Source organism: Carcharodon carcharias, chromosome 5 (genome assembly GCF_017639515.1).
Source record: "Carcharodon carcharias isolate sCarCar2 chromosome 5, sCarCar2.pri, whole genome shotgun sequence".
In the NCBI taxonomy this organism is placed as follows: Eukaryota; Metazoa; Chordata; class Chondrichthyes; order Lamniformes; family Lamnidae; genus Carcharodon; species Carcharodon carcharias.
In genome coordinates this window covers 113,714,041-113,858,219 of record NC_054471.1, presented here as the reverse complement: position 1 = coordinate 113,858,219, position 144,179 = coordinate 113,714,041, and the positions used below count along the sequence as shown (strand labels likewise).

At 42.3% G+C, this 144,179-nt stretch overlaps 3 protein-coding genes across 3 annotated transcripts; all 3 read left to right on the top strand.

The window, feature by feature from the left end:
• The first annotated feature begins 21,558 nt into the window (after positions 1 to 21,558).
• LOC121277994 (cytochrome c oxidase subunit 7B, mitochondrial-like) lies at positions 21,559 to 21,911 on the top strand. The gene has a single exon (XM_041187963.1). It carries the CDS (start codon positions 21,571 to 21,573, stop codon positions 21,808 to 21,810), a length of 240 nt encoding a protein of 79 aa, XP_041043897.1. The 5' UTR covers positions 21,559 to 21,570; the 3' UTR covers positions 21,811 to 21,911.
• An 18,521-nt stretch (positions 21,912 to 40,432) lies between these two features.
• LOC121277993 (chloride intracellular channel protein 5-like) lies at positions 40,433 to 110,385 on the top strand. Its single transcript, XM_041187962.1, has 6 exons — positions 40,433 to 40,769; positions 70,688 to 70,797; positions 73,550 to 73,675; positions 89,623 to 89,729; positions 107,581 to 107,762; positions 110,042 to 110,385. Exons 1-6 carry the CDS (start codon positions 40,707 to 40,709, stop codon positions 110,207 to 110,209), a joined length of 756 nt encoding a protein of 251 aa, XP_041043896.1. The 5' UTR covers positions 40,433 to 40,706; the 3' UTR covers positions 110,210 to 110,385.
• LOC121278067 (40S ribosomal protein S29-like) lies at positions 42,947 to 43,273 on the top strand. The gene is made up of 2 exons (XM_041188121.1): positions 42,947 to 42,962; positions 43,068 to 43,273. Exons 1-2 carry the CDS (start codon positions 42,947 to 42,949, stop codon positions 43,271 to 43,273), a joined length of 222 nt encoding a protein of 73 aa, XP_041044055.1.
• Positions 110,386 to 144,179: the final 33,794 nt, after the last annotated feature.

Sequence of the window (144,179 nt, the reverse complement as noted above, 5' to 3'; positions counted from 1 at the left end):
ATGTAAAATATTGGTTAACAGTTCAAACTGTTTATGAAAAGCTTGATGATTTCCCACTGATTAGCAGATGTGAGGAAAAGGTTGTTGTATCCTGGGGAAGTACATATGTGCTGTGATGTTCCTCAGTTGTTAAGTTGGCAAGCAGGCTTTGTGCCAATTGCACCCCACCCACCTCCAAAATAATCCTGTACTCAGGAAACTCCCATGGGGGATAGGGGAGTAAAAAATTGCTGCAGGCACCTGATGCTTGCAGCAGCTTAAACGGACGGTTTGCTGAAGAAGATGAAGAACTTGGGCATCCAAGACCCAGCAAAATCTGCAATCGTGGAAGACTTCACCAGTCATTCCTTTGAAATTGAAAACTCCTCCCATCGGGCCTAACACAGCTGGATTCTGATATTATGCTGGTGTATTGGCATCACGGTCAACAAAAATACTTCTGATCTGTGATTTGTGGAAAAGACTACTTTCTCACTCCCTATAAGTTTGTCCTAATGCTCTTAAATATGTTAGCAATGAGATGTATATTAATCTAGCTGCTGATTGAAAGGTTTCATCCTGTGACAGATTTCTCAATTGAAATAGACATGAAGGTGAAATGTGAATTGACATCACTGCATCATTACGACCTTATTTGATTCAGCAAAGACTTCAGTTCCAGAACTTGCTGTGCCTCTAGCCAATCTGTTTCAGTAGAGTGACAACACTATTACCCAACAATGTTGAAATTGCCCTAATATGCCTTGTTCACAATAAGTTGGACAATCTCTTAAAATGATTTTGGCACAGGATTATTTTGGAGGTGGGTGGGATGCACTTGGCACAAAGCCTGCTTGCCAACTTAACACCAGCACTGAGGAACATCACAGCACATATGTACTTCCCCAGGATACAACAACCTTTGTCCAACTTATTGTTGGACTGATCCAGCCAGTTACCTGCAGTCTACTCTATCATCAGAAAAGGGATGGAATCATGTAATCATGCTTAATTCTTCATTTACATTTACATCCTCTTTGACACTCCTGACTTCCTTGCAATCTAAAATCATCTTAAGGGATGACTTTAGCAATTCTTGCCTCCCTCCTGTTACTTCTGCTTCTTGCCCATGCACCACTGCTGCTCATTCTGCTGTGCCTGCACTCCATTCCCAGGTGTAGCCACTCCTGAAACTGGACTCCTGCTCGACCAGGTCTCTCCATTTAGGACTAATGCCATCCAATCTGATCACTCAATTCAGTACTTAAATTCGCCATCTCTTTCCCCCCACCCTTAACTGCCTCCATACTTGCAATTTCTATCACCCCTCTAACTCTCCCTTCCATGATCCAAGGTCCTGACAATCTTGGTGTTCTCTTCTCAGCCAATGCACCAATCCCAGTACTTTCATATTCCAGATCACTCATGGCTTCCATGCCCCATCTTACTCCCACAGCCAACCTACCCAACACTTCCTGATTCTCGATGTTGTATTCCCCCACTCTCCAAGATGCATTGGAGATTTTACTCTTGCGTGCTCTTGCCTTCCTCTCTCCCTCTCCTGGAATTGGTTTGTTAATGTAATACACATTTACTCTACCAGCTTTATTGAACCCTTTAAACTGGTGTGCAAAGGAAGATGAAACATTGTTGTATTTTGTAACACCTAAGGGTGGAGTCAACTGACTTTGATTTCTAGGGGGTGAATTTTTCCTACGGTGGGTGGGAGCGGGCCCGCCCAGTGTAACTCACGGCCGTTAGCGCTCTGTGCTTCCTGTGCGGGCGGGGGGAGGAGGGAGATTTGGGGCCTGCACGGGGCTGCCTTAGAGAGACTGAATGGGTTACAGAACTTTATAGTAAAGAAAGTAAAAATTTGTTTAAACATGTCCCCTCATGTGACGGTGTCACATGAGCTGGGACATGTTTGTGATGTTTGGAAATTTTATTTAATTATCTTTTACAAGCTTCAGGAAACCTCATCCCGTCCGTGGATGAGGTTTCCTGAAAAATGCGAAGGCTGTTTGGGCTCTTTGTCTGCTCGCCAGCCTTAAGTTTGGATGGGCAGCTTTCTAAGCGGGTTTAATTACTTTTTTAATGGCCTTAATAGGCCGTTAACAGTTTGGCCGGCGCACCCACTGAACGAAATATCGAAATGATGCGCGATGACATCAGGATGCACGCCTGACGTCAGCATGTGTCATTTTACACGTCGGTGTGTCGGGCCCGCCCCTGCACCCGCCGCTGCAGGCCGACAGCAATATTCTGCCCCAGGAATAGTTGTTGTTCGACACAGACCCGAAGCCATAAGTTTGCCATAATTTTAGATAATCCAATTATAGGTATGAATACTTTCATTGAACATGCCTGGACTATTTATCTGTCTATTTATATGCATTGTCTGCTTTGGTACATTCTCTTTTTGGTGGATTCTCGTTGGTGGTCTCAAATGTTGCAGTATTTATCGATTTGAGGTTTCAGGCACTTCTCTGTGGTTAAGAATATTTTACTTTATCGAAAGATGATTGAAATGTCTAAGTTCTGGGAAGTAAAGTATTAAATAAGTTGTACTCATATTTATCATCTTGTTACACTGGTGCTATGTTGCTTGTGTTTTCTGCTTGTACAGAAATGGAAAGCAGTTTGTCAAACTCGTCTTGATGAAGACACATCCCTTTATATATAGCTCAGTATTCTGCCACTCGGTTGCCTATGTGTAATGTACTTTGTTTGGTCGATTATTTATTAAGTCATTGTATCCTCTATGCTCCCATTTCATTTGTGTGAAGCTTTGACAGCTTGCATTTGCTGAACTGAAAGAGTCATAAATAAACATTTACCATTGTGGTAGGCACCAATATTGAAGAAAGGAGTTTATCTGCTGAGTTGGAATGTTTCTGATTTTTGTTTCTTGAACATTTTTTCATTTACTTATGTGTCTTAAGATGTCTGCTTCTGAAATCCTCATCTGTGCTTTTGTTAGCTTCTAGATTTAACTATTCCAATGCAGTCCTGGCTGAGGTCCTATTTTGCACCCAACATAAAACTTGACTGATACAAATCTCAGCTGTCTGTTATTAACTGGCACTAAATCTTGCTCACCAATCACCCCTCATGTTCGTTGGCCTACAATGGCTCCTGAGGTGCTCACAGTCATCGGTGCTTGTCTTCACTGTTGTAACATAACAAATGCAATTTTAAAAATATATCCCAAATGGGCATAAAGTCAGCACTGCGCTCACCTGACCCTTGGTGTGGGGAGTGAACAATTTTCAGGATTGGACTTCATTAGCATACAATTGGCAAACTTCCTAACTGTTAATGAGCACGAGTAGGCAATTCACCAAACTGAGAGGGGAAGCTAAAACCAACTGGTTCATGAATTGTATAAGGGCGTGGGGGCAGAGGTGGGTGTTGATGTGGACTGAAGCACATTGAACAGGCCTCCAGAGCAAGTGATTCCACAAAAATGTTCTAGGCTGTCTTTGGAGTGACCTCCAACAGTCCCTTTTAAATATCTTTGGTTAGGCTGCTTTTTGCCTGGTTTCCTGCTATTTTTAATTGCTGGCTGCCTCCTAAATGAAGTGGGTGGAAGTTCAGAATTGTCCTCAAAGGGCAGGATTTTCTTTTCTATGTTGGTGCTTCAAGCTCCACAGCCCAAATAGTCAGCGTGGAATGCAGCCCCACAGCCATTTACCCATCCAAGTAAAATGACAGACAGGTCGGAGGTGATGGGAAGGCCCCCCGAGGAATTTTACGCCCCGCCCCCCCACCCCCGCTCTGCCTGCAAACCTGCTGGCAGGGGACAGTAAAATTCTGCCCAATTTGAGCAATCTTTCTCGCCATTAACTTGCTTCAGTTTCAGTAAGTAGCATGATGACTTGCATTCCATGCTGTTTGCATTAGCTGCATGTTTTAGTACATTTTGGAAAAGTTTATTCTTATTGAAAAAACAGGAATTCCATTCAGTTCACACAATGGGAGTGATCAACAGATTCCTCATGAATTTACTTAGTCAAAAAGCAAAATACTTGCAGATGTTGGAAATCTGAAATAAAAACAGAAAATGTGAGAAATACTCAGCAGGTCTAGCAACAGCAGTGGAGACAGAAACAGGCTTAATGTTTCTTGCCTGTTTCATCAGAACTGAGAAAAGTTGGAAATGTAATGGGTTTTGAGCATGTGAAAGTGGAGAGGGTGAGAAGAACAACAAAAGGGAATATTTTGCTCATTTAGGTGGGGGAGATCAATGCTGGGTGGAGGGCAGGAGAGATTAAATGACAAAAGGTGTCATGGTTCATGGCCAAAGAGAGTGATGATGAGCCCCTTTCATGGTTCTGGGGACATGACCAGAAGTGTGTAAAATAGAACGGACATCATCAAGGGCTCTGTCAAGGACCTGGGGGAGAATCATTGGCTGAAGTTAAAGGAACACCTATTGGAAGCGCTAGTATGGGAAGATTGCATCATTTGAATGGATATGGTAGAAGTGGAGAATGAAATTGAGTTTTTACAGGAAATGGGATGTGAAAATATGTAGTCGAGGTAGCTTTGGAGCTCATTGGGCTTGTAGTGAATATTGGTTGATAGCCTAATATAATTAATCTGTTCTGATTAATTCCGACACCATGTTCACCAATTCAAGCTTCTGTAAATAGTATTGTGCTCCATATTATCACACTGTTACTGTTGTGCATGTTTGTTTGCTGGTTGCATGTAATTGGCAATCCAGACATTGTTAATTGCATTTCTGATTTATATGTAAATGGGCATATTTTGCTCATTTAGGTGGGGGAGATCAGTGCTGGGAAATGGGAATAATAATCCAGTTTGTGGGCTCATGGTCTCAAAGACTCATAGAGTAGAAAGGCAAGATCAGATCTAAGATAAAACTTTTTCTACACTTTTCCAACAATGCGGCAACCTTAAAAAAATATTCTTTTACATCAGTATAAAAGTTTCCAAATACTATTACAGCCATCCTTCTCGACACAAGCTTTTTAATTTAGCAGTAACTTGTGATGCATTAGGGGATTTTGTAAGAAAGTTGAGCATTTTTAAGCTCTTTCATGTAGCAATAAAGAGAGGAAACTTTCAACTGAAGTCTAGGCAGGATTCAGTTGCATTTTCAGTGGTGAAAGAATTGGAATGTAATCCTTTAAGCCATCCAATTCAGAAGAATAGACTTTTAATAAACTATTAGCACACGAGGATGCATGGCTAGAGCTTACTGAGTTTATTTGTTTAACTTCAGATTTCATATCCAATAAGCATTTGAAGTTACATACATCAAAAATCGAGTTTTACCACCTGAGATCTAAATTATATTTGATTCTAATTTGCTGAATTATCTACACATTTTAGATACATTTGGAAGTGAGGTCAAAGTTTTGTAACTTTCTAACCCTACCAGATGCATTCCTGACATCTGCAGCAGAGATGGAGGCAGCCTGCTGACTGCTATGCCATGTTATCTTTGATTAATTTGGTGGTGTCCTTAGAGGGCTGAGACCTGGAGATCCCTGGGCTGCTTTGGGTGTCTTGCTGTGGGGCAGATGCACCCTCCTATGCCTGTAAAGCTGGAGGTATTGGGGTCACAGGCAGAGGGAATTGGAATGGGCTGTTTGCTCTGAGTCATCTTGGTGGATGGCCCCAGGGCCTCCAACTGCTGTGGTCCTCCTGAGTGCATGAGGGCTCCTGCCTGAAAGCCTGAGGAGAAGGGGCTCCTGGAGGGAGGTCAAGATGGATCCCACCAATGCCTATAGTGCTGGAGTGCAGGTCTGAGCGCAAATCTGGCAGGATCTGCTGGACCAAGGTCTCCAAGGCGACTGTAGAGATGTACTACTGAGAGGCTTCTTTATTTGAACAAGGAACTTTTTTCACAGAGCTGCTGGATTAGCTGCAGGTTTTTAGCAAGACTACAATACATCCTCTAGACTAGGAAAACTCTGCTCCTTATAAGATTGCCCAAGCTCAGTGTTGATTGGCTGATTTGACCACGTGACCCTTACTCAGTAAGGTTGGCCTTGAAACAATGATTTGTGGAAAAGACTACTTTCTCACTCCCTATAAGTTTGTCCTAATGCTCTTAAATATGTTAGCAATGAGGTGTATATTAATCTAGCTGCTGATTGAAAGGTTTCATCCTGTGACAGATTTCTCAATTGAAATAGACATGAAGGTGAAATGTGAATTGACATCACTGCATCATTACGACCTTATTTGATTCAGCAAAGACTTCAGTTCCAGAACTTGCTGTGCCTCTAGCCAATCTGTTTCAGTAGAGTGACAACACTATTACCCAACAATGTTGAAATTGCCCTAATATGCCTTGTTCACAATAAGTTGGACAATCTCTTAAAATGATTTTGGCACAGGATTATTTTGGAGGTGGGTGGGATGCACTTGGCACAAAGCCTGCTTGCCAACTTAACACCAGCACTGAGGAACATCACAGCACATATGTACTTCCCCAGGATACAACAACCTTTGTCCAACTTATTGTTGGACTGATCCAGCCAGTTACCTGCAGTCTACTCTATCATCAGAAAAGGGATGGAATCATGTAATCATGCTTAATTCTTCATTTACATTTACATCCTCTTTGACACTCCTGACTTCCTTGCAATCTAAAATCATCTTAAGAGATGACTTTAGCAATTCTTGCCTCCCTCCTGTTACTTCTGCTTCTTGCCCATGCACCACTGCTGCTCATTCTGCTGTGCCTGCACTCCATTCCCAGGTGTAGCCACTCCTGAAACTGGACTCCTGCTTGACCAGGTCTTCCCATTTAGGACTAATGCCATCCAATCTGATCACTCAATTCAGTACTTAAATTCGCCATCACTTTCCCCCCACCCTTAACTGCCTCCATACTTGCAATTTCTATCACCCCTCTAACTCTCCCTTCCATGATCCAAGGTCCTGACAATCTTGGTGTTCTCTTCTCAGCCAATGCACCAATCCCAGTACTTTCATATTCCAGATCACTCTTGGCTTCCATGCCCCATTTTACTCCCACAGCCAACCTACCCAACACTTCCTGGTTCTCGATGTTGTATTCCCCCACTCTCCCAAATGCGTTGGAGATTGGCTGATTTGACCATGTTACCCTTACTCAGTAAGGTTGGCCTTGAAACAATGATCAGCATATCCCTTTCCCTTTAATTCCTTGTTTTACATTATTTATTTACACAAATTATTTCACACAGGTGAATAGAAAACAATATCAAAAACCTTAGAAATAACCATACTGGTACTTTGTCATGAATTTAGATTATACACTTTTATACACAAAGATCCAGTAATTACAAATCAAGTAATTGAGGGGGTTTTCTGTTCTGGGTAGAGTGGTGTAGTTCTATAGCCTGAGGCTTTCCTACAGGATCAACACTAATAAGAACTGCGATAACCGCACCTCTTTTGGCACAGGCAATTCATCACTATTTGATTCAATGGAGATATCAGTTATGCGTATAACAAGTTGATCAGGTACTTTGGTACTTACGGGTTTGATAACATTCCTTGGTGGCAACACTGACCATGGAAGCGTCTCCCAGCTCCTCAGGTGATCCACTTGTTTATGAACGATCTGGCCTTCCACATCTACTTGGTATGAAAGGAGTGTGGTCTCTTTTTTATTCATTCATGGGATGTGGGCTTCACTGTCTGGGCCAGCATTTACTGCCCATCCTTAGTTCCCTTGAGAAGATGATGGTGAGCTGCCTTCTAGAACTTCTGCAGTCCATGAGGTGTAGGTACACTCACAGTGCTGTTAGGAAGCGAGTTCCAGGATTTTGACCCAGCGACAGTGAAGGGACAGTGATATATTTCCAAGTCAGGATGGTGAGTGACTTGGAGGGGAACTTTCAGGTGGTGGTGTTCCCATGTATCTACTGCCCTTGTCCTTCTAGATGATAGTGGTCGTGGGTTTGGAAGGTGCTGTTGAAGGAGCCTTGGTGAGTTCCTGCAGTGCATCTTATAGATGGTACACGCTGCTGCTGCTGTGCATTGGTGGTGGAGGGAGTGAATGTTTGTGGATGTGGTGCCAATCAAGAGGTTGCTTTGCCCTGGACGGTGTCAAACTTCTTGAGTGTTGTGGGAGCGGCGCTCATCCAGGCAAGTGGGGAGTATTCCATTACTCCATCTTGGCTTGTTCCTTGTAGATAGTGGACAGGCTGTGGGGAGTCAGGAGGTGAGTTACTTGTCGCAGGATTCCTCGCCTCTAACCTGCTCTTGTAGCTACAGTATTTATATGGCTCGTCCAGTTCAATTTCTGGTCAATGGTAACCTCCAGGATGCAGACAGTGGGGGATTCAGTGATGGTAATGCCATTGAATGTCAAGGTGCGATGGTTAGATTCTCTCTTGTAGGAGATGGTCATTGTATGGCACTTGTGTGGCATAAATGTTACTTGCCACTTGCACCAACGCCATATGGAGAAGTGTTGCCAGTCAATGTCAATTCTTTAGATGGTTGAAGTGCACTAACAAGGTTGTGGATTGCCTCAGTTGTTTTACTCTGTTGAAGGCTGCCTCCTGTGGAGCCTTCCAGGACCAACGATGGTGTTTCTTCAGCAGTACGTGCAAGGGAGACAGTACAGTCGATAAGTTTGGTAAAAAATCTGTTGTATTTTGCCATCCCTAAAATGATTTGAGTTTGCTGATATTTGAGGGGGAAGGCACCTCCTTTATCGCCTTAACTTTTTCTTCCACGGGGTATAGTCCTTGTGCGTCTACACGGTGCCCCAGATAGGTAACCTTGGTGGCTTGGAAAGTGCATTTCTCCTTTTATAGGCAGACTCCAGCTTCCAGAAATCTTTTTAATACCTTCTCTAAATTTACTAAATGCTTGGCCTCTGTCAATCCAGTTATGAGGACATCTTCAAGGTACACTACGACCTATGGTAACCCCTGTAGCAAACTCTCCATCACCCTTTGAAATGTTGCATGTGCCGACGACGTGCTAAAAGCTAGGCATGTGTACTGGAATAGTCCTTCGTGTGTATTTATTGTGACATACCTCCGGAATGTGTTATCTGACTCATGTTATAGGTACGCGTGGTTCATATCCAAATTAGTGTAGGATTGACCTCCTGCTAGCTTTGTGTACAAGTGTTCAATTCCTGGAATTGGATATTTATCCAACTTGGCAGCTCGATTAACTGTTAGCTTCTAATCGCCGCAAATGCAGGCATCTTATCCGGTTTCAGTATGGAGACGATAGGTGCTGCCCATTCTGAAAATTGAACCAGCTGTATGATGCCTAGTTCCTCCAACCTGTTTAACTCAGCATTCACCTTTTCCCTTCAGGTATATGGTACCGGTCTTATCTTAAAAAAATCAGGAGTTGCCTCCTGATCAACATAAATCTTGGCTTGCAAACCTTTGATTTTTCCGAATTCCTAAGATGCTGTTGCATTGTTTTAACAATTCTAGCAGTCCTCCTGCCTGCACATGAAAAATCTCAGACCAATTTAACTTGATTTCTTTTCACCAATAACAGCCCAGAAGGCTTGGAGCTTCCCCAGTCACTATTATTACTGGGAGCTGGGCTGACTGCTGCCCATAGCTCACAGGTACTATGGCGGTGCCTTTTACTTTTACTGCTTCTCCAGTGTAATTCTTCAACTGTGCAAAAGTTCTCTCCAGGCTTAAGGGTTGGGTACCTTCTCTCAGGTACTGAAATGTGTGCTCATTCATTACTGTGGCTCATGGCCCTAAATCCACCTTCCTGTTCACGTGGAGTGTGACAGTAATAGGGTTTGCCTTAACTGCTTTAAGATTAAAAAGAGTGAATGTCAGAATCAGTTATTTCAGACTCTTTCACATTATATGCTTCTAAGATCTTTGCTGGCTGGTTAGTTGACAGTCTGGACTTAGCTCTGCACTGCTTTATCAAATGCCCTCTTTTGCGACAATAATAGCACTTGGCCTCCTTAAATCTACATGTTTCAGGAGTACTCCCATATCGGTAACATTTTAACTTCAGGATCACTGTCTGATTGCCCCCAGTATATTATTTTTATTTCTGGGTGATTGGGAATGATTCCCATTTCGTGGGTACCTCTGCAGTTTTGGCATTGCGCCTGGCTGCAGGTTCCCACCCTAACTGGTAAATAGCACGATTTTGCAAGCTCTGTAGCTTCAGTGAATCTTTTTGAGCCATCTTTTCCATGGCCAGCGCGATCTCCGTTGCGTGTTTAAAATTTATATTGACTTCTGTCCCAATTGACACTGGCAGTGCTGCGCATGTCGTTCAAGGTCGCTCTGAAATTACAATGCCCTGACAATTGCTTCAACTTAGCAATATAAGTCGCAATCAATTCACCTGGGGCCCTCACCCTCATATTAACTTTGAATCTTTGCAGAATGACTGATGGTTTGGGCTGAAAATGGCCTTTCGCTAGATCCACGAGCTCACTGAACGATTTGGAGTCGCTTGGGGCTTTGAAACTGTGAATAAGGTTGTAGGTTTAACTCCCACAGATGCTCAAGAGAATTGCTTTGCACTTTGCCTCCTGCCCTATTTCATTGGCCTGAAAATAAAACCTGAGGTGCTCGATGTATTGACTCCAATGTTCCGTGAAGGAGTCAAAAGCGTCAATCCTCCCAAAGAGAGGCATCCTGGTGAGTATATATATATATTTTTTTTTTTCCTTTTCTTTCCTTCTTTAAAACAATATGTTCACAGTTTTGGGCGAGAGGTCACACCAGGATCATTTATCCATGTTGCCAGATGTAGAGATGTTCTACCAAGAAGCTTCTTTAGTTGAACAATGAACTTTATTTACAGAGCTGCTGGATTAGCTGCATGTCTCTAGCAAGGCTACAATACATTGTCCAGAGTAGAAGATTCCCCGTGCTCAACGCTGATTGGCTGTTCTGACCACATGACCCTTACTCGGTAAGGCTGGCCTTAAAGCAACAATCACCACAGCGACCATCACCTTCCCATTGGAGACCTCGAGGCACTCACGTGTCAGAGCCACGACATGAATTAGAACACAGACAGACTCATCCATCCTTCGCTCTAGTCTGTTGACTGTCTGTCTCTCGCAATTCTCCTATCTGATTTTGCGCTGCCTGTCGTTTCATCTCCAGCATGTTAGAGACAGCTGCTTGCAGGGGCTCATCATCTGACTCAGACTCAGCAGGTGCCTGATCTCCAGCAGTCCTTCGAGTGCCTGAGACTTGGGCTGTCACTGCCTCCAACTGTCGCAGAGACATGTCAGTGAGGTGTTGCCCAGTACGTGACCCTGAGCCTAATCAAGGTGTGTGTCTCTGTGCTGGTGGAGGGTGCAGGTGAATGCAATGATGGGTCTTCATTTGATGCATCCTCAGCACCCTGTTCTGAGGTGGCCTGGGGGCTGGGACTTATGGTTGTAGTGGAGCTCTGTCGGGGCTTGCTGCTGCCTGTAAGAGAGAAGATAGATTTAAGTCATAAGCAGGCAGAATACAACATTGCATGTCACTCAATGTGATTATCAGGAGGTGATAAACTCATGGAGGGCTCATCCGTGCTGGCTTGCTGGGAGAGACCGACCTTGCCTTCCCCACAGGAGCAATCTCTGTCCTTGCCCGTCTATTTGGCGGCACTCTCCTCAAAATGGGTGAACCCCTGGACATCTGTCATCCTTCCTCCCCTGGGATATAACCCTGCAGTTGTGGGCGAGCTTGGTCTGCATGTAGATAAATGAAATGGAACGTGATGAGATGAGATGGGGGAGAGGTCGGGAAGCATGCATGCCTGTTGTGTGTGCTGAGCCCTCCCCAGTAAGGTCTGAGGATCGAGTTTGTGCAGCATGATAGATGAGATGCTTGTGTTATTAAAGTGTCCACGAGACAATCAGTGCTTATGTCTCCCCTGTTAATATTGTGTGGGATCTCTGAGCAGTGTAGCCCTTTGAGTGCATGATGCCATTAAGAAAGTGCGAGATTGGAGTGAGCTGAAGGTTGACTTACCCTGGTGGAGTGGATAAGTTCATTCATCCTCCTCCTGGAGCCATCCCTCAGGTAGAGGACATTCAGCTGCTGGCAGACTCCATGGATGACGGCTTCAATGAGAGTCATTACTGAACCTGGGAGCAGCTTTTTTTTCTGGGGAATCAAATTTCCTGCACACAGCTGACCTGCTGTGAGTAACGTACGTGTTCGGGTGGTGTTTAAATATGGCGCCCGGACCTTTGACTCCATTAGTTAATGGTGGGGTGGATGAATCACTGCCTGCCCCGCCATGTGATTCGGGGAACTACTTGCTGATGCATAATTAATAAATTTCCAAGCCTGAAACTGGACGCAATTTCCCACCCTATCACCCAGCAAGAAATGTGCTGAGAACCCGCCTGCCATCGCACTTAGTCTCTGGAACAGAAAATTCTGCCCTGCAAGTTTATTTTAACAATCTGGTCCATGCTGTCTTGGACTGGGAAAATTCTATAAAATTATGATCAAAGAATTGTACCATTAACTGTTTGGCTTGATGACAGAGCAGTTCTTTCATTTTGTGAAGTGTCTGATAGTTTGATTTGTTATAGGTGGTGACTCTTGCGACCCTGTGCTAGTAACTGAAATGTTTCCCGTTTACTTGGTTTGTAGAATGACTCACATTTGGCAATTTTCTCCCTTTTATAGAAACTACCTCTTGATCATTTCACCATACTCATTGATATAATATCACAGAACATAGCTGATGTGTTTGTTATTTGAAGAACAATAGTACTACAAGTCTGTACAAGCCTGTCCCCTTATTTTTCCTTGCAGAGTACAGCATTGACACCACAGGTATTCCATATGGGTTTTGGAAAATAAAAATATAACCTGCTATTATTCAGACCTTTCATCAGACCTGAACTAGATTGAAAATCTGAGAAAACCTGGCATCACCTCTGACATGGTTTGGAGAGCAAATATTGTCATATATTTAATGGTTGTAAAGAACATGTCTCCTGAAAGAAAGCAAAGGTCAAAGCAATGCCATAGGTTGTGCATTTAAACTGTCAACTGTTCATAATATGTAGTGTTTTCCTTCTCAATTACATAGAAACCCAGTTACCATCCAATGATTAATTAACAGAGAATGGCATTTGCTGTGAATATGTGAATAACGAAAGGTACAGCAAAGGAAAACTGACACTGCTGCTTTAGTCCGGATAAAGTTTTGATTTTCCTAACCCGTTTCCTTCATGTGACACTATCTGCATCTCATTCTGTCACCCCCTCTTTCTACATTTCCCCCTGTCTCTCTTTCATTCTGTGTGTCTCTCTCATTCTGTCTCTCTCTCTCTCATTCTGTCTCTCTCTCTCTCTCTCTCATTCTGTCTCTCTCTGTCTCTGTCTCTGTCTCTCTCTCTCTCTTTCAATGTCTCACCCACTGCCTATATGTTCATCTTATATTGTTAATGCTTTTGATGCCATGTTCCACACCCTGGTGGAGAGATCAGAGAGGTGACGAGCTGCCAGGTTTCTTTTCCTGAGAAAATACTTCCTCAAGCTGGGGAATCGAATGCATGGGTCAGTCTCAAGGTAAGGGGTCAGTCTCTTAGATCTGCGTTGAGGAGAAATTTCTCGTCTCAAAGGGTTGTGGATCTTTAGAGACCTTTACCCAGAGAGCAGTGAGTGTTCAGTCATTCAACGTATTCAAGACAGAAATTGATAGATATTTGAACAATAAGGTGATTAAGAGATATGGGGATAATGCAGAAAGGTGGAGTTTGAGGTAAAGATGGTCAACCATGATCTTACTGAATGACAAAGCAATCTCATGGCTTACTCCTGCTCCTATTTCTTATGTCCTTGTATTATTTTAATGCTGTGCTGCAGTTGAGGGTCCAGGGTTAGTTACAACTCAGTTTCCCCTGTGGGGTTGGGGGTGGGGGGTGTGGGTGCAGAGGGGAGTGAGCAAGCAACCACACATCCCCCATCTTAATCCTCAACTGCGCCCCCCCCACCCCACCCTCCCCCATCCCCATGCTCAATCTGAAGCCTGCGACAGGGGCTCAGCCCCCTGCAGACTGTCAGGAAGAGGCCCAGGCTTTGGGTGCAGCAGCGGCCTCTGGCTGGGAATTGATCAGCACTCCGGGTTGTTGAGTCACTGCTCTGGGCTGTGGTGGGGGTGAGGATGAAGGAGCAGGGGGATGGGGTTGAGACAGAGTGGGTAAAGGGAGAGACAGAGTGGGAAAGAAAGAAAAGCAAGCAAAAAGTTGAGCTGCGTTTCAGGAGTGCTGTAGGTGAGACATGGAAGCTGTGCTACTCATGGCTTGTTGGAGTGATTTAGTCTTATCCAGTTTGAATTTAAACAGTATTCCTGTTATATTCAGTGATTTATTTTATTTTGCAAGTTATTCCAGTTAGGAATGCATAATTCTGCATCTGTACATACAGTATTTCAACTTGTACATAAGTTTCTTCTGAGATTTTTTGCCTGGGAAAATCAAATTTCAGCTTTAACATTGATTCCTATGGGACCTATGATTCACTTAGTTGTGATTTTCAGGAATGCAGCCATGATTTTAGTGAGGACTTGCTGTACTGTTGTATTGAAGCTGTCTTGCACGCTGTTCAAACATTCGCGTCCAGGGGGTGGCAGTGAGTAGACACTTGATGTACTGTAATTTAGTTTTGCCATTGTTGGACTGATAACAGTTTAGAAAGTCAAGGAATATGTTTGTCCATAATTTATTCTTAAACAGTTAAGCTTTATCCTTGTGTAAAATGCAATCTAAGGACTTTTATCAGTACAGGTTATATATGATGCTGTTCTCAATGCTTTTTGTTCCCCTTTAAAGTATATATCTTCCCATGCAGCTACTAGCTTCCACATTTCTCAAGCCAACAATTGCTTGTTGATGCAGATCATTTTCTTTTGATGTTGCAACAGGCAGTGTGGATTATGTAAATCAAAATAGAGATTATCAAAAGAACAGATGGGAGGAATATAATGCCCAAACTGAAGTGGTCTGTAAACATAATAAAAGTTATGGGCAGGATTTTCAGGCCATGACACCAGCAGGCATTCTCGCAGGTGAGATGGGAAAATTTGGAGAGCCGTTAAAAGTCAACAGCTCTCCAAATTTTCCTGCCCCACCTGTTACGATGCTGCTGGTGTTGGGCTGCAAAACCCACCAGATAGGTGGAATCGTCCCAGAATTGCACTAAGTGCGGTAGCGGGTGTGTAAAAAAACGTTTTACCTGTCGGCCACAATGGCGGGTTTTTGTGCCATATTGTTCCCTTCCGGCTTCATTATTTATGCAGTCACGGGAAACACGCCGTTTCGCTGACAGGCTTCCTCCGATTCACCTGCCGTGCTATCACCTCGCCACTTCCTCATGCCGGGCACCATATTTGAACTGCAGCTGCGAGCACAGCGCTCAAAACTTCAGCCCAGGACTGCTGCACAGCAGACATGGCCCCGAAAGGCAAGAAGACTGCAGCCCACTGTTTTTCCGATGTGTCCCTGGAAAGCCTTTTGGACGCTGTGGAGGGCCGCCATGATGTCCTCTACCCCTGCTCTGGCTGAAGGAGGCCCATCAATTTCACTACTCAGGCTTGGAAGGCAGTGGAAACAATGATCAGTGCCAACACTGCACAGAAGAGGTTGGCCATCCGGTGCAGAAAGTGATGAATGGTCTCATCCATGGCAACAGGATAAGGCAACTATCTGATCACTTTAAACTCACACACTCACTAGGCCAGCACACAATCACTGGCATCTCACTCCCAGCTCTAATGACATCACCACTCACGCTCACACGCACACTCTCACATATCCATCTGGCCTCATCTCCTCTGGAGACTGCCGTCTCAGCCCACAGCATCTTGAAGGCACTTACACAGATCAACATGTGCCCCCAATACACACCCTGGGACACCATCCCCCTTCCCCAGTACAGCCTTCATCCTGCAGCCTCTTCCCTAGCCTGAGGCCTCTTCTCCCCCTTCCCTAAGCATGCCCTAGCCCTGCAGCCATTGAAAAGCCACCTCTGCCTTACGGCTGGTCCGGTAGGTAAAGACCTGCCCATGAGCCTCTCTAAAAGTGATGTGGTGCTGTCTGTGAAGCCTGGCGCTGATAACTGCAACTGCTGCCTGAAGCAAGATAGGCAAACGAACCTCGAAGTCCCGAGTGAAGTGCAGCTCGCCAGGTCCACGTCGCTTATGTTCAGTTGTGAAACATGTTGATGTGATTCCCGGATGATCCAGTGTGGGGGCATGATTCCAGTAAGCAGAGCCTATAACGGGATGCTAAAGTATTGAAATTAGGTTTCTGACGTGCGGCAGCAGGAAACGTGGCCCACCATTGATGGGTGGAGTGGGTGACTGCAAACGATGCAACGGGGCCGGAAAATTCAGGCTGATGTCTCTGATTTGAGTGATTCATGGTTGCGTGTCACCTTATTCTGTTAAGATAGATTTTGTCTGTTAATGTTTAATGTTAGCAAAACAAAGTGAGTGCAAGTGTAATCCACTTCATTCTCATGCTACTGTTTTCGCTAACTTATATGGATGGAAAAGAACACTTAGGCCCAGATTTTCATCCTCGGATTGTGTTTGCCAAGTCGGGATAACGGCTCAGCAAACATACCTATAAAAATGGTCACCCACAGGTTGGATTATTGGTTGGCAGAGGGTGAAACAGGAGTTGGAGTGGTCAACCCTGGAGCAAATCCACAGGCTGCCAGGTGTGGAGTTGGGCTGGGTGCAAGATCTGTCTCTGTGCTCAGGCACTGCGTTTAAATAAATAAAATATAATAGTAAAACAAAAGCATCCCTCCAGTCCTCACTCCCCCTCACACACACACACTACCTATGCCCCATCCATGCCAGCCTATGTCCCCATCCACCCCCATGGTCCTATACCGTCTGTGCTAACTCAGTACCAAATCATGTTAGCCCATGTCCTCCACCCACCACCCTTCACCTTTACCTCCTCCATGCCAACTTGCCTAGTATCCTTGGACAGTTCCTGGACAGCTTTGACACTTCCTAGATAGCTTTGACAGCTTTGACACTTCCTGGATAGCTTTGACAGATTTGACATTTCCTGGATAGCTTTGACAGATTTGACACTTCCTGGATTTGACAGCTGGACAGTTCTTTGACAGCTTGCTAGGTCCAATGGGTTTGTGTGTAAAAAGTGCATAATCATGTTCACTTTTGATAATCCCGAAGGGTGCCTTTACTCTCCCTAAGGTGTCCCCGGGCCCTATCCAAAGGGGTGACCTAGCTATCTAAATGAACACATCAACATCAGACCTCCTTCAACCTGTTCTAATCTGCACACATCGATTAGACGCTTCTTTCAAAATCCCACTTTGCTGAAGGCAGCTGGTGATTTAAATGGCCAGCTGCCTCTGTGAATTGCTCATGTATGAACCTTGACCCTACTCCAGTCCCATCCCTGCAAAGATGGGACATATCAGGTTTGGGGGCTGGACTTACCTCGCTGCTGATTCTCTTCCTATCATCTCACAGGATGTGGCTTGGACGTGAGCTAAGTCTGTAACTAAGTAACTTTTCCTGGCAGGTATAAACTATCGACTAAATTATATTCTTTATTCACTCAATAATTGACCACCAATACTTTTCAAACAGTTGCTGATGCATATATTACCAGTCAACTGAAAACTATTACTTAAACTCGTTGAAGTATTGATGATTAATAATGTGTGTGTTATCACACTTCGGTTCTATGGAATGTCACCTGACTCAGTGATTGCATTTGTAACATTTTGATAACTGTGATGTGCTGCCCACTTTGGAAGTGTCGTCACAAGGATGAACATGAGTGCTTTAAACACTCATTTGCTATGAGATTTACTCACACTAGGAAGATGGTGTAGAACAGTTGCAGGATCTGTCCTTGAAGGAGGGAAGGAAAAAGTTGAAATGACCCTCATTCGTCTCATCCATGGGGGACTGGCTCTAGATAAAGGTCTTGGAACAGCCGGAGGCAGTAGGGCCGTGGTATTGTTAGCGGACTAGTAATCCAGAGACCCAGCGTAATGCTGTGGGGATCTGGGTTTGAATCCCACCACAGTGAAATTTGAGTTTAATAAAAAATCTGGAATTAAAAGTCTAATGATGACCTTGAGCCGATTGTCGTAAAAACCCATTTGGTTCACTAATGTCCTTTTAGGGAAGATAATCTGCCACCCTTACCTGGTCTGGCCTACATGTGACTCCAGACCCACAGCAATGTGGTTGACTCTTAAATGCCCTTTGAAATGGCCTAGCAAAAGTCACTCAGTTCTCAAGGGCAATTAGGGATGGCCAATAAATGCTGGCCTAACCCTCATCCCATGAACGACTAAAAGAAATGTTGGGGAATAGTAAATGGCATGGACCTAATGAGAGGGAGAAGATAAAATACTGAGTTATATAGGTCATACCACTGTCAGAGGAAATGGATCATTTTATTACCCAGACCTTATTACTGTGACAATTGAATGGCTTGCTGGGCTGAAATATCTGCACTCCTTCAGTTCTGGGCTCTCGCGAAGCCCCAATTTAAATCCCTCCACCATTGGTAACTGTGCCTTAAGCTGCCAAGGTCTTAAACTCTGGAATCCCTTCCTTTAGGGGTTGTTCTGTATTGAAGTATGATGAGATACATCAAATAGTTTGAAGGGTGAGCAAATAACTGAATTCAATTTTATACAGAGTAAGTTTGCAGATTGAAGCATAGTCACACGAGGTACATATAATAGTTTGACAAACGTTCTGTATGTTCATAGGGGTTTTGAATACAAACGCAAGGAAGTAACATTGAATTTTTACTAGATATTGGTGAAACTGTCAGTATTATGTGCAGTTTCTCCTCATTAAATGAATATTATTGAAGCAATTAAATTAAAGTGCAATGTGCTTTATACTCATGCCGTTTATTTTACTAAGCTTATTGAACTAAGTGCATGTGTAGATATGAATAGGTTAGAAGAGTGACAAACACAAACCAATACAGAGGAGTGAGACTTAGTGTATTTTTGGGAAAAGAACAATGAGGGGAAATATATCTTATACCATAAGGTTCAGAAAAGAGTGGATGAACTGAGATCGAGGATGCAAAGATGTGCACCAACACTACCAACAATGAAATATGCATTTGTATAGGAAAAATGAATGTCAGGTCAAAGAAGGAATGAGTAAAAGGGTCGACAAAAGCTTTATAATTTTATTCTTGGGCTGAAAAGGGCAGCATTTATTACCCATCCTTTGTAACTATGACAACTGAGTGACTTCCTCCTTTAAAATGCTCCTTAACATCTACCTCTTTGAATCAGCTTTTGGTCATTTGCTGTAATATCTCCTTATGTGGCTCGGTGCCAACTGTTATGTTATAATGCTCCTTGTGACATTTTATTATATTAAGGTGCTTATATAAATACAATTTGTTATTTCCTTCTTTCAGATGCACCTTATACCCTACATCGACCCTAATACCTCTTACATGGCTCTTTGTCATATTTTGTTTTAATACGCTCCTAAGAAATGCCTTGGGATGTTTTGCCACATTAAAGGCAGAATATAAATACAAACTATTGATTTAAAGTGCCAGGTAAGAGTCAACCACATGAGTGAGCCAGACTGGGTAAGGATCATCAAAAGGAACCAAGGAAGGGCTGGGGAACTAGATCAGACAGTTCTGATTGACATATATAGTATTGGGAGAAGTGTGTTTGGCCAAATGGCAACCCTTTGCACTGTAATACCTATGGTTTCTAGGTAATTTACTGTATACATTTGTGATATTTTGGAGAACACTAATGCTTGCTGATCCCACTTATTTGTCGAAACATTTCTCTGTCTGTTTCACTTCATTTCCATCAAATAGTTATGGAAATTGGCTCTAGATCTGGGTCAACTGTAAGGAATAGATCCTAGGTATAAGGGTGCTCAAGGAAGTAAGATGTGTCGTCTCATTTGGGCTCGTGATTCATATGTCCTTATGCTGAATAACCCAGCACTTAAGTTTAATTGTGGCAATGTCTTGCCCAAATAATAAACAATTTAAACTGTTCTTGGTCACTATCCATTGTTTTACATAATGCAATAAGTTACTTATCAAATTCTACTAAAATTATATTTATATTTTTAATATGATTTTCCAAACACTTTTCCCTTTTAATTTAGAATATTTTCATATCACACAGGGATTTTGAAAATGCTTCACTTTAATTATTTCTTTTAAAATGAAACCTAAGCTCAGTAATTTATTTTTGAACAGCAATCTATTCTGTTAACAAATCCATAAGATGAGCAAATCAAATGTATTTAAAATCATAAAACCACATCAGAATAATTTATTTTTAAACACGAATGGATTGATCAAATACTCATGAAGTGATTTTTAAGTACTTTGAAGAGTGAAAAATTATAGTACAGAAAGAAAATTGGTTTAGATATGCAAATCAAACTAGGTTATTTGGCTTTATGGCCTTCAATAAATGGAGTTTGAATTGGGGTGGGCAGAATATAAGCATAGATAGTTCCTCATTCCATAACTGGTTCAAACTTGAACTTTGATTGCAGCTAAAAATAGAATTGGTATATAAAACCAGCCTGCTGCTGAGACTTTTACTAAGCTGTTAGTTCACTTGCACAGCTGCACACATTCTGACATAATATAAAACATTAAGGTTGAAATCTTAAGCGATTCAGAGCTTCAATATCTCCACATGTCAACTGGAGCGCATGGGTACATAGCTTACAACAGCAAAAGCGAACCCACTACAGTTGAGCTTTCTCCCTCAGAATTACATGTAGTGTTAAAGTAGCACACCTTGGTTGGATTGTCTGTTTGCAGTTTACAAGTATATTCTCCGTATTAAAAGGTCAACAATTACTTTGAACAGTGCACACTCAATGCTGCAGTTACAGGAAACTCTGGTGGAGTTTGAAAGATGAGGAACACTCGTGAATTAACTTTTTCAAAGCATTGCCCCTCCAAATCACTCTTCATCCTGACTTGGAAATATATCACCTTCCTTCACTATCACTGAGTCAAAACTTTGGAATTCCCTCCCTAACAGCATTGTGGGTGTACCTGCACCACATGGACTACAGCAGTTCAAGAAGGCAGCTCACCACCCCCTTCTCAAGGGCAACTAGGGATGGGCAATAAATGCTTGCCTAGCCAGCGAAGCCCACATCCCATGAATGAATAATAAAAAAATGTCGGGAATGACAGTGCAGTGGCTATGTTACAGGACTAGCACTCCAGAGGCCTGGACATAGGGCGGTCACTCACTAGTGGGCTTGAAGGCGGGGTGGCCCACAAAATGGAACACATAGCTTGCTCTCTGCCTACATGCCCACCCTTGATGTGTCTCCCATTTTACAAGGGGTGGTAGATGTGGCGAGTAGCTTGTCTGTCCTTGGGCTTATTGTGGCCACTTAATTGGCCAGTTAATGGGCAGGAAAACCCGCCTTCTGAAAAATCGTGCCCTTGAGTTCAAATCCCACTACAGAAGCTGGGAAATTTAATTTAAATAAATCTGGAATAAAAAGCTAATCTTGGAAATGGCAATCATGGAAACACCTGGTTTGTTGTAAACATCCAACTGGTTCACTAATATCCTTAACGGACGCGAGGTGGAGATGGTGCCTTTAGCCAAGAGTCTGCTTTCCCAGTCCGGTCGGAGCATTCGTCAAATTGTAACAAGACAAGCTCATCACAAAACTGGTCCTGACTTTCATGACAAGTATGGAAATGCCGTCCTTGTGGGAGGATTAGCATTCTGTGTTGCAGTCTGGGGTTATGTTGCGACGCAGACTGGGCTCACATGGAACGTGCCTCCCATTGGCAAGATCACCCCTCAAAATTGGAGGGAAGACTAGAGGAATGGACCAAGTGTTTGCAAGAAATTGAGTACAGATGGGCTGGATTGCAAATTTGCATCTAGCTCATGGCTTCTACTGTACTGATTACCTCTATATATTGGGTCTCATAGTAAATCAATAAATTATAGAAACTTAAAAAAAGTATCCTTGAGGGAAGTGAATCTGTTGTTCTTGGTCTGGCCTACTTATGACTCTAGAGCCAAAGCAATGTGGTTACCTCTTTCTTGCCCTCTGAAATGGCCTTGCTACAAAAAAGTTGAATAAGAATAAAACTGGATGGACTACCTGGTATTGACCTGGACACCAGAAGCGACAAAAGTACACCCTGCTTAATTGGCCTTGGAAAGTGCTCTTCGCTAACATCAGGGGACTTGTGCCAAAATAGGGTGAGCTGTCTCACAGACTGGTCAACAGCCTGACATAGTCATACTCACTTAGTCATACCTTACAGCTGAAGTTCCACACTCCTTCATCACCATAATTGGCCCACAGGCAGGACAGACCCACTAGTAGTGGCAACACAGAAGTATACAGCCGAGTGGGATAGGGATGGGTGAGAGTTGTGCATTCTCATGGCAACTGGTGGAATTTGATTTCAGTTAATAATTCTGGTTTATAAAGCCAGCTTCAGTAATGATGACCATTAAACGATCATCAATTATCATAAAAACTGATTTGGTTCACTGATGTCCTTTAGGAATGGAAATCTGCCATCCTTATCTAGTCTGGCCCACATGCCACTCCAGCCCACAGCATGTGGTTGGCTCTTGACTGCCCAATGTAATGGCCTAGCAAGCCATAGAGATGGGCAACAAATCCTGGCCTTGCCAGCTATGCCAACATCTCATGAAAGAAAAATCACCACCTGTCGCAGTTCTGGTCCATTAGGACTCGGCTAGCTCGATCAGTAATGGTGCTACTGAGCCACTCTTAATGATGGACATTGCAGTCTCTGACCCAGGGTACATTCAGTGCCCTTGTCACCCTCTGTGCTTCTTCCAAGTGGCGTTCAACATTCTGATGTGCTTGAGATAACACAAAAAATGATTTAGGGATTATAGTGGATAGGCTGTTAAAATTACTGGTTCTGTGTTCGCAGAAATAAGGTGAAATAAAGCAAATAGAATAATAGGAAGTTTAGGCAGTGCATGTGACTTCAATCTAAGGAGGTCATGTTAACCTTGTATTTGATTTTGGTGTGAATTTAGAATAATGTGTTCAGTTTACATATTACAGCAAGAGGGACTACAAACTGCAGAGGCCTGGTTGTCCATATACAAGGATAAACAGAAGGGATAAAGCCTTCTATTTATTTTCAATATTTACATCCTTACTTTGCATCACCTCTTTCTTTGGTCCTTAATATATTTAGATTATTATCTCACCAACATACAAATAGTTCCTACTCTTCTATCAATCTTCAAGCATGAGGGTGTTCCGCTTAGTCGATGCAACTTCTCCTGCATTATCTCAAAATTTTTAAGTGCCTGTTTTTTTTGTTAGCCTGTATTGCATGCATGCCTTTATGAATATTTCCATTGTCCAATAGTTCTATCTTGTGTAGTGTAGCTGGATTATTACTGAAGATTAGATCCACAATAACTGTGTCCGTGATAGTTATTGGAAAGAAGTTGAATAATGCAACAATTCTCCATCACCTCCAGAAGCAGAAGGTATATGCGTTACTTGGGCTCATAAACAGAGGAACATAAGCTAAAACAAAGAAATCATGCTAGAATTTTATAAATCACTGGCGGACCTCAGCTGGCATATTGGGTGCCATGCTTCAAAAAGTTGTAAAAGCTTCAGAAAGTACATAAAGGAGGTTTACAAGGACATTACTAGGGTTGAGGAACTCAAGTCACGACAGTCAGAAAAGTTAGCCTGCCCTCCTTAGCATACAGAGGGTTAAGGATTTTCAAGGTGATGAGAGATTTCGGCAGGACAGATGGAGGAAAATCTATTTCCTCTAGTGAATCACTCAATGCTAAATGCCATGGGTTCAAAATTGTTTGCAAAATATCTAGAAGGGAAATGAGTCACTTATGATTGTCAGGACCTGGGACATTCTAACTAAAAAGATTTTGGAAGTTGATTCCATAAATAACTTTAGAACATGTTGGACAGACACTTGAGCATGAGGACTTCTACAGGTTGCAGACAAAATGTGGGACGAGGACCTAAGCATGACTGCTCTTTCAAAGAGCCAGCACAGGCACGATGGGCCAAATGGCCTTCTACTGTGCTGTAAGTTTTGATGATTCTAAGTGTGTTCTCCAGGATCAGTACCAAGGCCTCAGGTTTTTGCAATGTTTCTTTTTTTTTTAGTTTCCAGTAGACCAAAAGGAGCACAAGTGCTTCCTCAGGCCCCAAAAGGAAACCTTGGGCACTCCAGTGCGAGGCTTCCAGTTACCTCTCTTGATCTGATCCCAACTGCTTAACTGAGTGCAGGTTACCATTTATTAGAGTTCCCTGTGGGAGCCTTCTGCCAGCCAGTTACCACTTCCTGTCAGGTTCTGGTTGGGAGACCGACTGAGCATTATGAGACACTGGAGTTAAAATTTCTTGGGCCTAACACTAACAAAGGTTGGGTGGCTTGCCCCCCCACCACCATACCCACCACACAACTTTTGCCAGGGAGTTAAAATTAAGCCTTTACTTTTTCCCTTCTTATTTCTCCCCAGTTTTGCATAAGCATTTTACTTTTGTTTCATGCATCCTTTCGCCCCTTTAAAATCAAATTAGCTTACTCTCTGCTTTTGCACTGGTATTTGAAAATATAGATGGCATTCTTTATTAACATTTGAAGCAGTTGAGGTGGTGGCATAGTGGTATTGTCACTAGACTAGTATTTCATAGACCCAGGATAATTCCCTGGGGACCTGGGTTCAAATCTCATCATGGCTTTCAATAAAATTCATGCCTTAGTGGACAGTGGCAGCAGTGTGTATGCCATCTACATGATGTAGCAACATTGTCCCAACCTCTAGCCTAGTGATTGCCTAGAAGGACAAGAGCAGGGATAAAGAAGTGAGAGTTTACTTGGTGAGTCTGAGAGGGAGCAGGGAGACAACAGCAAGTGTTTAACTGGTGAGGCACAGAGGAAGCAGCCATTGCCAGGAAAAGCCCATCTGGTTCACTAATGTCCTTTAGGGAAGGAAATCTGCTGTCTGGCCTACAGGTAGCTCCAGACCCAAAACAATGTGGTTGACTCTTAAATACCCTCTAAGAAAGGGCAGTTAAGGCTGGGCAATAAATGCTGGCCTAGCCAGCGACGCCGACATCCCATGAATATAAAAAAAATTCAATCCTATCCAGCATTCCCAAGACCATCATAGTCTGATAGAACTCTGAAGGCACCCTCTAGCCTACAACTTATTTATCTATTTGAACTACAGTTTGATATACTAAAGTTTAAATTTTAGAAATCGTATAGATCTTATATCTTGAGGGCAATTTTTAAAAATTCATTTTACAGGATGTGGGTGTCGCTGGCTAGGCCAGCGTTTATTGCCCATCCCTAATTGCCCTTGAGAAGGTAGTGGTGAGCTGCTGCCTTGAACTGCTATAGTCCCTGTGGTACCCTAATGGTGCTGAACATTAGCGAGGGAGTTCCAGGATTTTGACCCAGTGACAGTGAAGGAACAGCGATATATTTCCAAGTCAGGATGGTAACTGGCTTGGAGGAGAACTCCCAGCTGGTGGCATTCCCATGTATCTGCTGCCCTTGTCCTTCTACATGGTCATGGTCGTGGGTTCGGAAGGTGCTGTTTAAGGAGCCTTGGCGAGTTCCTGCATCCTGTAGCTTATACTCACTGCTGCTACTGTGCGCTGGTGGTGAAGGGAGTGAATGTTTATGGATGTGGTGCCAATCAAGCAGACTGATTTGTCCTGGATTGTGTCAAGCATCTTGACTGTTACAAAAACAGAATTACTTGGAAAAACTCAGCAGGTCTGGCAGCATCAGCGGAGAAGAAAAGAGTTGACGTTTCGAGTCCTCATGACCCTTCAACTATCTCTTCTTGACTGTTGTTTGCTAGGACTCTTTGATACCACACTTGGTCAAATGCGGCCTTGATGTCAAGGGCAGTCACACTCACCTCACCTCTGCAGTTCAGCTCTTTTGTGCATGTTTGGAGCAGGGCAGTAATGAGGTCAGAAGCTGACTGAACCTGGTGGAACCCAAACTGAGCGTCAGTGAGCAGGTTATTGCTAAGCAAGTGCCGCTTGATAGCACTGTTGATGACCCATTCCATCACTTTACTGATAATGGAGAATAGACTAATGGGGCAGTAATTGGCTGGATTGAATTTGTCCTGCTTTTTGTGTACAGAACATAACTGGGCAATTTTCCACATAGCCTGGTAGATGCCAGTGTTGTAGCTGTATTGGAACAGCTTGGCTAGGGGTGCAGCAAGTTCTGGAGCACAAACCTATTGCTGGAATATTGTCAGAGCTCATAGCCTTTGCAGTATCCAGTGCCTTCAGCCATTTCTTGATATCACGTGTAGTGAATCGAATTGGCTGAAGACTGGCATCTGTGATGCTGGGGACCTCTGGAGGAGACCGTGATGGATCATCCACTCAGCACTTCTGGCTGAAGATTGTTGCGAATACTGCAGCCTTATCTTTTGCACTGCTGTACTGGGCTCCTCCATCACTGAGGACGGGGATATTTGTGGAACCTCTTCTTCCAGTGAGTTGTTTAATTGTCCACCACCGTTCACAACTGGATGTGGCAGGACTGCAGAGCTTAGATTTGATCCGTTGGTTGTGGAATCCCTTAGCTCTTGTCTATCACTTGCTGCTTATGCTGTTTGGCGCGGAAGTAGTCCTGTGTTGTAGCTTCACTAGGTTGACACCTCATTTTTAGTTATGCCTGGTGCTGTTCTTGGCATGTGCTCCTGCTCAAGGGATGGGCAGTAAATACAGGCCTTGCCAGAAACATTTGCATCCCATGAGTGAATAAATAAAAAGGAGTAATACATTTTGTTAATTATTGACAAGATTGTCTACGTACTGAGAAATAATTCTTCTTGATAGAGAATGTCTCCACACATTATCCCCACATCTGAATCAATTGGATCAAGTCACAATTGTAATTTTGTGTTAAATGTGAACTCCATTAGTTTGAATTTGATTTGATTCGACACTGAATCCTGAAATGCATTTTAGAAGTTGCAAATGGGGTAAAAAAACCACTGGTGTGTGCATTCCTATGGAATGTGAAGGAATGCTGTCACCTGATAAACTATAGAGTAATGTTTCTGGAATTGTCTTCATCTGTAATGCATCTGTCTCTGTCTGTATTTCAGGAATCATTCTGTTAATGAGTTTGATCACTGAAAAGATCACAGGCTTGAATTAATCTTTGCTGAATGTGTAACTTAAAACCTGCACTGTTTGAAAAGGGTCATCAAACAGTTAACGGTAATTGCAATATATAAGCTGGGATAAACCTGGTTGGTTCTGTACTCTCTCAAATTGATCCAAAACAGTGTTGAAATATTAAATATTATTTAAAAGGACTAAAAAGACAGTGTTATCTGAGCAAATGTTCTATGCTTAGGAAAATGAGATGTCTTTACCTAATACAGTAACTGCATTATTTATAGTCAGATTAATATTCTAGATGGCTGTGTAGGGCTACTGAGACTACCTGTACTGAGTAAGCAAACTAATTGCTGTGCCACATTTTGAAAAACTACCAATTAATAATACGGCATTACAATGACTTTATTAAATGTGAGGGAAAACATGCTGAATTACCCTACCGATACTTTTTCATCTTCCTCATTATAAAGAATTGTGTTAATCTCATTTGAGAAGGTCTCTTAAAGAAACCACAATTTTTTTCTTATAGCTTGACAGATCAAAAATTTACTCAAAGGCTCCATCAGCAGAAATTAAGTGTATTGCATCAAGTTTGTATAAGCTAAATTGAAACCTACAGGATCTGCTATATCAAGACTTTGAAAATTAATTGCAGTAATTATGGATCATCAAACTACTTTTCTTTTTCTAGTGTAACAACATATCAAGGCTTTAAGCCACAATAGTCTAGAAGCTGCTTCACTCAACAAATTACATCAATATTTGTTCTGAAGATCACAAAAATAATGATGTATCAAACCTTTTTGAGATCTTTTTGAAATTTTTCCACTGAAGCTTGATATTTCCATCCAGTGCCTGTGTTTAAACTGCAGGACAACATCAGCCCTGTGATACCAGTCCCCCTATGTCACAGAGATAGGGAGAAGTGTCACCATGATTTGCAATCCCTGGGCATGTGGTAGATTCATTGATTTTCGATGTGAAAAACATTGAAAAGCAGCAACTGTGACTTTGGCAGTTAATACGTTTGAGTGGTATTCCTGTCAGAAGAACTGTATTTTCCTTGTGGCAGCAATGACAAAATACTCTTTACTGTTGGAGCACTGTCCCGAAACCTATTGTTGAGGTTGGGTGCATGGAGTGTTTGTCATTCCAGAATAGAACAATTCAGTGATGAGATTGAGCTGTGCCTCTGTTTACCCTAATGAGTTGAGTTGGCTGGAAAACTGGCCTTAGCTCTGCCTTACTATCCTGTTTCATTGTTATTGAGAAAATCAAGGTCACTTAACCTGACTTAAATTACTCCACATGGTGAGCCAGGAATGCTTCCAGATTTGTTGAGAATTTAGATAACCTAAAACAACAAGAAGGGCTTCTGTTGCAAGACAGCATATTTATTTAATTCAAAAACAGAATTACCTGGAACAAATCAGCAGGTCTGGCAGCATTGGCGGAGAAGAAAAGAGTTGCCGTTTCAAGTCCTCATGACCCTTTCTTCTCCGCCGATGCTGCCAGACCTGCTGAGTTTTTCCAGGTAATTCTGTTTTTGTTTTGGATTTCCAGCATCCGCAGTTTTTTTGTTTTTTACTTATTTAATTACTGTTCGACTTATTGTAACTCAGAAAAAGCACTGTTTTAGAAGTACTGAAACATTACACTGCATAACTCACAATATATCATTGCACTGCTAGGGTGGAGCTGTCTTTATTCTGGCATATTGTTTTATAGCTGTGAAGTTTGTTTGTGTTGAGTACAGTTAGGGTGACCAGGTTTTCAAAAATGATAACTGGGCCATATTGAAAAGCCTTGGAAAGGTGGGGCTCCATGATGATTGACATTTTGGATGACCAATGGCAGGATCCTGAGGTTGGAGCAGTTGAAGGTCATATGTCAAAAAAAAACAGTAGTAATCGAAAGAGTGAAAAGTTTGTGACCAAACTGGCATAATTGTTTCTGCTTTCATGAGATTTTTTTTGTTTTTAGATATTAGAATTTTAGGGTGCAGTTATACTGTGAGATTGGTAGTAATATATTGTATTTAAAGTGAGGGAGTGGGAGTGTTGCCAAGTGGGTGGAAGGGATTCAGTGAGAGATGGTGCAGTCCAGGCCTTTGCTGCAGCCTTTATACCTGGAACTAGCTGCCCTTTCCCATTTCGACTCTCACTCACCCGATGCTGCTGCTGCTGCCCACCAGCACCGAGTGTGTGCTGCTGGAAGGCACTAAGGATTTCCTCTTGAGCAGTGGCCTCCTGTTCTCTTTCTCCACAGGCTGGGCCTGGCTCATGGTGTTGGGATGTGTGTTTGAACAAGTGTCTGCCTACATGTCTGCAGCTGGCAACGGCTCCTGGTCACTAACCGCTAGCTGGGTTTGAAACTGCCGCAGTTCAAAGGCACCAGTCAGTGCCCCATGCCTCTGATCAGATGAAGCTCCCTTACATGCCAGCCAAAGACTTTTGTTGCAGGCCAACTGGTCAATTTCCAAATGTCAGCCCGGTCCTTGTACCGATTTACAATGTAAAAGGAGTTAGGAATCTACTCTTTTAAAAAAAAGTTATGTTCGACTCTCACGGATATGCTATCGATGTATATGAAATTGAACGTGAAGTGCGTGTTAAAGGGGAGGGGCCACAGTGTAGCTGAAAGTCCAGATGTTTCAGCAATCTGGAGAAAACTGTTGGGACACCGGAATGCTGGGTGAAAAACTCGGCCAAACGGTATAGTACATCCTAAGTTTAATTCTGAAAGTATGACAGAAATTTCCACGTGATGAAATGTAAAGGATACATCTAAAAAACATCCTGCACAGTAAATCAGAAAAATATGGTGGCCTAAAAATTATTCTGCATAGTGTCCATCTTCTAGATGCTACTGTAAATAATAAGTCTCCACAATATGGCAGGCAGGAAGTATATGACATTCCGGATGGAAGTGCGTTACCCACAATATTGGATATAGACAAACGAGGCATCCTGTGCCTGTTTCTGAAACAGGCATAAGGCCCCTTTGCATTTGGAAGTAAAATGCCTAACACTTGTTTGAGGTCCCCTCCATGATTAATTTGCCCTGAGGCAGTCAGCATTACTGCAACGTGTGCTTGGGAACACTAGCATTCATCTGCAACAAAGAAGATAAACTACTTACCTGAATGCAGAGCCAGGAGAAACAGGAGCGTCCTAACCAACTCTCTCTTAAAATGCCCAGATGCTCACTCCACGTTGCCTTGTCCCTCCATCTTTGAGCCGACATCAAAGTAACTGACCTGAGGAACATTGTGACTCTAGCAATAATTCTATTTTTCTCTATTCTTTGCTGTGCGTTGTTATGCTGTACCAACTCTAATATAATGAGGTCCAATGTTGCGGCTGTAATAAGTGAGAGCTGGTGGTCCACCAGTGTAATCCACGGCAACCACATCTGCAATAAGTGTGTGCAGCTCGAGGAACTTCAGCTCCGGGTTGATGAGCTGGAGTCAGAGCTTCAGACACTGCAATGCATCAGGGAGGGGGAACGTTATCTGGACATTTTGTCCCAGGTGGCGGTCACACCCCTTAGATCTAGTCTGTGGTCAAAAACAGGAGTGTGTGACTGCAGGTGAATTGGGTATTGGGATCCAGAAAGTAGTTGTGGAAGAGCCCTCAGCCCTTGCTGACCAAGAGGTTTGAGGTTCTTACAACTTGTGTGGACGAGAAGAGGGACTGCAGGGTGGGTGAGCAAACTGACCATGGCACCATGCTGCAGGGAGCCATTCAAGTGGGAGAAGTAAAAAGGAATGTAGTTGTAGTAGGGGACAGTATAGTTAGGGAGATGGACACTCTTCTCTGCAGCTCACAGCATCATGCTGAAGACTGTGTTGCCTGCCTGATGCCAGGGTTAAGGACATCCCTTCATGCTGGAGAGGAACTTGGAGTGGGAGGGAGAGGATTTGTTGTCATGGTCCATATGGGTATCATAGAGACAGGTAGGACTAAGAAAGAGGTTCTGGTGAGCAAGTATAAGCAGCCAGGGACTAAATTAAAAAGCAGAACTACAAAGGTGGTAATCTCTGGATTGCTACCTGACTCATGAGAAAATTGACACAGGATAAATAAGAGTTGAATGCATGGCTGAAAGATTGGTGTGGGAGAAATGGATTTCAATTCATGGGGCACTTGCACCAATACTGGGGAGAGTGGGAGCTGTACCCTTAGGTCGGCCTTCAACTGAACCACACTGGGACCAGTGTGCTAATGAGTTGTATAACCAGGGCAGTAGCGAGGGCTTTAAACTAAACATTGTTTTTTTCTGGTTAGGGGTGGGGGAGTTGGAGGTGGGTGGGGGCTGGAGTTGATGGTGGAAGCTTCACATGAGCGGAATTTGGAAAATTAAAGAGAAAGGGCAAAGCAATAGTGCAAGGTAGCAATGTGAGTACTGATAACCAGAGTGTGACAGGAAAGGACAGAGCATGCAAACATAAGATGGTACCATCGGGGGAGACGGTGGCATATCACTGGACTAGTAATTCAGAAGTCTGGGCTAATGCACTGGGGACACTGGTTCAAATCTGGTGGAATTTAAATTAAATTAATAAATCTGGAATTGAAAGCTAGTCTCGGCAATGGTGACCATGAAACTATCATTGTTGTAAACACTAATGTCCATTTAGGGAAGGAAACCTGCCATCCTTACCCAGTCTGGCCTACGTGTGACTCCAGACCCAGCAATGTGGTTAAATCTTAAATGCCCTCTGCAATGTTCAATTCAAGGGCAATTAGGGATGGGAAACAAATGTTGGCTTTGTCAGTGACACCCACAACCCGTGAAAGAATAAAGAACCAGCATATAAGGCTAGAGTAAGAAAAAATGTGAAAGGGACTGGGTTAAAGGCTCCTTTTCTGAATGCATGCAGCATTTGTAACAAGATAGATGAATTGATAGCACAATAGAAATAAATGAGTAAGATATGATAACCGTTACAAAGACATGGTTGCAAACTGACCACACATGGGACCTGAACGTTCAAGGGTATATGGCAGTTCCGAAGGACAGGGAGAAAGGAAAAGGAGGTGAGGTGGTTCTGTTAATAAAAGATGAGATCAGAACAGTAGTGAGAAATGATCTTGGTTCAGAGGATCAAAATGTAGAATCATTTGGGTGGAGATAAGAAATAACAAAGGAGTAGTTTATAGGCCCCCTGACAGTAGCTACATCGTGGGAGACAGTATGATTTATGAAATAATGGGGGTTTGTAAGAACATTATCACAAGCATTGTGGGAGATTTTAATCTTCATACAGGTTTGTCAATTCAAATTGGCAAAAGTAGCCTGATGATTTCATAGTGTATTTGGGACAGTTTATTAAAAGAATAAGTTCTGGAACCAACCAGGGACAGGCTATTTTCAACCACATAATGTCTAATGGGATGGGATTAATTAATGACCTCATTGTAAAGGATCCTCTTGGTAAGAGTTATCATAACATGAAAGAATTTCACAGTCACTTTGAGAGTGAGAAATTTGGATCTGAAACTATTGTCTAACCCTTGTAACTACCTTTGGTTAAGTTTATGAAGATGGAGTTGGCTACGATATAAATACTGTGGCTACAAGAGCAGGTCAGAGGCTAGGAATCCTACAGCGAGTAACTCACCTCCTGACTCCCCAAAGCCTGTCCACCATCGACAAGGCACAAGTCAGGATTGTGTTGGAATACTCCCCACTTGCCGGATGAGTGAAGCTCCAACAACACTCAAGAAGCTTGACATCATCCAGGACAAAGCAGCCTGCTTGATTGACACCCAATCCAAAAACATTCACGCCGTCCATCATCGATGCACAGTGCAAGCAGTGTGTGCCATCTACAAGGTGCACTGCAAAAACTCACCAAGTCTTCTTAGACAGCATCTTTCAAGCCCACAACCACCATCATCTAGAAGGACAAGGGCAGCAGATGCATGGGAACACCACCACCTGGAATTTCCCCTCCAAGCCATCCTGATTTGGAATTTTTTCGCCATTCCTTCGCTCGCTGGATCAAAATCCTGGAACTCTCTCCCTAACAGCACTGTGGATGTACCTACACCACATAGACTGTAGCAGTTCAAGATGGCAGCTCATCCCTACCTTCTCAAGGGGTATTAGGGATGGGCAATAAATGCTGGCCTAGCCAGTGATGCTCATATACCATGAACAATTTTTTTAAAAAGTGAACTGGCTAAATAGGTTAAAAGTTAAGATAGTAGAGAAACAGTGGCAGATGTTTAAGGAGATATTTCATAATTCAACAAGGGCCTATTCCATTGAGAAAGAAAGAAGCTATGAGACGGATACACCCTCTGTGGCTAACTAAGGAAGTTAAGGATGGTGCAAAATTGAAATGAAAGATGTTCAATGCTGCAAAGATTAGTAATAGGCAGTTAAGATTGGGGAAATTTTAGAAACCAGCAAAGGGTGACAAAAAAAAGAGGGAGAAATTAGAGTATGAGAGAAAAATAGCAAGAAATATAAAAGCTCTGACAAGTATTTGAAAAGGGAAGAATCGCTAAAGTGAGTGTTGGTCCGTTAGTGGATGAGAGTGGAGAATTAATTATAGGAAGCAAGGAAATGGCAGAGACTTTGAACAAGTATTTTTTATCTGTCTTTACAGTAGATGACACAGAAAGCATCCCAAGAATAGTAGAAAATCAAGGGGCAAAGGGGAGGGAGGAACTTAAAGCAATCACTATCACTAGAGAAAACTTATGAGCTAAAGGTTGACACTCCCCTTGGACCTGATCACCTGCACCTTAGGGTCATAAAAGAGGTGGCTGCAGAGATTTGTGGATGCATTGGTTTTAATCATTCAAATTTCCCTAAATTTCAGGGACCTTTGGATTGGAAAATTGTAAGTGTAAGACCATTATTCAAGAAAGGAGAGAGACAAAAAGCAGGAAACTAGGCCAGTTAGTCTAACATGTGTCATTGGGAAAATGCTAGAATCCATTATTAAGGAGGTAGTAGCAGGACATTTAGAAAATCATAATACAATCAGGAAGAGTCAATGTGATTTTGTGAAAGGAAAATAGTGTTCACAAATTTATTGGAGTTCTTTGAGGATGTAACAAATAATGTAGGTAAAGGGGAACCAGTAGATATAGTGTGGATTTCCAGAAGGCGTTTGATAAGGGGTCTCACAAAAGGTTACTGCACAAGATAAGAGCTCATGGTGTTGGGGGTTGAGTATGGATAGAGTACTAGCTAACAAACAGGAAACATTCAGGATAAATAGGTTTTGCAGGTTGGCAAGCTGGAATGAGTGGAGTGCTGGGCCTCAACAGTTTACAATCTAAATGAATGTCCTAGCTAAAGGAATAGACCGAATTGTAGCCAAATTTGCGGTTAATGCAAAGATGGGTAGGGAAGCAAGTTGGGAGGAGGATACAAATTGTCTGCAAAGGGATATAGATGGTTCAGTGAATGGGCAAAAGTTGGCAGATGGAGTATAATGTAGGAATATATGAGGCTGTCCACTTTGGTTGTAAAAATAGAAAAGCAGAATATTATTTAAATGGAGAGAGGTTGCAGAATGCTTCAGGACAGAGAGATCTGGGTGCCCTTGTGCAGGCAGATACAGCAAGTAATTAAGAAGACAAATTGAATATTGACCTTTATTACAAAAGGGATGGAACATAAAAGTAGAGAAGTCTTGCTGCAACTATACTGATGAGATTGTACCTAGAGTACTACGTACAGTTTTGGTCTCCTTACTTAAGGAGGGATATACTTGCATCAGAAGCAGTTTCGAGAAAGTTCACTAGGCTATTTCCTGGGATGAAGTGGTTGTCTTATGAGGAAAAATTGAGTAGGTTGTGCCTATTCTCATTGGAGTTTAGAAGAATAAAAGGTGATCTTATTTAAACGTAAGATTCTGAGAGGGTTTGACAAAGGAGATGCTGAGAGGGGTTTCCCCTCATTGGGAAATCTAGAACTAGGGGACACACTTTAAAAATAAGAAGTGTCCCAGTTAAGACAGAGATAGGGAGAAATTTCTACCCTGAGGGTCATTAGTCTTTGGAATTTTCTTCAACAGAGAGAAATGAAGGATGGGTCATTGATTTTTGACTGACAAAGTGGATTTAAGACTACAACCAGATCAACAATGACCTTATGGAATGGTGGAGCAGGCTTGATGGGCTGAATGGCCTATCCTCCTATCCCTTATGATCTTGAAACCCATTACGGGGATGCCTCGGACCTCACCCTTCAGGTGTAGTGTGCACCCCCACTCTCATCATACCCAAACACAGGCACCTGAATTCCTGGACATGATGTCTAGCTTGTCTGTTTGATCTTCAGTTGCTGTTTCTCCCTTTGTGTCCTAATACCATAAAGATGTGCTTAATTTTTTTCTAGATTGGTTTTCCGAGCGTATCAACCAAAGTATTTATAAAGTTGAACTATTTAGTAAACAGTTTGTGTACAAACTGACCACTCAACCTCTTAAATGTGTAACATGTTGCTAAAGTGTTTGTGAAGCATGGCACCCAAACTGGTAAGATAATGGAGGTAATGTTCACTTTTGGCAGTGACATATCTTGAAATTCAAGTTACTTCTCCATGTTGCAATTTATGTCTGTATACCATACATTGTTTGTAACACTGTTAACCTACCATTATTGTGCCTTGACCCAAGCTTTATAATTTTCTTATTACCAGATGTTCAGATAAATGTCAGACTCCCTTTGCACACTTTTTAACAGAGTCACTCGAGCTGACACACTCATACTAATGTAGGGTTGGACGGTTGGATAAATATTTGGCAATAGCCTGTTAAATTTCTTATTGGCACCCTGGTATGCGGACCTTTCAGAATTTAAAAAATAATGACCAACTGAAGGTAAATCTCTAACTGACAGACTAATATGGGGATGTCATTGGTGGGCCTGACTTTTCGAGTCTGCAGTGGCGATGAGGTACCTTGCCAAGCTGCTGTGACCATCAAGAAACCGCCAGTATACCACCACTGATTTTTCAAGCAATTACCGGTAGAAAACTGAGCAAGTAGACCTGCGAAAAATGTATTACTTAAACAGAGAACTGCTGCAAAATTCTGAGATGCAGGTGTTCTAGTACATGAGTCACAAAAAGTTTGTATGCAGGTACAGCAAATAATTAAGAAGGCTAATGGATGCTACCCTTTCTTATGAGAGGAATTGACATACAAGTAAGGATAAAACTAAAATACTGCGGATGCTGGAAATCTGAAACAAAAACAAAAATTGCTGGAAAAACTCAGGTCTGACAGCATCTGTGGAGAGAAAGACACAGTTAACGTTTCGAGTCCGTATGACTCTTCTTCAGAACTAAAGAGAAGTAAGAATGTGGTGATCTATATACAGTTTAAGGGGGGTGGGACAGGCAAAGCTGGATAGAAGGCCAACGATAGGTGGAGACAAAGGAGAGATTGCAAAAGATGTCATGAACAAAAGGTCGAAGGGGTGTTGACGGTGGTGATACTGGCTAAGGGAGGTGCTAATGGTGACATTAACAGTAGAAATCAGGATGAGCAAGTGACAGATGGTCCTAGTGGGGGTGGGGTGGTGGGAGGGGACAGTAAGGGAGAAAAGACCAAAATAGGCTAAAAGCTGGAGATAAACCAATGAATGGAAATAAATTTTTAAAATAATAATAAAAGAGAAAGGTAGGAAAAAATAGATATATAAAAATTAAAAAATAAATATTTGAAAAAAGGGGATCAAAAAGGGGTGAGGTTGGAGGTGAGAGTTCATGATCTGAAGTTGTTGAATTCAATGTTAAGCCCAGAAGGCTGTAACGTGCCTAATCGGAAGATGAGGTGCTGTTCCTCCAGTTTGTGTTGAGCTTCACTGGAACATTGCAGCAGGCCAAGGATGGACATGTGGGTATGAAAGCAGGGTGGTGTGTTGCAAGCGACAGGGAAGTCTGGGTCATGCTTGCGGACAGACCGAAGGTGTTCCGCAAAGCGATCACCCAGTCTGCGTTTGGGCTCTCCAATGTAGAGGAGACCGCATTGGGAGCAGCGAATGCAGTAGACCAAATTGAGGGAAGTGCAAGTGAAGCGCTGCTTCATTTGAAAGGAGTGTTTGGGCCCTTGGATGGTGAGGAGGGGGGAAGTAAAGGGGCAGGTTTTGCACCTTCTGCGGATGCATGGGATGGTGATGTGGGAGGATGTTGAGGTGTTGGGGATGATGGAAGAGCGGACCAGGGTGTCACGGAGGGAACAGTCCCTACGGAATGCTGACGGGTGGTGAAGGGAAGATGCGTTTGGTGGTGGCATCATGCTGGAGTTGGCGGAAATGGCAGAGGATGATCCTTTGAATGCGGAGGCTGGTATGGTGAAAAGTGGGGATGAGGGTGACCCTATCATGGTTTTGGGAGGGAGAGGAAGGTATGAGGGCAGAGGCATGGGAGATGGGTCAGACAAGGTTGAAGGCCCTGTCAACCACCATTGGTGGGAAACCTCGGTTAAGGAAGAAGGAAGACATGTCAGAAGCACTGTTTTGGAAAGTGGCATCATTGGAACAGATGCAACGGAGGCGAAGGAACTGAGAGAATGGGATGGAGTCCTTACAGGAAGCAGGGTGTGAAGAGTTGTAGTCGAGGTAGCTGTGGGAGTTGGTGGGCTTGTAATGGTGGACAGTTTATCACCAAAAATTGAGACAGAGAGGTCAAGGAAGGGAAGGGAAGTATCAGTGATGGACCATGTGAAAGTGATAGAGGGGTGGAAATTGGAAGCAAAATTAATAAGTTTTTCCAGGTCCAGACGAGAGCATGAAGCTGCACCAAAACAGTCATCGATGTACCCGAGAAAGAGTTGTGGGAGGGGGCCTGAGTAGGACTGGAACAAGCAATGTTCCACATACCCCATAAAGAGACAGGCATAACTGGGGCCCATGTTGGTACACATCGTCACACCTTTTATTTGGAGGAAGTGAGATGAGTTTAAGGAGAAATTGGTCAGTGAGGGAACAAGTTCAACTAGATGGAGGAGAGTGTTGGTGGATGGGGATTGTTCAGGCCTCTGTTCAAGGAAGAAGCAGAGAGGCTTCAGACCATCCTGGTGGGGGATGGAGGTGTAGAGGGATTGGACGTCCATGGTGAAGAGGAGGTGGTTGGGGCCAGGGAACTGGAAATTGTTGATATGATGTAGGGCATCAGAGGAATCATGGATGTAGGTGGAAGCGACTGGACAAGGGAGAGAGAACAAAGTCAAGATGGGAAGAAATGAGCTCCGTGGGGCAGGAACAGGCTGACATGATCAGTCTACCGGGACAGTCCTGTTTGTGGATTTTGGGGAGCAGGTAGAGGTGGGCTGTCCAAGGTTGGGAGACAATGAGGTTGGAAGCTGTGGAGGGAAGATCTCCAAAGGAGATGAGGTCAGTGACAGTCCTGGAAACAATGGCTTGATGTTTGGTGGTGGGGTCATGGCCCAGGGGGAGGTAGGAGGAAGCGTCTGCGCTCAACCTCTGTGAGGTAGTAAGTAAGGATGTTATGCTCCAGTTATACAGGGCATTGGTGAGACTGCATTTCGAATACTGTGCACTTTTGGCCTCCTTATTTAAAGAAGGATGTAAATGCATTGGAGATGTTTCAGAAGAGATTTACTAGACTGATACCTGGAATGAGCAGGCTGTCTTATGAGGAAAGGTTGGACAGATTGGGCTTGTTTCTACTGGAGTTTAGAAGAGTGAGGGGTGATTTGATTGAAGTATACAAGATCCTGAATGACCTTGACAAGGTGGACGTGGAAAGGATGTTTCCTCTTGTGGGTGAGTCCAGAACTAGGGAGAACTGTTTTAAAATTAGGGGCCTTTTAGGACAGGTGAGGAGAATTTTTTTTCTCTCAGAGGGTTCTCTGTAACTCTCTGCCTCAGAAGGCAGTGGAGGCAGGAGAATTGAATATTTTTAAGGCAGAGGTAGATAAATTATTGTTAGGCAAGGGAATCAAAATTTATCAGGGGTAGATGGGAATGTGGAATTCGAAACACAAGCAGATCAGCCATGATCTTATTGAATGGTACAACAGGCTCGAGGGGTCGAATGGCCTACTCATTTCTTATGCAAATTTCTGATATGTGCAGGTGATTGGCAAGGCCTTTTCATGGGTGTGAACTCATAAAATCAGCTCAATGTTTGAAGATGCCATTGTGTACCAGTAGGTCAGCTATATTAGTTATTAGTATTTACATGATTGAAGGGAATGGGAAGAACCTTGTATCATTGGAGCATCAAGGTGCAGGTGAACATCATGGCGGGTTAGGTTTCATAGAATTGCAATCTCCAATGTGTTAATGTGGAGTGTCACCACAGAGCACAAATCAGAAGCTTTCCTCCATGGTGTGAGGGGAAATTCAAGACAAAAGTCATCCCAGTGCTGCTGTTGCATGATTTTTGGCACAGTTCAACTTGGAGTCATGGGAGTAGTTGCCCAGCTGCTTTCGCATTTACAATGCTGCACGCCCAGAGAGATCAAGAAGGATGAAAATATCAACAATTGTTTTTTTTTCCATTTATTATAATGTTATTAATAGAAAATAAATGCAAGCAACATGTGTTGATAACTGCTGCACTTTTCTGAGGCTCAAGTTGATTTTAAATGACATTTGGCAGACTGTGCAATTCAATGGATCAAATAAACATTGGGAAATGGAAATTAATTTGGGTCCATTTACGGGCTTGGGCTCGACAACGCATGAACAGCACGCACACAAGCAGCTCCCTGCTGATTGGGAAAATATTTTTTAGACAAATTCTCAGCAGACGTTGGGTCCTACATGAATAGACTTAAGGGCTAGATGCCTAAAAAAAAGTCCACGTTAATTTAGCAGGCATACCAATTTCTAGCCTTACCAACTGCAATAAGAGTGAAATAGAGGGAAGATTTTCCCTGTGATTTTACCACACCTAGCCCATTATGTGTTCCCCCACCACCCCTCCATAATGATTACACATAATTATGGTGTACAGTACTGCGTTTGGCAAGCAGCCACTTCAAGGATGCATATTAGTTTCTGGCAACAAATGGATGAGGGTGACAGTTATCTGTTTATATTGAATAATCGCAGTATTTCTCAGCATGGCAGCATGAAACAGATGTTAACCGGTGAGGTGAAAGCAACTATCTGCCAAATTGGTTGAAAGAAAATAAATAAAAGGAGATCAGTGGTTGCTGACATAGGTTGGCTCCTCCCTCTGTGTGTAACCCAGCCCCTCTCTTACTGTCACAGACTATTTTTGGCTGCCTTCCTATCTCACTTAGAACATGTACAATTAATAGAAGTCAGCAAAGAGAAGCTCTGCACTGTGAAGGAAAAAGAAACAGGAGGCACTTGTTGCTTTCTCTAAAGACCATTAATCGTGTACAGCAGCCTGGGACTTAAAACACCTGCCTTTGATGAAAGCTATTTGGACGGCTGGAATATATTGTTGATATTAAGCTTGACTAAATGGTTTTCAAATCTTGCTGGAACTGTCCTAGTGAGGGAATGTGTGAATGGTTTCTTGTGGATTATTGAAGCTCTGAGCTGAAGTACAGCAGGGATCAGAGGACCTAAACCCATTTTGACATGGCTGACTTGGTTCCTGTCAATGGATTAGACAAGGACCCTGAAATAGAACTGTTTGTTAAGGTAGGATGCTCTTTAAATTAGATCCTTCTACATGCGAGGCAATTGGGATTTTGTTTGGAGTTGCAAGTTTGCCCAAAGAATGAGAGTTTTAAAGATCCTATAAACTGATATCTCTATCTGCTGCACTGTCATATTTGTAGTTGCAACACACTGACACTTTTAATAAGCTTTTTATGATTGCCTATTTTGGTACAGTAAATGTTTAGTAATATTTGTACAACAGGTGTGTTCATTAAAATGTTCATTTGAGCTGCTCGCGAGTGAATACTAGGGAAAAGAAATGATGAGGTAAATAATCCTCAAAAACAAGAGTCCATTCCACACTCTGTGATAATGATAAACATGACAGCACAAAATGCATCTCTCCAAATGGAGGGAAAGTCCATGGACCATCTGTTGTTTTGTAAAAATTAACCTGTTATCCTGTTACTGCAAAATAAAATTGTCACATTTTCAGTGGATAAATAACAATAAATATTTTATTATATATATTTAATCAGTTTAATAGTTGGATTAGTTTGTAAGTAGCACTGCCTTATGTGTCCAGAAGCACGCTGAGCAGAAAGACCCAAAGTTTAGTCCCCAGTCTCAGCTGAGTTAGCTAGCCTCCAATTTAATTGAAACAGACCTTGGAGTCTTAGCAAATTTTGCCCAATATTAATTTACTGCAGAGTGGCAAAACTAAAATCAACTAGAATGTTAAACTATATAGCTAAGGTAGAATAAGAATCATCCTGGGACTGTATGACATTCAGATGCAACTTGAATACTGTGTCTGGTTTAGTCAAAGGAGGCATTTAAGCCCTTTGGAGAACAACCATGTGACTGACTGCTAGCATCATTGTTTTGAAGAAAAATTGTAGAAAGCTGAGCTGCAAAGCCTTGAAAGGAACCACATAAAATAACGAACAAGGAACCACATAAAATAACAAACAATAGAAAAAGTAAATCTGGAATATTACTTCAGACTAAATCATGATATTAGGACAAGGGGAAAAGGATTAAAATGCATGAAATGCAAATCCAGCACTGATGTCGGGAAGCTTTAATTCAAGCAAAGAATAGTGAACAGAGACGGGGCTTCTGGGCAGGGTAATGGAGGCATAATCCCTGGAATCAATGAAAGATCAGTCAGTAGCAGGCATCAAGGATCTGGACCCCAGTGCAATCAGCACCTTCAGAATAAGAGAGAAAAAATGCTTGAACAGGGAAAGAGGAATCAACCTGTTCCATTAAGGTAACAAAATCTCTTCATTAGTTTGACTAAACTGCATTTTTTTTGAGATAAACAGAACCTCATGTTCAAAGCTCCAACTTCAGATTGCATCGGAGATAATGTAACTCTGCATCTTTGCTTGAAACTTCGATGAGCAACAATTGAAAGAACTTCTAAAGCTATTTCATATCGGTGTACATTTTGGCTTAAATTCGCCATCCAAGTTGCACCAACTTGAATGAAGTATGTCAAGCCAGAGTGAGGCTGGAAAGTTAGCCAGAATCTGATGCATCCTCTGCGTTGTTTATAAATCCCTCCCTGCCGTCCTTCTGCTGAGTGCAAGGTCTAGACCATTGTATGCATTTAGTGCCAATTGAGACTTGCAATGATTTTTAAACTTATGTATGGGACCCCCTCAAATTGTTAACACCTCCAGTGATTCCCTGTCCTAAGTTCCAAATGATAGTGATGGCTACCAAAGGGAAAACATTAATTTAATTTCAGATAGTGTTTTTATTAATTGATTTTATCTATGAAACAACAAATGCAAAAATCTGAAGGCTTTAGGAATTCGCTACCAGCCCCTTTAAGATTCCATAGGTCTAAAAATACCAGTTGGTAAAGTTTGGTTTACTTTGCATTAACCATATCATGTGATTCATCATGGATGCACAATTCAGTGTTTAATTTTGCAAGTAAGTGGGTCCAGAGTGCATCCTGTTCATACATTTTTGTAAGTAAGTGTAAACCAGCCAGAATGTGAGATTCTGAAAGAACGTTAAACATTAATGAATGTGTGCAACTTGGCTCAGACTTTCAAATTTGCAAAAGTCCACCCTAAACACACAAGCCAGATTGTCACCAATGTTAAGAATTTAGCAGGACAGATTCTCCAGGTATTGCATCAGAAAAAAAGTTGAAAATCAGGCAGAGGGGATCACAGACCTGATTGTTCAAATTGATGGGCAGAAAATCAGGTGAGCCCAATGGAATCCTGCTGCCTCTGGAGCACAAGAGGAAGAAATGATGGTGGGGCTGTTTATTCAGGCGGTCTGAATGAAGGGAAGCTTTCTGATTGCCAGTTGTGCAGCTGTGCAACTTTCTGTGTCTGGCCACCATTGGTCATCAGCAACTTTACTGGTCCCACCCCAGGAAATTCAGCCAGGTCTCCCGCTCATGCCGAGTCTGTGCGAACCGACACGGCTTGATCCGGAAATATGGCCTTAACATTTGCCACCAGTGCTTCAGGCAATACGCTAAATATATTGGCTTCGTCAAGCTGGACTAAATTACAAAAGGAGCAAGACTGCATTCCCGTGCAGTTTGAAATGGAAATGCAGCATGTGCTGAACAACTTTCTACTGTCTTAACCTGGAAGAAGCAAACTTGTGGTGCTCCATTCTTGTAAGTAAAATTAAATTGTCCTTTTGAAAAAATACAACATAGATGCACATATTTAAACTCTGAAAAGGGCATGCATTTCACCTCGCCACGTTAGCCCCTCTAGTAACATCCATGCACTGCACAGATATGCATGCTTGAGATTTGCACAAAGTCGGAAAATCAGAGCTCGGGTTTCATCCACTTCATTTGCTGTGTTAGCAAGTCTGAGGGTAACGGAAAGCACATCATAGTTAACTTGAGTAGCCCCCCAAAAAAAAGGTTGCCTCACATCCTTTAAAAAGTACCTGGATAAGCACTTGGCATGTCATAACATTCAAGGCTATGGGCCAAGTGCAGGTAAATGGGATTAGGTAAGTAGGTCAGGTTTTTCCCACGTGTTGGTGCAGACTCGATTGGCCGAAGGGCCTCTTCTGCACTGTGATTCTGTGATTCTCTAGAGTTCTGAATCTGGATTGAACCATATTTGAAGCACATATGAGGGATTTGGCTGCAACACTAGTGCAGATAATGCACCTGAAAAATTGGGTGCTAGTCCTGAGGCCTACAACATGCACAAGGCACTTGGCATGCCTTAGTGTTAGTGATAGTGGAAAGGGGTCTGGGAATGTGCAGTTAAACTGTGCACTAATAGAACCTCAATGTCAGTAGAAATGAGAAAGCCTTTGTGTAATGTGGCTAGAACAACTGAATAGCAGTTCAGTTGCACAACAGTTAAATGGAATATGCATAGGAGGGGTGAGCCCCGCCCCCCTCACCTCCCATTCCAATAAGAAACAAGTCACATATCCTGCTCTCTTGCATGATGCCATGTACCTTGTGACCCCAACTCCCAATACTGATAAACTGGCTGTTGGTTCCAGACCATTTTGCCATTGTGTTCCCAATGGACCATGAGACATGCCCAGACCCAAACAATTTTGTGCTTTTTCTAGCATAGCCAGCTTATATGCATGTAATGGTGGTATGGCATGTTATGGCCATATTATCGGCCTCTCTGCTGGGAGGACCACTGCCACTCTTGGGACTGTATCTCAATAGACAATGCCACTTTTAGGAGTGGAGAATCTTAGTAGATTGCACTTAGCAATTAGTTCTCAAATTAACATATAAAAATTCTATCTAACATTTAAAAGGAAAACCAATCTACTTCCTGGGTCTTGTGTAGAATTTGACCGATGTTTTTATGAAGAAGTTGCTGCAGTTGATGTTGTCCACTAGCAGCTGTACATAAATATAGTTTATTTGAAAGCTATAAATAACCCTTGCAATTAAGCTAAGGTCATTGGTTGATTATGACTTCTTCTTGTCATTAGTGAGTCATGGGTGATCTGAGTGCTGTGAGCAGAGAGACTAGGGCCTTAATATTTTCTCACCTGAAAGAAAGATGTTTCCCTTGATAACTATTGAAGCCCCAGTATTCTAAAGCTCTATTTGCATTATGCTAAGATAGTCTTCGACTCAAAATGGTGCTGTGGGTTCTGGTACTTTTCAGTCACGCACTTGCTATCTGGTGCAAAAAATGTGCTCGTGCATGCAGTTCTAATGAACTAATAATATTTCCCATTGTGACTTATACAAGCATAAAACTTAATTGTCAATATTGTTCCTTCTTTAGATTAAGTTATTTGATCCTGGCTGTGCAAAGTCAAGCATTTGCTTTCCACATTTTGTTTCTAAAATAAACCTGAAAATAATTCACAGCAAAACACAACTACAATGTTACAAGTGAGACCATGTTAAAATCTGGCAACATGCTCCTCCTGTACTGTGAGGGTTTGTACTGTAGCAATCCTCCATTGGTATATAGCTATCGGTGACAACAGTGCTGCAAGGGTGAATAACACTCCAGCTCGGTAACCCGAAACACCAATGAATGTTTGGATCAAATGCCAACAGAGGAGGAAAAACTCGTTGGAGCAGCTTCAATTCTGAATTTTGATTGGCAAATTGAACTCCATATGATGAGTGAAACTGAGTTGTTTTCTGTGCATCCTAAATTTTTATGAAACAGCTTTTCCTTCTTGCAGGTCCTCCTATGTTGGTAGAGTTTAGAGATAGTTAGAGGCCTAATAGCTAGATACAGTACTCGGCTGACACCCGATAGCAGGGAGCTTTCCAGAACAAGGATCAGTTGACATTCAGTCCTAAAATAAACCAGTAGCACTATTCACTGGTGCCATGAGATGAACTGAATGTATCAGTTACTGTAGTTTTTCAGTAATGTTTCTACAAACAACTTGGTAAATGTGACCAATAGAGTAAGCTGGAAAAACTGGAAATTAAAAAAACATAAGTTCTGTGTGTTCTGCACCTTCTGATTGAGTGAACACAAAACTACATCACAATTCGACTTTGCTGTGGTTTTAAATAAAATGTTGGAATATTTTTGATTGCTCTGAGAAAAGTATGAATATAATATTCATTCAGACTCACATCAAAACATCTTAAGACATGATAGTGTAACAGCCAGTCACTTCCGGTGTCAGCAGTAGTGTTCTCTGCTATGGGAAGAGTCATCCTGGTGATTTGAAAGTTTTGGTTTCAAAAGTGCAGAGACAAAAAATCAAGATAGTGGAAGTTAAATGTGAGACTGTATGCTAACGAGGAATCCTACTGAGAAGATCTGCTCTTCAATGTGACAATTCAGTCAAGGCTTCAGAATATTCCTTTTATAATGAAGATTGCTTTTGTAATGGGAAGTGTATGGATTAGCACATTAGGTATCTATAACTTGAATCAAATGCAACAAAAGGTGTGCACAGGGATTAGAATTGTGCTGCGATCATTCCAGCACTGCTATCCACAGCTCACTCATTTACCTCCCAGCAAACACAGTGAATTTTAAAACTTCTACTTGAGTTATCACTGTTTGAATGTGTCTTGTTATATCACAGCTTGCTGTTTGAAACTACATCATCACTTTCTGTTCATATTTACTTTAAGTTTTTTTGGTGTAATGTATTCCATGAAGATGGTTGGCTTGATGAGTTGATACTAACTGATTCTACAGAATCTATGAGTGGAATCTTGTTGAGATATCAGGGGTCCCGCCTGCTGGTTGAGAGCCGGTGAGACACCCATGCTGCCTCTTTTCAGGAAGGCCCACTGAACCACAAGCCAATCAGGCAGTGGCGAGGCCAATGACGGGCCTTCCCCTGGAAGCAAGACCCCTGGGGCGGAAGTCCTGCCTACCTAGATTGGCCGGCAGCTCTTGTGCTCAGCAGCACCATTGTGGAGGAAGTGGCTGCTGCTGGAAAGGCAGGCACCCGAGTCCCAGGATCATGGAGCAACTCAAGCCACAGGTAAGTAATGTGGGGGTGGGTTATGGGGTAGGGGTCATGGGGTGAGGGGTGAAAGGGGTTCGGCAGCAAGGGTAAGGGTTGGATCTCCAACACCATCCCAATGTCAAGTTGAGGCCACACAGTAAGAGCTCTCCTGCACTTGGCATGGCAAGAGGCCTGCCTGCAGCTGGATTAATACCTTATGGGACTCTTATGTTCAATCTGCACAATTAACTTTAATTTACTCTCAACAAATAAAAATGAATGAATTTGTACTCTCAGTAAGTAGCCTGGCTTGGTACATACATTGAAAACTTAGATATGGTAACTAGGAGAGCATCAGAATAGTTGAATCAAGGATGACCAAAGGCATATGAACAGTGATGGACAGGACCTTGGGTCCTTCCCGTCTGTTCCATGCAATTATGCTGACCTGTGCATCACAAACTATCTATCCTCCATGCCCATTTGGAACCACCTGAGAGACACTAAAAACCAGGCCAATTTGGGGGGAAACATATCTGGAAAATTCCACTCTGACTACCTTAGGTGGTTAAAACTAGTCCAGGAGATCAATTTGGCCTGATAATTCTATGCAGTACTTGTCCCTTTTTTGTAATTTATTAGTTCGGAGGATGCGGATGTTGCTGGAAAGACCAGCATTTATTATATCAAACCCTAGTTGCTCACCATGCTGGTGGTGAGCCCCTGCATTGAACCAATGTAGTCCATGTGTTGTAAAAGAGGAAGCTCCAGGGTTTTGACCTAGCAAAAGTGAAGATGTAGTGATATATTTCCAATGTCAGGATGGTGTGTGACTTGGAGAGGAGTTTGCTCCGTTGGTGTTCCTACATGCCTAGTGTCTTTGATGTTCTAGAGGTCATGGTTTGGGAAGCGCTGCCAAAGTGGCTGCAGTGTATCTTATACGTGCCATGGTGCGCCAGTGGTAGAGGGAGTGCATGTTGAAGATGGTGCATGGGGTCCCAATCATACAGGCTGCTTTGTCCTGGATGGTGTCAGGCTTCTTGATTGCAGTTGCAGCTGCACTCATCCAGGCAAATGGAGATTATTATATCACACTCCTGACATTAGCTTGTAGATGGTGAACCGCTTTGGTGAGTCACGGGGTAAATCGCTGACCATAAAGTATCCAGCCTCTTATCTCACCTTTTGAACAAAGTGGTCTCAAGAAAGGCATGAATAAGGATTTAAGTGCAAATGGTTGGGGTGGGGGAAGACATGGGTAAGTATAAAAATTTAAATAAGATCATCTTTGTGATGGAGATAAGGAGTCAGGAGCTCTCCTTGTGGTCAAATAGAGCACCAAGATTGCAAACAGTGATAAGGGAGCAGAGTTTGTGGGAGCCAAAAGCTGTTTGTTTTTTGGTCTTGCCATTGTTCAGTTGGAGAAAATTGTAGCTGATGGGGGATTGACTGTTAAAAAGCAATCAGAGTACAGAGGTAGTGGAGGAGTTGAGAGAGGAGGTAGAGTGATAGGGTTAGCTTCCACATGTACAGCACCACGCCTTCCATTGATGATACCTGGGGGGGGAGAGAGGGAGGATGAAGAAACAGGGCCACAGATGAATCCATGTAGGCTATGTAAGGTGATTGTACAAGAGGAGAAGCCTTTGGTATTGTTGTGGTGTCTTTGATGAACGGACCACAGGAGACTCAGGTACAGGTTACGATCATTTATTTGAGCAATTGCAAGGAGGGCACCATCTCAATGCAGCTTCAGACAGTACTCTGCTAAACTATAAGTGTTCATCATATTTATATATTATTGGTCACGTACAAGAACAGTTCCCAGATTTCGATCTTGTCAACATATAGATTTACATTAAACAGACAAGTCTCTGGTACAAAGGTACATGCATCATCTGGTCCCACCTATACCCAGGCAGAGATCAGCCTTCCTATCTAATCTGGGACCATCTGTTCTTCCCCTATCCGTTGAAGAGCACACTCAATCTATGTTATTGTCATTCTCTGACTCCAGTCTAGCTCCTCTATCATATTTACATTCTTCTTCGTCCAATATGGCCTTGCTGATGCTCGCAAGCCCTGAGAATGTGCAAGGTTCAGCATTCTCTCTGTCCCAGACTGAAACTTAAATGTTAACTACTTAGCAATTGTGGTTTTGTATGCTGGGATATTTTAAGTCAAGTCCCTTAACCATTACTGTATTCCTTTATTTCCCCCTAACAGTATAGATGCTCTGGCTATGATCTGGCTATGGGCAAGAGTGAAACCAAGTAAGAGCAGTGCAGTTGAGCTGGGTAACAGAGAAGGATAATATAGCTGATCATATTTAGGGCAAGAAATTTATTTGCTAGGGTCACGATTGATGGTATGCCAGTGCCTGTCAGATCGAGGTGGGTAAGACAATAAATTGATCTACCCGCCTCATCGGCATGATTTCAGGGTAAGATCCTGTGCTGGTTTCCTCTTCTCAGCACTATTGGTGAGCTCTGCACACAGCGGGAGGCACCAGCAGCTTGATTTGCTGATCATGTGGTACAGGCAGCCTGCTTTTATTTTAAAAGACAGACTGTTTCTTAAAGGAATGATGGAAAGAAAGATCGCCAAGTGGAAATTCTTGGAAAATGAATGGTGGGGCGCACAGAGATCCAGCCTGGTGGATGTGGCACTGGAGGCATTAGTGGTACAGGTTGACAAGAGGGGAGACACCATTGTTCCAGCAGGGAGCAAGGAGATCCTCGAGGACCACCCTCAGAAGGGAGTGAGAGCAGCTGGCTAGGAAGGTCAACTTCTGGTAGCTGGGAACTGAGGGGCTGGCAGCAGTGCCACAAGGGATCTAAAGAACTCATACAGGTGTCCAAGGTCAATGGATGCATCTCACACAACAGTTTCTCCCCTCCACACTCCTGACCTCTCGTGCTGCTCAAATCAATTCACCCCCATCATGCGCTAGCAGCATCCCCTGACACTTGGGACTTGAGCCTAATATCCAGATACTCCCCCTCACCCTCATGCGCTTACCAATGCTGCCAACTTCACAGCCACCTTATGCTGTCTCCACATATTCCGCGCCCCCCCCCCCCCCCCACTACTCAGGTATGACAGGCACATCACCGAAGCACAATGCAACATACCCACTGACTTCCTGCCCAGACCCTTGCAAAACAATAGACAAAATAGAAGGGAGCAGAGCAGAACCAGCAGGGGGCAAGGATGCCTGCATCTCCTGGGGCCTACAGAGGAGGTGGCTCTCACCATTATGGCGCCAACAACGATGGGGCCTGTAACATCCAGAGTCACTGAGAGCATTGAGGATGACAGAATGTTCTTGCCTTATGTCTTCTCAGCTCCCACCTCACCCTCATCCTGCTGTCTGACGCGATGAAGAGCATGTAGGTGGTGTGACCATACTTTTCACCCCTTGCCCCCTCTCCCCAACTTCTCTCACACAACCTTCCTGTGCTGATTTCCTGCTTTCAGACACTCAAGAATTGCTGGCTACCCAGCCACAGCAGCTCCAGGAGAAATGGAGAGAGCAACAGTGCAGCACTGATGAAGAGGCTCATTACTTGATTTGACACTTGGAGCCACCGGCCAAATAATCACACTGCACATACCTTGAGGTTAGTATTGAATTGGGATCAGAGAGTATTGAGTCACCCAGGCCTGATTGGGCTGCATCAAGCATGTTTCAAAAGAACAGTCCTGCGGATGCTGGAAATCTGACATAAAAACAAGAAACGCTGAAAAGGCTGTTGTCAGGCAGCACCTGTGGAAGGAGGTACAGAGTTAATGTTTCAGGTCTGTAATCTCTCATCAGTAAAGGATATTTTGTTTGCCAGTTCCCTGGAGATGAGGCCATAGAGGAGGTTCTACTGCAGAGGACTTTGATGGGGCGACGTATAGGAGACTGCTGATAGGTATGTACATCGAGATACTGGGTGCTTGGGCTGTCCTGCTAGACAGTCTCCTGTCACTATCAAGAAGCATGAAGTAGTCTAGCACCATGTTTACAGAGGGCATCATGCAGATCTTGCCCTCGCTACAACTAATGCTTGATCTCTCTGTAGTGCTGTATAGCAGAGACACTGTCATTGCTGTTGATTAATTGATGCAACATACCTGTTACAGCCTTTATGCGGACAGGCTACCTACTCCTCTGCCATCCCTATGAGAATGCAATAACAAATGCACCAAAACACTCCTGAGCACTTTCAGACACTTTTTCCAGTGGAAGAATTGCCTCAAGTTTTACTTACTGTCATCAGGGTGCCTGGCCAATGCTTGCATTTAGATGGTGCTTTTCATGACCACCAGATGTCTCAATGCTTTACAGCCAGTGAAGTACTTTTTGAAGTGTAGTTACTGTTGTAATGTAGGCAACTAGGCAGCCAGTATGCACATAGCAAACTCCTACAAACAGCAATGTGATAGTGACCAGATATCTGTTCTATTGATGATAATTGAGGGATATATATGGGTCGGGACATTGGGTATAACTCCCCTTTGAAATAGTGCCAAACAGGCAGATGTAGCCTTGGCTTAACACCTCATCTGAAAGACAACACTTCCAACAAGTGCAGCGCTCCCTCAGTACTGCAGTCAAGTGTCAGCCTTAATTTTTGCACTCAATCCCTGGAGTGGGACTTGGACCCAGAACCGTGTGGCTCAGAGGAGAGAGTGCTAACAACTGAGCCACAGCTGACACTCCAAGTAACACGAATGCACAGCCCATCCTGCTGTTCATATTTGTTCGTTCAAGTGTGGACAACACAGGTGTTACCTGGACCTGTTTGTCCAACTTTGTTATCCTGGTGACTCATCAGCTGATCGGGTTCTATGACATCAAAATAGCTCTGTTTCCACGTGCTTGTGCGCATGCAGGCCATCCAGCCATGTGCATCATATCGAGACCGACTGCTGCACAGGCAGCGGTCCACTGTGTTATCTGCCCCCAGGGATTCGGGTTAAGTCTGCCACTGAAAGCAAATGAATTTCTCACCCTTTAGTTCTGCAGTGAGATCAGAGGGAGATAATACAGCTTGGTCAAGTCATGGAGTGACGAAATCATAAGAACCTCTGTATTTGGTGAATACTTAAAAATTGTTAATTTCTTCCAGCCTGTGGTCCAAAGCCCAGTTGTTGCTGAGTTAACTTGATGCATCCAAAGTATATGAAGGACTATGATTGGCAGCTGTATTTATTCAGTGACACCTGTTGAAAATGCACATTTGTGGAAGCCAGATGAAGGCAGGATTCACTTGTCTGTGATTTCTTCCACAGCCAAATACCCTGCAGGCATTATTGTGAGAACTGATACCTGGATACAAGGCTTTTAGCCAAATTACTGTAGGAATCATGGTGTCCATGGAATTGTACCTGGCTTGGTAATTCATATCTTCAAGAGGGAAGGGGAATAGCATTTAATAAATCGCAGTGCAGAAGGGGCTGTGGGTTTGAAAGTAGGTGGGAGGTTAAAAGCTGCAGGAATGCAAGCACATCAAAAACTTGCTCCAATCCGTCAATGTCCATGTGTAATTCAAGTATATTAGAGTGGTTTTGTGTAAACCTCTCAGGAGCGACGGGTTGCTCATTAACATATACAAATCACTCAACTGGAGCAAAATTTCAACATCCTTTCACACAGTATTCCATAATATTTACATTAGAGAAATGGGCCTTTTGGCCCAACAGGTGTATGTCTGTGTTTATGCTCTGCATCAGCCTCCTCTCACTCTATTCATCTAACTCCACCAAAATATCCTATTCTTTTTACGCTCGTGTGTTTATCTAGCTTCCCCTTAAATGCATCTGAGCAGTGAGTTCCACACCATAACCACTCTCTTTTCAATTTAATGTCACATCCATAAGATTTCCTGGGCTTCCTGAAATGCACCTGTGAAAACAAAACGAGAATGCAACAGCAGCTGAAAGGACTGATCAAAACCAGTGGAAAATTTTCAGTTTTCACTACGACTTTCTTACCTACTAATCAGAAAGGGTTTGTTTTTATTACTTTTGTTGAGAATCTATATTCTATACTTTGGAGGTTTTCTGAATCACATCAGGATGGTGATGCCTTGGCTGGATTAGATTGGACCTTGAGTAAGGGCAGCACTAGGATCAACAGCAGCCTGCTGTTCAGAGACCTTTTATTCACAGAGCGGAGCAGCTTGCATGAGGCACGACTTGCAATGTAGTGTGTACAGGCAGAGGCTGAATTTCCTAGGCATATCAGAACAGCAGTGCTTTGGAAGGTTCAGCTTGCCACATCAGATGGTGGCAAATATCTGCAGCCTCCAAGAAGAAGATCTGCTTCCTGATGGCCATGCATCATGCATTTCCAGCAACGGTCAAAGTGGTCACTGCCCGCAACACCAACATCTGCCTGACAAAGTGTAAAATTGCCCAGGTTTATCCTGTCAACAAAAAACAGGACAAATTCAATCTGGCTAATTACTGCCCTTCAATCTACTCTCAATCATCAGAAAAGTGATGGAAGGGGTGCTCGATAGTGCAGTCATGTGGCACTTACTTGGCAATAATCTGCATAACTTGGGTTTCCCAGGACAACTTGGCTTCAGACTTGATTACAACTTTGGTCCAAACATGGAAAAGAACTGAATTTCAGAGATGATATGAGATGAGAGTTGACACTAAGGCAGCATTTGACAAGCGCAGAATCGAGCAGAAATAGTAAAATTGAAGTTAATAGAATCGAGGGGAAATCTCTCCACTGTTTGGAGTCATTCCTAGCATGAAGGAATATGGTTGTGGTTGTTGGAGGCCAATCATCATGGGGTGAATTTTATGGTCCCCTCCCTGTGTTTCAAGGTGGTGGGAATTCATAAAGTAAAACGTGACCTCCCTAGCCACCTCTGAACTGTTTCCCATATTATGGTAGGTGGGTAAAACGTCAAGCAGCCTGCCCACCCTTAGGCATATTGAGGCCCTCCAGTGGCTAATTAATGGCCTCTTAAAAGCCTCATTCTGACCTCCTCCAGTATAATATGTGCGGCAGGGAAAGGCAGAAGCAAGATGGGCAGCCAGGCAGCTTTTACTACACGGGCTGCTAGCAGGCAGGAAGGGGAAGTACCTTCTTTTCAGGATGGTCCCTGTGCCCATTGGAGGCAACACTCTCTCCAAGATCTTTCCACCCCTTTTATCATACCCCCTCCCCCCCCACGCAGATCTCTAAAACCTAACACCACTTCCACCCGCCAACCCTCCTCACCCCCTCGCTAGGGTATGTCAGGCAGGCCCAATCAAAATCCTCGACTTGCTTGAAGTCTGGCACCATCACTTCTTCATCTTTGTTGACTGCCTGTAGTCCAAGCATTGGCCACTACTCGATTCTGGCACTGCTGGGACCACTGCCAGCAGCTCTTCAGGTGGGACTTCCTCCCAGATGGGTGCAGAAGTGCTACTTTGAATCAATTAAGGCTGCCCCATTGTATAGTTGCTGCAAGGCCGCCGGATTTCTGGTTGGTGTGGTGCCGATGGTATTTTTGGTTGGGAGGTGTGGATAATCCAACCCGCTATGAAATCCACCCCATATCTCCAGGATTTTGATGCAGAAGTTCCTTAGGATAATGTCCCAACACAACTATCTTTAGCTATTTCATCAATAGCCTTTCCTCAAGCATAAGGTGAGAAGTGGTTAGGTTCACTGATGATCGCACAATTCCATTTGTGACTCCTTAAGTAATCAATCTGCCCATGCCTGCATGTAACAAAGTTTGGACAACATTCAGGCTTGGGATAATAAGTAACAAGTAACACTCAAATCATGCAAGTGCCAGGCAATGACCATCTCCAACAAGATAAAGTCTTACCACCTTCCCTTGAGACTCCGTGCATTACAATTGCTGAATCTCCCATCATCAATGTCCTGGGACTACCATCCTTGAGAAAATTAACTGGACCAGCCACACGTGCACAAACACTGGCTGCAAGAGCAGGTCAGAGGTTGCAATTCACCAAATGATTCCACAAAGCCTGCCCCTACAGGTACAAGCCAAAGGTGGAATACTTTGCACATTTCTGGATGAGTGCAGCTCCAACAATGCTCAAGAAGCTTGGCACCATCCAAGTCAAACATAGAAACTTAGAAAGTAGGAGCAGTAGTAGGCCATTCAGCCCTTTAAGCCTGCTCCGCTATTCGGTATGATCATGGCTGATCCTCTATCTCAATGCCATACTCTTGCTTCCTTCTCATACCCCTTGACGTCTTTAGAGTCCAGAAATCTATCTATTTCCTTCTTAAATATATTCAGTGACTTGGCTTTCACAGCCCTCTGTGGTAGAGAATTCCACAGGTTCACCACCCTCTGAGTGAAGAAGTTTCTCCTCATCTCAGTCCTAAATTGCCTACCCCATGCCCTGAGACTGTGACCCCCTTGTTCTAGAACCACCAGCCAGAGGAAACATCATCCCTGCATCCAGTCTGTCCAGCCCTGTCAAAATTTAACACATTTTAATCAGTCTGGTGAACCTTCACTGCACTCTCTCTGTGGCAAGAATATCCTTTCTTAGGTAACGAGACCAAAACTGCACACAATACTCCAGGTGCAACCTAACCAAGGCCATATACAGCTGGTGTAAAACATCCTTGCTCCTGTACTCAAATCCTCTTGCAATGAAGGCCACCATATCATTTACCTTCCTAACTGCTTACTGCACCTGCATGCTTGCCTTCAGTGATTGGTGAACAAGGACACCCATGTCCCTTAGTACATCAATATTTCCCAATCATCATTTAAATAATACCCTGCCATTCTGTTTTTCCTACTGAAGTGGATAACTTCACACTGATCCAAGTTATACTGTATCTGCCATGTATTTGTCCACTCACTCAATCTGTCTAAACCACCTTGAAGCCTCTTAACACCTTCCTCATCACTTACATTTCCACCAAGCTTTGTGTCATCACAAACTTGGGAATATTACATTTGGTTCCCTCATCAAAATCATTGATATATATTGTGAATAGCTGGGGCTCAAGCACTGATCCCTGTGGTACCCCACTACTAATTGGCTGCCATTGCGAAAAAGACCCGTTTATTGCTACTCCATTCCCTGTCTGCTAACCAATTCTCAGTCCATGCCAATATATTACCCTGATCCCATGTGCTTTAATTTTGCATACTAAGCTCTTATATGGGACTTTATCAAAAGCTTTCTGAAAATCCAAATACACCACATCTGCTGGTTTTTCCTTATCTATCCTGCTAGTTGCATGCTCAAAAATCTCCTGTAATTTTGTCAAACATGACTTCCCTTTCATAAATCCATGTTGACTTTGTTTAACCCCATTGATATTTTCAAAGCAGCACACTCAACTGGCAGTCCATTCACCTTTTTAAACATTCACTCCCTCCACCACTGGTGGTCTGTGGCTGCAGTATGTATCATTCTCAAGATCCAGCAACTCACCAAGTCTTTTTCAACAGCACTTGCAAACTCAAGACTTCTCTCACCTAGAAGGATAAGGGCAGGAGGCACTTGGGAATACCACATGCAAGTTCTCCACTAAAACATACACTATCCTGCCTCTGAAATATTTTGTCATTTCTTCATCATTGCAGGGTCACAATTCTTAGGATTTTCTACCTAACAGCACTGTGGGTGCACTTTCACTACACAGACAGCAGCAGTTTGAGTAGGTGGCTCACCACCACCTTCTCCAGGGCAATTAGAGATTGGCCTTCCTATTGATGCCCACATTCCATGAATCAATATAGAAAATGTCTGCTGCTGCATGTAATGGCCTCTTCCCTGTTACTCCAATTATTGCAAACCTCCTTTCTCTAATTTTGGCCAGCGTCACTACCACAGGGGCTCAGGTGTCTCTGGGCCTTGAGGCCCAACGGCACGTTGCAAGTAGGAAGAGCTTGGCTGACATTTGTAGTTTATTGTTCTGTTAATTTTTGCATCATTTTTATGCATGTGATTCGCAACAAAAGAAGGAAGAAGTGAAAATTATGGCTCCCATCAACTCCATCGTTTTTCAAAAACGGGATTACAAAATCAGTAAATTAATAAAATGACTTTATTGGAAAAGCTGGATAAGGTAATGCGTTGCTCGAGAGAAGAGGGAATAGAGTTATCAGCTGACTTTCTTTAAAGAGTTGCTGGCCTAGAAATTTAAACACTACCAATTTTAGCAAAAATCCCAGCATGTGAATATATCTGTTCAAAGTGCACATGATATTGGACTTATAGGGCTTCAGCTTACTGACTCAATGAAAATAAAGAACTCAATAGGTATCCCTAGGTAACTTGCCAGCAAAGAGGAATTGAAAATCATGACAATGTGATAAAAGTGTTTGGGTTAGGAAAGAAGGCAATCGGGTTGGGATGGTGGTGATAGCCATGAGGGGGTGGAAAGTGGTGATGGGGAAGGGTGGGAAGTGGGCAGAGGTTGGGATTGATTGGAATGACAGAGATTGTTACCTATGGGGAGATGTAGTGGTGGAGATCAAGGAGGCAGCAGTCAGAATTAGTGGCTGGCAGCAGCTCAGGTAGTTTGATTATGAGATTGAGAGAAGCACTTTTGAGTGTTGGTTGCAACCTGCTGCTGTTAGACCACATGTGGATCTGGCTTTCTTGAACACAGCCAGTGCCAAAGCAACCCAATACGGAGGAGACTTCAAATAGTCATTAGGGTCATTTTGCATATTCAAATAAAAGAAAGCAGAACTTGTATTTATATAGTAACTTTCACGACCTTGGGATTCCCCAATGAAATACTTTTGAAGTATTTATTGCCAATGAAATACTTTTGATGTGTCATCACTGTCATAATGTAAGGGTCCTAATGCCTGTTTCATGTGTGTCCACTGCATACTGATTTATTTTTGCTCAAATTGCAGGCACTTATGGCTCAATGAGCATGTGTTTCCTGCCTGCCATATTGGAGGATTAGAAGCCATTTGCAGCTGAAAAATAGGTGTTGCATGGTTGAATATCTAGATTTCATTCTGGTTGAGTTATTTCACTTATCTCCACTATTGACAAGCAGTGGAATTGTGAATTTTTTCAACTTATTACTCAGCAAGAAAATAGTCACACTTACTTTCTGAATGCAAGTAACAGAAAGGCCCTCTACGAATAAATATACTGCTAAACACAGTCAGCATGTCCAGGCATGTTTGATTGTTGGAAACCTCATCAAAGGTTTAACTATGGAAACACAAACAAATTCCTGCTTTGCCTAAGCAATCTAGCTAATATGAGGAACATTGAAATTAATGTGAATATTGAACACTTCCTTGGCACTTATCTGGGCAATGTCACTTGATGGCAGGGTAGCATTAGTTTTGCTCCCATTCATACACATGCAGTGCTTTACTAAATAGTTTGATTAAGAGCTTATCCATAGAATGTAGGTGAACTCAAACAATAGTCAAAGTGAGGAACTCCAAAAGTAGTCAAAGCTGGGATTTGAATTCCTTGCCCCCTGGTTGAAAGTCCAGTGTTCATAATAGAACATTAGCTCAATTCTAATGAAAGGACCATGAGAGGTGAACCAAACTGTGGTTCTGTTCTTTTAGTGATCATCAATGTGACAAGTGTTAGTGTCTGGGAAATGAATGTCAAGTGCATCATCAGTATTTATAAAATAAAACTCTGCTGCAGCATTCCCTAGGTCCAATCTCCCAAGAGCTCCTCTACTTCACTAATTTAAAATTATTTCATTTCCTATCCTGTGACCTATCTAAGTGAGATGACAACTTAGTGGCAGATTAGGGTCCAGCAGTTTCATGCCTCATATGAACTGGACTGAATGCCTGGCGATCAGTTTGGTTTTCCATGTCATTGTAACTTATTCCTTGATGAGAGGCCATTCCATAACACTGTTGTCATGTAAAGAGGATGATATGATTTGCAATTCAAGTTACAGCCCAAATTATTCTCATCTGCCATAAATGTACCTGTATTTTATTCCCTTTTTTTAACTACTAGTAGTCAGTATTACAACAGAATTTGTGCACAGCATTGAAGTTTGTCAGATATTGTTGTCAGCTGTTTTCTAGATCTTTATTCCATTGTGAGCACATTGTATTGAATTACTGCAGTGTTTTTTGTGTTTCATTCACTTGATGAAAAGCTCATGTCAAACCTAACACAGTAACAAAGATTGAATGTCAGTAGTTGCTTGGCGCATTCCATTTGACTATTGTTGAGTCAATGATCATGCTGCTTTTTTTGCTGTTGAAATGTTGTTTATATTTTTCTGAATGAATATTGCTTTAAAAGGGTGGATGGGTCTCGCAGCTTCGACAGCTCTGATACAGTCAGGGCCAGTGGAAAGTTATATAGTGAGTTCTACATTCCTCACCATCCTATGAATAAAGCATTTTGCTGAAGATAACATAACTAAGTTAGCAGTTATTCTTGTGATCATAAATAGAAATTTGCCACAGTAGAATGAAAGCTGAAATGCACACAGATTCACAGCAGGCTGCTGTTAATCTTGAAGGCTATGAGCATAACTTTTTCAACAGCATTAAATTTAATCTTCCTGCTTTTAACCCATTAAATTAGCAATTTGGAGTCATTGTTGTGAAGAGGAAGCCTTGTCAGTTGTGCTGTTGTAGCAAGTTGAAGCTGCCATTTAATTTAATAATTTTGTTGGCGAGATAAGATAATCATGATATTGCCTTCACTACAGTGACCAAGGTGACACTTTAATTGGAGGCATGACCATTTGAGAAGAAACTCGGGTTTCCTGTTTGATATCAGTATTTAGTGGTGCCTTGCACCATTGTAGGTTTACAGTTACTGATATCAGCTGATACATTTTGATTTTTCACAGGAAATTTTTCAGACCTGTCAACTAATTCAACTTTTGGAATTTTCCAATTTTTCTGAGTCTTACTGAGATTAATGTTGTGAAGAGGTATCTTTCACCATTGTGTTCATTTAATTACACATGCAATTGGCCTCTTGTATGACTGTAGTGTTATTACAACTCCCCTTTAGCTCTTCATCACAAGTTAAATCATAGAAGTGATCACTTTAATCAGTAAAACATTTAATACCACCCTGATCCACAAAAAACCTTATTTTAAGTAAAGTGAGTACAGTGACATTCAAATATCTGCTTGTTTGGATGGCACTGGTGAGAGAGCAGTTTAATTTTTGTGACCTACGTATGGACATTTGAATTAGGAACAGGAATAAGCCACCCAGCCCCTCAAGCCTATTTTGCCAATTAATAATATCATGGCTGACCTGATTGCGGCCTCAGCTGTACTTTCCTGTCTACCAATTATAACCTTTGACTCCCTCGTCAATCAAGAATCAAAGTACCTGAGGCAGTATCAGTATCAAAAATCATAGGTGAAAAATTCCTGTTCCATTCCCACCATCACTTTGGCCATGGCAATCTCCCACCAATCCACACCCCTCCCCTCCAGGACATCTAAGGTGCCCCTTGAATCAGATGGTAGACCTGTTTCAACTGTAAACTGGCATGCTATAGTTTACATTGGGCTCACTTGCCATTTTTGGGAGACTACTAGGCAGAATACAGGCTGTAAGCTCTTTCAGCGAGTAGTCAAGCCAAAGCAGATTCTGCAAATGTCTTTTTTTTGTGGGTCCAAGGAGAATAGGACTAGTGGGTCAAAGTGGGGATTCAGCCTCAGCAAGGTAGTGAGCCTTCCACCAGCAACAACAGTGCACCCCTTTGATCATCAAAACTCCTAATGATGCCTGAATTAGACCCAAGAGAATTGAGCACTGCAATTGTGATAGAATCTGTGGATAAAGCTTGTATTTTTTGAGACAGACCCAAAGTGAAAGGGAAACTGAGAATAGAAACTGACCCTCCCAGTTGCTAAGGAAAGTTGAGACTGACACTGAGATTGGGAACCAAAGCTTATGGTTGAAGGTATATAAAAGGAGACAGAGCCATTGGCGATCAGATATAGATGATGAATCCAGTGGTGCAGTACAGGCAGGCTGAAGGAGACAGAGACTAGGTCCAGAAGTTGAGAATAAGCAAAGATATAGTTGCTACAGCTGTTTCTGTTACTTGAAGATAACATCCAGACCATGTTGAGGAAGTTCTGCAGAAGTGTACTATTTTTGGTGAAGACCGTGCCCATGGAACATGAGTCGGTTGTGTGCTGCTGTCGGCTGAGGACCAGGCTACATTCGAGGAGAGAAGCTGAAATTCTTTGTAAGGAACACTGAGTTTCGAAGGACTTTGTGACTGAGTTTGATTACCTATATGCTGAGTGGACTGCTGAGCCAATGAGTAAGGTCTGTTTTAGTTTTACCTGCTAATAAACGTGTAATCTATAGTTTATAATTGATCACAATTTCCCTGTTAATTTATATTTAACTTCTATTGGTTCTGGGTTTTAGAGTTGAGGTAGTTAGCTAAGACAGTCTTAAGTATTTGCTTTGTTTGACTCTTGTATAGTAAAAATTATTTTGTTTAAACTATGGAATCTTGTGGCTTCATTCTTTAAGTAAAAAACTGGGATTTCGGATTTCTTTTTTTAACAAATAAAATGTCACTGGTCTTGACCAATATGATAACAAAAGTCAGAGCAATGTATTAGAGTAAGCGGAATTGAGAAACTGACATGACCAACGTTACACTGGAAGTTCTCAATAGAAAAGTCCAACTCCAGCATGATGCCACCACCAAACACATCTTCCCCTCACCCTCCTGTCAGCATTTTATAGGGACCGTTCCCTCTGGGACACCCTGGTCCACTCCTCCATCATTCCCAACATTTCATTCTCCTTCCCACAGCACCTTCCCATGCAATCGCAGAAGGTGCAACACCTGCCCCATTGCCTCCTCTATCTTCACCATCCAAGGACCTGCTGCAATGTTCCAGTGAAGCCCAACGCAAACTGGAAGAAACAGCACCTCATCATCTGATTAGGCATTTTTCTGCCTTCCAGACTTAACAATGAGTTCAACAATTTCAGACCATGAACTCTGTCCTCTATTTTCACCCTCTTTTTAATGCCCTTTTTTAAAATTTATTTTTTTCTCTATCCACTTATTTTCAGTTTTGTTCATTTATTCATTGTTTTATCCTCTTTTCATCCCTTTTTCCATCATTTTTCCCCAACCACCATACCTCTCCCCACCCCGAAAATACCATCTGTTCCTTGTTACATGTTGCTCTTTCATGGAGTGCTTACCTTTGTTCTGCTGTTAACACATTCTACTGTTTTACCTTTATGCCACTATCAGCACCTCTAATTTCCCTTACCACTACCATTAACACCCCTTTGTCTTTTCGCCCATGTCAATCTCTCCTTAGCTCCCACCCAACACTGGCCTTCTCTCCAGCTTCACCTGCTCCACCCCCTTAAACAGTATAAATTTAATCATATTTCTACTACTCCTTAGCTCTGAAGAAGAGTCATACGGACTCGAAACATTAACTCTGTTTCTCTCTCCACAGATGCTGTCAGACCTGCTGAGTTTTTCTAGCATTTCCTGTTTCTATATTAGATTTCCAGTATCTGCGGCATTTTGCTTTCCTCTTTGTATTGTCTGTTTTATGTTTCTCCCCTCCATTTTTCAGTTCTGAACTGGGGTTGGCACCTGAAATGTAAACATGTCCATTTTCATCGCAGGTGCTGACTGGCCTGTCCTGTGTTTTCAGCCTTTTGTGTTTTTTGTTCTGACTTCAATATTTTGCTTTTCACTTTCATTATCATCTCTTGTTTACCTGAGGTGCTTAGATTGAGACCTTTTCATTTTGCTGCTTGTTGAGAGGCAGCTAGATTTAATGAAGAAGCCAATGGAATTTCCATAAATATTTCAGCTGTAGTAATAGGTTTAAATTTCAGCCTTGGCTTTCACTACCAATCCCACATTATAACTTCTAAAGGACCTTCAATGCTGAAGAAAGAAGAATAGGGTGGAAATTTGGCTGAGAGTCACTTTACAACAGGAACGACATTAGTTTGGAATGCAGATTGACTTTTAAGAATGACAGTAACTCAGCCAAACATATGCCCAAATTTCATGTCCATTATCAGCTTCCTGACATGTGGTAATGTGACTAACTAAACTTTTTCCCTTGAAAACAGTGTGAATGGAAAGCTTGGTCGTGCAGCAGGTTGGCAGTTTCCCTTTCCACCTCAAGAACTTAAGTACAAATTCAGTACAGACTGATTGGATGGAAGCCTTAATTCTGTCCCCACTGGCTAAATGTGTTTATTATGAGGCTGTAAAGCCTCGGCCTCAGTTCAGTGTTTAGAACTCTCTCACCTCCTCAGGCAAAGGGCTGTGGCTGCAAGGCCCACTTCAGGCACTTGAGTGCATAATGTGCCTGACTCCAGTGCTGTACTGAGGAAGTCCTGCAATGTCGGACGTATTATCTTTCAGATGAAGCCTTGAACTGAAAACTCGTCTGTTCTCTCAGGTGGATGTAAAACATTTTGCAGCACCATTCAGAGCAGAGCAGAAAAGTTCTCCTGGTGTCCTAGCCAATATATATCACTGAAATACAATGGGGTAAATTTTAACTATCGAGCAGCCATCTGCCAGAGCGGACCCACTGACTGCCCAATCCTCCTAGAAGGAGGACCTCATTATTATGCCAAATGGGCAGACTACTGGAGCTCGCTAGCTCCAGCCTGGCTAATATTGGATAGCCCAGAATCCAGGTGGCGAACAGGAAAGTAGGTTGGGGAGGGTGACCCTAGTACAACAGTCCTGCTCCTTCAAGACCCACAAAATTAACTTTAGTTGTACCATTTTCATGCTGCCTGTTCTGTTGTGTATCGGTGAAACTAGGTGGGACACGCTCAGTGCACATTCTGCCCAGTTATTCATCACCATTGCAATCACAGTCCTATGTATGTCATAAAACATCATAGTAAGGATGGTAGCTTAGTGGTTATATTACTGGACCAAAAATCCAGAGGCCTGAAGTAATGATCTGGTGATGAGTTCAAATCCCACCAGGACAGCTGAGGAATTTAAATTCAGTTCAATAAATAAATCTGGAATAAAAAGCTACTATCAGTAATGGTGACTATGAAACTGCTGGATTGTTCCAAAAACCCATTGGGATTTGCTACTTGTCCTTTGGGGAAGGAAACCTGTTGTCCTTACCTGGTCAGATCTACATGTAACTCCCAACCCACAGCAATTTAGTTGACTCTTAAATTCCCTCTGAAATGACCCAGCAAGCCACTCAGTTGGATCAAAGCAGTTACAAAAATTATTAAAAATAAACCCAACAGAACACCTGGCATTAACGTAGGCACTGGCACACCCAGCTCAGTCGACCCTGCAAAGTCCACCTTACAAACACCTGGGGGCTTGTGCAACAGCTTTTAAACATACACAGCATCCTAATATCATCTAAAATACAGTTTATCGTAGGCAGACTAGTCAGACATCATACCTGCATTCTGGTACTCACTGAGTTCCCTTTCTCAGTACTTCATCGTGTGAAGTGACAAGTAAAGATCTGATGACATTTCTGCATAATGAGACACAACAACAACATATAGCAGCTTTAGAACATCCCAAAGTGCTTCACAGGAGCATTATAAACAAAGTATGACACCGAATCACATAAGGAGATATTAGGTCAAATGACCAAGTTAAAAGTGTAAGTTTTAAGGAGTGTCTTAAAGAAGGAAAGCAAAGTAGAGAGGTGGAAATGTTTAGGGAAGGTATTCCAGAGCTTGGGGCTACAGCAACTGAAGGCACAGCCGCAAATGGTGGAGCGATTAATATCTGGGATGCACAAGAGGCCAGAATTAGAATAGCACAGATATCTCGGAGTGTTGTGGGGCTGGAGGAGCTTATAGATATAGGGAGGGGCAAGACCGTGGAGAGATTTGAAAACACGGGTGAGAATTTTAAAAGTGAGATATTGCCACTGGAAACCATGTAGGTCAGCAAGCACAGGAGTGATAGGGGAATGGGAAATGGTGTGAGTTAAGATAAGGCAGCAGAATTTTGGTTGCCTTCAAGATTACAGAGGGTAGAATATTGGAGACCAGCTAGGAGTGCATTGTAGTAGTCATGTACAGAGGTAATGAAGGCATGGATGAGAGCTTCAGCAGCAGATGAGTGGAGACAGGTGAATTTGGACAGTATTAATAGGTAGAAATAGACATAGAAATAGCATTAGTGATGGCATGAATATGCATCAGAAACTATTTTGGAGTCAAATGTAAAACCAAGGTTGGGAACAGACTGGCTTAATCGCATCCTGTTGACAGGCAGATGGACAAAGTCAGTAGCGAGGGAACAACATTTGGAATGGGGACCAAAACCAAAAGAAAAATGAGAGTGAGTCTTTGATTTTTTACCTTTCCACGTGAGATGTTTTGGAAGCGTGATATCTTTGGGACCATGCTTTCTGCTACGATGCTTTTGAAAGATGTGATGCACACTACTTAGGGAGATGTGATAAGGGGAAGAGAAAGCTGAGAGGAGATTTGACAGTTATTAAAAATCATGAGGGATCTGGACAGAGTGGATAGGGAGAAACTGTTCCCATTGGTGAAAGGATCGAGAACGAGAGGGCACAGATTTAAAATAATTGGCAAAAGAAACAACAGTGAAATGAGTAGGTAGGGTCTTGGAAACACTACTTAAAAGTGTGGTGGAGGCAGGTTCAACTGATGCATTCAAGAGGGAATTAGATGATTATTTGAAAAGAAATGATCTGCAGGGTTATGGAAAGAAGGCAGGAGAATGGCATTAGATTAAGTGCTCATTTGAAGAGCTGGTGCAGACATAATGGGCTGAATGGCCTCCTACTATGCTGTAACAATTCTATGATTCTGTGATATGACAGCTCTGCGCAGGATGAATGATTTTTATATACGTAGATCGGTTTGTATGTTGATGATTGATGCTTAAGGTCAAGTCCAGAGTTTGTATTATTAGCTGTAATTAATTTTTTTACAACATCTATTAATATTCCAAATGAATATAGAACCATAGAAAGTTTAAAACACAGAAAGAGGCCACTCTGCCTATTGTGTCTACACCAGCTGAAAAATGAGCCATCCGGCCTAATCTCACTTTCCAGCATTTGGTCCATAGTCCTGCAGATTATGGCATTTAGGTGCATATCCAGAAATCTTTTAAATGAGTTGAGAGTTTCTGTCTTTACCACCCTTTCAGGCAGTGAGTTCCAGGCCCCTACAACCCTCTGGGTGAAAAGCTTTTCCTCATCTCCCCTCTAAGCCTTCTACCAATCACTTTAAATCTAATCACTGGCCTCTCTACTAAATTAAATAGGGCCTTCCCATCCACTCTATTCAAAACTCTTTAAATTTTGTACATATCCATCAAATCTCCCCTCAGCCTCCTCTGCTCCAAAGAAAACAACCCCAGCCTATCCAATCTTCCCTCATAGCTGCAATTTTCCAGTCTTGGCAACATCCTTGTAAATCTCCTCTGTGCCCTCTCTAATGCAGTTAGACCCTTTCTCTAAAGAGGTGACCAGAACTGCAGACAGTACTCAAATTACGGCCTAACTAATGTTTTATATAGTTCCTACATAACCTCCCTGATTTTATATTCTATGCCTTGGCTAGTAAATGAAAGGATTCCCTAATTGCTCTTGAAGAAGTAGTCGTGAGCAACCATGTTGAGCAGCTCCAGTCCATATGATGTAGGTGTACCCACAGTGCGGTAAGGTAGGAAGTTCCAGGATTTTGACCCAGTGACGATGAAGGAATGTAATATATATCCAAGTCAGGATGTTGTGTGACTTGAAGAGGAGTGTGTGTGACTAGTAGGCAGTGGTATTTCCATGCATTTGCTGCCCTTGTCCTTCTAGGTGGTAAAGGTCACGAGTTTGGAAGGTGCTGCTGAAGGAGTCATTACAAGTTGCAGCAGTGCATCTTGTAGTTGGTATACTCTGCGGCCGTTTTGTGCTGGTGATGGAGGGACTGAATGTTTAAGGTGGTGGATGTGGTGCCAATCAAGCGGGTTGCTTTGTCTTCGGTAATGTTGAGCTTCTTAGAGTTGCACTCAACTAGATAAGTGGAGAGCATTCTATCACACTCCTGACTTGTGGGTGCTAGAAAGACTGTGAGGAGTCAGTTATTCACAGAGAATACCCAGCCTTTGGCTTTCCTTGTAGCAACATTATTGATGCAACTTGTCTAGTTAAGCTTCTAGCCAATGTTAACCCCCAGAATGTTGATGGTGGTGGGTTCAGAGATAGTAGTAACATTGAAAATCAAGGGAAAGGCAATCATCATTGCCTGGTATTTGTGTAGCACTAAAACTTTTTGTCACTTTTATCAGCCCAAGCCTGAATGTTCTCCAGGTTTAGTTGCATGCAGGCAGGGATTGCTTCTATTGAGAACGACTTGGACAGTCAGTCACAGCATTGCTATTGCTATGCCTATCACAATGTTCATTAAAATGGACAGTGCTGAAAATTCAGGAGTTTGGTACACAGTGGAAATAACTATCTGGAAACACACAATGTGGTGGGTGTGGGGAGGATAACTGTAAATTCCAACAGCCACATGCCAATCAACCAAATACTTTTCCCTACAGTACTATACAATTTTAATTATGTTGGGATTAAGTTTACTTGCTTACAATTTTTGGTGAGACTGCATTTCATTCCTTTATTATAAAATTCCTACCAAATCCGATAAAATTATGCCTTTACAGTAGTTGCATTCCTCTTGTTATTTTCAACCTCTGTTGTTGTGCTCTCTGTGGGGAGAAAAGGTGTCATTTGTTCCTCGATGAATAGTGAATGGTGTCCTGAAGACCCAGCTGTTCTTAATTGACAGGGAATGCTGAGAAATACGGAACCTGTAAGATAATATAAAAAGCACAGTGGTTATTTTGTTTTAGCAAGTTACCTGGTGCCACGTAATTTAGTTGGCTATGTTTACACTTTTCCCCCAGGTTCATTATGTTACTTTAAAGAACCAAACCAAAAGAAAGCATTAACTGGGTCAGGATTGCAGGAAAGTAATGTGTTTTTTAAGAATGCAGAAAATTCTTTGCTGTTTGTTCTGAATCTATAAATTACATTGGCTACACTAAGGCTAGCAAAGAGAGATGTTTTGATAGTGTTACACTCTTTGGATGAAGCATATATCTTATGCCCCTTTTGTGTTGCTGTTCCTTAAATCAGGAGTTTCTTATTCCACTGATGAAAATAACAGGACTAGTAACAAAACAAAAACAGAATTACCTGGAAAAACTCAGCAGGTCTGGTAGCATCTGTCAGTTCTGTCGAAGGGTCATGAGGACTTGAAACGTCAACTCTTTTCTTCTCCGCCGATGCTGCCAGACCTGCTGAGTTTTTCCAGGTAATTCTGTTTTTGTTTTGGATTTCCAGCATCTGCAGTTTTTTTGTTTTTAGGACTAGTAACAAGACAGTTTAAGGAGGAGCGTACAGATACATTTATTCTTCTGATTTGAAAGACCAGAAATTTGAACACGCATCATCTAAATGCAGTTCAGATACTAAAGGCTGCTTGTCAGTTAGGAAAGAGCCGCCCTCTGTAGTTTGATATCCTAATGTATGTAATGGATCACAAGGAGCAGAAGAATAGGCCATAAAAATTGCAACATGTACTGACAATTTTGGGATGAAGTTGTAACAGATGGATTGATCCAAACACAGGGACAGGATTATTAGATAACCTAGAGATAAAGGGTCATGAAGGGTCATGAGGACTCGAAACATCAACTCTTTTCTTCTCCGCCGATGCTGCCAGACCTGCTGAGTTTTTCCAGGTAATTCTGTTTTTATTAGATTACCTGTCTGGTGAAACCTAGAGATACTTCATTTCTGGCAGCAGGTGACTGAGATTAATTTTTGAAAAAAGCAAAATAAAAGCAAAATACTGTGGATGCTGGAAATCTGAAACAAAGACAGAAAATGCTGGAAAAACTCAGCAGGTCTGACAGCATCTGTGGAGAGATTCACAGATGCTGTTAGACCTGCTGACGTTTTCCAGCATTTTCTGTTTCTGCTGTTGTTGTGAATGTTTGAAAACCTTTTTCAACATCATGATAGGTTACATTAAAACTGGGCATTGAGATTGAAATTCTGCAGAACGTTATTTTAATATACCAGTTAACCATTTGCATAAAATATAGTAATAATGGCATGAACCCTTTAAACAACTTAATTGAGCTCGTTCACATTGGAAATTTATACTAGTGTGTTAGTCAGCACACTGAGAGCAGTGATCAGTGGAATTTCAATCCCATTGAGAATATGAAAATAAACATGTACAGGCTGATTCATTTGGGACTACCAGCCCATCCCTTTTACTTTTAGTTGATTTGAATGATGCCATAGCAATCTAAATGACTTGCAATTGGCCTGGTCCTACTGATGACCAGAACAATGCCTTTTTTTTGAGATTTAAAGCCTAGATTTTCCAATATAGAAGTAGTTTACACATGAATGGTTAGAAACTGATTTTGGAACATTGAAAATGGAAGCGTGCGCTTTGCAGTCAGTTTTTCAATGTGAGTTTATTATTGTCATTATTTGTAGCCCCAAGGTGCAAATAAAGATGAGCAGGGAGCACCCTAGTTGTGGGAGGGGAAAATTTCAGGTGATTACAGAGGAGTGGGACAATTAAAGGGGTTGGGGCGTCACACCAACAACTGTATGAAAACCTTTTGGGTAAGCTCAAAAGGCATTTCAGACAATTAGCCTTTAACGAGGCTGACTAGGAACTGATGGAAACGACAAGGTGTGTTGTGGGTTTGCAAGTGAATTGATGGCATATCCCGGCTCCTACTTCCCTGTGTGAATGCTGATATGTAACATGAGGCAGTTTCAAAGGTTTGCTGTTTCTGTGCCACTTCCCAGCAACATTTCTTATAAGTTGATATGTCTGCAGGGAGATGGTGCTGGGTTTCAGGCCACTGCTGACTGATACTGTCACTGAGTATGCTGATTTTATGCTGCTTGGTAGTTGCAAGTGTCCTTGTATCTGGCTGTCTCTGACTCAGCCTCTCTGAAAGCAGTGTACCACAGTCATTGCCAGTTAAGTATGCCAGTGCCTGTAGATATGGTTACTGGCAGCTTGGAGAGTGGGAACAATCAACATATTGGCTATCACTCTGGTATTCTTTCTTTAATGAACGCCTGTCATGTTTTCAGTTGCATGTGACTGGGTGCAAGAAAGCATCTAATATCAGTTATATGGATGTTCACATATCTAAGTGGAGTTATTGGGTCTGCTGTGTCCACTCCCTTTGGGAATCGGAGTCTTTGCCTTTATAAATAATCACCTGTTCACCTATGTCTGTAGATACGGAGGTGCCAGTGAGCATGGGGCACCCACTCTTACCCTGTGTGATATTGCTGGCATCCTTTCATTGTACTGTTGTGCTTTTTCCAAATACCTCAGATAGGGAGATTCTACTGGGGAATCCATTGATGTCAATAATTGTGCTGGAGGCAAAAAATTGGAATTATTTAAAGAAAGAACTTGTATTTATATAGCATCTTCCGCAAACTCAACATTCTAAAGCTCTACAGTAAACTTAAATACTTTTTGATGTGTACTCACTCTTTTATGTCGGAAGTGCAATAGCCAATTTGCAGACAGGAAGGTCCCACAAACATTAATGTATTATTGACCAAACAATATGCTTTAGTATAGTTGGTTGAGAGATAAATATTGGCTGGGACACTAGGAAGGACCTCCTTGCCCTTCTTTGAATAACGCCATGGGATCTTTTAAATGAGAAATAACATTAACACTTATCGAATTTTTTATCAAAAAGGTTATCACAAACATAAGTATTAACAGAAAAATATCTTTTTTCTAAAAGAAAGAAAGTGGTTTAGAAATGCTGAAGTGCACTTATTTTAAAATTATTGGCTCCTACCCATGATTTTCCTTATACTTACCAGGATCCCCACTTATTATAGGCTTAATTAGGAATAGAGAACTCACAATCCCAAATGTTGAGAAGTGACTATGCTGAAAATGTGAAAAATCAATCTTTTCTTCTTATGCATTTTGTTGGCAATATGACCAAGTGCTTTTTGTTTCTCCTGCAGGCTGGCATCGATGGAGAGAGTATTGGAAATTGCCCCTTTTCTCAGCGCCTCTTCATGATTCTGTGGCTGAAAGGTGTTGTGTTCAACGTCACAACAGTCGACCTGAAGAGGTAAGGGAATAAGTTCATTTGAATTAAACTATAATGCAGAATACATGCCACTTCACAAACCACTTGCACTTAAAAAGAAGTGGTAAACATTTATCTAGGGATTATTCAAGGATTTTTTAAAAAGCCTCCCTTTAGCTCTCCCTCTGGTCGTTTCCTGGTTCTAATTTTCTCTCTCCCTCTTCTTCTCCCCCCCCCTCTCTCTCTCTCTCTCCCTCTTCCTTTTTCTTTGTCATCCACTATTAATGTCACCTTAACCAACCCCAACTCCATCATCACTTTCACCTTGCTGTTAGTGACAGGGCTATCAGCTGCTTAAGTCCTGCCCATTGGAATTTTTGAGCATTACATCCCTTTCCTCTTTTAAAATTGTGTTGGACTGTCTTTTCAGCTAAACATTTGTTCACCTGTCATCTCTATTTTTGGCTTGATATTCTTCCATGCACTTACCCTGTGATGTTGTTGGCTGTCTCTCTATTTTAGTATGGTTCTCAAATTCATCTCTGGGATGTAGTAATCCTGGCTGATGATTTATTCCATTTGTGGGAAAGGGGTGCTGAGGCTATTTTTAGGCTGACTCAATCTAATGATGCAAACATTAGAGGCGAACATCAAACCCCAGTGCCTAAACATAAGAGTGAAACTGTTCAGCCTTGCAGTTTCAGACCTGTTTAGTACTTTTTCCCTCCTCCTTTGGTATTTCTGCATTACATCAATCTGTATTTTTTTTTTGTTTCCAATTTGAATCTTTTGCTCAGGATAGGGTACAGTCATGTCATTCCTGTGAATTCTATTATTTTTATTTTGCCTCTGTGATGTCCCTTGATGTTTTTCTATATAAAAATATTGTTCAGGTTAATTTGGGGTTGGACCTAAATAGCATTAGTCCTTACGTATTCATTCTCTGAGTCTGTTTGGCTGAAAAATATCACCCAGATTAGAAGTTATTGATGCCACTACTCAAGAGAAAACAATATTTGTCTTTATGAATGCTCTTTCACCACAATCTATACTATGTAAACATTAATTTTCATTGATAGCAAAATATTTTGATCAGATGAACCTTCACCATGTTTATATCTGCACCATTCACCAAGCTCATTGAAAGAACTGGTGAGGGGTTTTTGAAAGCTCATTGTACTTCTGTTTACTTAATTGGATTTCAAACATCATGAAATTCAGCATTATTTTTAAAGTAATTGGTGTCACCATTCAAAGTCCTCCTGCATAGGAATAGTAATTGAAAATAATAGCCAATCTAAATGTCTTGTATGTGATTCTCGGGGCAGTACATCACTCTGGCTGTCTCAAATTAGTTGACTGACCTCATCAGTTCTCTGTTGGGTAGCTTACTGGAATTATCCATGATCGTGAGGCATTCAAGCTTGATGAGAAGTGAGCTCTTGCTGCTAAAATCACACCTTCTGTCAGAAAGTCATGGGATAGCTTTAATGAGAATGGTGTAGAATTCGGCTGCAAGATAGTTTCACCTACTCAGCTATACACATTATGGAGAGGAGAAAATTGAAAAATAAGGAGACTTCTATATTAATTCTGTAGTTGAAAGTAAGTTGAAAGGTTGAAATGTTAATCTTAATAAAAAATATCTAAAGGTTTTTAAAATTAATACTCATGCTTTTTTCTGTCGAATTGGTTGAATATATTTCACATTTGTCTAGATTTCTGAAAACCAGGGTGATTTTTTTATGCCATTCCTGCCCCGAAGATGAGAAATAGAGGGTAACCAAGGGGTTAATAAAAGTGGAGAGCCTTAAGTGCTTAGTATCAGCTGAAAAAAAAATTGGGGAAACTTAAAGCAGACAAATACCCAGGATCTGTTGACCTACATCCTCGGGTTCTAGAAGAGGTAGCTACAGAGATAGTGGATGCACTAGTTCTGATTTTCCAAATTCTATAGTTTCTAGAGTGGTCCCAGTGGATTGGCAGTGAACAAATGTAACACTGTTATTCAAGAGAGGATGGAGGGAAAACAGAACTACAGGCCAGTTAGCCTGACACCAGTCATCAGGAAAATGCTGGAATCTATTAGGAAGGAAATTTTAACAATTAGCTTAGGATATCATAGTATGATCGAAGTCAGCATAGTTTTATGAAAGGGAAACCATGTTTGACAAACTTGTTTGAGGATGTAACTGGCAGGGTAGATAAAGGGGAGCCAGAAGGTGTTGTATATACTGGGATTTTCAAAAGCTGCTACACAATAAGCTGCTACACAAAAGGTTAATACATAAGATAAGGGCTCATGGAGCTGAGTATATTATATTAGCATGAATGGAGGATTGGTTAATGGACAGGATGCAGCGGGTAGGGATAAACAGGGCATTTTAAAGTTAGCAGGCTTATATTCAAGGCTGAGGTGGATTGATTCCTTGAGACACCAAAAATCTATGGATATTGGAAGCACATGGGAAAGCAGAGTTGAGGCAGATGATCAGCCATGATGGTATTGAATGGCAGTACAGGCTCTCGAGGGCCTATATGGTTTGCTCCTGCTCCTATTTCTTATGTTCTTTGTTCCTTATCCAATTACTGGCCAGATTTTGTAGAATTTTATGAATTGATTAACTTTTTTAAGTCCTTACACTTGCTGATAAAACCAAAATACTGGCCTGAGCCAATTCACTTCAAAAATCTAAGCAATCTAGGGCTATGTTTCCTGCAATATTATTGATTTATTTAATGTATTTATATCAAAAAGCAGTAGTTATTGGTTAGTTTTATTGTTTATTTGTAGAAAACCAGCTGATCTACATAACCTAGCTCCTGGTACTCACCCTCCATTCCTGACCTTTAATGGGGAGGTCAAGACAGATGTCAATAAAATTGAAGAATTCTTGGAGGAGACGCTGTGCCTGCCAAAGTAAGTTCCATTATTTTGAATAAACTGGATTTCCTGTTTGCTTTGCAGGTTGCCTTCAATGGCAAGAGCAAGGTCAGAAGTAGCCCTCTAAAATAAACAACATTAATACTAGTGCCACCTGAAGCAGCAAGACTTTCCTTGGCAGGTAGTTCTATAAAGTGTCACCAAACTTTGTGAGAGTGGCCCATTTGGTTTGGATCCACTTTATTGGTTCTGATCACAGGTGAGCGAGTTGAATTTTCAGCTCAGCTGGTACAGGTCAACTTGGCAAAAGCACTATTCCCAGGTATGGATTTTCCATTGGGTCCCAGCCAGACCTACAAAATCAAAGTAATGGTCTTCATAAAAAAAGAAAATGTTAGAAATGCTGAATGGGTCAGGCAGCATCTGTACAGAGAAAAATGTTTTGGGTCAATGACCTTTCAAAAGTTGTAGATATAGCAGGTTTTAAGCAAGTACAGAGCTGGGAAGAAAGAATGAAGGGAGCTGTATGATAGGGTGAAGGGCAGGAAAGATTAAATGAAAAATGGGATGATAGCACAAGGTAAAGGAGGTCCAAAGAGACAAGTAAAGCAACAAAAAATGGCTCCAGAGGAGGTGTAAATGGGAAAAGCAGAATCATCACTAACAGCTAACTTTCACGATGGTGATAACTTTGAAACAAATATGCATATTTGAATTTTGCAAATGGAGTTAAAGTTATATGAAATAGAAACAGAAAATGCTGGAAATACTCAGAGGGTCAAGCAGCATCTGTGGAGAGAGAAACAGATGAAGTTTCAGGTCGACTATCTTTCATCATGTTATGATCTCCGCAGAGACAGATAACTTTTAAAAAGGGACTTGAACTTCCAGCTGATATGTGAAATCTGCTTGTATCATTCTTTCAGCTCTTAACATTTTTACTATCAGAATTAACAAAAATCACTATTGACTAAACACTATTTGCCTTTTTGTAGGCAACTTATACTTTAACTATAGAAAGTGACATTCCCCATCGCAGTCCCAACAGAATTACAATCCTTTTAGCAAACAGTCCACAGTTACTTCTGGCTTCCAATGGGCTCCCCATTTCACCAACTAGTAACTTCAAGTGATCATCTCTCTGAAAACTGGGGAAAGCACCTGGAGTTTCTTAAATCCACCACCAGAAGGAAAGCATCTTCCAGTGATTCTTACATACAAAAATATGAAATAGAAACAGAAGTAGGTGATTCAGCACTTTGAGCCTGCTCCACCATTCAATAAGATCAGAAAATTCTATATTCCCATCTATCCCTGATAACCTTTGATTCCCTTGCCTAACAAGAATCTATCTATCTCTACCTTAAAAATCTTCAGTGAATCCCACCTCCACCACCTTCAGAGGCAGAGAGTTCCAAAGTCATACAACCCTCAAAGAAAAAAATTCTCCCCATCTCTGACCATCTCTGACAACCCCTAATTTCAAAACAGTGCCCCCTAATTCTGGATTCACCCACAAAAGGAAACATCTTTTCCATGTTCACCTTGTCAATACCATTCAGGATCTTATATACTTCAATCAAGTCACCCCTCACTCTTCTAAATTCCAGTGAAAATAAGCACTGTCTGTCTAACCAAGTATCAATCTAGTAATCCTCCTCTGAACCTCCTCCAACACATTTGCATCCTTCATTATATAAGGAGACCAAAACTGCCCACAGTATGCTAAATGTGATCTCACCAACGCCCTGTATAACTGAAGCATAACATCTTTACTTTTATGTTTAATTCCTCTCATAATAAAGGATAACATTCCATTAGCTGCCTTAATTAGTTGCTGTACCTGCATATTAACTTTCTGTGACTTGTGCACTAGAATACCCAGATTCTTCTGCACCTCAGAATCCTGCAGCCATTCTACATTTAAATAATACTCTTATTTTTTTATTCCACCTGCCAAAGTGAACAACTTCACATTGTCCTACATTATGCTCCATCTGCCAGATTTTTGTCCACTTACTCAACCTATCTATATCTGTCTGCAACCTCCTTACGTCTTCTTCACAACATACTTTCCTACCTACCTTTGTGTCATCTGCAAATTTAGCTGCCATACCTTCACTCCTCTATCTAAGTCATTGATATAAATTGTAAAAAGTTGAGGCCCCAGCACATACCCCTGCGGGATTCCACTTGTCACATCCTGCCAATCAGAAAAAGACTCATTTGTGCATGCATTCTGTTTTCTGCCAGCCAGCCAATCTTCTATCCATGCTAATTTGTTACCCCCTACACCATGAGCTTATATTTTCCACAATAACCTTTGATGTGGCACCTTATTAAATGCCTTCTGGAAATCCAAAGGGAGTCTACAGGCTCCCTTTTATCCACAGCGCATGTTACTCCTTCAAACAACGCCAATAAATTGGTTAAACATGATTCCCCATTCGCAAAACCATGTTGACTCTTCCTGATTGCCTGAGTTTCTCTAAGTAGCCAGCTATAATCTCCTTAATGGTCGATTCTAACGCCTTCCCCACGACAGATGTCAAGCTAACTGGCCTATAGTTTCTTGTTTTCTGCCTCTCTCTTCTTGAATAGAGGGGTTATATTTGCTACTTTCCAGTGTGATGGAACATTTCCAGAATCTAGGGAATTTTGGAAAATTAACACCAATGCATCAACTATCTGATTAGCCACCTCTTTTAAGACTTAAGATGAAGCCCATCAGGACCTGTAGACTTGTCAGCCCGCAGCTCCACCAGTTTACTCAGTACTGCTTCCCTAGTGATTGTAAGTTCACCAAGCTCCCCTCTCCCTTCCACCTCCTGATTTACAGCTATTACTGGAATGTTTTTTGTATCTTTTATAGTGAACACTGAAGCAAACTATTTGTTCATTTCATCTGCCATTTCTTTATTATCTGCTTTTAACTCCCCATCCTCATTCTCCAGAGGACCAACACTCACTTTACTTAACCTTTTCCTTTTCAAGTACCTGTAGAAACTCTTGCTATCTGTTTTTCTATTTCAAGCTAGCTTCCTCTCACTCTAATTTATTTCTCCTGTTTAACCATTTGGTCATTCTCTGTCATTCTTTATATTTTGACAGTCACCTGACCTGCCACTAATCTTTGTGCAGTTATATGCTTTTATCTTAAGTTTGGTGCTTTCCTTAACTACTTTATTTAACCATGGTAGGTCCTCCCCTTAGAATTTTTCTTTAGAGCAGGAATGTACTTATTTTGAGTATTCTGAAATGTCTCCTTAAATGTCTGTCACTGTGTAGTGATTGAAGGTATAACCTTTCCTCCAGCCTTTTAGGAGTCACGTGATTGTACTGACGAATGAGCCCTGAACACAGGTAATCCTGGGGCGGAGCTTTCTAGTTGTGGATCTGGTTCAAGCATGTAGTTTCTAAACGGGCTCTGTAATAGAGTTATCTGTTTTAAGTAAGAAACCTGTCTGGTATCGTAAGTTCATTATGTTTGGCGACGAGGGTAAAATAGCTCTGATGCTGCACCTGGCCTTGTGAATGTGAGTACATCATTTCTTAATGAAAGAAAGAAAAGTATACTCACCAGTCATGCCACTCTTCGGCAGAACTGACACTTATGACACATCCATGGAAGAATGGAGCCAGTGCACAGAGTGCCGAGGTTTTCAATTCGTGGCCAATTAAATAAATGAGGAGGAGAAGCAGAAAGCAATTCTTTTGAGTGTGGTAGCAAGACATATAACCTCATCCGCAGTCTGACAGCTCAAACACACCCAATTCTAAATCTTTTAACGAGTTGGTAGACCTCATGAAGACACATTTTCAGCCAAAATCATTGGGAATTATGCAGAGATTTAAGTATAACTTCAGAGTAAGGGCCCCGGGAGAACCCATCGCAACTTAAATAACGAAGTTGAAGCAGGTGACTGAGCACTGTGACTTTGGGGATACACTCAATGACATGTTGTGGGACCACTTGGTTCGTGGTGTTCACAATGATGCCATTCAGCGCTGTTTACTTCCAGAAGTTAACGTTGATTGTAGCGCACCATGGAAATATTGCGAGCAAAGGAAAGTGGTGAGAGGGGCTCGCAGGCTTCCCAGAACGTGCAACATGGCGCTGTTCTTCAGTTGGGGTGGGAACCTACCATTGGGCATGGTGCGAAAACCAGAGAAACAGTCTCTGCTACCCAAAAAAACGAAAAAGCCTAGTAGAAGCGTTACAGCAGCGATTCAGAAATTAATATGTTACATATGTTGGGGTAACCATGTACCGGAAGCCTGCAGATTTAAGGAGGCAGAATGCCACTACTACCACAAAAAAGGGCATGTAATAAAGCAATGCAGGGTGAAATCGAGATAGCCAATCAGACAACAGACCAAGATGATTGAAGTGCTCAATATAACAGAACCAAAAGCTGCTGATATTGATATCTATTCCATATACAATGTCAAAGCAGTAAAAATTGAACCAATCACCGTCACCCTTCAAGTGAATGGGAAGCCTCTAGTCATGGAGGTAGACACAGGAACCTCAACCACAGTGGTTGGAGAACAAATGAAGGTACCCAGGCCACTGAATCTGGAGCAAACCACGACTCAGCTGAAGACATACACTGGAGAGTCAATACAGGTAAAGGGCATCATCACAGTGACTGTGTGCTACAAGCAACAGACAGCCCAGCTTCCAGTGATCACAGTGACAGGTGAAGGTCCTAGTCTTCTGGGCTGCAATTGATTACAAAAATATAAGCTCAACTGGTCAGAAATATTTCAAGTCAGAACAGGAGGAATTCCTCAGCTGTTAAGGAAGTACAACAGCATATTTCGTAACGAATTGGGAAAGATAAAAGGCTTACAAGCAAAAATATATGTAGATCCACAGGCGACATCCTGGTTCTTTAAGGTCAGACCTGTTCCTTATGCCCTAAAGGAGAAGTTGGATGCAGAATTGTGCAGCTTGGAGAAGCTGGGCAAAATCCAGCCAGTCCAACTTTTGGAATGGGCAGTGCCCATAGTCCCTGTGATGAAACCAGATCAAACTATTTGCATTTGCGGAGACTACACATTAACCATGAACAAGGCTGCTAAATAAGATAAATATCCTATCCTGAGGATTGAGATTTATACATTAAGTCAGCTGGAGGCAAATCCTACACCAAACTGGACATGAGCCATGCATGCCAACAGCTAGAGCTGGTCAGCACGTCTAGAGGGTATGTAACCGTTAACACGCACAAGGGCCTGTACCAATATACATGCCTACCCTTTGGTACATTGTCTGCATGTGCAATCTTCCAAAGGACCATGGAAAGCCTATTGCAAGGACTTCCCCGAATAATAGTGTACCTGGATGATGTCCTGATCACAGGATCAATGGAAGCCGAACATTTGGCCAACCTAGAAGAGGTTTTAAGAAGATTTTTGGAAGCTGGTGTATGATTGAAGAAAGAGAAAGGTATCTTCCAAGTGACAGAAGTCACTTACTTGGGTCACCGAGTGGATGCCAAAGGGTTGCATCCAGTAGAGGAGAATGTCAGGGCAATCAAAGAGGTGCCCTCTCCTACTAATGTCACTGAACTCAGCATAATAAATTATTATTTCGGCATAATAAATTATTATAGTCGCCTCTTGCCAAACTTGTCAACAGTGTTATCACCTTTACACTTACTATTGAAAAAGAACCATCGTTGGTTATGGAATTCACAACAAGAGTCTCTGTGATGAAACCAGATCAAACTATTTGCATTTGCGGAGACTACACATTAACCATGAACAAGGCTGCTAAATTAGATAAATATCCTATCCTGAGGATTGAGATTTATACACTAAGTTAGCTGGAGGCATAGTCCCTGTGATGAAACCAGATCAAACTATTTGCATTTGTAAAAGTCGAGAAGCTGTTACACTCATCATATTTAGTATATTATGACCCACCAAAAGAATTAATGTTAACCTGTGATGCATCTCCTTATAGTGTGGGAGCTGTGTTGACTCCTAGGATTGAAGATGGTTCCGAAAGACGAATGGGCTATGTCTCCAGGAGCCTCTCTGCAGCTGAGAAGGGTTATTCACAACTTGGAAAGGAAGGTTTATCAGTAATATTTGGAGTGAAAAAATTCCATCAATGTCTGCATAGATGATATTTCACCACACTATCAGACCATAAAGCACTAATGGGTTTATTTAGTGAGGATAAAGCAATTCCACCGATAGCCCCAGCACGAATTCAGTGTTGGGCTTTGATACTATCGGCGTATGAGTACGCCTTTACGTACTGTCCTGGTATGCATATTGCAAATGCAGATGCACTCAGGTGTCTTTCATTACCAGATAGCATTGCACATGTTCCAGTGCCACAAGAAGATGTGCTTGCATTGAATTTCTTGGGCTTTTCGCCTCTGTGCAAAGCAAATAATGAATTAGACAAACAGGGATCCAATTTTGTCAAACGCCTGAGACCTGTAATTGCAAGGATGGTCGAATTCACCAGCATCTGAAGAGATTAGATCAGTCTATGCCTGTAACACAGAGTTAAGTTCTCAAGATAGAATCTTGTTGTGAGGATCAAGAGTCGTTGTCCCTTTGCAAGGAAGCGCACCACTCTTGACAGAGCTTCACAGTGCACATCCAGGCATGTGAAAGATGAAAATGCTTGTGTGAAGCAATGTCTGATGCCAAACATTGACAGTGACGTTGAAAGCTTGATCAAGCACTGACTCCAGTGTCAGCAACAACGTAAGTTGCCAGTTTCAGCTTCACCGCTTCTGTGGGAGTGGCCTGGTCGACCCTGGGTTAGGCTACATATAGGCTATGTAGGTCCATTTTTAGGTACCATGTTTTTCTTGATCATCGATAAGCATTCTAAGTGGATGGATGTGTATGAAGTTAGATCACTGACATCATTGCATCTATTGAAAAGCTGCACCAATGTATACATGGCCTACCGGAAGTCATTGTTTTATATATTGATACTGTCTTCACTAGTACGGAATTTCACAGTTTCATGAGTTTAAATGGAATTAAACATATTAAAATAGTACCATACCAAATCTAATATAACCTGCTCTCTGGCTGGTTCCAGAGCTTGCTGCTCTAAAAAACTGTCTTGAAAGTATTCTATGAATTCCTCATCCAGGCTACAACTGCTGGTCTGACTTTTCCAGTTTATGTAGATTAAAAATACCCATGATTATTACTGTCCCACCCAATATTTCTTCTTGAATACTTTGCCCTACATTGTGATTACTATTAGTGGGCCTCTAAACCACTCCAACTAATGACTCATTTCCCTTATTATTCCTCATAGTCCCCTACTATTCCTCATAGGAAGGATGTAAATGCATTGGAGGTGGTTCAAAGGAGGTTTACTAGATTAGTACCTGGAATGAGTGGGTTTTCTTATGAGGAAAGGTTGGATAGGCTGGGCTTGTTTCCACTGGAGTTTAGAAGAGAGAGGGGTGATTTGATTGAAGTGTACGAGATCCTGAACGGCCTTGACAAGGTGGACATCGAAAGGATGTTTCCTCTTGTGAATGAGTCCAGAACTAGGGGGCACTGTTTTAAAATTAGGGGTCGTCCTTTCAGAGGTGAGGAGAAATCTTTTCACTGAGGGTTGTGCGACTTTAGAATTCTCTGCCTCAGGAAGTGGTGGAGGTAGGGGTCATTGAATATTTTTAAGGAAGAGGTAGATAGATTCTTGTTAGGCAAGGGAATCAAAGGTTATCGGAGTTAGATGAGATGTGGAAATCGAAACACAAGAAGATCAGCATGATGTTATTGAATGATGGAGCAAGCTCGAGGGACCGAATGGTCTACTGTTCCTGTTTCTTATATTCTTATGTTCATCTCCACCCAAACCGATTCCACATTCAGGTCATCTCTAACTATTGCATCAATTCCATCCTTGATCACCTTTATCCAGCTTCCTATTCTTCTTGAATATCATATATACCCCTCAAATTCAGGACCCAACCCTTGTCATCCTGCAGCCACGTCTCCGTAAAGGCTATCAGATCACATTTATTTGCTTCAATGTGCACTATGAATTCATTTACTGTCTTTTGGAACAAAGCATGCAGGAATTTCCCCTCCTCCCTTATGTTGCGCAGTGTTGGCAGTTCAACTTCCAGATCAATAATCCAGTTATCTGCTATTTTCAAATCTACTCCACAGCACAATGGGGTATTTTAAACATCAAGAGAACCAATGCAAAAGCAAAATACTGCTGATGCTGGAAATCTGAACTAAAAACAGAAAATGCTGAAAATATTTAGCAGGTCAGTTAGCATCTGTGGTGAGAACAACAGAGTTGATGTTTCAGGCCTGATGAAAGGTCAAAGACCTGAAACATCAACACTGTTTTTCCCTCCAAAGATATTGCCTGACTTGCTGAGTATTTCCAGCATTTTTGTGTTTTAATTATAAACATCAAGAGAATTTAGCTGTTTCAAATGCAAGTGGTTCTTTTAACCTAAGTAGGACATAAAGGCCTAAGCATCAGCAGTTTTAATTAATGCTGCTTCCCTCTGTTAAATGAGATCACAGTGGACACCATGGGCTGTGTTTTACCGTCCTCCTGGAGCTGGGTGGACCTGTAAAATAAGTTGCTGTGACATCGGTGGTGGACCACTCCCTGCCTGCCCGCTGTGGGGGAAGCATCAGTTGGGCCCCCTGCCCCTGTCAAATTGAGGCTCTTAAGTGGCCAATTAATGCTGCTGCAACTCAAATTTAGCAGGTGACAGGAGAGACCTGTGCCCAATGTGCAGCCTGGCAGGTTTGACTGTGCGGGCTGCTGAGGGTGACTGACTGTCCTGCATTTTCTCGGATTGTCCCAGAATTTGGCTAGATGTCCAAGGCGTGGGCTTCCCAGGACTCCATTTGACCCAAATTTCTTGGTGCAGCAAGAGAGGAAACTGCTCAGCCTCCTCTTCCCGCTGCCCGATCATCTTTAGTGTCTGTGCATGCGCAACTCAGAGCCGGCACAGTACGCATGTGCAGACACAGCCACCCAGGTGCATCAGTACCAGCAGCCAGCACCTGGCTCTCCTCCCGCCTTCGACAGATGGGTGGTTGGGACCCAGCGGCAACTCAGGGCTGGGGGAGGTAGAAAGGTGCCATGATCCAAAGGTGGGTCAGACAGGCCTGGGTCCAGGGTGTCCGAGACTGGCACAGTTCCAGTGAGGGGTCCAGCATGCCTGCGGGGGAGGTGAGGGGTCTGGCAGGTCTGAGGGGAGTGTCTGGGAGGGCCCGAGGGAAAGGGGGAGTCTGGCTGAGCAGAGGTGGGGTCCTGACATTTATGTTGGGTGCAGGAAGCCCGCACAACGTATAATCCAGCCCGATGTTACATGATTGAATGTGTCTCTTGTTGGCTGATCAGACAGTGTGTTTATCAGTAATAAACAAATGGATGGCAGCTGCCATCTGACTGCTCTAGTAGAAGAGGCAAAGTACAGCAGGTCAAAAAATAAACTTCATAAATCCAGGATATCCCTTGTACGTTGAACGTGACAGTAACTATCATCTTGGTGTTGTTTGGGAAGGTTATTTTTACACAAAATTATTAACCTAATATACAGGATAAGAAAATAGCTAATATATGTTGTTATAAAAAGGTAGATTTTTTGAGATCTTGCTTGTAGAAAGACACTTCACCCACAGCAGTGTGTAAGGATAATCACTGGTTTGTTGCCTGTGCAATGTGCAAGTACTGTACTAGGGAAATCTACTGCACAATGTCGGTTTAATCTTCTCCTTCACTCACCTGCAAGCTATTTTTTGGGGGGATTACCACCATTACCATCACCACTAATGGTGATATTTATATATGCATGAATAATGTAACTGGAGACTTTAAGGTCTCCATGATGTCAACAGCCTGTACTTGCTGCTGCCACATGTGTGACGTCTGGAATGGCCCTTTGCGAACCTAGAGGCAGATTTTAAAGGGAACAGTACCTAGGTTTCATATTCTTCATCTTGTGTTAGTGGAAAAATTGATGACAATAAGCACAACATTTTATGAAAGAACATTTCCTTTCTCATTCTGTGGATTGATTGAATATGAATGGAACGGAACCATGACACTTGTTCAAAATGTATTAGAGTCATTTCAAGTGAGTATTTTATACGGCATCATGAGTGAAGTGTTTAAAGTTGACATAGTGTCATAACACCGCAACCAAGGCCATCTGAAATTGCTAAAATAGTTACATGGGTGTAAACTTTCTCCCAATCTCCTACCATAATTTTATTAGAAGGTTGCTGAGAATTCTGAGGAAACTATTTCTTTCAGGTTTCCTCTGAAGATCAGGAAAACTGCTGGGGAATTCTACCCAACTATTTTTTCTTCAACAACTTCTAAATCAGAGAACAATAAGACTTCTGATGGTGGGTTTGAGTTAATTTATTGAGTTTATATTTTGGTAAGAATGGGTGGAATTTTCCGTGCCCAGTGGTGTCGGGCATGTTTGTGGTGTGAGCAGACAATATGGCAAGGCGGCCAAAAATCTGTTTCACAACGTCACAAAACCAGTTTGCGATCATCCACCCAACCTGTCGAAGGCAGGTCGTGTTCCCTGCCTTCAGATGTCGGGAACCTCATTGTAATACATCAGCATATCATTATGGGGCCAGCCCTCCAGACTCATTCCCCTCTCACCCCCCACCCCCCGCCCGCTGGATTGTCCACCCACGTTGGTGGGAAAACACGCCAGTGCAGAACATGTCTTGACAAGTGTGATGTGCAGAAGTTGGTACTGCCAGGACTTTGCTCACATTGCGGACATCCGGGGAGCAGAAGATGCTGGAGCCCGACGGCAATGGCACACCCAAGGAATGCCCATGGCATGCCAGATGGATTCTCATGGACATGGCTCTGCTGCAAAGCAGCTCACGGAAGTTGGAAAGTCACTTTTGATGCTCACAATGGATGATGGTTGAGTGGGCTGGCGAGGAAGGTCTAGGATTGACTGGGAGAGGTAGAGGTGCTGGGGGGGGTGAGGTTAGGAGGGGGGAGAATAAAGGTGTCGGGTGGGGGAAGGAGGGAGGAGGGGATAACGGGATAGAAGATAACAAATAGGGAGTTAGGTGTAAGGGGGGGGTGGAAGATGTAAAGGAAGGAGGTCGGGGGGAAAGGATTGTGGAGAGAGGAGGAAGTAAGGGTGGAGTTGGGAAGGCGAGAGGAGTAAAGCTTGAGGAAGAAGTAAGGGTATCTGAGGGAGTCAGGAAAGGGAAGGAGTAAGGCCATAGGGAGAAGTCGGAAAAGGAGGAAGGACTAAGGGTGGCGGAAGAAGTAAGATTGTCTGAAGGAGTCAGGAAGGGGGAGGGACTGAGGGGGGAGGTGTGGGAGTACTAAGTGAGGGGAAAAGGGTCCAGATGATGGAAGGGGTTCCAGTGGGAGGAATGGGGTCAGGATGGAGGGGATGGAATTCCAGTGGGGAAGGGGTCGGGGTTGGCAGTGGAATGGGGGAGGGGGGTGGTGCGGTGGAGTTGGAATTGGGTCCGGAGGGCAGGGAGAATTACAGGGGGGAAGGGGCCAGAGGGTGGAAAGGGCTTGGGATGGGGTGTGGGGGAAATGTCCAGGTTAACATGCAAGGGAGGGGTTCGATGCGTCAATGACGGCCTCCTGAGCATGGGCATGGCATGAGGGAGTGGTGAGAATGACCGAAGTCAGAGTGAGGCAGTCGGGTGGGAGGGTGAGTATTCAATGGTAGCGGTAGAAGGGACATCGAGGGTGGTTCATGGGCATTCGGAGGCAGTCAGACCCTGGGAGTGGGAAGGAGGAGGCTGGGGAGGGTAATGTGGATGGGGATGGGATTTTTGGGAGGGAAGGGAAAGTGCACATTCACCTGGACACCCCCAAAGGAAAAGGGTTGCGTCTGGTAGGTCACGGAGGGGAGGTGGAAAGTATTGCTGGGCGTTAAACTGTAATAGGGGAAGGAAATGGGTGACTGGGGTGGGGTAAAGAATGGGGAAGTGAAAGTAAATCCAATCAGCACCATGCTGCCCAAATCCAAAGTGAAACGAAAGTCTCAATGGGTGAGATCAGGTGCTGCATGGGAGTGTGATCAATGGGTGGGTGGAGATGCAGCTCAGCTCAGATGGACAAGTGAAAGCGAACCCCAGCAGGCAGCATTGAAAAAGCTCAGAGCATTGAGGTGAGTGTGATGTAGGAAGGATCCACGTGCATGGGAGAATGTTTGCATGAGGCTCCGAAAGGCCCTGCCCCACACACAGTTCTCCCTCTAGAATCAATTATGGGCCGGCTGCTCCCTCTGCGGTGACAGAGGACAAAGTTGAGGGGCTCACAGACAAAGGGGATTCTGAGGGAGTGGACAGCCTCAGATTCCTGAGTGGATGACCCAGGGGTGTCCAGCTGCCATTCCTCCTCCCTTTGGTTGCCTGGCTTGTTGAGGGGAAGGAGCACATGGAAGGACGTCGAGGTGCTCCGTTTCCCTCTCATGTTGCCACTGCATGACCTCACCCATAGTTCTTATGATGGAGTGTAGGTCTGCACTCATCTCCATGTTCTGTTGAATCAGGGTGGTCATGGCATCCGCATTCCTGCCCATGAGACCCTCATATGCGTGCATCTGGACACCACTTCATCATAGAGCAGGTGGACGCACTCCTCTGACTTGTGTGCCACTCTGTTGAGGGCTTCCAACAGCTCTGCGTGATGTTCTCCCACTTTCTGCTGACTCTTCACAATGAGTTGGAAGGCCTAATCCAGAGGTTCGTCCTCGAACTCAGCATCACAGATGCCTCTTTGCAGCAGTCCTCTGAGTGCTGGGGAGCTTGGATGAACCTGCCTCCTCCAGCTGCAGAAATGTGTCTGTGCGGTGACCACCAGATTTTGAACCCGAGCCTGCTCTAGATCTAAGTCCCACTGAGTTGTGTGTTTCTGTACTGGTGGAGGGTGTGAGTAAGCGCCGTGATGGTCTCCCGCTCTTCAGTGGAGGAGGTGTCCTCTTGGCTGGGGATGAGGACATGGATGGAGCTGAGGGACTGGCTGGCTGAGGGTGTCGGTCACTTGGCAGAGCTCCCTGCGAACCGAAGTAGAGATAATTAGGCAGCAGAATCAAAAGCAGGAGAGAGAGCACTCAACAGTTGCATTGAGAGACTGATCACGTGGTACAGGATCCACCGATCTCACCATCGCCGCAGGCATGTCCTCACTAGTCAACCTGATTGCACGCTTCTCAGTGAGTGAGGGGCCTGATGTGGGCCACTCCATCCCCAGTGTGGGACCTCCCGCTGCTGATTTGAGCAGGTTCTCCTCCCGTGGGCAGGGTGCATGGCGCTGCGTGGAATGTTTGTGTGGAGTGCAAAGCCATGGATGTAATGAGGAAGCAAGCTCAAGGGATATGACCCTGATGGAGATGTGAGGGTGTGTGTGAGAATTAGTGGTGTTGTCCCTTGAGGTGTGAGATCCCTGTGGATGTGTGATGGGTTTATGAGTGTGTGAGTTGGGAGTGATGAGAAGAGTGACTTACCCTGGCAGAACGGGTGAGACCATTCATCCTGTAGCAGCACTGGGTGACTGTCCTCTTTTGCAGGTCATTGATGCTGACTACTGCCACCATCTCCCATGCTGCATTAGTGATGCCGCTGCGCCTCCTGCAGCCAGAGTGGGGGTAGAGGATATCACAGCGAGCCTCCACAGCATCCAAAAGGCACTCGAGGGACGCATCACTAAACCTGGGGTCTGCAGTCTTTTTGCCTTTCAGCACCATGTCTTCCATGCAGCAGTTGTGGGCTGGAAGCTCTGAGAGGTGTGCATGCAGCTGGACTTTAAATATGGTGCCCAGCATGATAAAGAGGCAAGGTGATGACGTGGCGGTGAATGAGAGCCTGCCTGTCATGGAAACGGGGTGTTTCCTGGGAATGCATAATTAATGCGGCAGGTTTGGGATGATATGGCCTAAAAAGCCACCATTGCGTCCGGCAGGTAAAACACCATTTAACTCTCCCGCTACCGCACTGTCTCCCACAGTCCCTTTTTACAGATCTTTATATTTTTAACCTGTTTTCTTCACTGGCTTTTCTCTCTCCTCACCTAAGATCTACTTATACATTTGGGGAGGTGTTCCAGAGACCCAGGGTAATGCTCTGGGGTCCTAGGTTCGAATCCCACCATGGTAGATGGTGAAATTTGAATTGAATAAAAAAATTTGGAATTAAAAGTCTGATGAGCACGAGACCATTGCTGATTGTCGTAAAAACATCTGGTTCACTAATGTCCTTTAGGAAAGCAAATCTACTGTCTTTACCTGGTCTGGCCTACATGTGATGACTCCAGGCCCTCCTTTGAACAAGGGCAAAATAGGGATGGGCAATAAATGCTGGCCTAGCCAGTGATGCCCAACATCCCATGAACGAATTAACTTTTCAGTGTGGATTACTGAATAGGGATCAGGAAATCTCTCCATTTGCCATTCTTGACCATGGATGCTAATGCCCTTCAACACGTAGCAGAAGTTGAACTTCAGGCTTTTTATGGCCCTTGTGGATCATCTAATCACTGGGGGGAGAAATAAAATGCTGAGCTATCAGAGGCAATTCTTTTCCTTTTTTTCCAGCTTATCTCACCTGCTCCCAGGCCTCTGCCAATATTGCTGCTGTTAAGCAGCTGCTGCACAATATGAGCAGCCTGGAGTCAATCCGCCTTTTGTGTGTTTCCGGCTTCCCACTGGGGAAGTATTAAATTATCACTTTGTCGCTTTTTGACATTTCATTCATAATTGGTATCCCAAGCTCTGGGGTATCACGGGAATGATCTGTGCCCTACCACACCTAAACCCTGGCTGTGCCACCCAGTGGCCCAGTGATACTGTTGTATAATTTGAGATTCTGAGCAGGTTAACACTTGCTGCTTGTACAGTCATGTTCGCTCATAGAAATAATATAATTATTACCAATTTCAGAAGAAGCTGATATATTAACTGCAACCTGGCACTATTGAATCACTCCCATTCACCAGCTCATTACCACACACAATGGAATTCTGCAATGTTTCAAAATTTTAGACAAAATTTTGCTTTTGCTTGAAATGCTAATTGTCCAGTACTTGGGTGGCCTTTTCTAATTGAAATCAATTTGTTTACACAATGGGTTAACTCCAAACTGCTCAGTGGACATTAACGGTTGAAGGCAGCTCACCACCACCTTTTCAACGGCAGTTATGGATAGGCAATAAATGCTGGCCTGGCCAGCAGCACTCACATCCCATGAATGAATAAAAAAAATGCCCTTTCATCTCAGGATCTGAGTTTGAATCTAGCCTAAGTTGATGTAATAAATTTATCCTCCTCCTGCTGATTAGGCAGCATTCACCCATTTCCAAGTGGGTGTGGATCCACAGCACGGTACTGACCACAATAATGCACACAGTAGTCATCAAACTGGCAAATCTCACCAAAGATCACAAGAATAGCCAGCATGGAAATTTGAAAGAAACTCACCCTAGTGGTTCTCTTCAGAGAAAGTCATCCCATTAGAATGGATTAGAAGGAACTATGATCTATATTAGACAGTGTTATACCTGCACTGGGTTTGGTGCGGGAGTGGGGGCATTAGGTGGCAGGGGGAGTGGCTTGTTGATGCTGACACTGGTTAATTTCCTGTGCTGACATCCGTCATCTTGGTGCTAACAAGATTTTGAAAGCAGCAGTATTTCTTATGAATGCTAATCTAATATTTGAAAATGTCAATTGAATTTTCCTATATGTTATGAACAAGTTATAAATTAGTGACCTAAGAGAAAAGTGAGGATATTCTGCATTATTCAGTGATGTTAAGTTGTTGCCTTTGCTGGAGACTAACCTGCAACAATCAATAGTAGGGAAAAATATAGATGATTGGATGTTTCTGTGAACAGTATGGCTATGTAACAATTTCACGGGTGTCGTGTTCTGTTGAAATTCTTGCGACAATACTGTGATAAAAGTGATCAAAGATCTATTTTGTTCACTTCCTATTTTCAGGTATCCCAAGCTTGCAGCAAAACACCATGAATCGAATACCGCTGGAATTGACATCTTTGCAAAGTTCTCAGCATACATTAAAAACACAAGGATAAATGCTAATGAAGGTAAGAGCTGAGCCTCACACTTATTAGGCTGGAGATTGTTATTGCTACGTGTTAGCATTATTAAGTGTAAGTTAATGTTAGCATAAATCGTCATCATCAGTAAAATCCCACATAGACTTTATTCTTGGCTAAAACAAAATTAATATCTAAAGAACTTGGTGAGTATCTGTATTAAGCTGAAGCGAGGGAAAGAGGGTGAGTCTCCTCTCTGCTAGTTCAGTTTTCTGAAAGAAAAATTGAATTTTGAAGCCACCTGTGATTTGTTGACAGAAAAGATAAATGTTAATCAGCTACACCTATGAGATAGGAACTTTATCAGTGAGAAAAAGACACAAACTGAGAAAGAGAAAGCCATTTTAATTGCTTTTTTGCATTTTGTGAGGTTTCCTATTAGAACAATTTTGATTGAAATCTTTTATACATCATTTGAGAGATCATATTTAGAAAACAGTGATGGTAGGCACTTTAGCTTGAAAATTACCCTGATATTTGGAGAGGGTTCAAAGAAGAGAGACGGGGTTGATTGTGGGACTTGTGCCCTAAGTTATGAGGAGAAACTTATGAGCTGGATCTATAACCCTTAGAAAAATGGATGAGAGGAGATATGATTCAGGTTCTAAGATTCTGTACAGGCAGCACTTTGACTGGGAGTGCATGAGGGCATGAACATAAAATCAGAGAACTTCAAGCAACACCGAAACAACTTTTCTCACCAATTGTCAGTGGTGTTGGAAAATAGGCTTTGAGCTAAAGTGGTTAATGTTTAAAGAACGCCATTGATTTGTTAAAAAAAAACATTTGAAACCTGAATGAATATGCACTGCGTATTGGTATTAAGGGTTTTAAGGAAAAGTAGAGGGAGAAATGAATGATTTATGTATGAATTTTCTAGCCATTGATATTAACACTGCCAGCAGGACTCAGGAGAGTGGAAACTTGGGCAGTTGCATGCCTCACACTCCCACTTTGCCTAATTTGTGCCAGGTCTTTATATTCATTCAGTCCTTTCCAACTCCCTTTTCCTAGGAGCCTAATTATGGACACATCCTCTTGTTGGTGAAGGCCATCATCAGGTCCCTTGAAGTTTCTAATGTTTGGTTGGAAGTCCCATTCGTGATACTCCTGCCCATTATGATCTGATATTTAAAAAGAAGCATCAGGTTAAAGAACTGAAGGAAAGAATTGCAATGTTTTTTTTTCCCTTTGTAACGTTTGGAGTACTGCTTTTAGTTTAAATTTCCTGATTTAAAAAAAAATGAAACTATTGTTTCATGCATTTTGTAATGGAGGAACTGTTTATGTAATGAGAAAAATAACAGAAGCATTATCATCAATGGAACAAGACTTCTTTGAGGAGGTAACAGATAAGGAGAAAGATGTAATATAGACAGAGATTTAGAAAATCTTTGACTAGGCACTTCACAAGAGACTATTAGAGGAGATGAAGCAAATTGAAATATAAATTGATGAGCATGGAGAAAACATGGTAGGAGTTAAATACAGTTTCTCAATGGTTGGAAGCAGATGGTGGTCACCCACAGAGTTCTGTTTCATTTCACTGTACATGAAATTGAATATTGTGCTCAAGGTGGTGGGGTGGGGAGTGTCTCAAAATGTGCAGCCAACACTAAAATGGCAGTAATTGTAAATCATTATGAAGATCAAAGGAAGTAGCTTGGGCAAAAGAGTTACTAGATGGAATTAAATGTGATACAAGGTGATAGATGATACCATTTTGTACAAAATGGTAAAAATTATACTTTGAATGGTGGTAGCTTAGGTGATGTGGAAGACTTTTGAATTCTTAAGACATTAATAGTGCCTCAAGTGGCTAAACCCAGTTAAAAAAAAAACAGCTGGAATGCTGGTTTTAAAGCAAAAGGTGTAGAATATAGAAGACTAAATGATAAAGCTAAATAAAACTTCAGCAAGACCACACTTGAGGTACTCTGTGCCATTTTTAAGCTCCATACTATAAAAAGGATGTTAAGGCAACAGAGAGGGTATAGGTACAGTCCAGATTTACCAAAATGTTACTTGAAAGCCTTAGGGAAAACATGGGACAGTATTTTTGAACGGAGGATTTGATAAAAGAGTTTAAAATCATGAAAGGATAGGAGGGAATAGATTTAAACTGACTTTCAGCTTTAGAATTAGCAGGTCACAGATATAAGATTAAATGAATATAGAAGATTTAGGACAGACAGCAGGAGAAACACTTTTAAATGGAGAGTTGCAAGCTGGGGCTATTCCACTATTCTGGAGCTATTGGCTGAAAAAGAGACCATGTCAACATTTAAGAGTAGCTTAGTTTGGGGTTCAAGAAAATGGGGTATTGTAAATGGATGAGAATCAGGTAGGTACAAGGTGATTAGGACGACTGCTTGTGTGGAGGATAAACACCAACACAGGCCGGTTGGACCAAATGGCCATTTCTGTGTTGTAATAATTATGTAACTTACTGCACAGAAATATTTTCAAGAATTTAGCTAAATCTTAAACTACCTGGTGTGTGCCGTAGAATGCAGCTGGAAGCTACTTACGACCTTTGACAAGTTACCCATTTTCCCACAAAGGGGAAAGGTAGGACACACAAATCCAGAGCTCAAAGGATGACAAATGAGATAGAGATCAAGAAGAAGAAAAAGTGTGCTTTTGTCAGGCAGATGTCAGGTGGATAATTCAACTGAGAACCAGGCTGAATACAGACGATTCAGAGAGGAATTGGAAAAGCAAATAAGAGAAACTAAGAGTATGAGAAGTGACTGGTAGCTAACATAAAAGGGAATGCCAAAGACTTCTATAGATATTTAAGTAGTAAAAGGATGGTAAACAGAAGTGTGATGATGATTAGGGACCAAAAAAGGGATTTACGCATGGAGGAGACCATAGCTGAGGTATTAAATACTTTGCATCTGCCTTTACCAAGGAAGAAGATACTGTGCAGGTCATGGTGAAAGCGAAGACAGCTCAGGCAAATGAAGGGCTTAAAATTGATAAGGAGGTGGTATTGGATAGGCTGTCTGTACTTAAAGTAGATAAGGGCCCCAGAACCAGATGAGATGCATCCAAGGATAATAAGGAAAGTGAGAGTGGAAAATGCAGAGGCACAGGCCATAATTTTCTGATCTTCCTTAGACTCAGGGGTGGTGCCAGAGTACTGGAGAAGTACAAATGTTACAACAATTTTAGATCATGAACTCTTTCCTCCATCACCTTTCCGATCCCCCTTTTTTCCAATAATTTATATTCTTTTCCCACCTATTTCCATTATTTTTAAATGTATTTCCATCCGTTGTTTTATCTCTACCTTTTAGCCTATTTCGATCCCTTCCCCCCACCCCACCCCCACAAGGGCTATCTGTACCTTGCTCGTCTTGCTTTCTACCCTTAATGTTACCCATTAGCACATTTCTTAGCTAATATCACCACCGTCAACACCTCTTTGTCCTTTTGTCTATGACATCTTTTGGAAAACTCCACCTACCACTGGCCCTCTATCCAGCTCTACTTGTCCCACCCCCCCTCCCCTTAAACCAGCTTATATTTCACCTCTCTTCCATTTTCCTTAGTTCTGTTGAAGAGTCATACGGACTGTGTTCCTCTCCGCAGATGCTGTCAGACCTGCTGAGTTTTTCCATGTATTTTTATTTTTGTTTTTGTGTTACAAATGTTACACCTTTGTCCAAGAAAAGGTACAAAGGTAAGCCTAGAAACTACAGACCAGTCAGTTTATCTTCCGTTGTGGGGAAGCTTCTAGAAACGATAATTCGGGACAACATTAATAGTCACTAGAGCAAATGCAACTTAATTAAGGAAAGCCAGCACGATTTGTTGAGGGGAAATCATGTTTAATTAACTTGTTTGAGTTTTTTGATGAGGTACCAGAGAGGGTTGATTTGGATAAAGCCGTTGATGTGGTTTACATGGACTTCCAAAAGGCATTTGATAAAGTGCTGCACAATTATGAGCAAAGTTAAAGCTTATGGAATAAGAGGGGCAACAGCAACATGGATATGAAATTGGCTGATAGGAAACCAAGAGGAGTAGTTAACGGTTGTTCTTTGGACTGGAGGAAGGTTTATAGTGGAGTTCCGTAGGAGTCGGTGTTAAGACCCTTGTTCTTCCTGATATATGTTAATGACCTAGACTTTTGTGTACAGGAGACAATTTCAAAATTTGTGGACAATACAAAACTTGCAAGTGTTGTGAGTTGTGAAGAGAATAGTGTAGAATTTCAAAAGGACACAAAGTTGGTGGAATGGGCAGACAAGGGCAGATGAAATTCAATGCAGAGAAATGTGAAGTGATTCATTTTGGTAGGAAGAGCATGGAGAGGTAATATAAAATAAAGGGTGTAATTCTAAAGGGATTGCAAGAGCAGAGCGACCTGGGTGTATAAGTGCGTAATTGTGGAAGGTGGCAATCCAGATTGAGAGAGTGGTTAATAAAGCATACACCATCCTGAAGTTTATCAATAGGCACCTAGAATACAAAAACAAGGAAGTTATGTTAAACCTGTATAAAACATTGGTTCAGCCTCAACTGAAGTATTGCATACAGCTCTGGGTGCCACACTTTAGGAAAGTTGTGAAGTCATTGAAGAGAGTGCAAGTAAGATTCACCAGACTGGTTCCAGGGATGAGGATCAGTTATGTAGACAGATTGGAGAAGTTGGGACTCTACTCATTGGAGAAGGGAAAGTTGAGAAGAGATTTGAAAGAAGTGTTCAAAATCATTGAGGGGTCTGGACAGAGTAGATGGGGAGAAACAGTTCCCATTGGTGGCAGGATCAAGCACCAGTGGGATTTAAACAGTTTTAAGGTGATTTTTTTTGCCAATGGCGAGATGAGAAAAAACTTTTTCATGCAACAAGTGGCTAAGATCTGGAATGCACTGTCTGAGAGTATCGTAGAAAGCAGGTTCAATCAAGGCATTTAAGAGGGAATTGGATTATTATCTGAAAAGGAAGAATGTGCAGGGCTATGGGGAGAAGGCAGGTGAGTGGCTCTAGGTGTATTGCTCCTTCAGAGAGCCAACACAGACACAAAGGACTGAATGGCCACCTTCTGTGCTGTAACCATTCCATGATTCGATACTGTTAGCTCACTACAAGGCAATGCTGCAAGTCATCCCATTAACAGAATTCCATTCTTGATGTTACGATATGCAATAAGACATATTGGAATTCAGGAGGGATGACTTATCACCGAGTAAAACTGGCATTGTGGATATTTTAGAAATACCCAATGTTTATTTTCATTGGTCGATCTGTAACATTACTTTTACATTGGAAAATCATGTTCTGAGGAGGACAAATGAAAAAAAGAATAAATTTTTTTGACACAAGAATGCATTATAATGAAGCAGTCAGGGCAGACCTTCTGAAACCCTCCAATAGATGTAGAGTTACAGAATAATATTACATCTGAGGACATTGATGGCTGAATCCACTTTCTAAATAGTGTTGCATTGAATTTATTTAGATAGTGAACTCTGTGAGTATTGACATGGAGGTCTGGATTCTCATTTAGCTGCTGTGCTGAATTACAATAGAGAGGAGACAGAGTCAGAATATTACAAATTCAGTACAGTATTGCAATTAAGAGCATTTTTCATGTGAGGAGGTTAAGTATTGTATTTTAAAGTTGGATAACCCTTCTCAATAAATAACTCAACTAAACAAGTAAAACTCATAATTATGGTGCATTGCATACAGTCACTGGGACAGCTGTAAATATGATGTCTTCTTTGTATCATTTTATTTGTTGGAATTAAAATTACAAGCTCATTAATATCTGAAGTCTTCGTGACCTCATAAATGTACGGAACTTTCTCCACTTACAGATTTTTTGCAACTTCTTGTTGATTAAAGGACACAGCGTCAGTTCATAATTGCAGCCTTGTGTGCAGTAAGTCTTGAACTCCCTGTACTGAACTTAAACCAATTAAACCTTATTTGTCATTGACCTGCAACAACAGTCTCACTAGGAAGAAAGTCAGTAGAACTTCAAACAACAAACTGTATATTGGCACAGGATTTTCACATCTGTTTCCAGGCAACTCCAGTGAAGATTTTAAAGCTGCCAAAGAGCATTCATAGGTAGTTGTCCATGAGAGTAGTACTAAAATCTAAAATTAATGCACCCTGTTATTTTTTAATTTTAGCTATATGTTTGACATGTGTAGAAACTCACCAGTTTGTTTAGCAGTCTCCAAACTAAACAACTAATGAGAAGACATATTAAGAGTTTCTATTTCCCTGATCTAGAGTGCACCCACACTCCATTAGGGGAACACCCTGTACTCTATCTCTCCGAATTTGGGCACTGCTTGAAGAGAGCCCATGTGTGTGCACCATCACTGAAGTTTGTAACTACCTGAAGGCACATATTTCCAAATTGCTAAGCTTCCCACCTATCATTTGCCTTCTATCCAGCTTCACCTGCTCCACTTCCCTTAAACAGTATATATTCCACCACATTTCTACTTCCCTTCAGCTCTGAAGAAGAGTCATACGGACTCGAAATGTTAACTCTGTCTTTCTCTCCACAGATGCTGTCAGACATGCTGAGTTTTTCCAGCATCTTTGGTTTTTATTGCCCATCCATATTTGCTCTTGAGAAGATGGTAGTGAACTATTTTCTTGAATTGTTGTAGTCCATGTGGTTAAGGCACTTGCACTGTGCTGTTTGGACTTTGACCCAGCAACAATTAAGGATGGTGTGTGGCTTGTGATTTTTCCAACCTATCATCATTTAAACAGTACTGTGCCATTCTGTTTTTCCTGCCGAAGTGGATAACTTCATACTTACCCACGCTATACTGCACCTGCCATGTATTTGCCCACTCGCTCAACTTGTCTAAACCATCTTGAAGCTTCTTAACACCCTCCTCACCACTCACATTCCCACCTAGTTTGTGTCATCAGCGTACTTGGAAATATTACATTTGACTCCCTCATCCAAATCATTGATATGTATTGTGAACAGCTGGGGCCCAAGCATTGATCCCTGTGGTACTCCACTAGTCACCGGCTGCCCCCCAAAAAAGACCCATTTATTCCTACTCTCTGTTTCCTGTCTGTTAACCAATCCCTGTACATGCCAATATTTTACCCCCAATCCCACCTGCTTTAATTTTGTAAACTGACCTCTTATATGGGACTTTATCAAAAGCTTTCTGAAAATCCAAATACACCACATCCACTGGTTCTCCCTTAACTATTCTGCTAGTTACATCCTCAAAAAAACTCCAGTAGGTTTTCAAGCATGATTTCCCTTTCATAAATCCATGTTGTCTTTGTCTAATCCTGTTGATATTTTCTAATTGTCCTGTTATCTCATCTTTTATAATGGACTCTAGCATTTTCCCTGCTACTGATGTTAGGCTAACCCGTCTGATATTCCCTGTTTTCTCCCTCCCTCCTTTTTTAAATAGTTGGGTTACATTTGCCACCTTCCAATCTCTCAGGACTATTCCAGTATCTATAGAATTTTGGTTTATGACGACCAATGCATCCACCATTTTCACGGCCTTCAGTACCTCGGGATGTAGATTATCAGACCCTGGGGACTTATTTTCAGCAGTGCAGATGGATGTTGTCAGGGCCCATAGCCTTTGCTGTATCCAGTGTGCTCAGCTATTTCTTGATATCATGTGGAGTGAATCAACTTGGCTGAGAATTGGTATTAGTGATGCTGGGGACCTCAGGAGGAAACCAAGATGGATTATCTGCTTGGCAATTCTGACAGAAGATGGCTGCAAATGTTTCAGTCTTGTTTTTTTGCAATGACTCACTGGCTGAGGCATCATTGAGGATGGGGATATTTGTGGACCCTCTAGTTAGTTGTTTAATTGTCCATCACCATTCTCAATGTGGTGTGGCAGGACAGCGGAGTTCAGACCTGATTTGTTGGTTGTAAGAATGCTTAGCTCTGTCTATCTCATGCTGCTGCTGCTGTTTATCATGCATGTAGCCTTGTGTTGCAGCTTCACCAGGTTAACAGCCAATTTATTGGTATGCCTGGTGCAACCTCTCCTGCATTCCTCATTGAACCAGGGTTTATCCCATGGCTGATGGTAATGTAGAGTGAGGGATATGCCAAGCCATGAGGTTACAGATTATGGCTGAATACAGTTCGGCTGGTGCTGATGGCCCACAGATCCTCATGGATACCCAGTATTGAGCTGCTAGATTTGTTCTTTTTCTAACCCTTTTAGCAAGATCATGTTGCCACACAACACCATGCATGAAGTCCTCAAGACAAACTTGTGTGTGGCGATCACTTCTACCAATACTGTCATGGATAGTTAAATCTGCAGCAGGTAGATTGGTGAGGACAAGGTTAAGTCAGTTTTTCCCTCCTGTAGGTTCTCTCATCACCTGCCTCAAGCCCAGTTCGGGAGATATGTCCTTTAGGACTTGGCCAGCTCAGCCACTAGTGGTACTACTTAGCATGCTCTCCCACAGCCCTCATTGAATCAGGTACGTACCCTGGCTTGATGGTAATGATATTGTGAGGGAATGGCCATGCCATGATGTTACAGATTGTGGTCGAATACAATTCTGCTGCTTATGGCCCACAGCACCTCATGGATTCCTAGTTTTGAATAGCTGGATATGTCCTGAATTGACCCTATTTAGCATGGTGATATTGTTGCGCAGTTTGATGGATGGTCTTCAGTGTGAAGAGAGACTTAATCTCCATTGAAATGTGAAGTGGTCGCTTCTACAGATACTGTCATGGACAGATGCATCTGTGACAAGTAGATTGATGAGGATGAGGTCAAGTAGATTTTTCCTTTCTATTGCCTCTCTCACCACCTGCTGCAAACCCAGCCTGGCAGCTATACCCTTCAGAACTTGGCCAACTTGGTCAGTAGTGATGTTACTGATCCAGTCTTAGTGACGGACATTGATATCAACCATCCAGCGTACATTCTGTGCCCTGAAGCCAGTGTCCTGTACTTGTTGCATAATTTAAAGCTGAGCGGGAAGAATCGCAGCTCCAGTGAAGATCTAAACTCTACAAGTCCATCAATGATTGAGGCTAGCTGGTCAGTCATCAGTAATAACCCAGAGTTCTGCAGACCTACTCAAATCATGTTTTGGATTACCAAGGGTTGTCACATTAGTTAGAATCTATCATTATCTGGTATTTTTTGTGTGTTAAAATAAGTTGAAAGAAAAGTCACACTTTTAAAAGTATGATATTACAGTCACACTGTAATAACTAATTGGGAGGGAAAACTCCCAAAGCATTTCAATACATCGATTCAGTTAAGAAGGGAGTACATTTGTTTGAAGTGCAGTGTGGTAAAGATGATGATGTGATACATTAAATCACTGGACTAGTAATTCAGAGGCTCAGAGGACATGGGTTCAAATTGTATCACAGCAACTTGGGAATTTCAATTCAATCAATTAATTCAATTTATAAAAATCTGGAATTGAAATCTTGGGCAGGATTTTCTAATCTCAACGGTGTTGAGCAGTATCACAGGCGGGGTGGGAAAATTTGGAGAACTGTTAAAAGTCAACGATTCTCCAAATTTTCCCATCCCACCATGACCATGTCTGCTGTTGTCGGGGCTGGAAATTCCCACCCCTAATCTTAGTAATGGTGCCATGAAACTATTGTAAATACGCACCTAGTTCACTATTGTCCTTGAGGAAAGGAAAACTGTAATCCTCACCTGGTCTGGTGATGTGACTCCAGGCCCACAGCAATGCAGTTGACAATGCCCTCTGAAATGGCCTAGCAAGGCACTCGGTTGTACCAAACTGTTACAGAAAAGTCAAAAAAAAAATGAAACCAGATGGACCATCTAGCATCAACTTAGGGACCGGAAACAGCAACGGCAAACCCAGCCCTGTCGACTCTGCAAAATCCTCCTTACTAACCTCTGGGGGCTTGTACAAAAATTGGGAGAGCAGTCCCACAGTTTAGTCAAACAACAGCCTGACATAGTCATATTCATCAAATTATAACCTGCAGCCAATATTCCAAACACCACCATCACCATCCCTGAGTATGTCCTGTCCCACCGGCAGGTCATACCCAGCACAGGCAGCAGCACAGTAATATACAGTCAGGTGGGAGTTTCCTGGGAATTCTCAACATTGACTTCAGATCCCAAGAAGCCTCATTGCATCAAGTCAAACATGGGCAAGGAAATGTCCTATTGATTAGTATGTACTGCCCTCTGTTGGCTGATGAATCTGTACTCCTCCACGTTGAACTCTACTTGGAGAAAGCACAGAAGATGGCAAGGGCAGAACATGTTCTGGATGGGGCACTTCCATGTCCATCATGAAGAGTGGATCTGTAGCACCACTACTGACAGAGCTGGCCAACCAATTCGATTCATTCCATGTAATGTCAAGAAACGGCTGAAGGCATTGGATACTGCAAACATTATGGGCCTGACAACATTACAGCATTTATCCAAACTAGGCCTTGGTGTTCTAGATTCACCAGCTAGGGGAAACAAATTCTGTGCCTATCCTGCCAAACCCCATCAGATTCCTGTATGTTTCAATGAGATCGCCTCTGTTAATCAATGTATAGAGCACTTCCGTATCAGGTCAGAGGTTGTGGAATCATTGCAGATATCAAGGTTGCATTGGTTTTTGTGTGCCTGTCAATAATCTACTCAAAGATCACAGCACTTTAGTACAGTAGGGTGGGGATGTTGAAAGACCAAGATATAAAAATCATGGCTTCATTATGTTAGCTGCTCACACCAAGAATTAATAAATGTAAGATTGCTGAGCTGTGTTTCAGTCAGTAGAGGTGAAATTCAGCTTTGGCAGGGCACAAAATGGGGGGTAATGGATTGGCGGCCCCTTATGCACGGTCCGATTTTCATTTCCAGTAGGTGCTAAGTCTTAAGTGTGGGCCATTTTACCTGCATACAGATCTGTAATGCACTATGAAAAACATGAGTAGTTCATTTTTTTTTACTGCTGGAGGTAACAATCTCTGAGAATCTTGATTGCCATTTTGCAAGTAGATTGTAACAGTGATAGACCCTGCCATGGATTAGCAGGGTGGTCTGTTTGGTGTCTGTTTTGAAACTGGGATTACCTGCACTACATTAACTTAATTCCTTTTTATATCACAAAAGATCCCTTGAGATTTAAGACATTGTCCAGGTTTGAAATCTTGGAAAAGCATTTGTCCCATCAACAAATTACAAGTTATTAATGGTTCCTTGATTCTTGTCTCTTTAATTTCTCTGTGAATGTTGCAATAGTGATTTAAAATGAGTTAGAATGGAGTGAACATATAAGTGGAACATTCCACTATCACCGCCTTAGATTCTGAGCCAACTGGATGATTTAGATATGATTGCTTTTAAAGAGATGGTAAAAAAACAGCTGAAATAAAACAAAGACCATTTATCTCACTGAAAGAGGAAGGTGGTAATTCTGAGGAGGTTGAATCCTAATTGTGATACCCAGCATACAATGGTGATTACTACCCTGCTTTCAATACAGTGGAATTTGAAAACTTCAAGCAATATGAGATGCTTGAACTTCTCTTGGACTAAAGATAGGACTTTTTTCTCTTATAATAGTATTGGAGATTTATCTGTCTGTTAAATAGTGCTGCTGCTGAATTGGTAGTTTGTTTAACACAGAAATTCCTAGCTTTGAATCCTGAAAGCAACCCTTCAATTAGTTTTACTACTCTCCGATTCAAATCATGTATCCAGATTACATTTCCACCGAGTGAGATTTAATAGGCAAGAAATTTTCATGATTCAACAAATTAATAATAACCCTACAGTGTCTTTTCATTCTTTTGGAGGAAGTAGCAACACTAGCTGCCTGTTAATAAGCATTACTGTTCAATGAAAATAGATATTGTACATATGGTTTGCTGTTGAAGCTGTCATCTAGTTTAACTGAATTTCAGAAACTTAATGCACTCAAATTACTGTCATGAGATTGATCAAGAATATGAAAATATAATGAATTAAAGCAATAGAGTTTTGTAGTAAATGGATTAGCTTTTTCTCAATTGAATAAAAATAACAAGAATGGTTATGTAGATTATTCACACCCTATTGTTACCACCTCGTCTCCGGGAATCTGACTCTTATTAGACTAATATTTGGTCCTTCCCATTTAAAAGGACACAGAATAATCCAACATGAACATGATTGTTAATTAAAATCAAACTGCAGTTTTTCATCTGTATAAGATTCCACTAGAGAGGACATGCAACACTTAATGCCACTTTAATATTGCATTTACCTGCTTTATGCTACCAGCTCATTATTTTTGTCAAATCAGGAGAGAAAAGTAAAACTCTTTATGTCCACACTTAACACATTCATGCTGCTTTACTAACTGCATCCAAGTGCCAGTAAAATATTTAACTTTAATGAAGAACCATCTGTACTTTTTATTAGTTTTGTGATCCTTAAAGCCAATGGAAACCTTTTAAGTGTGAAAGTTCGAATGTAAAAGTTTCTTTTACATGTCTGCAGTTGGATTGCAGTGAATGTTGAGAAAAAGCATGAGAGATTCTCAGAAAATGCTGGAAAAACTCAGTAGGTCTGACAGCATCTGTGGAAAGAGAAACAGAGTTAACGCTTCAAGTCTGTGTGACTCTTCTTCAGAGCTTCTTCAAAGTTAACTCTGTTTCTGTCTCCACAGATGCTGTCAGACCTGCTGAGCTTTTCCAGCATTTTCTTATTTCCAGCATCTGCAGTAGTTTGCTTTTATATGAGAGATTCTCATCCAGCTGGTCTTGGACCCAGTGCCCAATCCTTACCTGACTCCAATTATTTATTCATTTTGCACCATTCCAAAGCTAAAGGTACTTTCAAATATTGAAATCATTTAAGAGTTGTGCAGTCAGTGAAGAGAGACTTTGGTCTGAGCGAGACAGAGACTGAGTGAATATGAGTGAGTGTATTTTGGGAATTTGGTTCAAATTGGGAATTTGGTGCATAGGGGAAAGAGATGCTTTAGGTAAGATTTACTGCAGGAAGTAAAGTATGCTGAGTGGGGAGTGAAGGGCAGGGAGGAGGTGTTTTTTTCTTCTAATCTTTTTCAGCCTCCAGTTTTTGATTTCCGCTTTGGTGCAGCAGGAGCAGGTAAACAAGTAACTGGTATTATTAGTTTTATCAGTATTGTAAATACTGTATTTATTTATCAGTATTCTTACATTTACTGGCAATGCCAAAACCTATTGGGAGGTGCAGGCTTTATTAATTATAATTATTAATCAGCAATTATTAATTAATTAACACATATTAGAGATTGCAGGGCAGGTGATGTGCTGTGATTACAGGATGTGGGAGCTTCTGGATACTAGTGTGATCCACACATCTGCAGTAAGTGTTTGCGGCTGCTGGAACTTCGGCTCTGAGTTAATGAGGCAGATCAGGGAGGGGGAGAGCTACCTAGACACTTTATTCCAGGAGTTGGTCACACCCCTTAGGATAGAGCCTTCTGATTTGGTCAGTGGTCAGGGACAGGAGGGTGTGACTGCAAGTGAGGCAGGTAAGGGGATCCAGAAGGCAGGAGTGCAGAAGCCTAGGCCCTTGCGATTGTTGAAGCTTTTTCAGCTTGTTTGTATCAGAGTGATAGCTGCAGAGTGGATGAGCTAACTGACCATGGCACTGTGGTACCGGAAGCCATTCAAGCACCGTGAGTTACAAGGAATGTAGAGGTAGGAGGGCACAGTATAGTCAGAGGGATTGACATCGTTCTCTGCAGCAAAGAACTTGAGTCCAGACGGCTGTGTTGCCTGCCCGGTGCCAGGGTTCAGGACATCTGCTCGGGGCTGGAAAGGAACTTGCAGTGGGAGGGGGAGGACCCAGTTGCCATGGTCCATGTTGGTACCAGTGACATAGGCAGGACAAAAAAGGGAGGTTCTGCATAGCTTGGCACCAGATTAAGAAGCAGAACCTCAAAGGTCATAATCTCTGGATTATTACCTGAGCCACATGCAAATTAGTATAGAACAAATCAGATTAGGGAGATGAATGCGTGGCTCAAAGCCTGTTGGGGAGAAGTGGGTTCCAGTTCGTGGGGCACTGGCACCAATACTGGGGAAAGTGGGATCTGTACCGTTGGGACAGTCTACACCTGAACCGTGCTGAGACATTCTTGTGAGTCACATAACTAGGGAAGTAGAGAGGGTTTTAAACTAAATGTGGGGGCATAGGTACAAATTTGGGAAGATGTGGTAAATCAAAGAGTAGAGACAAAGCAAAAGAGAAAGGCATTATTACGGGAAATGAAAAACAGGCTGTGACAGGAAGGGATAGAGAGTAAAAATCTTACAGTAAATCAACACATGAAACTAGAGGTTATCAAAAGAATAAAAGGGTAAAACTAAAGGCTCTTTATCTGAATGCACGAAGCATTGGAAACAAAACAGATGAACTGAGAGTGCACATGGAAATAAATAAGTACAATTTAATAGCCATTACAGAGACATAGCTGCAGGAGGACATGGATTTGGACCTGAATATTAAAGGGCATAGGACATATAGGAAGGACAGGAAGGAAGAAAAAGGTGGAGGGGTGGCTCTGTTAGATAATGATAGAGAGGGATGACCTAAGTTCAGGAAACCAGGATGTGGAAATGGTTTGGGTAGAGATGAGAAATGGTAAAGGCAAGAAGTCATTTGTAGGAATAGTGTACAGGCCCCCTAATAGTAACCACTTGGTAGGATGGAGCATAAAGGAAGAAATAAAGGGAGCTTGTCAGAAAGGTCCGGCGATAATCATGGGAGATTTTAATCTATATATAGACTGGAAAAGTCAGGTGAGCAAAGGTAGCCTAGATGAGGAGTTCATAGAATGTTTCTCGGATAGTTTTTTAGAACAGCATGTTCTGGAGCCAATCAGAGAGCAAGCTATACTAGACCTGGTATCATACTGCAAGATGGAATTAATTAATGACCGCATAGTGAAGGAGCCCCAAGGTAGCAGCAACCATAATATGATTGAATTTTATATTCAGTTTGAGGGAGAGAGAAGTGAGTCCAAGACTATGTTTTTAAACTTAAATAAAGGCAATTCTGAGGGCATGAAAGTAGAGCTGGCTAAAGTGAACTGGCAATTTAGGTTAAGAGATAGGTCAATAGAGCTGCAGTGGCAGACATTTAAGGGGCTATTTCAGAATACACAGAATAGGTACATGCCAACAAGTAAGAAAAAGTCCAAGGGATGGACACACCATCTGTGGTTAACTAGAAAGGTTAAAGGTAGTATCAAACTTATAGAAAAAGTATGCAATTGTGCCAAGATAGATAGAAGGTCAGAAGATTGTCATTAAATACAGATTGAATGCAAGGAATAGCAAAGGCTGACTAAAAGATTAATAAGGAGGGAAAAATTAGAATATGAGAGAAAGCTAGCCAGAAATATAAAAACAGATAATAAGAGTTTCTAGAAATATTTAAAAAAGAAATCAGTTAACAAAGTGAGCGTTGGTGCTATAGAAAGTGAGTCTGGAGAATTGATGATGAAAAACAAGGAAATGGCAGATGAACTAAATAGGTATTTTGCATCAGTCTTCACTATAGAGGATACAAGTAACATCCCAGAAATAGCTATAAATCAGGAAATGGAAAGGAGAGAGGAACTCAGGAAAATTACAATCACCAGAGAGGTGGTACTGAGTAAATTGTTGAAGCTATGGGTTGATAAATGCCAAGGTTCTGATGGACTTCACCCTAGGTTCTCAAAAGAAGTGGCTAATGAGATGCATTGGTTTTAATTTTCCAAAACTCCCTAGATTCAGGCAAGGTCCTTTTAGATTGGAAGATAGCAAATGTAATTCCATTATTCAAGAAGGGAGACAGAAAACAGAAAACTACAAGCCAGTTAGCTAAACAGCTGTCATAGGGAAAATGTTAAAAGCTATTATTAAAGAAGCTGGGCACTTGGGTAAGTTCAAGATAATCAGGCAGAGTCAACATGGTTTTGTGAAAGGGAAATCATGTTTAACCAACTTATTGGAGTTATTTAAGAATAACGTGCTATTGATAAAAGGTGAACCTGTAGATGTACTGTACTTAAATTTCCAGAAGGCATTTGATGAAGTGCCACATCAAAGATTATTGCAGAAAATAAAAGCTCATGGTATGGGGGTAACACATTGGCATGGATAGAAGATTGGCTAGTTAAGCAAGAGTAGGCATAAATGGGTCTTTTTCAGGTTGGCAAGATGTAATGAATGGTGTGCCACAGGGGTCAGTGCTGGGATCGCAACTGTTTACAATTTACACAAATGACTTGGATGAAGGGATGGATGGGAAATTTATCCCCAAATCGCCGAGGGGAAAATCCTGCCTTTTGAATATTTTTAAGGCAGAGGTGGATAGATTCTTGATAATTAAGGGGGTGATAGGTTATCAGGGGTAGGTGGGATGCAGATTTGAGGTTAATAAAAGATCAGCCATGATCTTATTGAATGGTCAGCAGACTCGCAGGGCCGAATGGTCTACTCCTCTCCTTGTTCGTGCGTCCACATGTTCATGTAATATTAACTGTAAAGCTATTATAGTAGTGTTCCAATCAGTTACAACTTGGTAAAGTGTCAGTTCGCAATTGTGGTACTTTTTGGTCTGTTTGAGCCCCTGCTGTCTTGTACTTGACACAGATAGAATTTAGATGAGAAACCTACCAAACGATTATGAATTGTTGACCATGGTACAATTATGCTGACAGATATTACTGTTGCCTCTTACTTTAGGTTCTTAGGAAGAGTAGTAAACCAAAACAAAAATAGAAAAGTCATCTGAACATAATTATTTCGGTTTAGTTGTGAAAATTGACTGAAGTTCAAACCATTTTAGCTTTTAACAGTCTTTAAAGTTATTGGTGCTAAAAGGGGCCAAATGTTGATGTGGCTGGAATCACAACACTGAATCTAGGTGGATTTCCCTTTGGTGATATCCATTTGCTGATTTAAAACATACTTAATTTTTGTTGGCTTCATTCTTATGGGGCCTTGGATATGTGTGAAACTTAGCAGTCACATTCCCATATGCAATGCTCTGTGGTAGTTTGATGGCAATACATTCAATACATAGTGATTGGGAATGGGTGGAAGGCGACCTGTTTGATCATTTACAGTCTTATGTTGACATAGGTACTCTAGTTCTATAGCTTTTAAATCCTGTAAAGGGATTATTCATCGAGGTATGGTAGACTATGTTACTGGAATTGTAATCTAAGGCCCAAACTAATGATCTAAATACTTGAATCCAAATCCAACCTTGGCAGCTGGAGAATTTAAATCAATTAAATAAAATCTGGTATCAAAATCTAATATCACTAATTGTGACTGTGAACCTATTGGATTGTTGTCAAAACCTACCTGATTCACTAGTGTCCTTCAGGGAAGGAAACGCCCTGTCTTCGGTTGGTCCAGCCTATATGCAACTCCAGCAACACGGCAGTGTGTTTGACTCTTAACTGCTTTCTGAAGTGGCCTGGCAAGCCACTCCATTATATCCAGGAAGATGGCTCACCACCAACTTCTCAATGGCAATTGGGAATGGGCAATACATGGTGGTTACAATGCTCGCATCCTATCAATAATAAAAACAAAACCTCCAATTTAAATTTTTCACTTTATCGATCACAAAGTCATTGAAAAACATAAATATTAAAAATAAAAGCTTGCTAGGGACTGACTGCTTTTGTTTTCTCCTGAACCGTTAGCCTCAGGCAAAAGTAATTAACTAAATCTAGCTGTGATGCCCAATAACAATATGTTCTCATTCAATGTTACCATGTGAGGTGAAGGAAAAGTCAGGTAACGTTAGCTGGTCACCTGAAAGTAGAACTTACTCTGCCATTTTTCAGGTCTGGCAAGAAGTCTGATCAAAGCCCTGAAGGTACTGGATGGATACCTGAATAGTCCACTGCCCGAAGAGATTGATGCTAACTGTGTTGATGATGTCATTGTGTCCAATCGCAAATTCCTGGATGGTGATGAGCTAACATTGGCTGATTGCAACCTTCTGCCCAAGCTTCATATAGTGAAGGTAACCGATACACCCAATGTACTTATTTAAAAAAAAATTATCTTGCCCTTCTTAGCTTTTGAGGGTTGGAGAGGAATTTTCCAGTTTTGTTTTCAGCTCTGAATTGGCCTGTACTTTTATCTGATTTTCCACTTCCTTGCTAAGATTATCTGATATCCTATTTGGTTGTAGAGTTGGTGGCTGTCTATTGTGAAACACAAGGCCTGTAGGTGACTGGCTGAATGGTCTTATCTATTTTTTTTTTTGTCTGCAGCTTCTCATATGTTTATATGTATGAAATCCTAAATAAAGCAGTTTAGTTCAGTTTTGGCGTTATATCAAAATGGTAAATGCCAAATAAGTCACCACTATAGTGCTGATGAATGCATAACACCGAACTGCTTTATTTAGAATTGTTGTAACACTTACCAGAGATCAGAGCTCACAAGAACTAAGGGCTGAAATTGGTGTATTCCAGCAGCATAAAGCATATCAAAAGACAATGTTTCACTGTACAAGTTTTTATTTAGAATTCACTTGGAAAATATTGCCAAGATTTTTATTATCACACCAAGTAAAAAGAACAGCGGACTTGAAGAAACAAGCCTCTAGAAAGAGTTCAAGCTGTGTTGTTCTGCGAACAGTGGAAAGCAGTTTGGGCACAGTGAAAAATCAGCTGCAGGGTCACTATCAGCCCAGTTTGTGCTGCTGACATAGACCAATTTCAACCCTCTAATCTCCTTTACTTGACCCTAGATATTTATCAAATCCTAAGCTTTCGGACTTCAGAAAAGGTAAGGCACAGAACAACACACTGCCAATCTTTCTGTGCTAGGGCCCCAGCAATTTCCATCACTATGAAAATGGAGGCACAAAGACTGAAATTTCTATTCTTAATTAAGGAATAAACTGGAACTGCACAGTCCATTAAAAGGAGGAAATGCACCAAATGGCTCCTGCACATTGATAAACATTGTAGAAACATAGAAAATAGGAGCAGGAGTAGGCCATTCGGCCCTTCGAGCCTCCTCCGCCATTCTTTATGATCATGGCTGATCATCCAACTCAATAGCCTGCTCCCACTTTCTCCCCATATCCTTTGATTCCTTTTGCTACAAGACCTATATCTAACTCCTCCTTGAAAACATACAATGTTTTGGCCTCAGCTACTTTCAGTGGTAGCGAATTCCACAGGCTCACCACTCTCTGGGTGAAGAAATTTCTCCTCATCTCAGTCCTAAATGGTCTACCCCATATTCTCAGAATGTGACCCCTGGTTCTGGACTCCCCCACCATCGGGAACATCCTTCCTGCATCTACCCTGTCTAGTCCTGTTGGAATTTTATAGGTTTCTATGGGATCCCCCCTTATTCTTCTGAACTCCAGCAAATATATTCCTAACCGACTCCATCTCTCCTTATATGTCAGTCTGGCCATCCCAGGAATCAATCTGGTAAACCTTTGCTGCACTTCCTCTATAGCAAGAACATCCTTCCTCCAATAAGGAGACCAAAACTGCACACAATATTCCAGGTGTGGCCTCACCAAGGCCCTGTATAATTGCAGCAAGGAATCCTTGATCCTGTACTTGAATCCTCTCGCTATGAAGGCCAACATAGCATTTGCCTTCTTTACCGCCTGCTGCACCTGCATGCTTACCTTCAGCGACTGGTGTACGAGGGCACCCAGGTCTCATTGTACATTCCCCTCTCTCAATTTATAGTCATTCAGATAATAATCTGCGTTCCTGTTTCTGCTTCCAAAGTGGATAACCTCACATTTATCCACATTATACTGCATCTGCCATGCATTTGCCCACTCACTCAGCTTGTCTAAATCACACTGAAGCATCTCTGCATCCTCCTCACAGCTCACCCTCCCACCTAGCTTTATGTCATCTGCAAATTTGTAGATATTACATTTAGTTCCCTCATCTAAATCATTAATATATATTGTGAATAGTTGGGGTCCCAGCACCAGTCCCTGTGGTACCCCACTAGTCACTGCCTGCCATTCGGAAAAAGACTCGTTTAATCCTACTCTTTGTTTCCTGTCTGACTACCAGTTTTCTATCCATCTCAATACACTAGCCCCAATCCAGAATAGGATGTTATTTTTTCCAAGCTCTATAAATTTCCAGTGTTCACTCGTGCAACTAACAAAGCGTGGATGTCACAGAACTTTAGAAGAGAAGGTGAATTTCTCTTTTGAAAACCAGCCAGCAAGGCAGGTTATTGCAGCCACAGTGAATGACATCAAAGCAGAATCTTTTGGCTGACACGTATTCTGTTGCTTATCAGGTTGTAGCAAAGAAGTATCGGAACTTTGAGATCCCGACAGAAATGAGTGGAGTCTGGCGATACCTGAAGAATGCCTATGCACAGGATGAGTTCACCAATACATGTGCGGCAGACAGTGAAATTGAATCTGCTTATGCAGATGTGGCAAGACGGCTTTCAAGATCCTAGATCAATGACAGGGTCATTAAGTATCAACGCTAATGACACAAAATGGTTCTTATATCACAAGACTGCTTTTGATCACCTTGGTTATTAAACCTGAACACATTCGCTGGCATTGTAATATTTCAATTATCAGTTTTAGATGGTGTTATGCTTGTAAATAACAAGACAAATTTCTAATCAAGCACTGATTGTAGATTCTAGTGTGATTTTTTTTCTCCCTCTAAATTAATGAATGACACTGATTCATTCTTGAGAGAAGCTGCATGGAGCTTATTGCCTTATATTAAAATTGCAGCCAGCCTTTACATGTACATTTTAATGTCAGGAACTCCACACACATGTAGGGCATGTTCAAGGAACCAAATTAACATGGGAGTTTTGAGATTTGAAAAGTGCTGCAAGTTCTAAAAATATCCACAGCCATGTTGATTCCGATTTTTTTCTGAAGCTTAAGTTGACTGTAGAGCTTGGAGTTCAGAACTCTCAACTTTTGAGTCAATATGATAATGAAGTAAGTTTAGGCTGGTATGGAGCTGAATGGGGATTGCCCTCCCTGCCCCCCCCCCCCCCCCCCCCCCCCCCCCCCCCCCCCCCCCCCCCCCACCCCCCACCGCCCCAAGTCCACTCTGACTGCAAAAACTTCAGCTTTAAGCAAGCAGGATTAGAACTCTACTGACAACTGATTGGAACTTTTTTTAAAAACAAAATTCCTTAGCACAGTCAATCAGAAAGTAAATATTTCTTTTTTTTTAATGGTACCTTAATTGCATCTGAGAACCAGATCGGTCTTAAATGAATCGGATATGACAGCTTCTTCTAAGGCATACAAAGCCAAAATATTTAGTTATGCTTTTGAACAACGTTCCTGTTTCATTTCAAGGCATTTTAGTGTTGTATTTTATCTCTGCATTCAGCAGAAATATTGAAAGGACAGTTTCTAGTATAAAGACTTCCCATTTGTTTTTTACTTTTCAGTCTTGTTTCTGAGCTTTGACCACTTTGGATAAAGCAACTCTGAGGGCTAATATTACATTGAAACAAGAAGTAAATAACATGAAAAGAAAAACAATGGTCCTCTTTTATAGCTCTAACATTTTTTTAAAAAGTTCCAACGTTCATCACAGAATGCCGAAGAGGATTTGTTGTCAAGGGGATAGCCTGCTATATCCCATTATACCTTTTGTAAATTTTATTTTAAAAAAGCTGACAAATATAAATTTAATATTTTGCAGATAAAATTAGGCAAAAAATTGAAAATTAAATGTTTTTTTTTGTAATTTATGGGTTCAAATTATATGATATAAGTAATGAATATGTTGATGTGTCTTTATGAACTTTACTTGCCCACTGTTTTACTAGAAGATCAAGAAAAAGAATAGCCACAGCCCACAACATGTGAGCAGAAGCTGTTCTTGTAGGTGCCATCCTTATGGAGTAAGAGAAGTGCACAGAAAACAAACCTCAAGGCACAAAAATTTCAAGTTTGGGAAGGTTGTCCCATCTCGTTTTCCAGAAGGAGATTCATGATAACCGATTAGAAATAATTTAAGAATGTGGAATTTATTAGTAGAAACAAAACCAAGAACCTTTGGGTACATTACCCTCTATCTGAAAAATCAGTGTTCATATTAAGCATAAAGATTAGCAAAGAGGAGGAAGATATCTTTGTTCATTCGTACGGCTTAAGAAAAATAACATGAAAGTGATTAAATTGTGCCCTCTGGTGTTTTCTTTAAATAACTGTGGGTGGATTTGTAGGTAATTTGGACCATAATTTGCTGTAGCAGAGTATGTAACGGAGGCTGCCATTAGTTCGACTTGTCCTTGCTCATTTAGGATTTTATTTTTTTTTTTTGCATGGCAAGTTTCTGAAAGTATCAGCTGAAAATGTTGTAGTGGGTATCAGCTAACTGGGTGAACAGGTCAAGCAATTGTACATCGCCTTAACCAATCAGAATGTAAGATTGTGAAATTAACAGCATAAGAACCGAAAAGGAATTGTCAGTTTGAATGGGTGAATTCAATGCTTGATAAAGAGAAATAACGAGACCCAAATAAAGAATAGGCAGAGAGAGAGAGAAATAAAGAGACAATTTTTAAAAAATGTACCTTATAAAAATCAAATTGATGGCTGCTGAGCGGACACTAATTTATAAACATTCGTAATTTGTGATTGTCAGCCCAAGAGTTGCCTACTGGATGGTTGCTTCAGCAGATGAGGATAAAGCAAAACATTGTGGTTTAACTGATCAACGGACATGATCTAGGGAATTATAAATTCTGTCCCTTGTTGCAATTTTGCCAGATTTCAGCTGAAATGTTCTGATAGAACTATAGCAGTAGTACAGAAGACCTTCAGTAAAAGGTAGACAAGGAGTTGCATTCTATTTTACTACAAGTTGTCGCAGTTATAAATTTTGTATCCCATTTTTAGTTTTTTAACAAGATTTTTTTTTGTTGCATCATGAGAAACAACTGACCAGTGTGGGGCTTGTTACTCAATCTGCTCAAGCTAAAACTTTCTTCAGTTTTTCAAATATTCACACATTCACCAGAAACCATATGTACTGGTTTATATAAGTTGAGTTTGCTCTATTTAAAAGAAACTTTTGTTGCTGTTTCACTTCATATTATTTTAGTAGTGTTGATTCCATTGACTACTAATCACAATTAATTGATCACAATGTTGTACCTGGTATTTTTGTCTAAAAATGTCGAGCTATTCTTCAGGTGTTGGTCTCCTTACAGAAATAAATTAACTACATCACCACATAGCCTCTGTAGCTGGCCATTTCAGGCAGTGGTGTTTTCACCTTCATTGTAACTGATATTCTTCGTTGAATATACTAAAGAATACTTAATGAAGAATAGAGATAGGCACGAAAATATTATATTGGATTTTCCTAAATCAGCTCCCGCAAGTTCCTGGACTTCTGCCTGTCAGCCCATCCCTGCAGTTATTCCAGCCCACCTTCCTTCTGCAGCCAAGTTAGAGATGGGCTTTCTGGTGAGCGATGCAGTGGTACTGCACCAGTACACCAGAAGGAAAGAGACAGCATTAAGTAGGATAGATTAGCTCCAAAAACTGTAGCATTGATTTGATTGAAGATGAAGACTTGGCATGTCTGGGTCCTGGACTAATTTTGTTGCCTTTCTGCTGGAGTTATGCACTGGAAATAACAAATCTTCAGCCACCCGTCCCCACCATCTCTGAATTAGTTGATAAAAGATAATCAGCTGATTTAGGACTGTGCCTATCTACAGGTCTAATGCCAGTCTGTTTTCCAGCAATCATAACTGGATGGAAATGAAATTGATCGCTCTCCTTGAGTGCCTAGCTGCCCTGCCCCTGGATGAGTGGAATGATCTTGCATCATGATTGACTTCTGTTCTTCTCATATTTCTCATTATCTCTTTACATTTCTTTACTATTCCTGGTGACCAGGATTTTACCAGTGCCACTTCATAAGCAGCTCCTAGTAGGAATGTACAGGAATGGAAAAGGCCATTGAAGTCCATCTGATTAGTCACTTTGCTGAGGAAGTATCATATCCCACAATACTGCTCAAACTTTCTACCAAATTTTTCATCAACTTTCTTAAATTTATTACAACCCACCCTTTGCAATTTGGCAATGAGAGATAACTGTCTCTAATGTTTCCCTCCCTCCATCTCTGTGGAGAGGTGGGAGATATTGAGGAGGTATGTCACCTTTACTTAGCAGCTTCCAACAATTTTGCATACATCTTAAAATAATGGTTCATTGGATGGAGCCAAGGCTGCACTCAGTGTCATGGCAGAATCCTGCCAAGGCTTGGCACTGCTATACCAAAGGCTTCTATTAGTTCCCATCAGCAGAAGTAATCCACACAAATACACACAGGAATTCCTTGGGATCTTGTACCCTCCACATTTAGTAAAGTAAGAGTCAGTCTATCACTTAGTCATAATCAAGTTAACCAGAGATACCACCATGTTTTACCATTGCACCTTCCCCTCTGTCAGCTTCTACAGCTGCCTGTCCATTGTTACTTTTCCATTCACTTCTTGTACGCAGTTAGACAGCTTTGACCATTTATATAGTCTTTGCATATTTCAAGAACATAATGTAGATTCATAAGATATAGTAATAAATTTGTTTCAGATCATTTAGTCATTTATGGCACAGGAAGAGACCATTCATTCCATTGAGTTCCCTTTCAACTTATATCATGCCAGCCAGTCAATCCCTCTCCCCTGCTCAGCCCCTGTGGAACTACAAGTTTATTTCCTTCAAGTGCCCCCCCCACCCCGCCCCACCGCCCCACCCCAGTTTCTTTTGCAAATCCTTCATTCTGTATCCAGCATCCTCATGGCAGCGAGTTCCAGGTCATTACCACTCGCTGAGTTAAAAGTTCTTAAAAATTCCCTTGTGTCTCTTGCCCAAAATCTTAAATCTGTGTCCCTTGGTCCTTGTACAATCAGGGAAGAGTTTTTCATGTCTGCTTTATTTAAACCCTGTCATAATCTTGTGCACCTGTATCAAATTTCCCCTCAACCTTCTTTGCTCCAAGGAGAACACTCCCAGTCTTTCCAACCTAACCTTGTAAATAAACCCTCATCACAGGAACCATTCGGGTAAATCTCTTCTGCACCCTCTCAAGAACCCTCACTTCTTTCCTAAAGCGTGTTTTGCTCCATTGCTATTCCAAGAAGTCTTTGTGCAGCCAAAAATTCCAGTCTTTCAACTTATATCACAAGCACCTACTGCCAGGTGATAGAAAGCCACCATAATTTGTGAAAGCCATTCATAAATTGGAATTAGCAACATCATTACAAAAAATTTGAAATAAATGCAAATCTGATCTTAATGACATCTAAGCATAACAGCAGACCAGCAATGGCACAGAGTACACAATGAGGGTGATATCTTTCATTTGGTACAACGTGCCTTGTTTATGATCAACAGTATCAACTCTTGCAGATGTGTGCTCTGAACTCTGTAGGCCAACAGCCCAGTACAACAGAACAGTTGTCATACTATAAAGAAAGCAGGTGGCAGCACAGGCATTGGAAAAGTGCTATTTATTTGACCACCATCTTGTAGATACATCAGCATATTGGTACCAAGGAATCAATTTTAATTGATTTTAAAAAAACAACTCCATCAAATTCCATACTGAAATATTGGACACTGTCGTAAGCTTAAGACATGTCTTGTTTTGGCATATAACAAGGTTGTTTGCAAATCTTAATCACAAAATGTACAACGGAGACACCCACTGGAAGAATCTAGCTGCTGAAACGATTTTAATGTTTTGCTCTGATTATTTGTACTGGTTGGATAATTGTTTTGCTATTTGAGAAACTGTGGTTGATATATTTGGATTTTTCCATTGGAGTAGCAATGACCAAGATTGAATGGACACTTGTAAAATTCTGAAAGTTCGGGGTCAAGTGATTATGGAAAGATGATTTTCTCTGGTTGCGGAATCAGTATAGAGCGGTCATTAATTTAAAACTACTTTAAAACTAAAAGAATGAGCAGAGGGATAAGCAGAAATGTTTTTTCTTTGTGGAGTTGTTCAGAGGATGGATGCTTTGCCACAGAAAGTAGTTGAAGCAGAGACCATTCTATCCAAAATGGGAAAAGTACCACAGGATTGTGGGGAGAGATTGGGACAATAGGATTAGTTTGGGATTGCTCTAGCCAAGAGCCCACACAAACATGATGGGTGCAATGTCCTCCTGTAATACTGCAAATTTTTATGGTTCTGTGAAAGCTATCGGTTGCCATTGGTTTATGTGTCCTGTTCAGCTCCCATGTGATATATCTATGATACACAAACTACTGGATTTCTTTACTGTTACTGAAAATACAAACGATTGAGTAGCTGTAGAGTAATAGTCAGAACAGGCCTTTCTAATTTTGTCATCTATGATACCGACTATATGTTCAATGGCATTAGTGAAGTGCTTTAAAAAGCATTTGCATTTTCATCATTTGCAATTTGGTGTAAATTCTCACAATTCTGGTTTTGGATTATTTTTAAAAATTATAAAAGCCTTTGTTTTTATTCATTACTGGCCAAATAATTATTCAATTACTTTCAGAAGTAGGAATTTATATTGATTATAAAAACAACTCCGTCAAATTCCATTCTGAAATGTTGGACACTGTTGTAAGTTTAAGACATGTCTTGTTATGGCATATAACAAGGTTGTTTGCACATCTTAATCACAAGATGTACAACGGAGACACCCACTCGATGAAGCTAGCTGTTGAAATGATTTAATATCTTGCTCTGATTATTTGCACTGGTTAGGTAATTGTTCTGCTATTTGACTAGCAGCTGCTAAGAAAATAAAATTGTATATTTTCACAGCATAAATTGAGTCCTCTTGTTGTTTTTGTACATATAAATTGGAACTAACGTTAGTTGGAACATCAGGACTCTGGATAAATGGGGTCCTTTTCACTGAAAAAGCTGGTCACTGCTAAATCCTACACACCCTGACAGTGCATCATTAGTAAGACATGAATTGTTTTGCCTCTCCTCAATGATGTAATTAGCCTGCAATATGCAAATATGTAATGTTTCTCTATTTTCTGTCACCTATGGTTAGAGAATGCAAGACAGCTGACAATATTTTCCAATGAGTTGGAGTCACTCAAGGTTTCCCAAGTTCTAATTACAGGGAGAGGATTATTCAAGATTCAAGTACAAAGCACAGCTGAAAGGATTTTGTTTTTGCTGCTCTTTGAATCTTTGAACCTCTGTTCTGATACTCTTTTAAACTATGGCAGCCAGATTAGGAATGAACAGTTCTGCTTCTGAACCACTTCAATGTAAAATATACTATGGATGTAGTTAATATGAATCAAATCGTCTTAGGCTGAGGTGCAACAGTTAGGTTCACAATCATAAGTGTTCTTAAAGGATAGTAGTTTTCAGTTTGTTTAAAAAAAAAGGGTGGCATGGTGGTGCAGTGGCTAGTGCTGCTGCCTCACTGCTCCAGGGACTTGGGCTCAATCCTGACCTCGGGTGTCTGTGTGCAGTTTGCACCTTCTCCCCATGTCTGTGTGGGCTTGCACTGGGTGTTCCGGTTTCCTCCAACCGTCCAAAGACGTGCTGGTTCGGTAGATTGGCTACAGTAAATTGTCCTCTAGTGTATGAATGTGTGCCCTGTTGATGTACTACCGTCCTGTCCTGGGTGTACCCTGCCTAGCACCCATTGGCTGTTGGGATAGGCTCTGACTCCCTGATACCCTGAATTGGATGAGGTGGTTCTGGAAAAGTTTGTTTAGAAAAAAAATACTGAGTTGAAAAGATGCCCCACTATATAAACCCAATCTGTGACTTAAGGATAAGCTTGGATAAAAGTTTTCTGAATTATCTCAAAGTGCTAACTGCGCAAATCATCATCTTCTATTCTTCGGCATAGGACCTGAACATAGTCCTTTCTGACTGGAGCTCTTTGAATGACACAAGCTTGCAAACCTCATTCGGAAGCAGCAGCTGTGGAGTGGTTTTTATTATGGTGACTTCTTAACTCCACCTGGTCCCAGAACTACCCTTTTACACTGGAATAAGAAGAAGGTTACTTGTATATATTCTCCAGAAATAAAATGAGAACTGAAAGTGACTTCCATCTTTTGTTAGTATTGCCTACCTAGACAATTAAACTTTGTTCAGAATAAGGTATTTTTGACATTTACCTCTTTTTAATACCTCACTTGCCTTTGTCAAGATAAATGTCATCATTTGGTGGGCTAATCGATCTATTTACATCACAATTTATTTTAATCATATTGAAGCAATAGCTGCAGGCCTCAGGACAGCACCAACTATTGTTTTCATCACTAGTTAGGTTCCAGCAAGGCTGAAGAACCTAACCAATAAGAGGAAAATCCAGTCAGACTTGTATGTTTTCAGAATGGCAATAAAGTGAGTGTTGTCTGCCTATTCTATGTGCAAATGGCTCCATATGCACAGTAGTTGGGACTGATGGAAAGGGCAACAACTTTTGTATCACACTTTTAACATAGACAAACATCCCAAGTTGTTTTAGAGAAACATAATTTAAAAAATTACATTTAACTTCAAAATCACTAATAATTATCCATATGTTGCTGTTCAATTTCTAAATTTAGCATCACACACAAATGTGAAAATTGTGTTTAACTGAGGACTTATTTGACAATAACTATTCAGGATGAAAATTTGCATCTCATTTTGCCCAGAAAGATGAATTTTACAATGTTAAGGCTGCAGATCAGAGCTTTGCCTGTTGGGAGTCATTATCAGAAAACAAAATGTGGACATTGGTAGAACATAATGGGAAGAAAATATGGGGGGCAGGGTGCACGGGGATCTGCTGATCACTATGTCTGAATTTCTAATATGTTGCTCTTTTGTCTCCCTCCCTTTTTGAATAAGGGTGTTACATTGGCAATTTCCCAATCCTCTGGGACTTTTCCAGAATCTAAGGAGTCTTGGAAGATTACTAGCAGTGCATCCACTATCTCTGTAGTTACTTTCTTTAATATCCTAGGATGCAACCTATTAGGTCCAGGGGAGTTATTGGTCTTTAGCCCCATTAGCTTCCCTAGTATTTCTCTAGTCATAGTCATCATATTTATTTCCTCCCCCCACTTTTGCTCCTTGATTATTTAGTAGTTTTGAAATGTTATTAGTGTCTGCTACCATAAAGTAGTTATTCAACCCCTCTGCCATTTTCTGGTTCCCCATTATTATTTCCCCTTTCTCATTCTATTCTCCAAGGGGCCTATGTTCTCTATGGCCTCTCTATTCCTTTTTAAATATTTAAAGAAGCTCTTACTGTCTATTTTTATATTACTTGCGAGTTTACTCTCAAAGGTTATTTTCTCCCTCGTTATTATTTTTTGGTCATCTTTTATTGTTTTTTAAAACTTTCCCAATCCTCTGGCTTACCTCTAATCTTTGCCACATTGTGTGTTTTTCTTTCAACTTAATACCATCCTTAACTTCCTAGGTTAACCATGGTTGGTTTATCTCCTTCCTAGAATCCTTCTTCCTCACTGGGATATATCTTTGTTGTGAGTCATGAATTATGTTCTTAAATGTCTGCCATTGTTCATCAACCATCTTTCCTGCTAAACTCCTTTCCCAGTCCACTCCAGCCAACTCTGCCCTCATTCCTTTGTAATTACCCTAATTTAAGTTTAGCACTGACATCAAGGTGGTTTTGTCCAAAGCTGGGCCTTCTAAGTCCAGAGCTGCTTGAGGGTGTCCTATAAGGCTATTTACAATCTTCCCCAGTCAGCATCATTTCACTAGCTATGCAGTAGCCACTGGCATAGGAGCACTAGGACAGGCAAAAGCACTTGCAAGACAATCAGTAAGGAAAAGCAGGAGGGTAAATATTTCATTAATGCTTGTTTGCTTGTTTAATTGGATGCATTGTTAGATTAATATGTTATTTAAAGCTTTTGATTTGTATCTTTTATGGCAGAACCTGAGGATATTATGATGGTCTGTGGCAGATTGATGGAATGGTGGGAAGTAGTGGAGCCTGGTGGTGATTGAAAGATCTTATAAGGGAAATAAAGCCTGAATAGGTGCTTCCAGATAGCCTGCCCAGAGCAAAGGCGGCCCTGATGCCTCATCCCTGTCTCCTCCTCTCCCCCGTACCCAAGGTGATCTCCGGATGTATGCAGCAATGGCTGTGTCCTCAAGTAGCAATGGTGTGGAGGATAGAACAAAACATCAGAAACACTCCATAGAGTTCTGTAGGGCTGCCCTCTCACAGTCTGGCCATGATTCATTGCAAAAGTATGCTGACAGTCTGCCCCAGAATGCTTTTTTATTCTTCCACGGGATATGGCTGTTGTTGGCTAGGTCAGCATTTCTTGCTCATGCCTAATTGCCCTTGAGAAGATGGTGTTGAGCTGCTGCCTTGAACTGCTGCAGCCCATGTGGTGTAGATACACTCTTGTTACGCCCAGTACTACTAGGGAGTTCTAGGATTTGACCCAGTGACAGTGAAGAAATGGTGATATAGTTCCAAGTCAGGATGGTGTGGAAGGGAACTTGCAGGTGGTGCTGCTCCCATGCTTCTACTGCCCTTGTCCTTCTAAGTGGTAGAGGTGAAGGGTTTGGAAGGTGCTGTCTAAGGTGGCTTGATGAGTTGCTGCAGTGCATCATGTAGTTGGCACACACTGCTGCATTGATAGTGGAGGGAGTTAATGTTGAAGGTGGCAGATGGGGTGCCAATCAAACAGACTGCTTTGTTCTGGATGGTGTTGAGCTTCTGGAGTGTTGTTGGATCTGCAGTCATCCCAGCAAGTGGAGAGTATTCCATTACACTCCTGACTTGTGCCTTGTAGATGGTGGACAGGCTCTGGGGAGTCAGGAGGTGAGTTACTCACTGCAGAATTCCTAGCCCCCGGCCAGCTCTTGTAGCCACAGTATTTATATGGTTAATCCACTTCAGTTTCTGGTCAATGGTAACCCCTAGGATGTTGATAGAGGGGTTAGTGGCAGGAGAAGATCACCAGCCATTGTAGAGATGGTATCCTCTGCCTCAAGCAGCTACTCTGTTTCTCCTTGACTCAAAACGGCACAGGTGGCAAACTGCCTCAGGTTGAAGGCATCATGTGTGCTGCCAGGATAAGCAATGTGAATGGTTGTGGATGGTTGCATACCAACAGCACATTAATATAGTGGTGATAATCTTCGCAATTCCTATAATTCTCCAATGTTGACATGGGGTTCTGCAGATTCAGAGTGCAGAGCAGATGATGGCTCCCTGCACCGTTGAGAAACCCACGATGCAGACAAATCCCCTTGCCCGCTCATCTTGCTTCTCTCTGTTCAGGGAGAAAAGTTTAAAATCTTCTCCTCACATACAGGACCTCTGTCACCCCTCGGATACAGTGATGAATGGGGTACTGGGAGATGGTCACAATGCTGCCTGCTCCTGCCTAAAATGATAAGACCTTGATGGCCGTGAGCAGCACTGCCCTCACCCTGGCGTGAGGCTGCAGGTCCTATTGTAACAGGTGGGGCAGTTCTGTGACCACCTCTGTGTGAAATCTGGGGCGCATCAGCCATTGCTCCTGGGTGAGGTGGAGGTAGGAGAAGTGCTCCCTGAAAAATCCTTTGGTGGGTAGCGCCATCCATGGAGAACACTCCTCCTCCCTCTGTACAGAGCTTTCCCTCTCTGTAGCCTTGGCTCTATTTGTCTCACATTGCAGATCCAGAGATGTTGTAACTACAGTCGTCATACATCTTGCAGATTTGGTGTGGACGTGAGCAAACCTTCTGGCCTCCCTCCATGGGTGCATCAATTCACCCACATTTTACTTCCACACACTTTCAAAGAGTAAAAGTTATTCAAAACCACATCATCTGCAAGTTGGATGGGCTGATCCTTTAAATAGCCCTGGTGGGGTGGGGGTGGGGGAGCTCTTCATGCAGTGTAACACATATTAAGCTGTAAGTGATCAGTGCAGGCTTTCACTGGACCTGCACAGTCCAAATTTCAAAACCATATGTCAAATCAACTGGAATAGCTGATTGACGTCACATTGGGGTGCATGTGGGCCATGCCAAAAGCAGTTGGTGCAGCTCAGCCTGTGCCATGACCTTGGGCTTCCATAGCGCTGGCACCAGCAGCATCATTGACTCCTTGTGTTTGTGCACTTTAGGTCTGTCCAGCTGCAATACCAGTGATGTTATACATTACAATATTCACCATGCTATATAATCTGTTATGCTTGCAGTATTAAGTTTTAACAAAAATGTACCCCCCTCAATTTTCAAATACTTTTTAACCTGTCATAGAGCTATCTTCATAGTTGACTTTTGAGTTGGGGATGAGGTGGGCACTATGTTAGGTTTTTGTGAAGTTGCTTGGTCATGTTTGGCTAGCTTTAATGCACATTTATTGTGCCAATAATGTTTTGTTTCAAAGCTTCACCTATACATGCCTCTAGAAGCAGTCACTGACTGAAGTTACCAAGAAGCCGCCCAAGAAGCGCAGGAAATCCTGCAAGCAGAGCTATTCCTTTAACGTGTATGGGGTGCTGACCCAGGCCCGCCTCCCATCAGGATCTTGTCCAAGACCATGAGTGTTATGAATTCCTCCATTGTCGACATTTTCGAGTGCATCGCCTCCGAGGTTTCACACCTCATTTACTACAACAAGTGCCACAGCATCTCGGCCAGAGAGATCCAGAGCGCCGTCCACTTCATGCTGCCAGGGGAACTGGCCAAACACGCCGTCTCCGAAGGCACCAAAGCGATCACCAAATACACCAACTCCGTTCAGGTTGATCATTCTAAAGATTATACATGCCTCTAGGGTTAGCTAATGGTACTCTGGTGCCCTCTACAGCATAAAAATATCACAGCATGGTCTGCAAGACATTTATGAAACCCTAAAGCCTAATTTTAGACACAAAAACAAAAAATGCTGGAAAAACCCAGCAGGTCTGACAGCATCTGTGGAGAGAAAGACAGAGTTAACGTTTTGAGTCTGTATGACTCTTCTTCAGAGGAAAAGAAGAGTCTAAAGACTCTGAAGAAGAGTCATACGGACTCGAAATGTTAACTCTGTCTTTCTTTCCACAGATGCTGTCAGACCTGCTGAGTTTTTCAGCATTTTTTGTTTTTGTTTCAGATTTCCAGCATCCACAGTATTTTGCCTTTAGCCTAATTTCGGATGTGTGGTTTACTTACCACCTATTTTCAGATGCTCATAACCAACCTCCAAATGGTACAGTATTTCTTAATGCATATCGACAGGAACAATAGCTCCACCTTCCCAAGGGCAAGGAGGGATGGGCAATAAACACCGGCCTAGCCAGCGATGTCCATATCCCATAAGTGAATGAAAAAAATGTGATTGCTTTATGCTCATCCAGTAAATAGAAGCAAGGTGGCATTAATTGCCACCAACTCCTGACTATCAAAACTTTCAAATAAAACTGACAGTGACTTAAAGATGTCCTTATGTCATACCAGTACTCCCCATGCATTGTAAGCAACTTGGATAATGACCCATAATTTGCTGTAGCAGAGTATTTAAAGGCATCTACTCCTGGTTAGACTTGCCCTTGCTCATTTAAGGTTTTTAATTTCTTTGTGTGGCAATTTACTGAAAGTACAAGCTGACAAATCAGTGAAGGAAGCAACTGTGCATCCTCTTAACCAATCAGGTTGAAAGATTCTGAGACTAACAGTGCCAGGACAGAGAAAGAAGTGTAAGAGTAAATGAACTTGATGTCAAATCAAGTACAGAAAGAGAAAGGAGGGGAAGGAAAGACAACCTGAATTAAGAGAGGGAAATAAAGTGACAGAAAGGAAAAGTTTTGAAAATGTAAAACTTAAACATTTAAAATTTTTAAAATCTTCACGACAAATTAAACCAGGAGGAATGAGTATCCACATTTCACAGTGTCAAGAAAGTTGTTTGGCAATAATTAACAGATCACATTGTTAAAGGGATACTTAGAGCAGACTGGACAAAATATAAGTGCTTTCTGCCAGCACATCTCCCACACGAACACAACAGTCCCAAGTTGTTCAATGCATTTCAGTGGTGAGCTAGACAGTGAGGTGCCACTTGCATGAAGCTAATGGCAGAGTGTTGGAACTTGGAGGGCAACTTTAAGCTTGACCACCTCTCTGCCCTTCGCCTGAAGTTGCTGTACCATTTGCTCATAAATAATGACAAACACCATTAGCTTCACTGTTATGTTTATGGAAAAATCACTTTCTCATCATCTAAAACAAAATTTATTTTTAATAAGAACACCCTATACTTATTGGACATTGGGACTAATTTTCCTTCTGCAAATGAGTAAGAACAGTTTCCTAATAAACCAATGAAATACAAAGAGCTATTCTTACAAATAATTCACTGTTAGCAAATAAAATAGCTCCATAATTAAAAATTTTACACCTAGCAGGTGCCTGTCACATCTTTGGTCTCTATCAAGACTTCAAATATCAGACCACAAACCTCTGTCAAATATCAGAAGTTTTTAATAGGGAAAAATGTTGGTGATTGGTTCATATATATTACTGTTGAAAAGCAATGAACAAAAAGCATTATTTGTTAAGTGTCTTTGATTCATTACAACGTTAACTTCCTCCCACTTGTCAACAAATTGTTCAGAAATGTTTTCAAATATTTTTGTTGGTCATATTGCTTTCTGAGCCAATCCAATCTAAATTCATCTGTAACATTTTAAAATCTTTACCTGGAATTTCTGCAAAGCTCTTCTGATCTACCACCACAACTTTAGTTTAAAGCCTGAAAAATCAGCAGAACTGGCTGTTACAGAAAAGGTGAGAGAAAACTTCTGAAATCCCTGTTTCCTTCTCTACTGTTCATAATCAGCAAGCTTGTGAAAGAAAGGTATGTGTGTTTCTTAACCCTTGAGTGTATGGACAATTTGCATAACCAACAGGAAGCTTTTTGTGGGTTTAAATAAAGAGGACTGTTTATACACATGTTCACCACAAAATCTAATGCTATGACTCTCATTCACACAGTCACACACACAAGCACACTCAATGAAAGTACAATTTATTAGATTAGTGCACTTTTACAACTTATGAACAAAAGGAATCGTTCATAATTCATGTGGTTGTCCTGTTCTGGAAAACATGTATTGCAGGCCTGATGAAAAAGACCTCCTCACTCCTAAAGTGTAGTTTAGGTATGTTCACCGGCTGGAGTCATCTGCCAAAGTGGTTGCCAGTATTCTCTCAAAGAGTTGAACTTTCTGCAGGTTACAAAATTAGTTGCTTGTAGACTCATTACCAAGAGTTAGTTTGCTGTACTGGTGGACCTGAAAAGGAACAGGCTTAGAGATCTTGCGACGTTACACTCTCCAGTTCTTAAGGCATAGATGTTACTGTCCTTTCTGCTGCTGCTGCTGTTTCTTTCTGCAGGTAGCACTTAAAGATTAAAGGGAGACCAACAAGGCTGCCCTACCATGGATTCTCACAATTCCCTTTTCCAGAGATGGCATTGGTCTTAGGATGGTAGCCTCAACCTGGTTTATTGTTTGAAGACATTCATCCTGAGGGGGTTGGGGTTGAGTCAATCACCATCTTTGTTTCAGAAAGATCCATTCAATTCAGGAATGTCTTTTGGATGGTCTCAAGAAATGGGTGGTTGACACCTCTTAGTCTGGAATGTATCTTTTTGCCCTTGTGAGCCAGGGTGGGTGTGGTAGGAGGGAATGGTGAGAATGAGAGAGGGCAGACCGAGCCGGGGGGTGGAAGGTGAGAATACAACGGCAGCAATAGGAGGGATGGACGGTGAAGGTGGTTGGTGGGGGCTCAGAGGCAGGCACGGGTCCTGGGGGTGGAAAGGAGGAGATCAGGGAGGTCAATGTGAAGGGGGGTGGGATTCAGGGGTATATAGGGAATGTGCACGTTCACCTGGACGTCCTGGAAAGAAAAGGGATGTGGCTGGTAGTTGGCAGTAGGGAGGTGGAAGGTGAGGCTGTGGTTGGTGGGTCAACAGTGATGGGGAAAGAGCATGGGTGACTGGAGGAGGGAAAGGCTAGTGGATGGTGTGGGTAAATGCTGTGCTGGGTCTTCCAGGCTATTTATTTCCAGCTCTTTATCAGCCAGCGCAAAAGCACACTCCTCAAAGTGGGTGGGGGGCCTAATGTGGGCCACTCCATTCCTGGTCTGGGACCTCTCTCTGCTGCTGTGAGCTAGCTTCTCCTGCATGAAAACCAATGGAGAGAGTGTGAGCTAGACACATGGTGCTGCGTGGAATGTTTATGTGGTGAGTGGAGCCATGGACAAGATGAGGATGCAAGCTCGAGAGGATATAAGTCTGATGGAGATGTGAGGGTGTGTGTGAGAGTCAGCGGTGTTGCCCCTTGAGGTGTGTGGTCCATGTGGATGTGCGATGGGTTTGTGAGAGTGTGAGTTGAGAGCGATGAGAAGAGTGACTTACCCTGGCGGAACATATGAGACCATTCATCCCCTTTCTGCACCGACTGTCCGCTTTTGCAGGGGATTAGCATTGACCACCACTGCCCGTACAGGATTGGTGACCTTGCTTGCTGGTCTTCGCCCAGAACAGAGGTAGTGGACATCGTGACAGACTCCATGGTGTCCAGTAGGTGCTCATGAGAGTGTTGCTAAATCTGGGGTCTCCTTTTGGCAGCCATCAATTTCCAGCAGTTTCCTAGCCTAGCTCTGTGTGGGGGCTGCCCAGTTTACTGAAAGCCTGAGGTGATGGCGGGGTGGGCGATCCAGTGTGTTTCTGGGGGATGCATGATTAATGGGGAGGGACTGGGATGAAATGGCGTGAAAAGCCACCATTGTGGCCAGCGGATAAAATGTTCTTTCTCCTGCCCGCTACCTCACTTAGTGCAAATGTGGGATGATTCTGCCCTTTGCCTCAATTCCCTGTTCACAATGTCATGGGAGAACAATTTGTGACATAACAGATGTATTAAGTTATTGTATAATTCAAATGACTAAAATGGCTAAACTGATCCATTGGGCAGAATCTTCGGGTCAGCGAGCAAGGGTGGGGCCCGCTCGCTGACGCATAAAATGATGCGCGGTGACATCAGGCATGTGACCCGATGTCTCCACATATCATTCAGATCTTGAGCTCGGTGGGCACGCACCAGAGTCGGCTGTGCACCCGCTGAACTGTCAAAGGCCTATTAAGGCCATTTATATAGTAATTAAATTAATTAACTGAGCTACCCATCCTTAAGGTTGGCGGGCAGGTGAAGAGCCCAGGCGGCCTTCACGTTTATCATGAAACCTCATCCACAGGCGGTATGAGGATTCATGAACGTTTTTAAAGTATAATAAAATTCTTTAATAAAATTCATTGACATGTCCCAGCTCATGTGACACTGTCACAGGAGGGGACATGTCTTACAAATGTTTTTTTCTTTATTAAAATTTTTAAAAATCAAACTAATCTCCCTGAGGCAGCTCTGTGCCTCAAGGAGATTTCTGCGCTCTTTTGTGCGCATGCGCAGGCCCTGACTCAGCCTCCTCCCCCCACCCGCACAGGGAGTGCTCAGTGCTTCCGGGTGCATGTCACGCTGGGCGGGCCTTAATTGGCCTGCCTGGCCTGCCCATGTACAATGGCAGCACACAGCCAGTCATGGGCAGCGATCGGCTACGCGCCCGCCTGTTCCCATTCCCGTCCAATCCCGCCCGACAGAGAGAAAATCCTCCCCATACAGTTTTTTTGCGAGGTGATTTAAATCCCTGCAGTAAAATCTTCTTTTAGAGGCCTACTCGTGTCTCAGAAATATAGGACCAGGTTTTCGGTGCTTGCCTGCAGGCTCAGTTGTTCAGTTGATCTTTCTTGCCTGTATTTCACCCATTAAAATAAGGCTTATGCTGACTTGGAGTTAAAGAGTTAAAGCAAAGCAGCAGGGAGCAAGGGTCATGCGATGGTCAGGGATTACTTGCCCAAAATTCAGATTATTCCTAATAAATGGTTGATTCATGCTCACTATCAATCCACTAGGATTTAATGCTCAGAGGACATAATTTTAGCATGATGATAAATTCTAAACCTAGGTAAATGCCTGCTATCTCCTATCTGTGGAGCTGTGTGACTGTGCAATGATATTGGGAAGATTGTTAGGTACTTGTGATACAAAATAATAATTTCTATGCTATTGTGGGCACCGGGTGTCAGGGATAAAGTAGGTGATGATCATGTGCTGGTATTGATGCAAATAAAGGACAGAATCTTATGGCCATTGAAAAGTTTTAGCTATCAGGACCATTTATATGTTCCGACTCTGCACTGGTCAGAGGTGCAGCAGTTGTTGGAATTTTTCAGGCGCAGTCAACAAACAAGCTGCCTCTACATTTGCCATTCAGTTAAGTGCATTGGGTAGGTTCCTGGCTGGGAGAGCCAACCACAGCAGCACTGGATAGCCACCAGCCCCAACGGGAAAGCTAAGCGCTTCTCAGGCACGTAAGAAACCACAAGGGTGCCTCAAGGCGGAAGTGTGCTGAAATTTAAAAATAAAGAATGTCCACAGCTGTCATGCCATCAGAGTGAAGGAGGAAACCCTCTCCCCTCTACAGGATTGCGAGAGGCCATGGCTGGGGCCTCCTCATCCCAGCAGCTTTGGGATGGGTGGATTGAGAGGAGGTTCTGATGACCTCCTTGCCTGTCACCGGGTGGCTGCTTCCAGCTAGCTCTGGCCTGGCATCAGGAAGATGCTAGCAAGTTATGGAAGTCGTCCCTATGTGGCTCCTTAATTGCCCTAATTGGCCTCTGTGGGGGTGGTAGTGGTTCCCATGGCAGCCTGCCTCCAGCAAGATCAAACAGAGGCAGGAACGCACTGGGGAGGCAGCCCAACGCGCAACTTTCAAAAATTCCCTGTTGCTAAAGCCACCTCCGCTGGCCTCATAGGATTCTGCCTAAAACTGCCACGTTTCATTAGAATCTAAGGGACAAGTGAGTAACATCACCTGTGGGTGTAGGTGTGCAAACACAGACACTGATTTATAAAAATTCCAAGTGTTCGTACCAATATATCAACTCACAATGATGTATCTGCTGTGGCTCAGTTGAAAGTACTCTCGCCTCTGAGCCAAAGGTTCATGGATTCAAGTCCTACTCCAAGCTTGAGCACAACAATCTAGCCTTACACTCTAGACCAGTACTGTCTGAAGTGCCTCCTTTTCGATGAGATATCAAAGGAAGACCTCTCAGGTGCTGTAAAAGAGCCCATGGCACTATTCTGAAGAATAGCAGGGCAGTTATCCATAGTGTACTGGCCAATGTTTATCCCTCAATCACCATCACAAAAATGTTTATCTGGTTGTTATCACATTGCTGCTTGTGGGATCTTGCTGTGTGTAAATTGGCTGCCGTGTTTCCAACATTACAACACATTTCAAAAGTCCTTCATTGGTTGTAAAGCATTTTGGAAAGTCTGGTGGTCATAAAACGTGCTACATAAATGCAAGTTTTTCTTTTACAAAGAATGATTTTGTCCAATTTAATCCTAAAGGAAAAAAAACACACCTACACACCTTTCCACAATAAACTGTAGTATTAGTTTACAGAACAGCTTCAACATCCTTTAGTCATAAACCATTTCAGCAAGTTGGTCCAAATAAATCACTGTGTAGTAGTACTGTTTCCAAACAGTCATTTGGTGGTATAGAACTTGAATATTTTTGAAAAGAGAGACATGTTGCCAAAGCTTTTCATCTTGCACTCATCAGGACAAACACAAGATTTGTTGTAAGGTTGTTTGGTGTCTCACTAAGGGGTCTGGAGGCTTGTGTGGTTTTACATAAACTGTTTATTGTTAACACACAATGATATACATACCTCCAAGGTATCACCCCATCTAGGTGCTATCTTCAAGCTGACTTCTCTCAGGCTCCTCTTATCATAGTCCACTATCATGTGACTCTCTACATCACAATGTGGGCAGTGTTGGTCTCCAGTTCCACATTAATCCTTGCTATGCCAAACACCCTTATCCTACACTTCCCCCCAAGTCTTTGCTCAACATATTTACAATACACTCTTTCTTTACGTGCTACCCTTTCCTCTCCCCCCTCTCCCGCCCCAACCCCCAGGTCTCTGACTTTATAAATTCAGATGGCCTGGAGGCTTGTTTTGTTGAACATAAACTGTCTATTGTTAACACACAACTATATACATATTTCCGAAGTATCATTCTATTTAGTTACTACCTTCATGCCAACTTCCCTCAGACTCCTCTACACACAGTCTGCTATTATGTGACTCTCTACATCACAATGTGGGTGGTAATGTTCTCCAGTCCCACATTAAGCCTTGCTGTGCCGAACATCCTTAAACTACAAGACTCACAACAATTTGTAGTACAGGAGAAAAGGGTGCTGATTGGTTGGCAAGTCAACTCTGATTGTCTGAGGCATTTCCATTGAGAAAGCAACAGGGAACTATAGGCCCCCTAACACTCGGGTAATTCAAAAAATGCACAAGGTTTGAACATATTCCTTTTGTTTTCAGAGATCAGGCCCTTGTGTATGAATGTATGTTGCTTCTAGCAAATGTAAATGAGCAACATTATGCATGAATTTCACTGCTGGTATGCTGCTATATGTCGCAACGTTTGGCTGATCGAATCAAACAGCATGTTCCTTTAGTTGTTTGTAATAGGCAGAGTACAAACTGTACTCAACCAGCCCATGCTTGCAAAACCCAAAATAAAACATCTACTGTTAGATGTGACTCTATGATTGGGCAGCACTTGCTGAACAATCCTGAGTGCACTAATAGCTACACTAACAGCCAATTTAAGATAATCAACCAAGCTCATAACACTTACATTGACATATATTCATACATAGGAGGCTGTTCTCTGCAAACAAAAGGAATATGTTCAAGCCTTGCACTTTTTGAATTACCCAGGAGCTAGGAGACTCCATTGCTTTCTCCATGGCTATGCTTCAGCCAATCAGATTTGACTTGCTAACCAATCAGCACCCTTTTCTCCCATTGTATAAATTGTTGTGATCGTTTGAAATTTGGCATTCTTGTATTTGCCCTGATGGGTGCAAGACAAAGGCTTTGGAAACATTTTTCTCTTTTCGGCAATATTCAAGTACTTGAATTTCCTCAATAAAAGCAAGGACAGTATAAAAACCTTCAACGTGACACACTTTCACTCTTTTACAGTGAAATTAACCATGGCTTCTGGAGCCAGAGGATGAATTTTCTTTTTCAGAATCTTAGAATAACTTGCTCATATTCCAGATTTGTGTGTTTTGAACAGTCTCACATATCAATGAAACTGTAACTATAAACCAAGCTAACTTGTCAGCTTACTAGGTGGTTAATCTTCAAAAGATGGAAGTTACCATAGATGTTAGCGTATAAATTGACATTTGAAGCCTCAAAAAATTCCCCCAGAAATGGGGTTTGATATATGGACTGAGTGTAAAAGTGAACTGCTAGCATGGATGTGAGTACTCGCCATTTTGAAATGTCTTCAGCATCCTACACAAAGAGTAAGCATGTCTTAAACACCTACACATCTTTACATACAGCCCGTTTTGCCTGCTTGACCTCTTGCGCCCAATGGTAAGTAAAACATACATTTGTGCAGTGAAAAATTGAGGCTGACTATTAACTATTATGGCGAATATAGCATTTCATGGCTGAAAAGAGGGAATTGACTTATATGCCGAGTATGTGCAAAATCATGATTTTTGGGGTCATCCTATACACCTTGTTGACTTATATGCCATGTTTTATGGTAATTGCTGATGTTAATCGCCAGGACTGCCAAGTAGGTAATGGAATTACTATGAAGGATTATTTATATAATGAACTAAAGATCTGACCTGATATTTTTCATTTCCGATTTTCTACCCATATCCTTTGATTGACTCATGCTGACATACAGCTTCAGAAATACTGGACACCACTAGTAGCTCACACAAATGGCCAATCTTCACACACTTGAGCCGAGATAATGAGAATCAGCAAGCTATTAGACTGTTGAGGCATCATCCTGAAGCCTGACCCAGTTCTCACTCCTGTACGCATGTGTACTACGTCCAGCCAGAGTCACCGGATAGAAGTCAAGATTGAAAACCCAGACTGACATCATCATTCTAGCCTTGGGACAAATAGTAGTTCAACCAATAGTAAATTATTTACTGCCTCCCTGGCTGTAGGATCAGTCAACTCAGCACAGATTGAGAATCAAACTTGGAGCTTTCCAGATCTGACCAATTTAACAGTTTTCAACCCTTTCCTTCATAGCCTTAGTTAAGCTCCAGTTCTGTGAGGTGAAGCTTGAAATGCCATAAAAGGTGCTGTTAGGCCTCAGCCATCTCTCTGAGACACACATAGCACCTCTAAGAAGGCCAGTTCATCATTCTGCCTTATTGTTTTTAGCTAAAATCACTGCTGGACTCAATAATGTAATGGTAGAGAATTGTAGCCAAGGTGTCTTATGGAATTTCAGGGGTTCACCCACCATATAATTAACTATATTTGGTTATATTGATAAAATACTGTAAACAATCATCAACAAGCTGGGGCAGAATGTATACTTAAGTCTCAGTTGTACAGTTGTGCTTCCATTTTGTGGACAAATGGCAGAGCTTGCTGCTGGCCCTTTAAAACGGGTCCACTTCTGCTGTGATCCCATCTTCATCTGGTTCCACTGCTGCTAATTGGGCAGAGAACGTGACTCCTGGCCAATGAGGTGCTTTGCAAATCAAAATAACAGCGTATACACACTTCCATGTCACGACGGGGTCAGGGTGTGGAAGTCATTGCAGCACTGGAGTTTTGATCCAGGAGTTGAAATCCAGCCCATGGTTCCTGTTTACTTTGGTACAGACACGTATGTGTTTGACAAACGCTAAGTGAAATCCCTATCCAGCCGTCTTTGCTTGCCTCATCTTCATGCGTCTAAAATGACTTCAGTTTAATGTTGCCATGTGTAATCCTTCCTGTTTATCTATTTTCAGTGATTGTTACATATATTGTATTTACCAGAGGCCAGGTCAAGGCAGATTGCTAATTACCCCAGAGATATAAACAAATGAGCAGTTGTATAAAATAAGAAGTAAATATTTACATATGTTAAACAGTGAATGTAAGACAGTTAATACATTTATGGGCCCTATTTTCTTGTTTTGTGCCCTAGTGAAAACTTTATGAACAGTGCATTGTTCATTGCCATGTCAATCTGTTTAACATCAACATTTGGCAGTGTCACTCATGCATCTTTCATGGTCACTTTCATATTTATTCTGGAGGTAATGATAATTCTGTGTCAGAATTTTGTTCAGCAATTTGTTGATCTATTACTGAATTCTTAACAAGTTGCGTCCTCCACCGCACCCCCTTCCCCTCCCCTCCCCTCCCAGATTAGATGTATTTCTGGCTTTTCGGATGAATTGATCATTTTTCACATATTTCCATAACCAGGTCAGTAGAAAAGTGAGTCTAGATTATTGTAATTGGGGAGCAAATTACAATCTATCTCATCAGATACAGGCAAATGCTTATGATGGTTGAGAGTTTCCCTACTCTTTGCAATACTCATTCACAGGCACTTCATGTTAAAATGTCGACAGGAATGTTGTATGAATGCGTTTTTTCTTACAGAAGTTTATTCTTTCCTCGGAAAAACAAATCTGAGGCCATTGAAACATACTTTACTCTGACTTCCATTCCAATTAGTTCATCAAAATTGTTATTGCTACTTTCTTGATAAACGATTTTTCAATTGAAATTAATATATATTGTAAATTGCCGCATATAAGTCATGCAGTACTTGCATTAATAGTCAGCCTCAATTTTTCACCCCATAGATGCATGCTTTACTCACCAGTACTTTATAAATAGGGTACAAGGGATCAAGCAGGCAATATGGGCTGCATTGCAAAGATGCGCAGGAGTTTAAGACATGCCCACTCTTTGCATCGGATGTTGATGACATTTCGAAATGTTGACCATTCGCAGTCACCCTGGTGGTTCACTTTTTACTTGGCGTAGAAGTCAACTGTCAATTTTGGAGGGATTTTTCAAGACTTCAAACGTCAACTTATAGGCGGACATCCATGATACCTATAAATTTGTGTTGAAACTATATTCATAAGTGAGTCATAGTGGTGCATGATACAGTAGGTCACTCTGGGGGAGAGCATTTGCCTGCTCCTTTGCTGACTTCACTTTTTTGTCCATTCTGAACTCCATATCACTTCTAGGCTCTCACTGTTCTGTTCCCTGACTGCAGACTGTGGTAGCAGCATATGGAGTAATCAAAATGTATTGTGATCAACTTTTCCACTTTTCAGAGAGCTGTGATGACTAATTGAGGCTCATGTGGAACTCCTAGAATTTGTTCAGTATTTTTGGCTGGATTATGCTGCAGTCACCATATGTGGGTTGCTTTATGTGCAAGCATATACCATACGATTTACTGGACTATTCTATTCAGAATTAATCCAGAATTAATTAAAACTGATCTGAAATATAATGTTATAAATTCATAATTTCTTCTTTCACCATCCACTATATGTAGATGAAGGAAACTTAATATTGTCACAAGGCTATGCCCACCCTATTTTTGAAAATATAATTTTTCAACTTTCAACTGACTGGAAATTTTGCAATTTGAAATGAGACAGAAAAAACTACTTAAAAATGCAAGGCCAGCTTCCCAGGTGTAGGCGAAAAACAAACAAGTCACCCTCAGGGGACTGCGAAGAAAGAGACATTTCCTATCATTCAGAGACCCATCGAAACTGTCACTGTCTAAGGAAGACACATTAAAATGTAAAGTGCTGGATATTGAACCAATGCCTGACACAGACAGACCCATCCAAAACCCCTGGGAAATATACAATGGTCAGGTATAACAGGCCAGGCTGCAGACACTGCAGAGAGAGATCGCAAGAAAGACTTCAGCAAAAGAAACAGGCACTCTCCCTCTCTCTCTTTTGGAACAAGTGCATTACCCGATTTGGATCTGGGGCGAGGGTCATGGATTTCACCAAGTGGCTTCAGAGTGTTCTGGAGGATGAGGCTGCACAGCCAGAGGTCGTGGTTCACATTGGTACCAATGATATAGGTAGAAAAAGGCATGAGGTCCTGCAAGCTGTGTTCAGGGAGTTAGGAAACATATCAGCAAGCAGGACCTTGGCAGGACCTTCCATGGCCACGTACAAGTGAGTATGGAAATTGGAGAATAGACCAGATGAATGTGTGGCTGGAGAGATGGTGCAGGAAGGAGAGCTTCAGATTTCTGGGGCATTGGTACCAGTTCTGGGGAAGGTAGGATCTGCACAAGCCGAATGGTCTACACCTGAATAGAACCGGGATGAACGTCCTTGCAGAGAGATTTGTTAGTGTTGTTGGGGAGGCTTTAAACTAGATTGGCAGGGGGATGAGAACCTGAGGCCAGATTCAGATAGGACAATTTCAGAGCAGGGAGCAGGAGACAGAAAATTAGTGGGTTACTCTGAAAGACAGAAGAAGCAAAGGTTAAAAGATTTACAGCACAGGAATTTGGCAACGTTAAAAGGTATTTATTTAAATGCAAGGAGTATAATAAACAAAGCCAATGAGCTGAGGGCACAGATAGACGCATGGCAGCATGATATTTCTAGAACAGCAACTTGGCTTAAAGAGGGGCAAAAATGGCAGCTCAGTGTCCCTGGATATAGAGCTTTCAGACATAGAAACATAGAAAATAGGAGCAGGAGTAGGCCATTCAGCCCTTTGAGCCTGCTTCGCCATTCATTACGATCATGGCTGATCATCCAACTCAATAGCCTGCTCCCACTTTCTCCTCATATCCTTTGATCCCTTTCGCCCCAAGAGCTATATCTAATTCCTTCTTGGAAACATACAATGTTTTGACCTCAACTATTTTCTGTGGTAGCAAATTCCACAGGCTCACCATTCTCTAGGTGAAGAAATTTCTCCTCATCTCAGTCCTAAATGGTCTACCCCGTATCCTCAAACTGTGACCCCTGGTTCTGGACTCCCCCACCATTGGGAACATCCTTCCTGCATCTACCCTGTCTAGTCCTGTTAGAATTTTATAGGTTTCTATAAGATCCCCCCTCATTCTTTTGAACTCCAGCGAATATAACCGTAACTCTCCTCATATGTCAGTCCCGCCATCCCAGGAATCAGTCTGGTAAACCTTCGCTGCACTTCCTCTGTAGCAAGAACATCCTTCTTCAGATAAAGAGACCAAAACTGCACACAATATTCCAGGTATGGTCTCACCAAGGCCCTGTATAATTGCGGCAAGACTTCCCTGATCCTGTACTTGAATCCTCTGGCTACGAAGGCCAACATAGCATTTGTCTTCTTTACCGCCTGCTGCACCTGCATGCTTACCTTCATGCAGTGTACGAGGACACCCAGGGGACATTCCCCTCTCTCAATTTATAGCCATTCAGATAATAATCTGCCTTCCTGTTTTTGCTACCAAAGTGGATAACCTCATATTTATCTACATTATACTGCATCTGCCATGCATTTGCCCACTCACTCAGCTTGTCCAAATCACACTGAAGCACTCTGCATCCTCCTCATAGTTCACCCTCCCACCAAGCTTTATGTCAACTGCAAATTTGGAGATATTACATTTAGTTCCCTCATCTAAATCATTAATATATATTGTGAATAGTTGGGGTCCCAGTATTGATCCCTGCAGTACCCCACTAGTCACTGCCTGCCATTTGGAAAAAGACCTGTTTATCCCTACTCTTTGTTTCCTGTCTGCCAACCAGTTTTCTATCCATTTCAATACACTACCCCCAATCCCATGAGCTTTAATTTTACACACTAATCTCTTATGTGGGACTTTGTCGAAAGCCTTCTGAAAGTCTAAATAAACCACATCCGTTGGCTCCGCCTCATCAACTCTACTAGTTACATCCTCAAAAAATTCCAGTATATTTGCCAAGCATGATTTCCCTTTTGTAAATCCATGCTGACTCTGTCTGATTCTGCCACTGTTTTCCAAGTGCTCAGCTAATAAATCTTTTATAATGGATTCTAGAATCTTTCCCACTAATGACGTCAGGCTGACTGGTTTATAATTCCCTGTTTTCTCTCTATCTCCCTTTTTAAATAGTGGGGTTACATTAGCTACCCTCCAATCTGTAGGAACTGTCCCAGAGCCTATAGAATCTCAGAAGATGACCACCAATGCATCCATTATTTCTAGGGCCACTTCCTTAAATACTCTGGGATGTAGATTATCAGGGCCTGGGGATTTATCGGCCTTCCATCCCAGCAATTTCCCCAACACCATTTCCCTACTAAAACTGATTTCTTTCAGTTCCTCCCTCTCACTAAACCCTGTGTCCCCCAACATTTCTGGTATGCTATTTGTGTCCTCCTTTGTGAAGACAGAACCAAAATATGTATTTAGTTGGTCAGTCATTTCTTTGTTCCCCATTATAAATTTTTGTTTCTGACTGTAAGAGACCTACATTTGTCTTCACCAATCTTTTTCTCTTCACATACCTATAGAAACTTATACAGTCAGTTTTTATGTTCCCTGCAAGCTTACTCTCATACTCTATTTTCCCCTTCTTAATCAATCCCTTGGTCCTCCTTTGCTGAATTCTAAAATGCTCCAAATCCTCAGGTTTGTTGTTTATTCTGGACAATTTGTATGCCTCTTCCTTGGATCAAATACTATCTCTAATTTCCCTTGTAAGCCATGGTTTGGCTACCTTTCCTGTTTCACTTTTGCGCTAGCAAAATCCCAGGCAGGATAGGGCAGGGCCTAAAAAGGTGGGGGTGTAGCATTATTAGTTAAAGAATCAATTACAGCTGTGAGGAGGGATGATATCCTAAATGGATCATCAAAGGAGGCTTTATGGTTTGAGCTCAGGAATAAAAAGGGGCAGCCACATTGTAAGGAATGTACTACAGACCCCCAAGTAGTGAGAAGGAGATAGAAGAGCAAATATGTAGGCAAATGTCTGAGTGCAAAAGCAATAGGGAAATAATAGTTGGGGACTTTAACTACCCTAATATCAACTGGGATACGAACAGTGTAATAGGCATAGAGGGCACAAAATTCTTGAACTGCATTCAAGAGAACTTTTTTAGCCAGCGCATAACAAGCCAACGCGAGGGAGTATAATTCTGGATCTAATCTTAGGAAATGAAGCTGGGCAAGTGGATGGAGCAGCATTGGGGGACCATTTTGGAGGTAGTAACCATAATGCAGTTAGATTTTGTCTCATTATGGAAAAGGATAAATATAGAACAGGAGTAAATGCTCTAAACTGAGGAAAGACAATTTTCACAAAGCTGTGAGGTAATCTGGCAAAAGTGGACTGATTACAACTACTTGAAGAGAAGTCAGTGACAGATCAGTGGGAGGCATTCAAAAGATTCTATGGGCACAGTGTATACATGTCCCCACAAAGAGAAAGAGCGGTTCTGCCAATTCTAGAGCCCCCTGGTTATCTAGAAGTATACAAAGTAAGATAAACCAGAAAAAGAAAGCTTACGACAGTCACAAAAAGCTTAATACTGTAGAAAGCCTAGAGGAGCATAGAAAGTACAGGGGTGAAGTACAGTAGGAAAGCAAAGAGAGGATTGGAAAAATATTAGCAGGTAAAATCAAAGAAAACCCAAAGATGCATTAAGAGCAAGAGAATAACTAAGGAAAGGGCAGGGCCGATCAGGGACGTACATGGTAACTTGTATACTGATGCTGAAGATGTGGGCAGGGTTCTCAATGAGAACTTTGTCTTCACTAAGGAGAGGGATAATGCAGATATTCTAGTTACTGAGGAGGAATGTGAAATGTTAGATACAATAAGCATAATGAAAGAGGAAGTACTGGAGGGACTATTGGAGGGAGAAGGGCCAGATGGATTGTATCCCAGGCTATTAAAGAAGCCAGGGAGGAAACAGCGGATGCTCTGAGGGTCATTTTCCAATCCTCACTAGATGCAGGCGAGGTACTAGAGGATTGGAGGTCTGCGAATGTTGTACCATTATTTAAAAAGGGTGCAAGGGATAGATCAAATAATTATAGGCAGGTCAGTCTGACTTCAGTGGTGGGCAAATTATTAGAATCAATTCTGAGAGACAGGGTAAACTGTCATTTACAAAGGAATAGATTAATGGGGGATAATCAGCATGGTTTTGTTAGGGGCAGGTCATGACTTACTAATTTAATTGAATTTTTTGAGAAAGTAACAAGAAGGATTAATGAGGGTAGTGCAATGGATGTTGTCTACATAGACTTTAGTAAGGCATTTGACAAGGTCACATGGCAGACTGGTCAGAAAAGTAAAAGCCCATGGCATATAGGGGAATAAGGTGAATTGAATCCAAAATTGGCTCAGTGACAGGAAACAAAGAGTAATTGTTGATGGATGTTTTGCGAATGGAAAACAGTTCCCAGTGGTGTTCCACAGAAGCCAAAATTGGGCCCCTTGCTGTTTGTTGTATATATTAATGATTTGGACTTAAATGTACCTGGCATGTTTGGGAAATTTACAGAAGACACAAAACTTCTCTGGGTAGTTGGTAGTGAAAAGGATAGCTGTTATCTCCAGAATGATATCAATGGTTTGGTTAAGTGGGCAGAAAACTGGCAGTTGGAATTCAATCCAGAGAAGTGTGAGGTGATGCATTTGGGGAGATCAAACAAAACTAGGGAATATGCAATAAATAGGAAGATATTAGGAGGGGTAGAGGAAGTGAGAGACTTTGGTGTGCATATCCACAGCTCCCTGAAGGTGGCAGGACAAGTGGATAAGGTGATAAAAAAAGCATATAGAATGCTTTCCTTTATTGAATGGTGTATGGAACACAAAAGCAGGGATGTAATGATGGAACTGGATAAAACACTGGTTAGGCCACATTTGGAAATTTGTGTACAGTTCTGTGTACATTACAGGAAGGACATGATTGCTCTGGAGAGAGTACAGAGGAGATTTACAAGAATGTTGCCCGGGCTTGAAAATTGCAACCATGAGGAAAGATTGATTGGCTAGGGTTGTTTCCCTTTAAACTGAGGAGGCTGAGGGGTAACCTGATTGAGGTGTACAAGATTACAAGAGGCCTAGAGACGGTAGACAGGGATGCCCTGTTTCCGCTAGTGGAGAGGTCAATTACCAGAGGGCACAATTTTAAGGTGATTAGTAGAAGGGTTAGGGGCGACATGAGGAACAATTTCTTCACCCAGAGGAAGGTGGGTGTTTGGAATTTGCTGCCTGGTTTGGTGGTGGAGGCAGAAATCCTCAGCTCATTTAAAAGATACCCAGATGTGCATCTAAAGTGCTGCAACCTGCAAGGCTAGGTACCAGGTGCTGGAATTAGAATGGGCAGCCAGTTTTTTATTTTTCCTTTTTCAGCCAGTGCAGACATGGTGGGTTGAATGGCCTCTTTCTGTGCTGTAACTTTGCTATTGTTCTATGGTTCAATGGAAGCTAAAGTTACTAGAAATCCACCAGCTAACTGAGATCTCGTAATAATTGCAACATCTTCTTCATCTGACCACATCCACAAAGCGCACTAATCCAAATCGGTCGCAATGTTAAAAATCTATGTCTCAAGGACAATTAACCATATACTCTTTTAACATTTTTTTTAATTGGACTCGAACTTCCCTTATTTCTGATACTTGTATGTGTGAGACGTTGCGTTTATATTATTTTTTTCCTTCAGGTTTAGTGGTTAATAAATTTGTTCTTTCTTTGACAATTGTTAAACACATTTTGATTTGGAAAAGGCATTTTCTCATGAAAAAGAAATGTAAACCTTTGTTGTGACCAACCGAGGAGGCTGAATAGCGGGGAGCCCGTTCGCGCCTTCTCACATGGTCTTTGCAGCATTAAGTCATCATCAAAATAATGAATAGCGTTTGACAAAAAATGTTCTTTATTTTCAGATCATGCAGAATTCTGTTCCCGCTGAAATAAAGAGAGGACATCATTGTCCATCAGAAGGTGCAGCACATTAAACCAGGCTTTATGGTTTTGCTGGGCCTTAGCAATTTTCCCAGTTTGCTCCTTTCTGGGCAGAATTTTTCCATCGGCGGGCAGGGGGTGGGACCCATACGCCAACATGTAAAATGACGCACTGTAATGTCGGGCGTGCATCCGGACGTCATCGCGTGCCATCATGATATTTCGCTGGGTGGGCATGTGACGATATCCATTGCACGGCCGCAAGTCAGTACCAGGCCAATTAAGGCAGTTATGGCTCCAATTGTCCTGGATTTTAAGGTGTCCGTGCGATATTCGGCTCGTTGCATGGGCGCAACGAGCAGGCGGCTATCCGAAACTTTAATGAAGCTCATCCATGGGCGGGAAAGAGGGATCATTGTTTTTTGAATCCAGACAATTAACAGTTAGTGCTCAGAAGTTATTGAAAGTTGCGTGTATGAGGTGGTGAAGTTTCAAACACATAGCAGCTGCTTGGACTGCATTCATTACCTTCAGGTCAGCACTTTTCAGTGAGGATTTGTTTTGGGGCCTGTGGGTTTCAGCAAGCCTCCCTGAGCCTGGGAATGGGAGGTGATCTCTCCACTGGAGGCAGCTCCTCTGAGGAGGAAGGGAGGACTAGAAGGGGGTGGAGGACAGGAGTACACTTTCAGCTTCCAGGGGAGCCACCTTTGGGAGGACAGGCGCAGGCACAAGGGGTGCAGGGCCAAGAGGAAGTCCAAGGCACATGGGGCCGCAGAAGATGCCACTATCCTGCTGCCAGGGTTTACAGGCGGCGAAGCAGCTACCTCAATATGTCTGAGGTGCAGTGCCAAAGGAGGCTCTGTCTGTCAAGGGAGACAGTTGATTGGTCCAGAGATATCGGCTAACTGTGTGGGTGGACACCCCATGCCCACCTCTCTAAGGGTCACGGCTGCCCTCAACTTCTATGCCTTTAGCTCTTTCCAGGGTTCAGTGGGTGATTTTTGCGGTGTCTCCCAATCAGCTGTCCACACTTGTGTCAAGCAGATGACAAACACTGTTCAGACATGCACTGACCTTCATCCATTACCGTTGGGACCAGGCAAGCCAGACACAGCGAGCCAGAGGCTTCACGGCCATTGCTGGCTTCCCCTGTATCCAGGGTGGAATAGACTGTACACATGTGGCCATCATTGCACCAGCAGGTGAGCCTGGTGCCTTCGTCAACGGGAAGGGCTTCTACTCCATGAACGTGCAGATAGTGTGTGATCACAGGATGCAGATTCTGCAAGTCTGTGCAAGGTACCCAGGCAGCTCCCACAACACCTACATCCTCAGACAGTCCTAGGTGCCGGGGCTCTTCAGTGCTCCAGCTCGGCTGGATGGATGGCTGCTGGGCGACAAGGGCTATCCCCTCAGAAGGTGGCTCATAACGCCTCTCCGCCAGCCAAGAACAGAAGCTGAGCAGTGGTACAATAGAAGTCATGCATCCATAAGGGCTGTGGTGGAGAGAGCCATTGGTCTTCTCAAAATGTGCTTCAGATGCCTGGACCGTTCCGGGGGTGCAGTCCATTACCGTCCAGATCGAGTGTCGCTTATAGTGATTGTATGTTGTACTCTGCACAATCTAGCTCTGCAAAGGGGGGACACTGTGGACGAAGAAGATGTAGACGGAGTGGCTGGGGCTGAGCAAGATGAGTCCAGCAGTGAGACCGAGGGTGAGCACACACAGGGAAATGATGAGGGGACACAGGCTGACCCGGGTAAGCTCCAGAGAGGCAGGGATACCCGGGACGCTCTAATCCAAGGAACCTTTAGCTAGCACAGCACATACGGATGTGCAACACAAGCCTGGCATGTATCCTCCATCCTGGAGACCGCATCTATCTGGATAGGAGGATTGGCGATGGGCACCGTCAATAAATCTGAAAGACACACAAATCATTCATCAAATCTCAGGAATCCATGCACCATTCCAAATAAAGAGGAACCCACAGCCATTTGAGACAACATTAATTTCATATTGGTACCAAAGCCTTGTCAAATTACAGAAATAAAAAATGTGTTGGATTTCACACAAATTTCTAATCAACGCTTGGCAGGTGCGGGGGGGTGGCGGTGGGGGGGGTGGTGATGTGGGGGTGGGGGTGGGGGGGGAGTGGACGGCAACAGAAAACCACCAGTGATGAACCTGGGGTGTGGGTAAGATGCCTTCATCTTTCATTTGCGGGTGCTACGTCTTTGTGGTGCCCCATCACTGGCAGTGGCATCTGAGACAGCCTGCTCTCTTTGATGTCCTGTTGGCCTCGATGACCTTGGCGGATGCCCTCTGGCCTGTCGAGCCTGTGATGGACCCCCCTGGGAAGGAGCTGGCATCTCCTCAGTCATCACAGCCTCATTGGGTGCCTTGGTCACTGGCAGAGGAGCATGGGAGCTGCTGCCCTCATCCGCAGTGCCCTGAGAGGTGCCAGCAGAGATGACAGGCAGCTGCTCCACCAACGTGAGGCCCATTTGTCCATCCCTGCTCACCATAGATGGATGGGCACCGAGCTGGTGCCTGGTGGCCAAACCACCGCCCACACGGGCACGGGCCCAGGTCAATGCCCTTGTGAGGGCGTGCAGGTCTGAGCGCAGCCCCAGGAACCCCTGATCCTGTCCCTGAAGCTGCCTCTCCATGAGAGTCACCAATCTCGCCATGAAGGAAGCTTGGCGCTCAGCCATGATGCTCAATGCATCGGCCTCGGCCCGCATAGACCCCTCCACCACTGACACCAAACCAAGCACAGCCTCATGTATCTCCACCAGATGTTTCTGAACACCCAGCTGCATGTCAGCACTTGACTGCATCGCCCACAACTCTGCCATGTACTGAGCATGTGCCTGGGCCCCTTCGGTCCTCCGACTGCAGGCGACAAGAGCACAATGGCCTGGAGGGCTGAGGGCAGCACATCCATCTGTGTCACAGGACCTTGAAGATCCTCTCACATCATGTCATCACTCTGACTTCCACATGTCATGGAGTTCAACCAGTGTGCCTGGGCGTAGCTCCTCTGGGTTGAACCCTCCCACATGCTGCAGGTGCAGAACCTATCTCATCTCAACCCTCTCATGCTGACGAACGCATGGGCAATCTCTGGTGGACTGCCCAGCTAAGGACACATGCCGTCACTAACTCATTGCACTCAGGCCACTCAGACATGGGTGATCCGCCAGCGGGAGAAGAGGTTACACGATGGATGCAGTGAATATGCCAACATGCTACTCACCCTTCCCATGTGCAGCAGGTTGTTGAAGCGCTTGCAGCACTGGATCCATGAGCGCCGCACCACGTCATGGGAGCTCACGACCTCTGCAACCTCCTTCCACGCACACTTGGTCAAGTGGGGGGGCCTCCTCCTCCTGTACTCAGGGACAAGCACATCCCATCCTGCTGCCACTTCCTCGAGGAGGGCAGCAAGGCACTCATCGGAGAACCTGGGCACACAATGGCCACCCTCCTTACCCTCCTGCCTAGTCTTTCAGATTTGCCTTGCCCCCAACCTCTG

Bases quoted from the DNA above. Each gene is read 5' to 3' on its own strand.
- LOC121277993 (XM_041187962.1), top strand. From the start codon at position 40,707: ATGGCTGACTTGGTTCCTGTCAATGGATTAGACAAGGACCCTGAAATA. The intron at 73,676-89,622 runs GTAAGTTCCATT...TCCTATTTTCAG, and splicing joins GAGACGCTGTGCCTGCCAAA to GTATCCCAAGCTTGCAGCAA. The intron at 107,763-110,041 runs GTAACCGATACA...GTTGCTTATCAG, and splicing joins CCAAGCTTCATATAGTGAAG to GTTGTAGCAAAGAAGTATCG.
- LOC121277994 (XM_041187963.1), top strand. From the start codon at position 21,571: ATGGTGCCTTTAGCCAAGAGTCTGCTTTCCCAGTCCGGTCGGAGCATT.